Raw genomic sequence first — 138,797 nt, forward strand, 5'->3', positions numbered from 1 at the left:
CCACAGATGAATTCACAAATATAAAAACTGACATTTACATTCTGAAGTACAAATCTCCAGCAGCCAAGTAATTATACAGTTTATTTTGTTATGTGCAAAGTATACATTTCATATTTACTTGCTATGGAAAGCAGAGTACAGGCTCAATGGAGAATAATCATTAAACACTGATTATTTTTAAGAACAATGCTGTTGTAAAAATGTACAATAGTAAATATTTTTGGTAATTATGTATTTCTCTTTTAAAGTAATTACAGCTTTTAGATATAAATCTTTCAAAGACTGTCTCTGAAGAGCAGTGAAGTGACTGTTATTTCAGATTTGATGAATAATTTTCAGTAACCTTCTCAAAATCCAAGTCAGGAGAGAGGATTGTTTTTTTACCCCTCCATGTGGTCAGTTTCATTTTTAAAGAAGGCCTGATGTAACAGGAAGATGTATTTTACAAACTTTTAACACAAGTTTGTGAGCTGTCAACTGAAGACACCACCTCTGATATGGATGGTTTCATTCAATCCGTGTTCTACCAACTTGATATCTTCTAAGTCATCTTTTATGATGCTAATCAAGTGGCTAAGGCCTTCCTGTTGTTGTTTCAAATGCTGCTTGATTTCTCGTAACAGATCCGCATCTATGTAATATCTTTCTTCAGATTTGACTGCTCCAAAGTGATTCTGCATCCTGATGTGGGACATCAGTTCATTTAGTTGGCCCTTAAACTGAGTAGGGGCATTTAGTTCACCCTGAATTGTATCTAGCTGAACTCGCAACTGCTCTTCATCAGCTTGGATGGCATACCCACTCTTCCTCTGAATTTCCTGTTTGATTAGGACCTGTGAAGTTCTGTGGGAAAGGTCCATAAGTTTCCTCTTGTATTGTGCAATTTAGGCCATGGTTGTAGTTTGATTCTTCTGTAATTCACCAATATCTTCAGATATTATATCTAATCTGGTCTGATGTTGCTTAGTCATCTGATCTTGAACCTTCAGTCTTCGAAGAAGTTCTTTGAAACCCACCATTGGTACAGGAATTAACTTTTCAGAATCAGGGTTATCCACCTTGGCTTGTTCCCAGATAATAGGATCAACACCAGCAGGAGGATTCTGTAAAAGCTGTTTGATCTGTGCAGGAGAAAGCTCTGTTCTAGTCATAGAAAGGGTTACACCAAGTTGCTGCAATTGTGTTTTAATATTGGTTTGTTCAAAATGGGCATATAGTGTTGTAGCTGGAACTCTTCTTGAAGTACCATTTGGAGAACGCTCAACAACATAAATGACAATTTCTGTCTGATCATCTGGCAATGTTTTAATACCCTCTACATTTACAGTAAGGGTCTGGTTTCCTCCCAAAACTTTATGCAATGATTCTACCAATTGCTGCTGCTGGCTTCGAATATCTGTTTCTTTTTTGTTGAAAACTAAAACCACTAGCCCATCTTCATCTTTATTATTGGGCATGCAACTATAACCTACAGCCTTAAACTGGCAAAAGGGATTTTCTAGTGTGAATTCCACGGGTGGAATGTTATTGTTGAAATATCCTTTTCCTGTTCCCCAAAAGGCTTGTAGTTGATTCCATCTTGCCAAAATAGCATCTCTCTCATCTCCCAGTAGTGTTAGAGCAGAAAGGGCACTTGCAGTATTTATCAGCTGGTTGGACTGGGCAGGAGCTTGTGCAGGCTGACTGAAGACCACCTAATGCAGTAGTGCCTGTGTTAGCTGGAGTAGAAAAGCTGAATGCAGAACCCGCTGTGGTAGACGTTGTCCCAAATCCTCCAAACCCACCCGCGGGAGCCGCGGTGGCTGCAGTGGTACCTGAAGTGCCAGACAGAGTGCCAAAGTTGAAGGCCATGTCTCGGAGCAGGGGACCAAGGTGCTGCTCCCGCGACACTCGGTGCACTCCCGGGGCTCTTTATTCTAATTAGTTTGTGTGAGCTTCAAATTTATTGCCTCTCAGCTCCAAATCCATCCTTCATTGCTGGCTTGTAATATGGGAACATTCTCCCTTGTTAGCCAACATGAGGGCTTCCCCCGTAGCTCAGCTGGTAAAGAATCCACCTGCAAAACAGGAAACCCTGGCTTGATTCCTGGGGCAGGAAGATCCCCTGGAGAAGGGCTAGGCTATCCACTCCAGTATTCTTGGACTTCCCTTGTGGCTCAGACAGTAAAGAAACTGCCTTCAACTAGGGAGATCTGGGTTCGATCCCCGGGTTGGGAAGATCCCCTGGAGGAGGGCATGGCAACCCACTCCAGTATTCTGGCCTGGAAAATCCCCATGGACAGAGGAGCCTGGTGGGCTACAGTCCATGGGGTCGCAGAGAGTTGGACACGACTGAGCAACTCAGCACAGCACAGGAGACTTGATGTAAATCTTTATCAGTAGTGGGCACAGGACGGACACAGGAGGGAGGAGAAAGCGGCTTCTTTTCCGGATTCTAATGTGCATTCCTTTCCCTTTTTCTGGTGCCACTACCCCGGTGTGTGATGCCCACCAGTGGAGCTCACCCAGCAGGTATGTTCAGTGGAGCCCCGCCTAGTCAGCTGTCAGAAGAGATCCCAGGACAATCCAGCAGGCTGCTGCTTCCTGGTCACGGTTTCCCAGTTAGTTCAATAGCACCCCCAGCAGGCAGCTTCCCAGAGCATCCCTCCAGCACCCCCAGCTGGCCTCTGCCCTGGGACTGTGGACCAGCTCTGGTTTGGGAAAACTCAGCCAACCAACGGACTGCCACCACATCCTTTCTCATAAGTCTGAATTTTAACCTTGGAGAGAATTCACTCTCCGGCAAGTTTGTTCTTTCCTTGACTACTTATTCTCCCTTAGTCCTAGAGCTTTCTTTTTTCCCTTTTTCGTTATAAGTTTCACATTAAACCTGCCCAGCTCACATTGCTGAGTTTTTTCTGTCTTCTCATTCAATGTTTGTATACTATTGGTCTGTGAGTCTATCCTTTGCCAATATCACAATACTTTATTTTCTTTAATTTATGATAAATCCTAATAATTTGTAGAATAAGTTTTCCTGCTTTCTTCCTGTTTTTATGGCCACATTGCATGGCATGTGGGATCTTTGTTCCCTGAACAGGGATCAAACTGGAGTTCCCCGGTTTGGAAGGCCAAGTCTTAACCACTGGACCACCAGGGATGTCCCTGTCTTGTTCTTATATTCTTCACTTATGTTTTTTGCTATTCTTGTCTCTTTGCTTTTCCAAATACATTTCTTCAATAGCTTCTGCAAGATACATACGCATGCGAACAAACAAAGCAACAATAACCTAAAGGAATTTTTATCCAGGATGGTACTGAATCTATAAATATATTGGGGGAAAGTACAGCTTTATGATATTAAGGTTTGTAACTTATGAATATAGTATCTCTTTCTTTCTATTTAGGTATTCTTTAATTTCTCTTGAAAAAAATGTTATCATTTTCTCCATAAAGATTTTGCACATCTTTTCTTAATCTTATTTGATTTTTTATGCAACTGTAAAAAGTCCATCTTTAATTGTTTCTGGGATATAGAAATATAATTAGTTTTTTACTGCCAGAATCAGAGACCAACATCCATGCCCAGTACAGAACCATTCCCTGGGGTGATCAGCCAGCTACCTGGTAGCAGGTTGATTACATCAGGCCACTTGCATCATGGAAGGGACATCAGGGAATAGACACTTTGGATATGAATTTGCCTTCCCTGTATGCAGTGTTTCCCTGTATGCAAAACTATCAGACATGTACTTACAGAAAGCCTTATCCACCTTGCCTTACAATAATGCTCTGATCAACGAACTCAGTTCACAGCAAAAGAAGTGTGGCAGTGGGCCCATGCTCGTGGAATTCACCATCATTCTAAAACAGCTGACTTGATAGAACAGTGAAACAGCCTTTTGAAAACTCAGCTGGAGTGCCAGCCAGATAATACCCTGAGGGCTGGGCAAGGTTCTCTAGAAGGCTGTCCGTGTTCTAAATCAGTGTCCAACACATCTTACTGTTTCTCCCGTTATCAGGACTCATGGGTTCAGAAAGCAAGAGGTAGAGATGGAGGGGCACGTCCCACTGTGACTCCTAGGGAGCCACTAGCAAATGTTACCTTCTCGTCCCCTTGGCTCTGTGCACTGTTGGCCTAGAGGTGTTGGTTCTGGAGGGAGGAACATTTCCGCTAGGTGACACAGCAGTGATCCCACTGAACTGAAAATTAAAACTACCATCCGGGTGTGGCCTAAATAAATAAATAAAATAGGACTTCCCTGGTGGCACAGTGGTTAAGAATCCTCCTGCCAGTGTGGAGGATATGGGTTCGATCCCTGATCTGGGAGGATTCCACATGCTGGGGAGCAACTAAGCCCGTGTACCGGCAACTACTGAGTCCACACTCCAGAGAGTGAGACACAGCTACTGAAGCCCCTGGGCCCAGGGCCTGCGCTCTGCAACAAGAGAAGCACGGCAGTGAGAAGCCCGTGTCCCACAATGAAGCTTGCTGCAGCTAGAGAAAAGCCTGACAGCAATGAAGACCCAGGGCAACCAAAAATTTCAAAAATCATAATAAATAAAGTAAAACTACCATCTGACTACTTTGGGTTCCTCATGTCTCTAGAACAACAGGGAGAGAAGAGAGGTATGGTGTTGGCTGGAGTTGCTGATCATGATTACCAGGGAAAACTGGACTACTGCCCCACACGGAAGGTGTGGAAGGGTATGTCTGGAATACAGGCGATCCCATAGAGACTTGGTAATATTATATATTTTACTCTGCAATTAAGTCATTGATTGATGAAGACAAAGGACTATAGAAGGACAGTGGAAGAAAGTTACTGTAAATACCGGCTCCAACTATGTGACCAGTTACAGGTGTGAGGCCTGTAGTAGTCTTGACATTTCCACCTTATTTTGCTATGAACCCATGTGTGCGTATTGTCTTTCTTTTCTTTCCTTCCTCTCGTTACCTTATCATGTAACATAAGATGACTTGACTGTAGTACTTATGTATTGTTAATTTTAACATCATAGTGTTTAAGTTACTGGATATGAAAGAGGAAAGTAAATATCACTCAAGGGCTTTACTTCCTCTTCTGGGGAAGGAGTTAGTGTGTTTTGGGTTCTATACAGGATAATTGTATCCTTTCTGGCAGGATTATGATCCTGTCATTATCATTACTTGAAGATTAAGTATGATTTAAGGAGATCTGTATGGATGCTCAGTCGACTTGTAATGGTTAATTTTATGTGTCAACTTGACTGACCATGAAATGCACAGGTTAAGCATTATTTCTAGCTATGTCTGCGGCATTGTATCCAGATTAGATTAACATTTGAATCTGTGCACTCAGTAAAGTGAATTGCTCTCCTCAGTGTGTGTGGGCCTCATCCAAACTGTTGAGGGTCCAGTAGGACAAAAGGTGAAGGGAGGAGGAATTTATACCTTTTCCCTGACTCTCTGCATGAGATGGGAGAAGGCAAGGGCACCCCACTCCAGTCCTCTCGCCTGGAAAATCCCATGGATGGAGGAGCCTGGTGGGCTGCAGTCCATGGGGTCGCTAAGAGTCGGACATGACTGAGCGACTTCACTTTCACTTTTCACTTTCATGAATTGGAGAAGGAAATGGCAACCCACTCCAGTGTCCTTGCTTGGAGAATCCCAGGGATGGGGGAGCCTGGTGGGCTGCCGTCTATGGGGGTCACACAGAGTTTGACATGACTGAAGCGACTTAGCAGCAGCAGTAGCTGCATGAGATGGGACATCTCACCTCTATGTCTCCTGCCCTTGAGTAAAATTTACACCATCAGCTCTTAGGTCTTCAGACCTAAACTGCATTATACCACTGATTTTCTTGGGTCTTCATTTTACAGATGGCAGATTATAGGACTTAGCCTCCGTAACTGCATGCGCTAATGTGTCATAACAATAAATAAATACACACATGTATATATTGCTATGAATATCATGGCATCCAGTCCCATCACTTCATGGCAAATAGATGGGGAAACAGTGGCTGACTTTATTTTTCTGGGCTCTAAAATCACTGCAGATGGTGATTGCAGCCATGAAATTAAAAAATACTTACTCCTTGGAAGGAAAGTTATGACCAACCCAGACAGCATATTAAAAAGCAGAGACATTACTTTGCCAACAAAGGTCCGTCTAGTCAAGGCTATGGTTTCTCCAGTGGTCATGTATGGATGTGAGAGTTGGACTGTGAAGAAAGCGGATTGCCGAAGAATTGATGCTCTTGAACTGTGGTGTTGGAGAAGACTCTTGAGAGCCCCTTGGACTGCAAGGAGATACAACTAGTCCATCCTAAAAGAGATCAGTCCTGGGTGTTCATTGGAGGGACTGATGTTGAAGCTGAAACGCCAATACTTTGGCCATCTGATGCAAAGAGCTGACTCACTGGAAAAGACCCTGATGATGGGAAAGATTGAGGGCAGGAGGAGAAGGAGATGACAGAGGATGAGATGGTTGGATGGCATCACCGACTCATGGGCATGGGTTTGGGTAGACTCCGGGAGTTGGTGATGGACAGGGAGGCCTGGCGTGCTGCGGTTCATGGGGTCGCAAAGAGTCGGACACGACTGAGTGACTGAACAGAACTGATATATATATATATATATATATATATATATATATATATATATATATATATATATCTCCTATTGGTCCTACCGGTTCTATTTCCTTCAGGGTAGAACCCTAATGTCGTTCAGTTGCGCAGTCATGTCCAACTCTTTTGCGACCCCATGTCCTGTAACCCTCCTGGACTGAGTCCTTTGTCCAGGTGGATTCTTTACCACTGAACCACCTGGGAAGCGAGAAGCCTAGTACTCCATGTTAAAAATTACTATTAAACTCAGTGAAAGTTGTCAGTGTGGACTTAAAAGCAAAAATTGCTACTGATGAATCTACTTGCAGGACAGCAATGGAGACACAGGCATAAACAACAGGCTGTGGACACAGTGAGGGAAAGAGAAGGAGGGAAGAATTGAGAGAGTAACATTGAAACCTATACATTACTGTGTGTAAAACAGATAGCCAGTGGGAATTTGCTGTATGAGGTGGGGAACTCAAACGTGGTGGTCTGTGACAACCTAGAGGGGTGGGGTGGGGTGGGAGGTGGGCGGGAGGTTCACGAGGGAAGGGTAATAATATTGTGATATGTGATCTGGCTAGCCTCCATTCTTATACTTTTTTAAAATGTTACCTTTATACTAATATATGAGCTATAGGATAACTTTGCCAAGTTGTTTTTAAAGACCATATTGGGGTTTTTATTGCAGTTTTATTGAATTTATAAATGTGTTTTTAAAGAGTTGCAATCTTTACCTTATTGAGTCTTTCCAAACACAAATTCTCCATTTATTCAGTTCTTATTTTAAACCTTCAATAAAATTCTTTTTTTTTTCTTTTTAATCCATGATGTTCTGACACAATTTTTAGATTTGTTCCTAGGAATATTGTAGGGTTTGCTCCTTGGGATTATTTATGTCTACTTTTATTATTTCTACTGGTTTTGGGTAATGTGGAGAAATGCCATAGAATTTTGCATAGACTTTATACTGCACAATTCCAATGAAACATAATGTCATCCATTATATTGAAAGTCTTAAATTGTTATGTAGGAAATGATATTGTCTGCCAATAATAACAATAAGCTTTCTCTCATTCTTACACATTTTATTCCTTTATCTCATTGCATAGTTTTGTATATCTCATACACTGTTAAAAAATAGTGGTGACTCATTCTATTTATGACTTTAATGACAATACCTCTGAAAATTCAACTTAATGTAAGCTTTGCTACAAAGTTTGTCTTTTTTTTCCCTTTTTTGGATTAATTTCTATCCTTTCATTTCCTTCTTAAAAAAAAATATTTTGACTGTGCTGTGCAGCACGTGGCATCTTAGTCACTGGACCAGGGATTGAGCCTACGCTCTTTGCGCTGGGAGCTCAGAGTCTTAACCACTGGCCCGCCAAGGGGAATCCCCATTTCCATTCCTAATTTTATCGAAGAATTCACATTTCAGTTTTAGGAGAGCTGTTTAAAATTTACTGAATTCTGTTGAGCATTTTATTTAAGATGTTTCCATCTTTGTTCAGAGCAGACAAAATTGGCACATAATTATTTTTTCTTCTCCAGGTCAGAGTATTTGGTTGTAGTATCAAATTTTTACTAACCTCAGCAAATTTGTCATTTATGACTACATAACAAATTGTCCCAAAACAGCATCTTAAAACCATTAACATCATCTCACAGTCTGAGAATTAAGGTTTATTGAAATCCTCCGGGAGTTTGTGATGGACAGGGAGGCCTGGCGTGCTGCAATTCATGGGCTTGCAAAGAGTCGAACACGACTGAGCGACTGAACTGAACTGAAATCCTCATGTGTCTTCTTGAAAGCAATAGATAAAAGTCATGAATATATGCTGACATGGTTGAAATAAGGAAATCTTCATAGATAGCCAAGGAAAGTATGTGTAACCCTTCCCTGAAAGGTCATATAATTAAGGTATATCCATCCATTTTGTAAACCATAAATAATTACTGTCTGTTTTGTAAACTATAAAAATCACATTTCTCAGATCATATTATCAAAAGAACAAGAAAGTCTGAATGCTTGTAATTAATATTTTGACCAAGGATTATACAGTGGATTTTTGGAAGGCTTTATTTAGACTTTGTGCAAATTTATTATATGTTAATTAATAAAACTGAGTGGTTTTGAGTATGCAAAATGATGTGTAAGTGATGAAGTGTTAACCCACCACCAACATTAACATTAACCAGCATTGTAATCTCCCACCTTGTTTAATGTTGTGGATAACTGATGATAACAATAAAATATTTGGTAACAGAAAAAAGCATCCAGGATCATCTTGGCCAGATGGTTCTGGCCTGGGGTCTCTCACAGGTTATAATCAAACAGTTTGCCAGTTTGAAACAAGACTAGATGGAGACCAAAAAATCTACTTCTAAGTTGCTCACATGACAGCAGACCTTGTTTCCATGGAGGCTGTTGACCAGAGGCATTAGTTCCTTTGGGACCACTCCACAGATGGCTGAATGTCCTCATGGCGTGCCAGCCGAGTTCTGCCTCAGTAGATGATTGAGGAGAGCACAGTCTCCCAAAATGGAAACTAATCTCTTTTAATGATCTAATCTCATAAGGACATAATGATTTATTACTCTGAAACGCTTTATTTGTCACACAAACCAACTGTGCAAAAATGTGGGAGGGGACCACACTAGGGTGTGAATACCAAGAGGTGAGGATCATTGGAAGTCAAGTTGGAGGGTGGCTAAAATGAATAAAATAAAATATATGAAATTAACATGAAATGAATGGCTCATAAAATGAATTCAGTGGCTCTTCTCCTTTTCCCTCATCTCTGAAATGGTAAATTTAATACATGCAGTTGTTGCTCTTAGCATATTGGTTCAAATAGTATGGACTATTTTCTTCGAACTGTGACATTTTTCAGGAGAGGATTGACTTACAATTTGGTTTTATCTTTGTAAAAAAATCATTATCTAATTAAGCTCTCCGTTTACTTTAGAATCCATAGAGAACAGAAAAATGTGTAGCAAAGTTCCCTACTTGGCCCTAGCTCTAGGAATTCCAGCTGTTATTACTTTCCGCTCCACTGAATCGAGAGCAATATCACCCTCCTGTGTTTCTGGCCAAGAATGTATCCTCCTTGTGAACTACCATGACAATATTCCTATTGTTCGGGAAGGCAGTCTCAAGCATGCATCCCCCACTGCAGAAGAAGGGGCCTTGGACCTGAAATATGATACTTGCTTACCAAGAGATAAAGAGTCCACATAGCCTGTGCCAGACTTACTGCCATGTGTAGAAATATCTTCCCTTGTTTCAACCTCAACACATGTTCCTTCATTTTGTGTCAGTGTGTGCCCTTGGGCATCTGGTCAACCCCACAGCTGTATCTGTCCTCAACAGGGAAAGAACGGGGTGGAGTCCCTTTACTGTGACATGAGAGGAGCCCATGTAGGTAAATTGACCAGCGTCAGCTGCCAGGAGAGACTCCCTGGCCATGGGAGATCAAACTCCACTGTGGAAGTGTCTTATGGGGTTGAAGCATTGTTTCACCCAATGCTTGATTATGTTTTTGCTTTCCTTGGAGACTCTGATACCAATATATTGGGTTGGCAAAAAAAAAAAAAAAAAAAAATGGGTTTTTTTTTTTTTTTTTTTGGTGGATGTTATGGAAAGATGCGAACAAAATGTTTTGGTCAACCCAATACAATGGACAGACAGAAGTGTTTGGAGTCCTCCTGCAGGACTGACAATCAGTTCATGTCATTCTGATCAACACTTATTTTAAGACAGAAGAAGCCATGTCTTGGGAGAGAGAAGAAATGAAAGAGGCTCAAGATCACTGCAGAAGGCAAGTATACACCATTTTTTGAGAGCCTGCACTGGCCCTGTAACATTGCTATTCATTTTGCATTGCACATCCCAATGCTCTATACACTGTGAGAAACTGATTTTTATCACCATTTTGCAAGTTAAGAGATTAAGATGTTAGAGATAAAGTTGTTTGTCCCAAATCACAGAGTTGAATCTTTTCAGAACTATGATGTGAAGTCATGACTGTCTAGCTCCTAAGCCTCTTTCTTCCACTCCATATCTGTAGGAGGGAAGCCTCTCATCCAGATATTTCCTCATCAGCACCCACCCAACTCATCCTCCCCAATGTACCACAGAAGCAGGATGTAGAGAGAAACATGCTCATTTATTTATTGACAAGTCAACAGGCATTTGTTGGCTTCTTCTGCAAAGAAGATATTGGTGTTAGAACCAAGTCTTCACCATGGAGTGATCCAAGCCTGGGCGTAGAAATGGAATTCCCACACCACACAGAATAGGAATCCAGAGACTCTCCCAAATGGCAGGAATCAGGCTGGGAGAGAAAATGAGATCAGGGCTTCAATATCGGAACCAGCTGAGTCATCTTCACATTCTGTCCCCCAAGAAATCCCTTGAGATAGAGAAAATAGCAAGGTACTGATAGAGTTGAATGAGTCTTGGTATCAGGAGGCTGAGTACAAGCCTCTATTTTCCTAGAAAACTCTATAAAGTCAGAGCCTTGAGCTGGATTATCCTCAAAATCCACTGGTCCCTTGGGCTTTTATCCTAAACAACATCCTGGAAATAACCTTAATAACACATACTGAGTGCATAGTACTTTTGGCAATGCACTTTCAAGTGCATTATATCCATTTTACATATAAGGAAGCTGAGACTCAGTTACTTGCCCGGGGCCCTTACTCAGAAGGGCTGGGATAGAATCAAAGCCATGAGCCATCCTGTGGAAATTCTTGCCTCATGGGAGAGAGGGCTCTTGAAGACCACGGAGTCTGGCAGAAACTCTTCTTGGGCTTGGGATCAGGAGTCCCCTGTTCATATGCTGGGAACTTCAGAGGGTTGAGACAGAGAAAGTTGGAGGGAGGGAGGTCAGCCTGCCCCACCCCCTCCTTACCTTTCACAGGGGAAAGGCAGACTTTCCCACACATGGCCCTGCAGCACTTTAATGTACCTACACACTGGTCGTCTGTCTCACAGTGATTGAGGGGGATTAACATCAGACATTGGCCATGGACCATTGGACACGTCCCAGGCTTCTTCTTAACTGGAGAGAGTAGAGTCATGGATTAGAAGGCTTAGGCCTTCCACATCACCCCCGCTACTTCTGGGCCCCAGCCCCTGCCCTAGCCTGAGCAGAGAGAATCCCCCCCATCTCCATGACCTCCATGTTCTTTCTGAGGCCAGGAAATACCTCCTGAACATAGGATCTGGTTCTCCTCTGACATTAAACCCTCAGTCAACGCAGGTGGCCAGTTGTCCAGTGCTGAGAGGTTGGGTGGCTGCCCACTGCCTGGTTATCTGAATGACCAGAGGACTTTTACCTGCAAAACTGACCTCTTGGCAGACTGGCTGCTTTACCAGCCAAGTGGGTAACTTCCTGTCTGGGGCTGGATGACTTCCTGACAAACTTGGCTCAACAATTCTTGGCAAGGAGGAGGCCTGGCAGGACCCGCCCCCCATCTCCCCAAGGCTGTGTCCTTCGTTCCACTCCTTCCCACCAGCTCCTCCACCTTCTCACCTGGGTGTGTGACATTGACAGGGTCCAGACATTTGGTTCCGCAAGTGTCGAGGCAGCATTTCTTCTTGTGTGGACACTGCCAGTCACTACTGCACTTGGGTTTCTCATCTCCAAGGCACTGGGCAGGTTTTCTAGAAGGGCAGGCCCCAGCTTTCGAAGCTTTTGAAGAGAATAAGTTCAAGAGTTTGGGAGGAGGCTGGGTGTTGTGTAGGCCCTCACAGCTCCTGGACAAAGCACCGCTCTCCAGCAGTGACCCTCGCCCAGGTGACTGTCCACAAAGTCCGAAGGGAAGTCCCCGTCTGGACAAGCTTGATGAAATCACACCCATGGTCAGGAGAAAGGCATAGGGCTCCCAGCCAAGGTTTCTGGCTTCAGACAAAAGCAAAGGCTACACATGGAGTAAGCAAGGATGAGGGGAATGGAGATGGAGGGAACTAAACAGAGATAAATGGAACTGACAGGGCAGGAGAGCTAGAGCCAGAGGCAGGAAAACAGATTAATGGAAAGAATCAGCAAGAGTCAGACTGATGACTGGAGAACCAGAGACTGGGAAATAAGGGGGAGAGAGAGAGAGAGGAATAAGAACAGGAATGGAGTGAGACCTGGGCTGACAGATGGCAAAGTAAAAGAAGAATTTTCAGATGCTCAGAAGCCTGCACAGAGACCCTGCAGCCCAGGTGGACATGAACACACTCCCAGGGACATCTCCTGAAGCTAAGCTGAGTTCACAGTCTAGAGAAGTGGACATCCCCACACCACCTCTGACGCTGCAGCCAAGATGGTACCAGGGTATCTCCAACTCACCATTTTCAGCACCTTCCACAGCCCAAAGTGCCAGGGTTCCCAGGGCAAGAAGCACGAAGGGGAAGAGGCCACTGAGCTTCATGGTGAGGGCAGGGGCGATGCTGACGGCCAGACCTCCCAATTTATACCTTCACTAGTGGGTGTGGCCTCACCAGCATTTCCTTGGCCCCTCCCCGCTTCCATGGCATAAACAGGAAGCTTGATACCAGAGAGACAGTGGCTCATTCCTATCCCAGGCAAGACTTCAAGGCCACCGGAATAACTGCCAGGGAAGAAACAGAGGAGAGGCTGGCCTGGGAGATGTCGGCAGACTTATGAGGAAACTCTCAGGTGTCCATCTGAACTCTGAACATTGTGGGGGCCCCAGGTCCCTTAGCCTTGTTAGTGGAGATGTGTTTAAAAGGTCAACTGCAAGGATGCTATTTAGTCCTGGATTCTCAGCTAAGATGTTGGGAAATGCACCCCTAGTTCTCCCACTCCTGGACTCCCAAGAAATTGTGAAACTCTCTACTGATTGCTCAATGCAGTTTCTTTCTCAAATTTCAGATAACATTGAGACAAGCTGGGATCTGGGAACTGGGACCCGTTTCTCAGTGCTTGCCCCTGGACTAACGGCTCCTGAGCAACAGAATACAAAAAATCTATAAGGGACTAAAAATAATTGCACGCATACGCAGTTGGGGCAAATCATGAACAACAAGATACAAAAAGTTCAAAAACCTAACTGCCACTTCTGAGATATGGGAGCACAAACAGGGTACTACACATGCAGTCTGCACACAGCACCAGCAAGGAGGCGGGCAGACCACTCAAGCCACCCCTCCAGCCCCCTGGACTCACCTCCACCCTCACTCCACATAAAGGACCACTGGCCGGCCCACCAAGCAAGTGAGCAAGGGAAACTGTTACTTGTTTTTAGCTCCCTGGTGTCCCAGTAATGCCTTACCTGAGTTAAGAAATCTTGTCTGACCTCTTATCGATTTCCATCGATTAAAATATTCCAAGAACCCAGGTGGGTCACAACAAATCCTTCAGCTAACAGATAATGATCTCCACGCCGCCCCCGCCCCGGCCCAATATTTATACAATTATGTCTTCAATGCCTATTCCATGTCTGGACATGGAAGGTGCTCATAAACAGTTGTCACATAAAAGATAAAGAAGAAAGAGCTCTGCTTCTAACAAATCTGTTTGGAGCTCAGTTTTCCTGACTGTGAAATGGGATGATTCTAACAAATCAGGCTTCTCAGAGAGTTGTGAGGTTATGGGTGTGGAAGGACTCTGAAAAGAATAAATGAATTGTTTCCCTTATGACTGAACAGAACTCAATCTGAGCTAAAGGGCCGAAGCAGCTCACCAGTCACTATAATCAACACTTAGTTATACTGCATAATTTGAGATGTTAGAGGAATACTTCCTACCCCCAAATCCCCTACAAATTTCATGCCACAACAAAAAATGATGGCTTCAACTGGCAAAGCCTATTCTGTGTGCTACCCTTTCTGAATAGATTGCTTCTTTAAAAAATTGTTTTAGACATGTTTATTTATTCATTTTTGGTTGTGCTGGGTCTTCGCTGCTGCATGGGCTTTTCTCTAGTTGCAGCAAGCAGGTGCTGCTGTCTGTGGTGCATGGGCTTCTCACTGCAGTGAGTTCTCTTGCTGCGGAGCACCAGCTCTGGGGTGAACGGCCTTCAGTAGTGCGGCACACGGGCTCAGTGGTTGTGGCTCCTGGGCCCTGGAGCACAGGCTAGGTAGCTGTGGTGTGTGGGCTTAGTTGCTCTTTTGCGTGTGTGATCTTCCCAGATCAGGGATTGAACCCATGTCTCCTGCATTTTAGGCGGATTCTTTAGCACGGAGCCACCAGGGAAGCCCTGAATAGATGACTTCTAATTATCAAGGGTGTGATCATTCTGTCTAGAACCCAAGTCAAATTTGTCTCACTGCAAAACCCAAACCCTTGCCTCATTATCATGTAACCTCTTGATGCTTGGAAGTTCCCCTTTCACTCTTCAAAGTAACAGTTTGTGGAAATTCAGATAGACACAGGAGTCTTGCATTGCCAAGCTCCACATGAAATAATTTGTAAAATATCCTGACTAGACAGGCAGTTGATCCCTCTATGCAGAAGTCACTCGATGATTTAAATTTTGGTGGGGGACTTCCCTGGTGGTCCAGTGGTTAAAAATCCACCTTTTAATGTAGGGGATGAAGACCCAGTGCAGTTTAAAGGAAAATGGTGGGAAAAGAAAAAAGAAAGTAAAAATGCACCAGAGAGCTACTATGTGGGGGCTTTCACTCCTAGCTGGCGCACTCAGTAGGGCAAGTGAGAGATGGAGCATCTGACTTCCATTGGTGGGTAATACCACGGTCGGGTCAAACAGCCTGGCTTAGGTTCAGGACTCAGGTTCTCACTTAAACCACCCTGGGGACGATTTGATTCTTCTTACTCCGGGACAAGAATGACAGAATTGGCCAGACTTCCCATTCTGTTTCTTCCTTTTTAACTCAGTGTCACACTCAAGAGAGTATCTGCAGTTTTCTAAATATTTGCCTCATAAAGCGTGAAAGAGAGGCACTTCCCTGGTGGTCCAGGGGTTAAGAAACTGAGCTTCTAGTACAATGGTCAGGGAATTAAGACTCATAAGCTGCACAGCATGGCCAGAATGAGAGAGAAAGAGTGAAAGAGGGAATGCTCCGGCTAGAGTTCTCTGTGATTGATTATAAAAAGCCAGCTCCTTTCTCATCAGAAGAGTTCTGTGATCAATTAGCAATGTCTGCCATGGACACTATGTGAGGGTTACAACATTGTCTGATCATTTCTGTCCTTTGTACGTGTGGTTCTAAAGTGTTTAAATCATAGACTGTTGGGAATTCCCTGGTGGTTTGGTGGTTAGGACTCCGTGCTCTCGCTGCAGGGACTGAGGGTTTGATTACAGTTTGGGGAAATAAGATTCTAGAAACCATACAGAGTGGCATATATATATATATATCATGGACTGTTAAGATTAAAAGGGATTCAAAGGTCATATAGACCAGTGCTCAGCAAGCTGTAGCCTAGAGACTAAATCCAGACAGCTGCTTATTTTTCTAAATGACTTTTTATTGGAACACAGACACACACGCATCTATGTATTGTCTGAAGCTACTTTCTCACTACAGTGGGAGGGTTGTGTAGTTGTGGCAGACTCAAATTAGTCTTTAGACAAAGCCAATGTTTACTCTCAGTCCTTCACAGAATATGTTTGCTGCCTCCTGATCCAGACCCAATCTCCCACTGGGAACAGGAGACTGAGGCCCTCAAGAGAAGGCGCAAGCCTGAAGCTGCATAATGAGTGAATTACATGACACCAGATTGAGTGTTTCTAAAACTGGTTACTCCCATGCTGATCCCCGGAACCTATTTGGTAATGATAATGGGTGGACACTCATTCCCGCAAGCCCAATCTCAACCCAAGATTGATTCACTGAGCCTACCTCTCACACCCTCTATAAGTGAAGTGAAATCACTCAGTCGTGTCTGACTCTTTGCGACCCTGTGGACTGTAGCCCACCAGGCTCCTCTGTCCATGGGATTCTCCAGGCAAGAATACTGGAGTGGGTAGCCATTTCCTTCTTTAGGGGATCTTCCCGACCGAGGGATTGAACCCAGGTCTCCCACATTGCAGGCAGACGCTTTAACCTCTGAGCCACCAGGGAAGCCCACACCCTCTATAGTCTTCTATAAATACTATAGACTCATTCATTCATTCATTCAGTTCATTCACGCAAAAATCATTTAATGAATTCTTACTGCGTGCCGGGCTCTCAGGCTGCAATCAAGAAGATACACACAGTCAATACCATGTGGTTGCTAAGAACTTAAACTTCACAACATTATAAATCAATTATACTTCAATAAAATAAATATTTTAAAGTGTAAATCAACTATACTTCAATAGAATAAATAAAATAAAAAATTATAGATCAACTATACTTCAGTAAAATATAAATTAAAAAAAAAAGAACCTTGGGACTTCCTTGGTGGTCTAGTGGTAAAGATTCCACTCTTCCACTGCAGGGTCACAGGTTCAATCCCTGGTTGGGGAACTAAGATCCCACATGCCACAGATCAAAAAAATTAAGTTTAAAAAAAAAAAGAACCTAAGCTTAAGGTCTGAGATATCTAGTTTGGAAGAAAATCACTGACCCTCTCTGAGGCTGTTTCCTCAGCTCTAAGGTGGGGGTGTTGGTCTCTCCTGTCATGTGATTGTGGTAAGGAGTATTTGACAAGCACTCAGCACAGAGTCCAGTCCCCTCAGAGTGGTGGACATTTTTCTTATGACAGTCAGGTACACTGGACGTTAGGTACACAGGGCTGTCAGGTCCTTGGGTCCTTGGGTCTGGATCCTTCTTGCTCAGCCCCATTAAATGCCTGACTGAGCCTTTGAAACAGAGTTGTTCTTAGGGCATGTGTGCAGGCGGGGCGTGCCCTCTATCTATATAAACAATTTGATTTTAAAATATATTACAAAATTCACAGGCCCATGTGAGGTATCATGGTTTATCCACGAAGGTTTGAAATAATTGTAGAGAGGGACTTCCTTGGTGGCCCAGTGGTTAAGACTCCATGCTTCCAATGCGAGGGGCGCAGGTTCAATCCCTGGTCAGGGAACTAAGATCCCACAAGCCGTACAGTATGGCCTAAACAAATAAATAAAAATACTTAACAAAACAGAGGTTTCTTGAAGGAGAAGGGTGAAATTTAGAAACTCTGCCTGACTTTCCAACCTGCTATCCTGCAGAATTCGGGCACAAGAATGCAACATTCTTACCCAAATTTTCAGCCTGCCCTATGAATTTCATACTTACCAAATGCCGGGAATGCAAGAGCCAATATTAAAAAAAGATACTGTCTTTGGTTTTCTCTCACTCTTTAATCCTCTCACTGTTTATCCATCTATGTATCTATCATCTAGGTATCATGTATATATATGTGTGTATGAAAGTGAAAGTGTCAGTCGCTCAGTCATGTCAGACCCTGCAACCCCATGGACTGTAGCCCCCCAGACTCCTCCGTCCATGAAATTCTCCAGGCAAGAATGCTGGAGTGGGTAGCCATTTCCTTTTCCAGGGGATCTTCCTGATCCAGGGATAGAACGCAGGTCTCCCGTATTGCAGGCTGACTCTACTGCCTGAGCTACCAGGGAAGCCCATATATAATATGTATATATATATGGAAGCCCACATATAGATATAGATATAGATATAGATACCCTGTGGCTCAGATGGTAAAGAATCTATCTGCTATGTGGGAGACCTGGGTTCGATTCCTGAGGTGGGACAATCACCCACAAGGAGGGCATGACAATCCACCCCAGTATTCTTGCCTGGAGAATCCCATGGACAGAGGAGCCTGGCGGGCTACAGTCCAAGGGGTCCCAGAGAGTTGGGCACGACCGAGCGACTAAGCACAGCACAGCACACAGGCATAGATACTGATATATAGATATATAGGTATCATATAAAAAGTTCTCTTCGTCTCGAGAACCTTAATCAATACACCTTTCCATCCTCTGCAGTTTCCAATACTATTCATTTACGTATTGCCCACAAGGCTGTATCATCCACTACGCCAGCCCTCAGTACGAGCGTCCAGTGACTGTTTCAGAAGTTGTTCCTGTTTTATCACAAATGCAGCTAGCAGGAAGGTGGTGTGGCAGCCGGTCGCTACTGTCCATGCTGAGAAGTGGGACGGGACCCAGAGCACCCATGGGATGCTGCACTCTCCCTGTGAGTATCCCCGCGCCTGTGGGAAGCAAAGTCAAATGACAAGTCAAAAATACCAAGGGGATTCCCTGGTGATCCAGTGGTTAGGACTCCGTGCTTTCCCCGCTGGGACCCACGGTTCAAACCCTGATCGGAGAACTGCAATCTCGTAGGGCGCATAGTGAGGCCAAAAGAGAAAACCCCCCAAACCTTGACAGATTGCAAAAGAAGGGGAAGAAGTTTGCTTGGGTTTTTGTTTTTTAGTGTCTTTAACAGCACTTTTTTCCTGACTTTTCTCTCTTTTTTTGTTGCCACACGGCACGTGGATCTTAGTTTCTTGACCAGGGATCGAACATCACCCCGAAGTACTGGAAGCTGAGTCTTAACTGCTGAACCACCAGGGAAGTCCTACTTTTCCCCTGGTTTTGAAGAGAGCCCCCCCCCCCACTTCCACTTTGCCCGGAGCCCTCTGACACTGTGTGACCCTGGTTAGGACACTGCAACTCTGTGAGCCTCGGTCTCCCCATCTGTATAATGAGAAGGTTGAACTAGGAGGTGAAGGGCTCGTCTAGAACTGAGGTTGCCATGACTCAGCACCCCAACGCGCACTAAGGACTCGGCTGGCGGGCTCGCCTGTTCTTGGAGGCACTCTCGGCCACGCTCACCAGCTGGCCTCTGAAGACCTAGGGTGGGGAGAGGCGCCAGGACTGTTCCTTCTGAAGACTGTGAGACTCACGGCCATGCCTGTCTGACTTGTCTTTCCCTCTTTCTCTCAAGTACCATCTGCCCTGCCATTCGCTGGTATTGGGGGAGAGGAGAGCAGTGGGTCTCTGACATCCTTTATGTCAGATGCTCTTCTCTGTGCCTCAGTTTACCCGCCTCTTTGCCAATTGATTTGTTTGTCTCCACACGACACTGTGTCCTCCCCGGTGGCTCAGCTGGTAAAGAATCTGCCTGCAATTCGGGAGACCTGGGTTCAATCCCTGGGTTGGGAAGATCCCCTGGAGAAGGGAATGGCTACTCACTCCAGTATTCTTGCCTGGAGAATTCCAGGATAGAGCCTGGCAGGCTATAGTCCTTGGGGTCGCAAAGGGTCAGACATGACTGAGAGAGTAACACACACGACACTATGGTTTCTTTGAGAGAGAAAACGTGTCATTAAAAGATCACAGACTTTGGAATTACACAGAGCTTGTTTCAAATCCTGACTCTCCCACTTAATAAATGTCCCTTTACGTAATTAATCAGGACTGAGCATTTGCTATGTTCCAGGCTCAGTGCTGAGTCCATTGCATGATTTATCACTTTTAAACATCATGACCATATGTTAAGTAGGTGTAAAAATTATCCAGTTTTCTAAATAGCAAAAATAAGGCTCAGAGTCCGCCTTGCATACAAGGCACAGGAGGTCAGGTCAGGTGCATGTCACTGGGGACTGCCTGACCGGATGCTGCTTGCCCAGACCTGAAAGCACCCAAGTGGTAGCCTGAGCCCAAAGTTGGGGTCAGAGGAGAGAACCCCTGTGAGGATCACTTCTATAGTTTGTGCAATTCATGTGCCTGATGTACAGACTGTAAACGAGCCCCAGAGAGAAATATCAATTAGCATGAGCTTTTTTTAAAAAGGTGATGTCATCTTTTAAAAAGAATAGGCAAATCCCTGGCAGTCCAGCGGTTAGTACTCAACACTTTCACAGCTGTGGCCCGGGTTCAATTCAGAACTAAGGTGTTAAGACCCTGCAATCCACGAATGTGGCCAAGAAAAAAGGAAATAATATATATATTTTACTTGTGATGGAGTCAGTTTTACCCATCTCTCCCTCTATGGATTGTACCGTTTATGTCAAATTCTCCTTACACAATCCCTTCCATTTTCTTTAAATCTTTTTATGAATTTTGTCTTCCACACTTAAGTCATTAATTCATTTGGAATTTATTTTTCATGAAAAGTTTGAAGTAGGGATCTTAGTTCCATTTTTTCCTATTATGGAGTGCATATCATTGATCCCCTATTAATTTATAAACTACATCTATTTTGTCCCAAGTTTTCATATATAGATGGATGTATTTCTGGGCTCTAGTCTTACTCAATTTGTCTATTATCAAATCAGTCTTCCTTGATGCTCTTAAAAAAAAAAAATTTATTTCTTTGGTTGTGCCAGGTCTTACTCGAGGCATGCAGCATCTTTGATCTTCCTTGAGGGATGTAGGTTCTTTTTAGTTGCAGCACATGTGATCTAGTTCCCAGACCAGAGACCCAACCCAGGCCACCTAAAACTCAGAGTACCGAGCTTTAGCCACTGGACCACCAGGGAAGTCCCTGGTGCTCTGTTAATGAACATCTATGTTTTAAAAATTTTGGTGCTTTACAGCACAAGTCTTTTCTGTTTTACTTACTCAGAATTGTTTTGGCTATTGTTGCCTTTTTACTCTACCACATACATTTCAGGGTCAATTTCTCAAGATCCTTAAAAAATTGCATCAGAGCTATATACTACTGAGAGGAGCAAAAACATTTACCATGTTAAGTCTTCATATTTAGATATATATAGATATCTATATAACATGAGCATCACTCTATTCAAGTCCTCTTCAAATAATTTAATAAAGTTTTTTTCATAAAACTTGCAAACATTTCCTTGATTTATTTTTAGCAACAAATTTCATGACTACTGTGAATAGGATTTTTCCCTCTTTAATTTATTTGATAGTTTTTGGTGTGTAAGCATGCAATTAGTCTTTTGTATGTTGACTTCCATCATTGCAAACTCGGTATGTTTTCTCATGAATTTTAATAGGTTACTCATGACTCTCTTGGATTTCATCTGAAGACATTCATATCATCTGTAAGCACTGATCATTCTATCTTTTCCTTTCCCACTCCTGTACCTCTTTATTTTTATGTCCAATTCTACTGCATTGGCCTACAGTCAGTAATTTGATATTGAATCAGAGTAACGACTGAGGGAAAGTGAGCGAAAATCACTTAGTTGTGTTTTACTCTTGCAACTCTAGGCCAGAATACTGGAGTGGGTAGCCTTTCCCTTCCCCAGGAGATCTTCCCAACCCAGGGATCGAACCCAGGTCCAGATAGAGGGAACCAGGGTTTGACCCCTGCGTTGGGAAGATCCTCTGAAGAAGGGAATGGCAATCCACTCCAGTATTCTTTCCTGGAGAATTCCATGGACAGAGATGCCTGGTGGGCTACAGTTCGTGGGGTTGCAAGAGTTGGACACGACACAGTGACAGAGGGAATCCTGGCCTTTACTGTCTTTAAGGGTGCCGCTCTTAGAGTTTCATCGTTGAGTATAATACTTGCTGTAAGTATTTGTAATAATATTTATCAGGTGAAGAATGTTCACTTTGGTTGCTAGTATACTGTGTTTTTTTAATCATGAATGATCATAGAAAAATATGGAATAATTTTTATGAGTCAATTTAAAGATTCATTTGGACTTTTTTTCTGTAAACTATTAATTTATTTAATCACATTGATAATTTCCTGTTCTTGAACTAACCTTAAACTCCTGGGATGTACCTTAATTATTTACAATTTTAGCATACTGAGAAATTCTATATCCTAACATGTATTATACTTGTCACTTTGAAATAATGTCAGGTGTGTAGAAAAAAAATTGGAAGAATAGTACAAAGAGCTATCATTTTTCTTTCACCCAGGTCCATTAAATGTTAACCTTTGGCCACATTTATCATTCTCTTTCTTCCGTGTGTGTGTGAGAGATAATAGTTTATTCTGACCATTGAGAGTAAGTTGTATACATCACGCTCCTTTATACACAAGTACTTCATTTATATTTCCTATAAATAGCTTGATTACATTTTATAGCAGCCTTAATGGAGCATTTAAATATTGGGGTACATACTATTTTCCTATAAATTTTACTTTACTGTTACTTCACTTCTATAATTATAGTTAGGATGTGATTTTTTTAATTTCATATATGTAGCAAAGTTATCAGTTCAGTTCAATTCAGTCATTCAGTCGTGTTCGACTCTTTGCGACCCCATGAATTGCAGCACACTAGGCCTCCCTGTCCATCACCAACTCCCGGAGTCCACCCAAACTCATGCCCATCGAGTCGGTGATGCCATCCAGCTATCTCATCCACTGTCGTCCCCTTCTCCTCCTGCCCCTGATCCCTCCCAGCATCAGGGTCTTTTCAAATGAGTCAACTCTTCACATGAGGTGGCCAAAGTATTGGAGTTTCAGCTTCAGCATCAGTCCTTCCAATGAACACCCAGGACTGATCTCCTTTAGGATGGACTGGTTGGATCTCCTTGCAGTCCAAAGGACTCTCAAGAGTCTTCTCCAACACCACAGTTCAAAAGCATCAATTCTTCGGCACTCCACTTTCTTCACAGTCCAACTCTCACATCCATACATGACCACTGGAAAAACCATAGCCTTGACTAGACGGACCTTTGTTGGCAAAGTAATGTCTCTGCTTTTTAATATGCTATCTAGGTTGGTCATAACTTTCCTTCCAAGGAGTAAGCGTCTTTTAATATCATGGCTGCAATCACCATCTGCAGTGATTTTGGAGCCCCCCAAAAAATAAAGTCTGACACTGTTTTCACTGTCTTCCCATCTATTTCCCATGAAGTGATGGGACCAGATGCCATGATCTTAGTTTTCTGGATGTTGAGCTTTAAGCCAACTTTTTTACTCTCCTCTTTCACTTTCATCAAGAGGCTCTTTAGTTCCTTTTCACTTTCTGCCATAAGGGTGGTGTCATCTGCATATCTGAGGTTATTGATATTTCTCCTGGCAATCTTGATTCCAGCTTGTGCTTCTTCCAGCCCAACATTTCTCAGCAAAGTTATATTAGATATTAATTTCATTTCAGATTAGTAAAGGGGATATAACAAAAGATTTGTTACAAAAAAAAAGACATCAGAATCTATAGGGTTGAAAATCATTTATCTAGATAAATGATAAATGAGGCCCCCACAGGGCCTCTGACTGTGATGCAAATTTGAACTTGACTTTAGGCAACAGTACACCCATTTCTAGCCCACCCAGAGATCCAGCAAACTGGGAGAATCCCAGCAAACCATTTCAGAGATGGAGAGCAGAGGCTAGAGCGGAATCTATGGATCGACTCCCTCCACATCCATTTCAACCTTGTTCCTGTATCTCTTTATTGCCAAGAGGCCGGAAGGTTAAAAGGTATATTTCTTTTTTTTTTTTTTTTAATATTTTTTTGATGTGAACCATTTAAAAAGTTTTTATTGAATCTGTACAATGTTGCTTCTGCTTTTTCATGTTTTTGGTTTTATGCCCACTTGGCATGTGGGATCTTAATTCCCCAACAAGGGATCAAACCCACAACCCCTGAATTGGAAAGTGAGGTCAACCACTGGGCCACCAGGGAAGTCCCAGAAGTTGCATTTCTGACGCCAGCCCTCCACCCCCAGAGCTGGGGTTCTTGGTGCGATTCGAGTTTCACCAGTCCAATGCACTATCTAAAGTTTCCAACCAGGACTTAGTCTGGAGGGAAGCAAAACACAGGGCACAGATCATGGCAGAACTGTGGCCAAGGCAACATGACTTGAGGGAGAAAATTTATCCAGAAACTCAGTTTACAGCCTCCTTCTCCAGACTGTCAAGGGCTTCCCTGGTGGCTCAGATGGCGAAGAGTCTGCTCGCAATGTGCGAGACGAGGGTTTGATCCCTGGGTGAGGAAGATCCCCTGGAGAAGGAAATGGGTACCCACTCCAGTACTCTTGCCTGGCGAATTCCATGAACAGAGGACCCTGGTGGGCTACAGTCCACAGGGTCGCAAAGAACTGGACACGACTGAGCGGCTAACATTTTCCTTTTCACTTTTCTGTAACTAGAAGACCTTACCAATGGGAGCAGAGTGGAGAGGGGACCCTGAGGTTAGGACATTCTTGGTCTCCTCCTATCATACCATATGTCAAGGCATCATATTGGCTTAATTTGAAATCTTACAGCACAGTTGCCTTGCAAAAATTGTTAAAGTGATGGAAGAAAGTGTTGAAGTTGCAAATGCCAGGTAGATGTTCCCCCTAAGGGCTGAATGGGCAGGTCATCTCTTATCCATGGACCAGGGCACCAGAGCTTGTGTTCACAGTGGGTTTTGCATGAGTTTACCCTCCTCTGATCTTCTGCAATGGGGTTATATGGAAAATGCACACCCTTGCAATTGTGTGGAAGTTTGAGCATCACATACTGGCCTCCGGATACTTCTAAGTTTTCATCACAACAGGGAAGCACAAGGCCATTGGTCACCTTCATCATTATGCTTCCTCCCAGCTACTCCTGGAGGTGCAATAGAACCCGAGGATTGCCTTCAGGCATGAGCAACCCAGCTGTTGGCCAGTATTGGACTTCCCCTGTCAATACAGCCTGTAACTTAGCTTCTGGTCTGCTGTTGTTCAATTACTTAGTCATGTTTGACTGTTTGCAGCCCCATGGACTGTAGCATGCCAGGCTTCCCTGTCCTTCACCATCTCCCAGAACTTGCTCAAACTCATGTCCATTGAGTTGGTAATGCCATCCAACCATCTCATCCTCTGTCATACCCTTCTCCTCCTGCCTTCAATCTTTCCCACCATCAGGGTCTTTTCTAACATTTTCAGTAAATGCTGTGGACTTGTAACCTTCTGGAAGTCAGCTGAATTGCCAGCTAAAGGGCTCCCCAGCACTCTCCCAAACCCTTCCCGAATTCCCTCGTTCCTCCCAGACCTCTGCCTTTGGGCAGCTGGTACTAAGTCAAGGGATAGCCTCCCACTTTCACCCCAAACTTTCTCCCCATTACCGATAGAGTGGAAAGAGCCCCGGACATAGACAGGCTCCCGGAATGGTTTTGGGAACATCTCTTCCCCTCTCTGGCCTCAGTTGCCTCATCTGTGAAATGGAACTGGAGATAGCAGCCTCAGAGTGTCGCCATAGAATTACATGGGGTCATGTAAGATAAAGAGCCCATTGTTGTCCCTGGAGCACAGGATGGTCTCTGTACAGATGTGTGGCCTTGGCTGTCTGAAATCCCACCACGAATGGCGTTCCCTTTGGGTCAACCTTGCTCCCTTCCTTCCAGGCTTCTTTTGAAGTGCAGATGCCACTGGGAGGGGGTCATGCAAGGCACTGGTCCCTCAAATCATCAGAGGCTGTGCAGGTATTTCCTCCCACACAGAGCTGAGATGACACAGTCCAACACTGGGAGAGGAGGGATCTGGGCATGAGGGGCCCTGGCTGGCTGCCCAAACAGAGCCCCCTTCCCAGAATCATCTGCCATTTCCTCCCTGGCCCACTGAGCTCTTTCTCTATTATCCTCAACGTTTGGCCAGTCAGCCCTGGATCAAGGTGGCTCGGTGGTAAAGAATCTGCCAGCTAATGCAAGAGACTTAAGAGATAGGGGTTAAATCCCTGGGCTGGGAAGGTCTCCTGGAGAAGGAAATGGCAAGCCACTCCAGTATTCTTGCCTAGAGAACCCCATGGACAGAGGAGCCTGTTGGGTTACAGTTTATGGGGTCAAAAAGCATCAGACACAACTGAGCGACTGAGCACCCATGCACACACGTCCTTGATCAAGCAGGCAGAGAATCACACCTGCCACAGTGTGGGACTATGGATGAGGTCACTCTCTACCCAACTATGTGCCTATGGGGGGTGGGGAGAGTCAGAGATAAGGTTATAAGGACTGGAAAATAGGTTCTAAGAAGCACGTCATTGTGTCTATCTGTGGAATGTAAAATAGCTGTAAATTACCCAGGTAACATCCACTAAGGGGTGCTGAGATGAAACATGAGGCATACATAGAGTGGAATACTATGCAGCCCTTACAAAGGATGAACCAGAGCACGGACAAAGGCCTTGGATGCAAGCAACAGACACACCAATTCTGGATCACTAAGCAGGAAGGGCTTTATTGGAAGGATTTTGGGAAGACCATTTCACAACGCTAGTGGGGCACTATTCGCACTGTTCCCTGTATATGCCTCCCTCCCACCAAGACTTTTGAAACTGTGCAACTTGGAAGCCTTGCCAGGATATCAGGTGGGTCACTGAAATGAAATTCAGAAACCAAGAAAGTCAGCCAAGGGATTTCCGTGGTGGTCCAGTGGCTAAGACCCTGTGCTCCCAATGCAGGGAGCCCAGATTCCATCCCTGACCAGAGAACTAAGATCCCACATGCTGAAACTAAAACCCAGCACAGCCAAATCAATCAATCAATAAAAATATTTTAAAAAATTTCAGCCAAATTCACCAGCTAGGATCACCTGGTTAGGATTCCTCCTGCGGATTCTCAGTACTGTCACTGCACTGTCATGAATGACTTCCCAACTGTTCCTGAGCCTTTGTCTTATCTCCTCAAGATTCATAGCCCAAGGAGGAAGTAGAGAATTTATTAAACCTCAGCCAAGCATTTTGTGGGGTTTTTTTGCATTTGTACATCCTATGTCCCAGGCAGAATTCTAACAATATGAAATGGCTTGTCTCATTCAATCCTCAAATAACCCAGTAGCATAAAGTATAGTATCATCTCCATTTTACAGATGAGAAAACTGGGCGCCCTTGGACAGAAGCACAGAGAAGTTCAGAAACCTGCCTAAGGTCACACAGCTCATGGCAGAGCTGGGATTCGAATGTGCAGTCTGGCTCCCATGTCTGTGCTCTTAACAGCTGCGCACTGTGCCATCAGGCCCACATTCCAGCTTCCAAAGAGTGGGTAAAGGAGTTCTGGCTCCTGTAGTCTCCCCAAAAGAGAATCAGGAGATGGACAGGGGAACTAGTCTTTGTCAACACCTGCACACAGTAAGCAGCAGGGCTGGTCTTCAAATCCAGGAGTGGGTGGTTATCCTCAAGGGGAATGAAGCAGCTTCTAGGCTGGGGTGGTAGGGTCCGCCAGAGTAGGGGGAGGGGTGTGAGACAGAGGAGGGTCTTTCTGAAATGGGCCGGCCTGGCTCAGTCCAAGTGCCAGATGCTAAAGCCTATCAAGTCTCCCGGCGTGTGTGCTCAGTCGCTAAGTCATGTCCAGCTCTTTGTGACCCCATGGACTGTGGCCTGCCAGATTCCTCTGCCCCTGGGATTCTCCAGACAAGAATACTGGAGAGGGTTGCCATTTCTTTCTCCAGGGGATCTTCCTGACCCAGAGATCCAACCCTCGTCTCCCGCACTGGCAGGCAGATTCTTTTCCACTGAGCAAGCTGGGAAGCCCAAAGGCGCTGGCGCCCAACTCCGAATCAGAGCTCCAGGCGCCATCTAGTGGCCGCTGCAGAGATTGCATGAGAAGTACAGGCGAGAAGGTAAAAACAACCCTCAGAAGGCGGTCCCGGCCAGGGCCAGGGAGGGGGCTGAGGCTTTGCCTCATTGCCACCTCCATCCTTGAGGCCCCGGTTCCAATCAGGACACACACCCCCGTCGCCTAGGTTACTGCCTGGCTCAGCTGCGGTTCTCTCACTGTGATCTTGGACAGACAGACAACTCAGCCCTCTAGGCCCGGATTCAGTTCAGTTCAGTTGCTCAGTCGTGTCCGACTCTGCAACCCCACTGACTGCAGCAGGCCAGGCCTCCCCGTCCATCACCAACTCCCAGAGACTACTCAAACTCATGTCTATCACATCGGTGATACCATCCAACCATTTCATCCTCTGTTGGCCCCTTCTCCTCCTGCCTTCAATCTTTCCCAGCATCAGGGTCTTTTCAAATGAGTCAGTTTTTCCCATCAGGTGGCCAAAGTATTGGAGTTTCAGCTTCAGCATCAGTCCTTCCACTGAATGTTCAGGACTGATTTCCTTTAGGATGGACTGGTTGGATCTCCTTGCAGTCCAAGGGACTCTCAAGAGTCTTCTCCAACACCACAGTTCAAAAGCATCAATTGTTTGGTGCTCAGCTTTCTTTATAGTCCAACTCTCACATCCATACACGACTATTGAAAGAACCATAGCCTTGACTAGATGGACCTTTGTTGGTAAAGTAATGTCTCTGCTTTTTAATATGCTGTCTAGGTTGGTCATAGCTTTTCTTCCAAGGAGCATCTTTTCATTTCATGGCTGCGGTCACCATCTGCAGTGATTTCAGAGTCCAAAAAAATAAAGTCTCTCACTGTTTCCATTGTTTCCCCATCTATTTGTCGTGAAGTGATGGAACCAGATACCATGATCTTAGTTTTCTCAGTGTTGAGTTTTAAGCCAACTTTTTCGCTCTCCTCTTTCACTTTCATCAAGAGGCTCTTTAGTTCCTTTTTGCTTTCTGCCATAAAGGTGGTGTCATCTGCGTATCTGAGGTTATTGATATTTCTCCCAGCAATCTTGATTCCAGCTTGTGCTTCATCCAGCATGGCATTTTGCATGATGTAGTCTGCATGTAAATTAAATAAGCAGGGTGACAATTTATAGCCTTGACATACTCCTTTCCTGATTTGTAATCAATCTGTTGTTCCATGTCCAGTTCTAACTGTTGCTTCCTGACCTGCATACAGATTTCTCAGGAGGCAGGTAATTCCCATCTCTTGAAGAATTTTCCACAGTTTGTTGTGATTCACACAGTCAATAAAGGCTTTGGCATAGTCAATAAAGTAGAAGTAGATGTTTTTCTGGAATTCTTGCTTTTTCTATGATCCAGCAGATGTTGGCAATTTGATCTCTGGTTCCTCTGCCTTTTTTAAATCCAGCTTGAACATCTGGAAGTTCACAGTTCATGTACTGTTGAAGCCTGGCTTGGAGAATTTTGAGCATTATTCTGCTAGCGAGTGGGATGAGTGCAACTGTGCAGTAGTTTGAACATTCTTTGGCATTGCCTTTTTTTGAGATTGGAAAGAAAGCTGACCTTTTCCAGTCCTGTGGCCACTGCCGAGTCTTCCAAATTTGCTGGCATATTGAGTGCAGCACTTTCACAGCATCATCTTTTAGGATTTGAAATAGCTCAACTAGAATTCCATCACCTCCATTAGCTTTTTTCATAGTGATGCTTCCTAAGGCCCACTTGACTTTGCACTCCAGGATGTCTGACTCTAGGTGAGTGATCACACCATCGTGATTATCTGGGTCATGAAGATCTTTTTTGTATAGTTCTTCTGTGTATTCTTGCCACCTCTTCTTAATATCTTCTGCTTCTGTTAAGTCCATACCATTTCTGTCCTTTATTGTGCCCATCTTTGCATAAAATGTTGCCTTGGTATCTCTAATTTTCTTGAAGAGATCTCTAGTTTTTCCCATTCTACTGTTTTCCTCTAGTTCATTGCACTGATCACTGAGGAAGCCTTTCTTATCTCTCCTTGCTATTCTTTGGAACTCTGCATTCAGATGGGAATATCTTTCCTTTTCTCCTTTTCTTTTCACTTCTCTTCTTTTCACAGCTATTTGTAAAGCCTCCTCAGACAGCCATTTTGCTTTTTGCATTTCTTTTTCTTGAGGATGGATACAATGTCATGAACCTCCATCCATAGTCCTTCAGACACTCTATCAGATCTAATCCCTTGAATCTATTTGTCACTTCCACTGTATAAGATAAGGGATTTGATTTAGGTAATACCTGAATGATCTAGTGGTTTCCCCTACTTTCTTCAATTTAAGTCTGAATTTGGCAATAAGGAGTTCACGGTCTGAGCCACAGTCAGCTCCCAGTCTTGTTTTTGGTGACTGTATAGCACTTGTCCATCCATCTTTGGCTGCAAAGAATATCATCTATCTGATTTCGGTGTTGACCACCTGGTGACGTCCACATGTAGAGTCTTCTCTTGTGTTGTTGGAGGAGCGTTTTTGCTCTGACCAGTGTGTTCTCTTGGCAAAACTCTGTTAGCCTTTGACCTGCTTTGTTTTGTACTCCAAGGCCAAATTTGCCTGTTACTCCAGGTAGCTCTTTTGCATTCTAGTCCGCTCTAATGAAGAAGACACCCTTTTAGGATGTTAGCTCTAGAAGGTCTTGTAGGTCTTCATAGAACCATTCAACTTCACCTTCTTCAGCATTACTGGTCGAGGCATAGACTTGGATTACCATGATACTGAATGGTTTGCCTTGGAAACGAACAGAGATCATTCTGTCATTTTTGAGACTGCATCCAAGTACTGCATTTTGGACCCTTTTGTGCTATGACGTCTACTCCATTTCTTCTAAGGGATTCTTGCCCACAGTTGTAGATATAATGGCCATCTGAGTTAAATTCATCCATTCCAGTCCATTTTAGTTCACTGATTCCTAAAATGTCAATGTTCACTCTTGCCACCTCCTGTTTGACCACTTCCCCTGCCATAAAACATAGAGGTTGGGCAGGGCACAGGCTAGGCGCAGTACTTAGCACTTTTGCTCATCTGACCCTCATGACCAGGTAAGATCTCAATCATCTTGTCGCCCCTCACTCCAGTCACTCCTGACCACCCGTATCTGTGGCTTTATTCACCTGTGAGATCCCCATGGACACCTGTGGAAATTCCAGCTGTAGGTCAAGGCTTAGCTGAAAGTCACCTCCTCCAGGATTTCTCCCTGCTTAGCTGCCCTTTGCTCCATCCCTTCACCTGAAGGGTCCTCTTGCTGCCACAGGTATAGTCAGGTGGACCTCACCCACTCCAGCCTGAGGCTCCCCCAACCTGGGGGCTTTTCTCAATCATCTTTCTCCCTCCTCACCAGGCCCAGTGAGGGGCCAGACATAGGTGTGATTCACAATGCCTGCTCTGAGTTTGGTCCTCCTGACTTCAAGCCCTGTGTTGTAGACAGAATAATGTCCCCACCCCAAAGATGTCCACGTCCTAATCTCTGGAACCTGAGAATATGTTACTTTACATGGCAAAGAGAGTTTGCAGGGACTTCCCTGGGGGTCCAGTGGCTGATACTCTGTGCTTCCAATGCAGGGGACCCGGGTTCGATTGCTGGTCAGGGAACTAGTTCCCACATGCTGCAACTAAAACTGGCAGCAGCCAAATAAATAAGTTTTTAAAAAATTTTAAGAAGAGAGTTTGCAGATGATAAAGAACTTCAGAGGGGGAGGTTATCATGGATTATCTGGGTCATCACAAGTGTCCTTATACAGTGGAGGCAGGAAGGTCAAAGTTAGAGAAGGAGGTATGATGCAGAAGCAGAGATTGAGGTGATGAAGGAATTCAGGTGGCTTCGAGAAGCTGGAAAGGGCAAGGAAGCAAGTCTCCAGCCCTGCCAACCCTTTTGAGACTTCTGACCCCAAGAACGTCTGTGATGATTAAGCCACTGAGTTTGTGGTGATGCTACCGCAGCTGCAGGAAATGAAAATACACTGGCTCAGCTTCTTACCCGTCATGTGACTCTGGGCAACTTAACCTCTCTTTGACTCAGTTTTCTCGTGATAGTGATAAAGGCAAAAATTCCTACCTCACAAGGTTATTGTGACGATAAAATGAAAATACTTGTAAGTCACTGTGAATAGTGCCAGAGACTAAGCATGTTAGCTATTCATTGCTGCCTAATAGGTACCAGGCACAGGGTCAGATGCCTTAGAATAATTTCCTCCATTCTCACTACCACCCTTGGGAGTGACTATTTCAATCCCCATTTTACACATAAGGAAAAAAACCCAGAGTAATTTGCCTGTCATCACTCTAGGACTGGAAGCATTTTCGTCCTCGCAGTTTCTCACATGCACTTGGGAGACTGTACCGGTTTGTGCTCTTTACCTACAGAGGATTAGTTTTTATTTTTATTATTATTATTTATTTTTGGAGGTGAGCGGAGGGTGAAGCAGAGGCTGTGCAGGCCACTCTGGGCCAGAGGTCCTGGCTGCCCGCCCCCCCCCCCCAAAAAAAAAACCCCACATACCTCTTCCTACTTGGTGCAGGGAGATAAAATCCGAGTGAAACTCAGCAATGCGCCCTCCTCCCCCCACAACCCATCCCTTCAGGAGGTCCGGTTACTGCCTCCCGCTTCATCACTCACCCCCCAACTCCGCCCAGTTCTAATAGCCCTTAAGCCAGACTCGGGGGGACGCGAGGAGACACAGCCAGAGAGCCAGGTGCCTGACCGCTGAGAGATGGAGGGCAGACTCGCCCAGACCCCAGGGGTACCCGTGGAGCCCCCTTCCCACCGTCTGCATAAGGAGCCATCTGTTCTCGGCTGAATGAACCAGCGGAGGGAAGCAGCTCGCAGTCCCCTGCCCCCCGGCCCGACCCCCGCACAATGCGCCTTTCTCCGAGGAGACGCCGCCCGGGCGCCGCCGGAGCGCGCTCCGTCTGGCCTCCCCTCCCCCTGGCGGCACAGCAAGACACACACACCGACCCCGTGGAAACCAGATTTTTTTCTTCTTTTTTTAAGAAAAAGAAAACAAAAAAAGAAATCCTACAAAGAACTGAGCGCAGCACGCGTCTTCCACATCCCCTCCCCCGACCCCTCCCCGCAGTCCGACTTCTGGTCCCGGCGAGCCCAGCTCAAGCGCCGCGCTGGGAGCCCGCCAGCGCCTCCCCCGCGACAGCCAGGCCTGGGAGGACCCAGGTTCTCTCCGGGCCCGGCGCCCCACGGCGCCCCCGGAGCGGGGGTAGAGGGCTGGGGCTGTCCGCGGGGCCGCGTTCCTTGCCCGGGTCCGGGCCACCAGCGGCCCTCACTTCTGGGTAGCCAGCTGGTTCTCCAGATCCTCCAGGCGTGCGGTCAGCTGGGCCAGTGAGAGGTTAAGGAAGCCTCCGGGGCTCTCGGGGTTCCCTACGTCTCCCCGCCGGCCCGCGCCCCGGGACCCAAAGGATATGCTTCTGCGACAGACTCTCGAGCGCCCCCAGCGTGCGGCCCTGGAACTCCACGAGGCTTTCGCATTCGCAGGGGCTCCGAAGCTCTGTCCCCGCGCCGATGCCCTCCTCTGCCAGAGGGGCACAGAGAGTCGGGGGAGTGAGAAGCTGCAGGAGGACCAGCTGGCCCTGGCCGAGGCCCCCTGATATCCCTCCACCCCGCCTGCGGCTGAGTGCACCGGTTTGAGATCCAGACAGACCTGGGATGAGTCCCAGCTAGATAGCTGTGAGATACTGGAAAACCCATTCAACCTTTCTAAGCCGTGGATTCATTGTCTATCAGAATGGATACAATGAGAAAACCTATTCCTTGGGCGGTGCGGAGGACTCCATGATTTTCATGTGTGTCTTATGTGGGTACCCATCGCAGAAGGTTTCCCAAACTTTGGTGCTCATTGGACTCACTAGGAGATCTTGTTAAAATATAGATTCTTGAACTACCCTGGTGGTACAGTGGATAACAATCTGCCTGCCGATGCAGGGGACTCGGGTCCAATCCCTGGTCCAGGAAGATTCTACATGCCCCGGAGCAACTAAGCCTGTGAACACAATTAACGCGTCTTTGTGCCACAACTACTGAAGCCGGTGCACCCTAGAGCCAGCAAGCTGCAACTACTGAGCCGACGTGCTGCAAGAACTACCGAAGCCTGAGCGCCTAGAGCCTGTGCTCTGCATCAAGAGAAACCACTGCAATGAGAGGCCTGCGCGTGGCGACTGGACAGTAGCCTCTGCTTTCCACAACTGGAGAAAGACTGGATGCAGCAAAAACAAAACCAGCACAGCCAAAAACCAAAATACAGATAGATAAAGAGACAGAGATATAGATAGATAGATGATAGATAGATAGACTCTTATTCTTAACGGGAAAGGAGCAGAGATGCTGTATTTCTAGTAAGCTCCCAAGTGGTACTGATGCTGCTGGTCCCTGGACCACACTTTTGAGTAGCAAGAGTCGACAGAAACATGGTCCAAATGAAACTTTATGCGGTGACAGTAGCATCTGTCAGTGTGATAGCACACAGATGGCCATTTAACACTTGAAATGTGGTTAGTGTGATTGAGGAAGTGAATTATTTAGTTTAAGTTAAATGGGAATATGTTGCTAGTGGCTAGTTTATTGGAGGGTGAAACGCTGGAACTGACACAAGTAAACACTTTATACTGGATTTCAACTAGGCCAATGGTTCCCTAGGTCCACGAGTCAAGGTAAATTGGAAGTGGCCAAAAAGGAGATGGCAAGAATGAACACTGATGTTTTAGGAATCAGTGGTTCTCTGGACCAGCAGCATTAGCATCACCTAGGAAGTTATTAGAAATGCAAATGATCAGATTCCACTGCAGACCTACTGCATCAGAAACTCTGGGGTTGGAGACAACAATCTGTCTTTTAACAAACCCTCCAGGTGCATCTGATGCACACTAATGTTTAAGGACCACTGATTCAAGTCTATCTCCTCACACATTTCAACATCTCTGAAATCAAAATAGGTGCCTTACAGTTAAATCCGGCATCTTTTTTTTTTCTTAGCAGTATAGAAAATAATAGTGAATCTTACAATGGATGGTGTCTAAGATTCACTAAATTTTGTAAATGTGTGCCATTTTGAATACTACGGCACAATGCCTGGCACTTGGCTTTCAATACAGAGTTGCTATTATGATTTAAAAATTATATCTTAGTCTTGTATGTACCCTTAGCAAACTGTTGTATGTCATGTCATCAGTGGTATTGATAACAGCCCCAGAATGGCTCCTAACTTTGCAGGTGGAGAAACCAAGGGCCAGAGAGAGAGAGGAGGATCTACCCAAGGTTATCCTTCATTGGTTGGTGAAGATCCTCAATCACAGAGGCCAGATGTCTGTTAGAATTCTAGAACTAGAGGCAACCTGGGGCAGCCAGCACCCTGCCCTATCACGAAAGAGGAAAGGTAAGGGAGAGGTGGGGGTTAAGTGACTTGCCCAAAGACACGCTGCAGGGGACATAAGAGTTAGGGACTTCCCTGATGGTCCAGTTGCTAAGGCTCCATGCTCCCAATGCAGGGGACCTGGGTTTGATCCCTGGTCAGGGAATTAGATCCCACAGGCAACAACTAAGAGTTCCCATGCTGCAATTAAAGATCCTGCATGCTGCAACTAAGACTCAGCACAGCCAAATAAATAAATGAATAAAAGAGGACAGGAAGGGCCCTGAAGGAGAAGTTAATCCAGTGTTTCCATAATATCCTCGCTAATTATTAGAATTAGCCTGGAGAGAGGGAGAGGAAGAAATGTGTGTGTGTGTGTGTGTGTGTGTGTGTGTGTGCATATACATACATATATATGTATATATACATATATAGAGAGAGATTTTAAACATATATTCTCCAGGCCCAGCATAGCCCTACTGAACCTAGCTCTGGAGTGGGGCCTGTTTATCTGAAATAAGTGTCACACTGTAGGCCTGGGTTACAGTCTAAAGACTCTATGGTTAAAAAAACAAAACAAAACCCTGAGAAATTCCCTGTATTACCTATAAAGGTACTTGTACACAAAGTTCAAGCCCATCCTCTCTCCACAAATAGAATTAGTCCCCTTTTCCTTAGCTGAGCACCAGATGAAGCAGATGGATTGAATTTATGGGATATATACATTTAATATGGGGCCTCCCAGATGGTGCTGGTGGTAAAGAATCCGCCTGCCAATGCAAGAGACAGCAAGAGATGTGGGTTCCATCCCTGGGCCGGCAAGATCCCCTAGAGGAGGAAATGGCAACCCATTCCAGTATTCTTGCCCCGACAATCGCATGGACCGAAGAGCCTGGCAGGTTATAGTCTATAGGGTTACAAAGAGTTGGACACGACTGAGCGACTAAGCACACATATATTTAATACACATCTTTGTGTACTTGAGACACGCCCAGTCCTGCCCCTTTCCCAGGTCTGTGAAGCTGAATTCCAGCAAGATAAAGGGACTTATGATGTGGTTCCCCTTACGAATGCTGAACTGGGCGTGCCTTTGAAAAACTCCACCCCCCAAATTATTCTGAACTCCCAGCTAATTTGGGCAACAGATCGCTTAGAATTGTGCTTCTTAAACTTAGTACTAATTCCCTGAGGATCTTGTCAGAGTGCAACATTGGATTCAGTAGGTCTGGAGAGCGCTGAAAACGCTGCAGTCTTAACAGATTACCAGGCGACAGCCCTGCCGACGGTCCAGGGACCACACTTGAGTAAGGAGGCTCTGTCCAGCCAGCCCATTTCCCGGCTGTCACTCAGCGAAGGGGGCGGGAGCGAATAGGACCCGGAGGTCTCGGAGCATGCGCGGTGAGAGAAGGGGCGGGGTCCCGAGACGGCTGCGCTCACCCGGGCAGATGCTGCCTTTGAGGTTCTCCAGCAGGTGCGTCATGGTGCTGAAGTCCGGGGAGTAGGACACGTGCAGCTCGGCTGGCTCCGAGGCGATCTCTCGCAGTTCTTCCTCCACCGCCTTGCCCACGCCCACGGCGTACATGACGATGCCTGCGGGGTCGGGGGAACAGAGGGGGCGCCCTGGGCTTCAGGAAAGCTTCCTCCCCTCGTCAAACCCAACCTCAGGTCAGCCCGGCCCTCGCCAAGCCCACCTTCCTCCTTGGCGCGCGCCGCCCACACGGAGATGTTATCCTGGGAGCGGCCGTCGGTGAAGACCAAGCCCACGCGGGGCACGTTGAGCGCCCGGGGCCGCGCGCCCTGCGCCTCGGAGAAGCTGTGCTCCACCATATGGCGCAGGGCCAGCCCGGTCATGGTGCCGCGCTCCATGTACTCCACGGCCAGGACCGCCTGCTTCACCTCGGCCGCCGTGCCGTAGCGGCCCAGCGGGAACTCGGTGCGCACGCGGCTGGAGAACTGCACTAGCCCCACGCGCGTGCCCTCGGGGGACACGTCCAGGAAGTCCACGATCTGGTTCACGAAGCGTTTCACCAGCTCGAAGTTCTGCGGGCGCACGCTCTTGGAGCCATCAACGAGCAGAACCAGGTCCACGTGGCCTTCCCGGCACCCTACACCTCACCGGAGGAGAAGAGCTGGGAGTGAGGGCGGGCAGCAGCCACTTGCTCATTCATTCATTCATTTGCAAACATTTATTATATAACAGATACTATGTGTGAAGTTCTTCCTATGCCAGGTACTGTGCTAAAATAATAAAAACTAATCATCACATCATTATCATTGGCATCCTTATTATCTTTACCATTTATTAAGTGCTTAGCATGGGGCTTCCCTAGTAGCTCAGTGGTAAAGAATCTGCCTCCAATGCAGGAGCCGCAAGACTCCGGTTTGATCCCTGGGTGGGGAAGATCCCCTGGAGGAAGGCATGGCAACCCACTCCAGTACTCTTGTCTGGAAATCCCACTCCAATATTCTTGCCTGGAAATCCCATGGACAGAGGAGGCTAGTGGGCTACAGTCCACAGGGTCACAAAGAATGGGACACGACTGAAGCGGCTTAGCAAGCAAATGTTTAGCACAGCCAGGCAACCTGCTAAAGGCATCTTTTTCATCATCATAATCACAGTAGCTACTGTTTATGATCATCTACTGTGTTAACCAACAGAATTCTGAGCACTTTGCCTCCCCTGTTCTCAGCCAGAGACCTTGCTAGGCCCCAAGGGAGATTCGACAATAAATGAAACATAATCCTGATCCATAAGGAAACAGGGATGAAGCAGAGTGGTCACATATGCCATCAGTGACCATCAAGGGAAGTGTTTGAATAGAGGGGCAGGCAGGGAGCAAGGTAGGATTCTTCCAAGAGTTGGTGAGGAAGGCCGCGTGGAGGTGATGACAAGTGATTTGGTCTTCAGGGATGAGCAGGAGTTCTCCAAGGCAGGAAGGGACATTCTAGGTGGTGGGGGCAATGTGTGTAGAGGCATGGAAGCCAGGAGCCCTCGGCACGTTTGGGAATGGGCAGGCCAGTATGGATTAAATGTTTATGGCAGGAGACAGGATGAAAGGGTTAGCTGAAGCAATATTTTAATGACCTAAGGCAGTGGTTTCAAAATTTTGGCCACAACTCACAGTAAAATAATAATAATGCATTATGATGCAGTTATGTGCCATGCAATGCCATGCTAAGTTGCTTCGGTTGTGTCTGACTCTTTGCGACCCTATCAACTGTAGCCCGCCAGGCTCCTCTGTCCACGGGGATTCTCCAGCAAGAATACTGGAGTGGGCTGCCATTCCCTTCCCCAGGGGATCGTCTCAAACCCAAGGATCAAACCTGTGTTTCTTATATCCCCTGCATTGGCAGGTGGGTTATCACTAGCGCCACCTGGTAAGCCCATGATGCCCTTATACTCACGTACAATTAAAGCTGAGTTTCATGAAATAATACTTATTCTTTCTACATACACACAGTAAACTCTATTTTCTCTCTCTTTTTAAAAAAGAATTCTGACTTGTAACCCACTAATTTGATTTTGTTATCCACTATAGTTACACCCACCACTTGTGTAATTCACTATGGTTACACCCACCATTTGAAAAACTCAGAGGTAAGGCATTTGATCTTTATTTTGTAAGCACTGGTGAGCCACAGAAGGCTTTCGAGCAAGGGAGAAATGTGATCAAATAGTGTTTTTGAAATTAACTTTGGCAACAGGGTAGAAAAAGACAAAGAGGTAGAGGCAGGGCATGGCAGACCCTCCAACTCCACCACCACCAACACATACACATTTACACCACACTCATGGGTCACAGCAAAGAAAGAGTGAAGGATGCTCAGAATGAGGCAGGGAGGCAGAGGCAGGCAGAATCACCCCCCTTCCACCTGTAACTCACGGCTGCAGCTCTTGCCATCTGCCTGGAGCTGCCGCCCCTCAGGACACATGCAGCGGTAGGAGAAGCCCTCACTCACACACTGGAACTCACATCCATGGTCCACGCCATTGCAAAGATCCCGGGCTGAAAGAGACAAGTCAGGATGATTCAGGGTGGACTCCACCAGCTGAGATCCCTCGCCCCTCTGCACAAATGGAGAAGACCCCTCCTTACCCTGACAGCTCCTCCCATCAGGCAGCAAGTCATAGCCCTCTCTGCAGTGGCACTGTGGCCCACCAAAAGTGCTAACACAGTCATGCTGGCAGCTGTGGTTCCCAAAGCTGCAGTGGTCAATGGCTGGTGGGAAGGAAGAGACAAAGACATACATCGGTTCTGATTGGAGTCATCAGAGACCTCGGCACAGGGTACCAGCTGGGGGGCTGGCTCACCCCTGCAGCTCCTCTGGTCCTGCTGGAGTACAAAGCCAGCTCGGCACCGACAGAAATAGGAGCCAGGGATGCTGAAGCAGTGATGCCCACAGCTATGGTCCCTTTTGGTGCAGAGGTCAAGGGCTGAGGAAAGAGTGAGGTCAGCCTGGGCCCGGGCGCTGCACTTCTCAGCCCTGACAGCACACCTGCTCGGGGGCTTTTTACAAACACCTATGCCTGGGACTTCCCTAGTGGTCCAGTGGTTAAGACTCCACACTCCCAATGCACGGGGCCTGGGTTCAATCCCGGTTGAGGATTTAAGATCCCACACGACACGGGGCATGGCCAAAAAACACAAGTAAATAAAAATACTTATGCCTGGACCCCAATCCCCAAAGATCCTGACTCAGTCTAGGGTGGCATCCAGGCATCTGTGATTTGCCAAGTAGAGGCCTCCTTCCTACTGAGCCAAGCAGCCCTCCCAGCTCAAGCCCCAGCATGCCCACTACTAAGCCAGGCATAAGAATGGGACTCCACAGCTGAGACAGGACTTCTGTCTTCAAGATGCTCACTAATTCACAGGGGAGGACCAGGCTCTGCCATTTAATCTGTCTGAGCCTCCATTTCCCCCTCTGCAAAACGGAAATACAATCAATGGAAGAGCGGGTGTGCATGCTAAGTCACTCTGTCATGTCCAACTCTTTGCAATTCTATGGACTTTAGCCCGCCAGACTCCTCTGTTCGTGGGATTCTCCAGGCCAGAATACTGGAGTGGGTTGTCATGCCCTTCTCCAGGGGATCTTCCCAACCCAGAAATTGAACCCATATCTCTTACATCTCCTGCACTGGCAGGCAGATTCTTTACCACTAGCACCACCCGGGAAGCCCTAATGGGAGAGAACAATTGCTATTTACACCCACCTTCTGAAGAGGGTGAACTACTGCCCTGCTGAGTATCTTGATGATTTCAATGTACAGATATGGCCTAGAGCTGAGCTGGGGAATAGGGACTAGAGAAAGATGGGCTGCTCTGTATAAAAGGGTGAGAATGTGGGGTTCCTAGAAAAGAGATGGGAGTGGAGAGAGGGAACAAAAGAACAAGAGCGATGGTATGGAGATGAGTAACATGGGTTGATCCCTATATGAATTCCCTATAGAGGGGTGACTAAGCACTTTCAGAGTCAAGGGTGCCTAATATTCATTTATAAATAAAGGATGTTTTGTTTTCTGTGTGTATGTTTGATTTCACTTAGATGTAAGTCACACCTCTGTCCATCCCCATTATTTAGTAAAATAGACATATGCACAACATAGACAAGGGCACATACACACATGCCCTTGTGTGCACAAGTGTGTAAACCAGTGAAGAGGCTGATTTACATGCATAGCATGCATGGACTGAGAAATTGAGAGAGGATCTATAAATCAAGTGAATTCAGCAGAAGCTCAGAGTGAGAGGGGACCAGAGAATGTGAACACTTGGAATTCCCAGAGATCTTGAGGAAGGTTTTGAATGTTCCCAGGTCTTCAAATAGGGATTCAAGCCAGGCTTTTCTAAGCCCCCAAAACAAGAAGACCCCAGCTGACATCTGGGTTATTGGAAACACAGGACTTCTTTTTCCATAATATTGTGAGGTTGACAGATGACATATGTAACACTCTTAGTTCAATATCTGATGCTAACTTGACATTCAGTAAATGGTTTGATTCAGTTCAGTTGCTCAATCATGTCTGACTCTGCGATCCCATCAACAGCAGCACACCAGGCTCCCCTGTCCATCACCATCTCCCGGAGTTTACTCAAACTTGTGTCCATTGAGTTGGTGGTGCCATCCAACCATCTCATCCTCTGTCATCCCCTTCTCCTCCTGCCTTCAATCTTTCCCAGCATCAGGGTCTTTTCCAATGAGTCAGTTCTTCGAATCAGGCGGCCAAAGTATTGGAGCTTCAGCATCAGTCCTTCCAAAAAATATTCAGGACTGATTTCCTTTAGGAGTGACTGGTTGGATCTCCTTGCAGTCCAAGGGACTCTCAAGTGTCTTCTCCAACACCCCAGTTTAAAAGCATTAATTCTTTGGTGCTCAGCTTTCCTTATGGTTCAACTCTCACATCCATATATGACTACTGGGATAACCATAGCTTGGACGAGGCGGACCTTTGTTGGCAAAGTAATTTCTCTGCTTTTTACTATGCTGTCTAGGTTTGTCATAGGTTTTCTTCCAAGAACCAAGCATCTTTTAATGTCATGGCTGCAGTCACCATCTGCAGTGATTTTGGAACCCAAGAAAATAAAGTCTGTCACTAATCCATTCCAGTAAATGGTAGCTGCCATTACAATCAAAGGACAGGACACACATATATTCAGTACATGGAGGGGGGAAATCCCAAATGCATAAGCAAGGTATTGTGTGTCATCGCTTTTCAGAAGGCAAAAATGAAGAACCAGGCTTTGAGAGACTGAGGGTGCAGAGAGGCGCAGCAAGAGCAGCCCAGGTGAGAAGCTGGGAAAGAACTGAGATGCAGAAGCAGAAATGAGCAGCATGGGTGCGGAATATAGGGGATGTATGCATGGAAATTCCAATAGTGTCTAAATAACAGAAACAGTAAAGATGCACCTCTGAAAAGACAGGTTTGGGAGGTGTTTTGGAGCCAGCTAAGAGGTGTGCCTGAATGAGGCAGGAGAGAAGATTGCAGAAATTCCACTTAACCGTGGGGTCAAGACTTCTAGCCCTTGTCCCACCATGGGGTTGTGTGACCCCAAGCGATACCTTTTCTTTCCTAGACCTGAAAAGTGAGGGAGCTGGAGTTTGACTTCCAGAGGCCCTGCCAGACTCACTGGACTGATGCTGGGTCAATAGGGAGCCAGAGAAGGTTCAGAAGCAGGGAGAGTGCAGGATGGGGGTAGTTCTCACCCACACAGCTCTTGTTATCTGCTGCTAGCTGATAGCCAGGGTTGCAGGCACAGTGGAAGGTGCCCGGGGCGCTGACACATTGGTGCTGGCAGCCGTGTCCCCCCTGAGCACACAGGTCCTTTCCTGAGGACGTACAAGAGTAGAATCATCAGCGAACAGACTGGGAGAACACTCCAGCAAGAGAGAGCTGGATGGGGTCAAAGGCAGGCCCCATGCTCCAGGATGTCTTTAAATGAAATATGACTCGTTTGAGAGGGGCCAATCCAGGGGAGGGCTTAGGGAAAATATATGGCCTGAATGGCCCCCGTGAGTAGGCTCTGAAAACCAGGGCACCTAGCCAGATGGGTCAGGGGGACAAGGAAGGACTCTGCGGAGTTAAGTAGAGGAAGTCAAGAGATCAACTGAAACTGAAAGTCGTGTCCTACTCTTTGCGACCCCATGGACTGGGTCCATGGAATTCTCCAGGCCAGAATACTGGAGTGGGTAGCCTTTCCCTTCTCCAAGGGGTCTTCCCAACCCAGGGCTCAAACCCAGATCTCCCGCATTGCAGTCGGATTCTTTACCACCTGAGCCACAGCGAGGGCAGCAAAGGACCAGGTGTGACAGGAACGTATCTGGCAGCATTGTGGGAGGAGCTAGAACAAGAGTGGGTGGGTCCTGTCCAGGGGGACGGGGCTTGGCTCATCTAGGAGGGCGATGGCGCTCAACCGTCAGGGCTGGTGCTTCTTGTGTAAAGGGGAGGTTTTGGAGTTAGACATGAAGCCCGTGGAAACCACCATGGCTCTTCAAGATGGATGGGCACGATAAACGCCGCTCCTTGTTGCGGGGAAGCCTTAAGCAAAACTGGGCAGAGCTGGAATTTGACACAGCCCGCAGTGGGCCACTGACTCATTGGAAAAGACCCTGATGCTGAGAAAGATTGAAGGCGGGAGAAGGGGACGACAGAGGATGAGATGGTTGGATGCATCACCGACTCGATGGACACGAGTTTGAGTAAGCTTTGGGAGTTGGTGATGGACAGGGAGGCCTGGCGTGCTGCAGTCCATCGGGTCGCAAAGAGTCGGACAAGACTGAGCTACTGGACCGAACCGCAGTTGCCAGGGCAACGCCGGCCTGGTGGGCGGGGCTAAAGGCGAGTGGGCGGGGCTACTATGGAGGGGATGGGATTTCACTGCGGGGGAGAACCGGACTGGGAGCGGTGCGAGAGTTGGAGACTCCGTCCAGCGCTCCCCTCACTCACGACACAGCCGGCCCTGGAACTGCCGGCCGAACTCCTGGATAAGGTCGAAGGACTCGACGAGGAAGACGTGCTCGTTCAGCGGGGGGGACGCCATGGCGCGCAGGGAGCCCACGTCGGCGCGCTGCACCCCCACGGCGTAGATCTCGATGCCGCGGGCGCGCGCCTGAGCGGCCACCTCTGCCACGCGATCCTGGGGCCGCCCGTCGGTCACGATGACGGCCACGCGAGGCACGCGCGCCTCCGGCGGGCGCGCGCCCTCGGCCACGCTGAAGGCCACATTCATGGCGTACTGGATCGCCAGCCCGGTCATGGTGCCCTGCGCCAGCGGCACTAGAGCGCGGATGGCGCGCTCCATATCCTCGCGGCGCGAGAAGGCTCGGAGCGGGAAGACGCTCTGCACTTGACTCGAATACTGGATCACGCCGACGCGAGTGGCGTTAGGCCCCACGTCCAAGCTGCGGAGAAGGCCTACCAGGAAGTGCCGCATAGTCTCGAACTCGAAGGGGCGCACGCTGCGCGAGCTGTCAATCACGAACACCAAATCCAGGGGCCCAGTACTGCACCTGGGACCTGCGAGGAGATGAGGAAAGGCTCTCCTAGGTGAACAAAGCCTCAAGTCCCGGGAGAACCCCCACGGAAACCCAGAGCAGAACACTGCTGTCCGGCGGAACAGCGCCCAGCGCAGAATTAACCTTGCAAATGCAGGTTAGATCCACCCACTCGAACAGTATTTGCTGAGGGGCTGAGGAGGGAGACTCCACCCAATCCCTACCCTGCAGCTCTGAGGGCTAATATCTCTGAGGGGGTATTATCCATTCGGAAGGGGGACAAAGGGATGTAGCAAACTCAAATGTCTCTAGGAGACAGGCAGGCAACGTAAATAAAGGAGGGAATGTATTGGGGTTAGGACGGTGGACATTCAGAGAGCCCGTATGGTTCCTGAAGTGGGCAGCCCCAACCAAATGTTGCCTTGCAGTCGTGAGGACCCCATGTTAGCAGATCTTTAGTCTTTTCATGAGAAGCCCCAAATTGGTTTTTTTAAGTGTGAAATCGCCTAAGTTTTTTTTTTTTTCTCTTCAGTTAACTTTTAAAAATGAAACGCCAACTGGGCAGTTCTGCCTGAGCCCAACGTAGCTGCCTCCAAGCCACCTCATACAGACTGGGGAACCTGAGGCCCACAGAAACGAAGCTGTGAACTCGAACCCAACCCCTTAGAGTTCCAAAGCTCTTCCTTTTCTCTCCCTGGTGTGCAGTTGGCTGCAGATGGAGAACCCGCTTTTGCTCCCTTCCCCGCCTGCTGGTGAGGGTGGACCCTGGCTCACCTGCGAACTGCAGTTGGGTTTCCCAAGGCTGGAGAAGGAGCAGCAACAGGGGCAGCAGCGAATATAGAAGCCGCCTCATGGCGCTCAGCCAACAGAACGGAGGTGTCGGAGCCTGAAGAGGAAGGAAAATATCAGAGCAAAAGTGTTTACAGAGCTCTTATTCTAGGTGATGGGCATTTGGAGGGGGAGAAGGGTCATGGTTTATTTTACTAATCTCTCTAGTTTCGTGCATGGTGAAAATTTTCATTATAAAAAAATTCATCACAGTGAGTTTGCTGGAAACACAGGGAATTCTGCTTTTCAGAACTGCAGAACAGTAAATAAATAGAAAGTAGATTTGAAAATATACAAAATTTCAAAAGGAAAGGCCTTTCCTCAGTGCCAGGAACGATGATAAATGCTTTTCATGCACTGTGGCATTTGTTGAGTCCTCTCAACAATTCTGTGAGTCCAAGGCTGTTGCTGTCCCCAGAGTATAGATGAGGAAAGAGGCCTAGAAACTTCACTGCGTGTACCCGAAGTCGCGTGGCAAGAAAGTGACTCCTCCAGGATATAATCCTAGGCCTATGGGGTTCCAAGGAGCAGCCGCGTGACTCTTTGCAGAGGGAAGCCATCCCCCACCTCGCCCCCTCCCCTTTGCACACAGGCAGCTCTGTGTGACTGTGCTCCCACCCACCACCACCACCCCACCCTTCGCCTCAAACAGGCAGGGCCCCAGTGCAGGCCTGCTGTCGCCTTGGCCGAAACCCACCACGCGGATGAACTTGTGACGTGGTGCCGCCCCTTCCCTCCTGCTCTCAGGAGAGGTCTCCAGGGGGCGCCCTCTTGGGTCTAGCCGTGTTGCTAGGTGGCCGTGGGAAGCCCACATCTGCCCAGCAGGTGCTCCTGCCCAAAGCAAACAGGGAGCCAGGAGCCCCAGGGCCTTGGAGATAAGGCTGGGGTAGAATATATCCGGCGCTAGAGCCGAGGAGCAGAAGTGCGCACGCAGGGCTCCGGGGACAGTGGCATTGGACGCCCCCGGACTCGGCCATGGACCCCGTGGGGGCAGGTGAGCGCTCACTCTCTCTTGGCCCTTGGCGACGCCCGTTGAGAATCACTAAGGACTCCCATTGTACAGATGCGAAAAGTGAGGCTCAAGAAGGTGGCCCGCCGAGCTGCAAAGAAACCTAGGACTCCTGGCTCCCGTTCTTCCTTCTGAGCGACCTGGCAACCTGGTCCTTAGGCGTCACCTCTTTTTCTTCCATTCTCTCCCTGGGGTCCCTACTCCACCCCCATCCCCTCGCCCCTTGCTGAAGCTGTGCTAGCCATTTTTCTGTTTCTGTTTCTTGGCAGAGGGGGCCAGCTGCCCCTAATCCAACCGCAGCCCCGCCCCCTCCCCAATTCCGTGAATGGTTTTATTCTGAGAAAGGCCGGGTGCCTGTCGCTCCCTTTAGGCGCCCTCCCTGTCGCGGATCCTCACCTCCTTCGCCTTTCAGGCCTGGTAAAGGAACAAATACCCCTCTGGCAGAACCTGTCGTGGGAAGGCGGCTAAGCCAGACGTGCCAGCCGCTCCTGGAGGTGGGAGGGTGTGGAATGCCTCCTCCAGCGTGGGCCACAGCCCAGCAGGCGAGCCCCCCTGGGCAGCCCGGGCGTACAGGCACAGGGCGCCTTGGCCCCTCCCATCCGTTCCTGTCTGCAGAAGCCTCTGGGCCCCTTAAATCTTGTTTCCCCTTCTCCTGCTCTTGGCCTGATCCAACATCTCGCTTGGCACCCCACCTCCACCCAATCCTAGAAAGTCAAAATAGGGCTTGCGTCCAAGTTCATCATCCTTCCAACTCCTCATTCTAAAGAGGAAGGAGTCAAGACCAGAGACAGTAATGTCTTGCCCAGGTCACACAGCAACGTGGCAAGGTGACAGGGCTGACCCCAGAACCCGGAGCTCCTCGAGGGGGTTAATCCTTGCGTTAAGAAATGCCCTTAGGATGGAGAAAGTGGATTTTCGAGGGAGGAGAGGTTTGTGAGTAATTCCTCAAGAGTTGGTTAAAGAATAAACACTTAGAGGATATTCCGGGGAACGGGTGGCGGGGGAGGGGAGGCGTGCCGGGGGTTCTTAGAGGGAGGAGATTGGGGATAAGGTCCCCCTTCTCCGTTTTGGCGGCCGTGCTCGTGGGGACTCTATTTGGAGAGGGTTCTGCAGAGGTGAGGAAGGGCGCTGCAGGTCAGACGGGGCACTGTAGGCGGTGCAGCCGCGGCTAAATACGGGCGCCTGGTCTGGCTGGATGCCTGCTCCCCGCAGACCCCTCGGCGCCCCCGGGCCCTTTGACTCACCTGAGCCTGCCGGACAGCTCAGAGGCGCGGCCGCAGAGCGGAGCCGACGGGCGGAGCCTCCCGCGCAGTTGGACCAGGTACCGGCACGGGCAGTGTGCCCGAGGTGGGGACGGCCAGGCAGCTGGAGCGGGCGGAGGCGGCGGCCGCATTTAACCCGGGGGCCGGTGGGTGGGGAGGGGGAACGCGGGCCGCGACCCCTCCCACTGACAGGGAGCGACCCCCTCTTCCTCCGAGGGCTGGGGCGGGGCCAGCGCGACGCCCCCCTGCTCCCGCCACTCCTGGAGCCGCAGACGCGAGCTGCGGGGCGGGAGTCGGGCTCCCGCGGGAGGCTGGGCGGCTACGCTCTCCGCAGCCGGAATGCGTTGGAAGCCTCCGAGGCCCTTCCCCGGGGAGAGCCCCAAGGGGCGGAGCGGGGCCTGGCTCGGCCGCCGGCTTCTTGGCCCTGCTTCCGAGGGCGCGGCCCGGCTCTTGACCCCCGCCACCCCTTCCAGGGGTGGCGAGAGGCCCCGGACTCTGGTCCTGCAAAGAGGGATAAAGGGTTCAGAAGGGCAGCCTGAGGCTTCGTGGCTCTCCCCAGGCCCCACCTGGTGGTGCCTCGGATCCTGCCCTCACGGACGCCTTTCCACGTTCTCTGGAATTACTGAGGTCCTGGGCCCAGCCATCCTCGCCCATCAAAACACTCTGGCGGAGACGCCCCCAGGCCCCTAGGCCCTGACTGGCCCCCTCCACAGGGCCGATGGAGGCCCTGTGTTCAGGGGAAGGAAAGCTGAGACAGCTGAGACAGCCTTCTCTTGGGAGATAGGGGGTTGGGAGTGTTGCTTTAACCCGAAAAATACGAAAATATTCCAAGATCCCAGGCACACAGTTTGGGGGGCCCGTCCGTTTTTTTCAGGCATCAGCGGGCGGGCCAGAGAGCACTCTTCCGGTCCGGGGTCCAGCAACCACTCTCCCCTCCTCTCTCTCCGCGCCTCCGCCCCATCCGCATCAGGACTGCCCCGGGGTGGGTCCCTTCAGGGTGCTGGGAAGCCACGTGCCCTCACAAACTCAGCCTCCGCCTCGAGGCCGGCACAAGCGAGGCCTTTGTGGCGCCGGGGCCTCACCCCAGTGCTCCAGGCTGCGGTGGGCGCGGAGCCAGACCTGCGGAGTGGCGCCTGGGCGGTCCCGGTGGTCGCCATGAAGACCTCACTGAGCTCCCCGCCACCCAAAGGGTTCGCCCACAGCTTACACTCGAGTCGCCTCTCCTGCCTGAGGTTTCTTCCCTTTGACCCCGAGGGGGCGGAACTGGGAGGTCCCCTTCCTCCCATTCACTTCACTCAATCTGCCCGCTTGGGTCTCTAAGCTCCCTGCTGCGGGTGCCCGGCCCGCCCCCACCCAGCCCCAGGTCAGCCCCGGAGCCCAGCGCGGTCCTGAGGGAAGGCGTGCGCCGCTGCCTGCAACAGCAGTGCGAGCAGACGGTTCGGATCCTGCACGCCAAGGTGGCCCAGAAATCATACGGAAATGAGAAGAGGTAGGTCCTTCGGTGGCCCCCCAAGGTCCCCAGGACCCGCCTTTAGCCCTGTGGTCCCCCTCCCTGTTTAGAGTGTTTTCGCTTCCCCGGTGGTGCAGGTGGTAAAGAGTCCACCTGTTAAAACAGGAGACACAGAGACATGGGTTCAATCCCTGGGTCGGGAAGATCCCCTGAAGAAGGAAATGGCAACTCACTCCAGTATTTTTTTGTCTAGAAAATTCCATGGACAGAGGAGCCTGGCGGGTTACAGTCTATGGGGTCAAACAGAGTCAGACATGACTGAGCACCCATATGCACGAAGGACCACACACAGAACCTGGAGAGGACTCAGGGCTCCGGTTCTTAGCAAATCAGCGGCCTTTTCCCTCAGTCACCATCATCCCCGCTTTGTTGATCAAAGTCTGTGAATCTACAGTCCCCATTCACTCATTCACCCATTCATTCATTCTTTCATTCCACAACTGCCTAGTGAGTGCTTATCATGCATCAGGCTCTCTGGCACTGCTGGGCACCCAGCACACAGCTGGACAAGACAGATACGATCACTGCCTTTGTGGCATCTTTGCTCTAGTGTGAGAGAGACAGACAATAAACACCTTACAGATAAGTGAAGAAGATGCTCTCAGATGGTGATGAGAGCTAGAAGGGAAACCAAATGGGGCAAGGTGAGAGAAACTGAAGGGCAGGGGTGTATTTAGCTAGCAAGGTCAAGGTGGTAGGAAGGCCTTTTAAGGAGGTGACATTCGAACTAAGACTTGAATGTGAAAATGGAGCGGGATGTCAGAAAGTCTGGGGGAAGCATGTTTTAATTAGAAGCAATGAAAAATGCAAAGACCTAGACTCGGTACTAACTTGGCCTGTTGGAGGCCAAAAGAAGTCAGACTGGCTGGAATTAGAGAAGGAGAGGGATCATCATAGGAAGTGAAGTTGGAGAAGTAAGCAGGGGCCAGATCATGTAAGCACTTTGAATTTAAACCACTGGAGGATTAAGATAAGCAACATACTCTAAAAAAAGAAAAAAAAAAAAAAAAACAATTTGGCTGCTGTGTGAAAAACAGGTCGAAGTGGGGTAGAGCGGAAGCAGAGATACCAATGGGAGGCTGATGCAGTGGTCCAGGCAAATTGATGGCAGTTGGGACAAAGACGGAGTGGTCGGAACAAAGATGGAGTGGTCAGAAGTCAATGGATTCTAAATATGTTTTAAAGGTGGTGGATAGGACTTACTGATGGATTGAGTGAGGAATGTGAAAAAAAGAAAAGAAAGATTCGGGTATTAATGGAGAAACCTGGGGAGATGGAGGAGGAATCAAGGATTCCGTTGGCTTTCTGCTATCTTTGTGATGCCTCAAAGACAGGACACTCAAATGGAGATGGATATACAAGTCCGGCGCTTACATTTCTCTGCAGGTTTTTCTGCCCGCCGCCCTGTGTCTACCTCGCAGGTCCCGGCTGGAGGGTGAAGCCAGTGCCGGGCCAAGGTGAGGGCGGACTCCAGGGCGGCCGGGCGGCTCCGTTTACAAGGGGACCAGCCACTCTGTAGGGCCCGGGAGCGGGGCGGTTCTCAGGCGCAGTCTCGCCGCGCCCTCTGGCGGCGAGAACTAAGCTTGCCTGGCTGACACCTGAGTGCCGCGAGAGCCGGCTCGCATCCCTTTGCAGCCCACCAGTCAGGGGAGACTGGGCCCCTGGTCTGCGGTTACATGGGACTAGACGGCGCGTCCGGCAGCGCCGCCGAGACGCAGAAGTTGAATTTCGAAGAGCAGCCGGACTCCAGGGTGAGAGCGCATGGCAGGAGGGGGGCGGGAGGGGGGCGGTGGGGGTGGGTGAGCTGCGATTCCTTCTCCCAGCCTCACCTCTCCCTTGGAGGGGACCGGGGAGGAGAGGGGACTCCGTCACTCCCCCTGCAGGAGCCAAAAGATAGGTGGGGATGCGGAGAGACCGGGTTTCTGCCTTGAGGCTGAGCCCAAGAACTTGGACGTGTCATGTCACGTCCGACGGGGCGGGCGTCAGATAACTGGGGGAGGTGGGTTCATCCCGTGACTTAGGGCTGCGATGAGACGACGCCGTCCCCGCGAACCCGGTAGGAATTCAGTTGCGCCAAGACTCTGTACATCTCGGACGCAGACAAGAGGAAGCACTTCCGACTGGTGTTGCGGCTCATGCTCCGCGGCGGCCGGGAGCTGGGCACCTTCCACAGCCGCCTCATCAAAGTCATCTCCAAGCCCTCGCAGAAGAAACAATCGCTGAAAAACACCGACCGTGAGCGGGGGCGGGGCCTCGCCGCCGGGCGGGCTTGGGGAGGTGCCCGAGGTCTGCAAGCGGCTTGATTTGGGAAGGGGGAGGGAGAGAGGCCTGGGAGTCTGAGCCGAAAGCGGGGCCGGGTCGGGATGAGTGAGGTTGGGGGTCCCCAAAATAGCTGGCAGGTGCTGAACTAAAGACAAAATATAGTAATAAAAGGGCAGAGGAAATTCAGTTAAAAATATTTGTTCAGTGCCTGATGTGCATTGCAAGTGTCTGTTCTGGAGGAACAGCCTAGCCTAGCAGGGGAGAGACACACATAGCTGATCAAAGAGACAGTTGGAGATAAGTACTGCCCTGGATGCCAAGTGATAAACCCCTTGGCTAATGGTTTGAAAATGCAGGGGGGAAAAAAGCCTGAATGACAATAACACCATCACCCTCCCTGGAAGATGGAAGGGAGAAGCTGGGGAAACGGGGCCTTTCTTGGCGGGCATGTACATTCATCACCCTGTTTGATGCTCATCCTTGTAAGGTGAGTGGTAAGTGAGGAAAATGAGATGCAGAACATCCATCCATTTGTTTAAGAAATGTTCGGGCCTTGGACTTCCCTGGCAACCCAGTGGTTAAGACTCTGTGGTTCCACTGTAGGGGACTCAGGCTTGATCCCTGGTTGGTGAACCCTAAGATCCTGTATGCCACTTAGGGAGACCAGGAAAAAGGAAAAGAAAAATGAAAAAAAAAAAAAAAAGAAATATTGGGGCCCATCACCTTCCAAATGACTTGCTTAGGCTTGCCCAGCTAGAAAAGTGGTCCAGCCAGCATTTGAACTTGAGTTGATGTGACTCAAGCCCACTCCCACCCTGCACCTTATTTACTTTCTGTTAAAAACGCTGAAGGATGTCTAAGATTCAGGTAGTGCTCTGGCTGGCCGCTGGTGTGAGGACAGGGCCAGGGAATGGTAAGGTGATACAATGTGACGGGTTTAAGTGCAGATTCTGGAAGGAGGTGGCCTGGGTTTGAATTCTGGCTCTGCCGCTGGCTAGCTGTGTGATCGTGAGGGAGTTGTTCTCTTGAGTAAAGATAATATTATCTACTGCAGAGGGTTGTTGAGAAGCAAAAGAGCTAACTCATGTTCAGCATTTAAAACAGTACCTGAAAAACAATAAACATTCAGTTCAGTTCAGTTCAGTTGCTCAGTCATGTCCGACTATTTGCGACCCCATGAACTGCAGTACACCAGGCCTCCCTGTCCATCACCAACTCCCGGAATCTACCTAAACCCATGTCCATCGAGTTGGTGATGCCATCCAGCCATCTCACCCTCTGTCTTCCCCTTCTCCTCCTGCCCCCAATCCTTCCCAGCATTAGGGTCTTTTCCAATGAGTCAACTCTTCACATGAGGTGGCCAAAGTATTGGAGTTTCAGCTTCAACATCAGTCCTTCCAGTGAACACCCAGGACTGATCTCCTTTAGGATGGACTGGTTGAATCTTCTTGAAGTCCAAGGGACGCTCAAGAGTCTTCTCCAACACCACAGTTCAAAAGCATCAATTCTTCGGTGCTCAGCTTTCTTCACCGTCCAACTCTCACGTCCATACATGACTACTGGAAAAACCATAGTCTTGACTAGACGGACCTTTGTTGGCAAAGTAATGTCTCTGCTTTTTAATATGCTGTCTAGGTTGGTCATAACTTTCCTTCCAAGCAGTAAGCATCTTTTAATTTCATGGCTGCAATCACCATCTGCAGTGATTTGGAGCCCAAAAACATAAAGTCTGACACTATTTCGACTGTTTCTGCACCTACTTCCCATGAAGTGATGGGACCAGATGCCATGATCTTAGTTTTCTGAATGTTGAGCTTTAAGCCAACTTTTTCACTCTCCTCCTTCACTTTCATCAAGAGGCTTTTTAGTTCCTTTTCACTTTCTGCCATAAGGGTGGTGTTGTCTGCATATCTGAGGTTGTTGATATTTCTCCCAGCAATCTTGATTCCAGCTTGTGCTTCTTCCAGCCCAGTGTTTCTCATGATGTACTCTGCATATAAGTTAAATAAGCAGGGTGACAATATACAGCCTTGGCGTACTCCTTTTCCTATTTGGAACCAGTCTGTTGTTCCATGTCCAGTTCTAACTGTTGCTTCCTGACCTGCATACAGGTATCTCAAGAGGCAGGTCAGGTGGTCTGGTACTCCCATCTCTTTCAGAATTTTCTACAGTTTATTGTGATCCACACAGTCAAAGGCTTTGGCATAGTCAATAAAGCAGAAATAGATATTTTTCTGGAACTCTCTTGCTTTTTCTGTGATCCAGCAGATGTTGGCAATTTGATCTCTGGTTCCTGTGCCTTTTCTAAAACCAGCTTGAACATCTGGAAGTTCACAGTTCATGTATTGCTGAAGCCTGGCTTGAAGAATTTTGAGCATTACTTTTCTAGCATGTGAGATGAGCGCAATTGTGCAGTAGTTCGAGCATTCTTTGGCATTGCCTTTCTTTGGGATTGGAATGAAAGCTCACCTTTTCCAGTCCTGTGGCCACTGTTGAGTTTTCCAAATTTGCTGGCATATTGAGTGCAGCACTTTCACAGCATCATCTTTCAGGATTTGAAATAGCTCAACCGGAATTCCATCACCTCCACTAGCTTTGTTCGTAGTGATGCTTTCTAAGCCCATTTGACTTCACATTCCAGGATGTCTGGCTCTAGCTGAGTGATCACACCATCGTGATTATCTGGGTCATGAAGATCTTTTTTGTAAAGTTCTTCTGTGTATTCTTGCCACCTCTTCTTAATATCTTCTGCTTCTGTTAAGTCCATACCGTTTCTGTCCTTTATTGAGCCCATCTTTGCATGTAATGTTGCCTTGGTATCTCTAATTTTCTTGAAGAGATCTCTAGCCTTTCCCATTCTGTTATTTCCCTCTATTTCTTTGCATTGATCGCTGAGGAAGGTTTTCTTATTTCTCCTTGATATTCTTTGGAACTCTCCATTCAGATGGGAATATCTTTCCTTTTCTCCTTTTCTTTTCACTTCTCTTCTTTTCACAGCTATTTGTAAGGCCTCTTCAGACAGCCATTTTGCTTTTTTACACTTTTTTTCCCATGGGGATGGTCTTAATCCCTGTTTCCTGTACAATGTCACGAACCTCCGTCCATAGTTCATCAGGCACTCTGTCTATCAGATCTAGTCCCTTAAATCTATTTCTCACTTCCACTGTATAATCCTAAGGGATTTGATTTAGGTCATACCTGAATGGTCTATTGGTTTTCCCTACTTTCTTCAATTTAAGTCTGAATTTGGCAATAAGGAGTTCATGATCTGAGCCACAGTCAGCTCCCGGTCTTGTTTTTGCTGACTGTATAGAGCTTCTCTGTCTTTGGCTGCAAAGAATATAATCAACCTGATTTCGGTTTGACCATCTGGTGATGTCCATGTGTAGAGTCTTCTCTTGTGTTGTTGGAAGAGGGTGTTTGCTATGACCAGTGCGTTCTCTTGGCAAAACTCTATGAGCCTTTGCCCTGCTTCATTCTGTACTCTAAGGTCAAATTTGCCTGTTACTCCAGGTGTTTCTTGACTTCCTACTTTTGCATTCCAGTCCCCTACAATAAACGTTAGCTATCATCATTATGATAGTGGATGGGAACTTGGGTTAAGTATACATTGAACACCTACAGTATGCCTAGCACTGTGAGGGAAGAATGGGTGATGACCCAGTTCTTTCTCCCCAGTTGCTCAAAATCCAGTCAGAAAGAAGAATGGTGGCTCTGAATCTGTGCTAAAGGCCGAAAGAGTTCAGTATTAAACCGTACAAATCACTGCTATTTCACACCACATGCCTTTTGCTTATACAGTCTCCTGAGCACCTCCTACCTACCTCGTCCTCCCCAGCTGAGAGTATAACCTCCTCCAGGAAGCCTTCAGGAACCCAGCCAGCCCTTACTACATCCTACTGAAAGTTTTTATTTATTTCCTGTCCCCACTCTAAGACTGTGAACTCCTCCAGAGCAAAAGTAAGTCTAATTCACCCATTGGTGCCTGGCACCCAGCGTAGGGCAGGCCACCAAGCAGGCATTTAGTAACTACTTGATAAAATTCTGTTTTTCGTGCCCAGGCAGTGAAAAGGACCAGACCGAGGTATAGAAGCAGTGTTATAGCGGGTGCTAGATAAGTAGCCGTGAGACAATAAATGGCTAGTGTGTCTGGAAATTTGAGCCAGATTGGCTCAGGGGACAGAGGGTGGGAGCTTCACTGGCAATTCCAAGGGGCCAAGCCAGGCCTGGGCACTGACTGTACTTCTTCCCCTCACAGTGTGTATATCCTCGGGCTCGAAGGTCTCCCTCTTCAACCGCCTGCGCTCCCAGACAGTCTCCACGCGCTACCTCTCTGTGGAGGATGGGGATTTTGTGGCCAGCGCACGCCAGTGGGCTGCCTTCACTCTCCACCTGGGTAATCCCACCAGCAGGCCCGGAGCTGGGCACTTCACATGCATTCACTTATTTAATCTTCACCACAACTCGCCCAGGGAAGTAAATGTTGCCCCGTGGAACCGAGGCTCACAGACACCAAAAGACTTGTCAAAAGTCCTAGTGAGTCAGTAACTGAACCCAGCCCTTCCCCCTGACTCAGCCCCTGCCCCCAGGGCACAGGCATTCTCAAGGATGGGCCACAAGGGGTTTCTCCAGGCTGAGAACCCCCCCTCCCCCGCCCATAAGACCCACGTGTGACGCGAGGCGCAGCCAGAGGCAACAGGATTTGGGACAGAAGCTTAGGACCCCTGAAGCCCTCCTGCCTTCTGTTTATTCCTCAGCTGATGAAGACTGTTCCCAGGGGGACTTCCCACCTCGAGAGGGCTACGTCCGCTACGGCTCCCTGGTGCAGCTCGTCTGTACGGTCACGGGCATCACCCTACCTCCGATGGTATGGGAAGGGAGGGCACAGCTGGACGGGTCACCCCAGATCCATCCACAAGGGAAGGGCTGAGGGTGAGCACCCAAAGCATGATGACCCCTATCCTCACTGGGGACACTCAGCGTTTGTGGGACTGTGTGGAGGTCAAGGGCTGTCATGGTAGGGGGGCGGATATGCCAGCAATATGCCAGCATTCCGCATGGCTATCGGGGCAGCAGAGAGCTGGCTGGGAGGGCAGCCTGTGGGCACCCAGGCACCCTGCTGCCACACCTTCCCCACACTTCTGCCGTAGATCATCCGCAAAGTAGCCAAACAGTGTGCCCTTCTCGACGTGGATGAGCCCATCTCCCAACTCCACAAGTGTGCATTCCAGTTTACCGGTGATCCTCCAGGAGGAGGCGGCACCTACTTATGTCTCGCTACAGAGAAGGTGGTGCAGTTTCAGGTGAGAAGCAGAGACTCTCAGCACCAAGCATCCCAGAAAATCAGAACGGCAAAGAACAGTAGGATATAAGATCACCATTATCATCACCATCGTGGTTGCTACTCACCAAGCAACACTGCCTCCTATGGAATGTTAGACATGAAGACTATCAGGATAGAATCAGAGAATGTAGAAAAAAATAGTAATAGTAGCATTGAGCAATGCTCCTTCCCAAAGGCTAGTAAAGCCATAGAATGTTGTGATAGAATTGTAGGGGAATTCCCCGGTGGTCCAGTGGCTACCACTTGGCACTTCTACCGCAGGGGGCTGGGGTTCCATTCCTGGTCTGAGAGCTAAGATCCCACAAGCCCGGAGGCACGGGGCTAAGAAAAAAAATTGTAGAATGTAGATAAAAATCAGTAATAAATAGTAGGTTTGAGTATTACTGAGCAAAGATGAATCATGTAATGTTAAGACATAGGATTGTCAAATATGAAAAATTGCTATTATTATTAAGCAATACAAAGAACATTATCATGGAATGTTGAGATAAAATCATAATGTGTAGAAAATCACATTATTATTGAGCAATAATCCTTCCAAAAGCATTTTAAAGTGTTGGAATGTTTAGGGCACAGGATTGCATAATATTTTTCTTTCTTTCTTTTTTTTAATGGAATTCTAGAGTTCTAAGAACATAGATCTTTAGAAACTAGCTAGTCCAGCGAGCTGAGGTAGCTCTAAATAGAGAAATTAAATGTTGGTCCAAGCTCGCAGGGCAGGTTAACCGCAGAACCCAGCACTGGAACGTTAGGAATGCGGCCGCACCGGCATTGCGCCGGCTGGCTGCGCTGATGGCCGCCCGTGCCCGCATCTTCTTCTCCATCCCCTCGGGTCTCCCCTCAGGCCTCCCCCTGCCCCAAGGAGGCCAACAGAGCGCTGCTCAACGACAACTCTTGCTGGACCATCATCGGCACCGAGTCGGTGGAATTCTCCTTCAGCACCAGCCTGGCGTGTACCCGGGAGCCTGTCACTCCCGTGCCGCTCATCAGCACCCTCGAGGTGAATCCGGGCGCAGCGGGGCGCTGGCGGGCGTGGATCCTGACTGCTCTGGGCGGGGTGGGAGTGTAGGTGAGGGAGGGCAGCAACCCCCCCCCCCCCCCCCCGTCCCACCGCTTCTCCCACACCCCTTGGTCTCACTCTCCCCCAGCTGAGTGGCGGGGGCGACGTGGCCACCCTGGAGCTCCACGGTGAGAACTTCCACGCGGGGCTCAAGGTGTGGTTCGGGGACGTGGAGGCCGAAACCATGTACAGGTATGGGGCGGGGGGGGGGGGGGGCGAAGTTCCCTGTCTCCCAGAGAACGGAGCTGGTGGGGAGGGGGTGCCTGCCATCAGCATCACTGCTGCCCTCACCTCGTTGCCCGACCCCCAGGAGCCCGCGGTCCCTGGTTTGTGTGGTACCCGACTTAGCCGTTTTCGGCAGCGACTGGCGCTGGCTGCGCACACCCATCACAGTGCCCGTGAGCCTCGTGCGCACCGACGGTCTTTTCTACCCCAGCGCCTTCTCCTTCACCTACACGCCCGAGTACAGTGCGCGGCCGGGGGCCCCGGGCGCCCCGGGCGCCCCAGCGGCGCCCGCCGCTGACGCCGACGCGCTCCTGGAGAGCATCCATCACGAGTTCACGCGCACCAACTTCCATCTCTTCATCCAGACTTAGCAGGAGCGGCCTGGACGCTGAGACCTGGCCCGGAGCCGGTTTTCTGAATCCTGAGCCCTGCCCTCCGCCTCGGTGCTGCGCAAGTGAAGGCTGCAGGCCGACTTGCAGAAAGCTCTCGCCCTAGAAACCTGGCCCTGCGGGTCTTTCACCGGTTACTCCCTCGTCCTCTTCCGCCTAGGAAGACTCCGCCTGAGTGAAGCTCCCTTTGTATCGGGTCAGGAGCGTGCCTTTCTCTGTCATCATCTTTTTCACTCCCACACAGTCTCTGCCGCAGTAACTATAGTTTTGCTTTTTTTTTTTGGGCCATGCCACATGGCCTGTGGGATCTTAATTCCCAGACCAGGAATGGAACCCGCCCTCCGTGCGGTGGAAGTGCAGAGTCTTAGCCCCTGGACAGCCAGGGAGTTCCCTGTAGATCTCTCTTCTCTGCATCCCTGTGCCTGCATCTTTGTGTCTATCCAGCTCTTTCTGGGTCTGGCATACAGTTTCACACACTGTGAAAAGCCTAGCCTAGAGCATTGACCCTCCAGGCAGCTGTGTCTTCCCCACACAGGGGCATGGGGCATGGGCTCATGCTTGCCCTGCTGGCCCTGAAGCACCAGGCCCTTCCTTGAATACTGGGTCCCACTCCAAGCACCAAGTCCCTTCTGGAGCATGGGGAACCTATCCTGAAGTGCTGACTTCCATCCTGCAGTACAAAGCTCAGTCCTCTCCTTAGTCTTCTTCTGGCTGGAGCCAGGCACAGTACCCATGCAGATGTTTGCCCTCTGGTCCACAACTTTGGTGGCTGGGCAGGTCCCTGGGGCAGTGGTCAGGTCTTGCCATCTTAATTATTTACCCAGGCATCTCTTTCGCAGGACCAGTAAGATGCAGTCAGTCCTAAGGGTTGGAGATTGCTCTGCTGTGTTGGCATCAACTCCCAACCAGGGCAGAGTTTGATCTGTATGACCCACCTGCCCCCAGAGGGAGGTGCCCCAGTGTGCTTCCCCCCACATATGCGCAGAGCAGAGGACCACATGTGTGGTGGAGCAGATAACTCACATTTGTGATAATTCCTGGAGGAGCAACGGGGGTTCAGAGGTAGCCAGCATCCCTGAGCCCCTGTCCCTGCTCTGGGTACCACCTGCTGCCTCTGGGCAGGCCTAGGGGCCACCACAAACTTGCCCAGGACAACTCTAGGCAGAACTCCTGGGATCTGCTGGGCAATAATCAAGTCGCAAGAATAACTTCTTTGGATGGAGCCCAGGGATAAAATTGCAATTTATCACCGCCCAGACTCTTCACCCTCTGCCAAATGTGTGCCCCACAGGGAGGGTCCTGACTCGGGCTGTGGAAACTTTGACACAGATATCATAGGTGCCAGCTACTTGTACCAGCCCCTGGGGGTACCGAAAGGGTAGAACTGGTCTGAAATATGGGTCAAGGGCTCTCACCCCCTGGGCCTTTCTTTAAGTTCTAAGTTCATTTCCTGAGATGCTTTCCCAAGAACATGGAAACCCCCTGTGAAGAAGAAGAAGCTGATATTTCCCAAGAAGGCAAAATGGGCTTTGCTCTTAGAATCCTCAAAGTCTTGGCTAGGTTCTGTTCTCTGCCATCAGCAGGCTGAAACCCACAATGATGGGAAAGAGTCTGCCATGGCCCCTGAGAGTGGATCCTGGCTAAGGAACCCAGGGAACAAAAGGATGGAAAATGTCCTCCACATGAGGGCCTGTCCCAGGAGAGTTTGAGCTCACTGCCCTGTGAGATTGAAGCAGGAAGTCACTTGTAAAGAGCCTAAGAGGTTTCAAAACATATCACATGGGGTGTTGGGGCTCAAGGGCCTTTCCAGTTCTGCCCTCAAGAACTTCCTCCACCACTCCACCAGGCAGGAGTCCCGGAGGCCAAGGACCTAGGTTGGCCTGAAAGCCCAGCCATGCAGCTCTATTTTTTGCCTTGCCCTCAGGACACTGCCCGGAGAAGGCAATGGGACCCCGCTCCAGTACTCTTGCCTGGAAAATCCCATGGATGGAGGAGCCTGGTGGGCTACAATCCATGGGGTTGTGACGAGTCAGACACGACTGAGTGATTTCACTTTCACTTTTCAGTTTCATGCATTGGAGAAGGAAATGGCAACCCACTCCAGTGTTCTTGCCTGGAGAATCCCAGGGATGGGGAAGCCTGGTGGGCTGCTGTCTGTGGGGTCACACAGAGTTGGACACAACTGAAGCAACTTAGCAGCAGCAGCAGCAGCAGCAGCAGAACACTCCCGGACCCTTGGTCCCACCTATGAAAGTCTGTGCCCTCAGAGCTCCAACCCTGGCCTGTCTTCTGAGTTTCAGCTGCTGGACTGTCCTGGGAGGTCTTCTCTCCCCCAAGCCTGAATCTGTCTAACATCAAACTCTGCTCCCTCTCCATCTCCCTTGCTAGAAGAGGCTTCCTCCTCTGCTCCACTACCGCTCGGTTCTCCAAACTCAGACAGTCCCTTCTTCGAGATTTCCCTAATTCAGGACTTCCCTGGTGGTCCAGTGGGTAAGAATCCATCTGCCAATGCAGAGAACAGGGGTTCGATCCCTGGTCCAGGAAGATCCCACATGCCGCAGAGCAGCTAAACCTGTGTGCCACAACTACTGAGCCTGCACTCTAGAGCCGTTGCTCTGCAACGAGAGAAGCCACCGCAGTGAGAAGCCCGCACACCGCAACTAGAGAAAGCCCACATGCAGCAGCAATGAAGACCCAGCGCAGCCAAAAAAAATTCCTTAATTAGACTTAATATGGTGATTGTTTCACACTATATTCAAATATTGCATCATTATGTTGTACACAGAAACTAATATAATGCTATATGTAAAAAAAAAAAAGATTTCCCCAAGGCAAGACTACATAATTTGAAGGCCCAGGGCAAAATGAAAATATAGAACACTTTGTTCAAAAATTATTAAGACTTTCAAGACAGCGATAGCAGAACTTGAAATCAAGGCAGGGCCCTGCCAAGCACAGGGTCTTGTATGCCTGTCAAGGTCGCAAGCCCATGAAGCTGGCTCTGGCCCCAGGCTTTCCATCTCGTTTTCCCATAGAGTCCCACTAGAACCATGTACTGCCCACCTTGGATCAAAGGGCTTTATGTACGGGTCAGTTGTCCCCTCTAGACTGTGAGCTTCACGTGGGAAGGAGCTCATCCTGGTGTGGCCTAGGAGGTGCATTGCAACTCTTGGACACTGAATAAGTGCTCCATGAATACCAAAGAGCATGGGATTGTATTCAGTTCATTTCAGTCACTCAGTCGTGACCCACTCTTTGAGACCCCATGAACCGCAGCACGCCAGGCCTCGCTGTCCATCACCAGCTCCTGGAGTCCACCCAAACCCATGTCCATCGAGTCGGTGATGCCATCCACCCCTCTCATTCTCTGTCGTCCCCTTCTCCTCCTGCCCTCAATCTTTCCCAGCATCGGGGTCTTTTCAAATGAGTCAGCTCTTCGCATCAGGTGGCCAAAGTATTGGAGTTTCGGCTTCAATATCAGTCCTTCCAAGGAACACCCAGGACTGATCTCCTTTAGGATGGACTGGTTGGATCTCCTTGCAGTCCAAGGGACTCTCAAGAGTCTTCTCCAACACCACAGTTCAAAAGCATCAATTCTTTGGTGCTCAGCTTTCTTTATAGTCCAACTCTCACAACTGTATTGGCAGTATTAAATTTGGATTTTGCAAGTGCAATGTGAATCCAGCAGGTGGCACTGTTGTCCTCCCGAGCATGAGTCTGCATTTATTTAAACAGTATAGATCCTTAATCACTTTTTCCTTTTCTCATGATCAGAACAGAGTTGAGAGTCATTGCTGTCCTCCATATTTCATCCTCATTTTACAGATGGGGAAACCGAGGCTCTGAGAAAGAAGACCCAGGAAACAGGGCTGATGGCAGCGTCTGATTTGAATCCTATGCTTTTGATGAAAACTCTGGGGCTCTGAGATTCTAATTTTCTACTTAATAGTCTTTAATACTCTTAGTTCCCTGCTATGTGTAGGTAGCATATGTGTGTGTTACAAAGGGTGGGATTGAGGGTAGGGAGTTGATGGGATACATAGTGTATTCTTTGCCGTGAATAAGGTCAAAATCTCCGTTCCCCATATCTCCCAATTTACCACCTCTCATTCTGCCTGAGAGCCCACTGGGGGGAAAAAAAAAGCAAGTCTTTCAGTTTAAGTCTTCTGGGAACATTGAACTTTGAGTTTCTCTCTCTCTTCTGTTTCTTTGAAGTTGAGTTTCTTTAAATAGAAAGTCATCATGACCACAGTGTGGGTAATATTCTCAGACACCTTCCTCCCTGGGGAGGATGCCGACAGCTGTGGGCACAGACCATGAAGATGGCAGAGGAGAGAGGAAGTGGCTTTAAGGGGAATAAAACCAGCAGGGTGATGTCTCCTGAGATTTGCAACATCAGCCCTGACCATATTCACCCAAAAAGGTTCAGACCTGGCTCTGTTCCAGACCCCAAGGGACAACGGGAGGTTGGACGGCCGAGCCACAACAATGATTTCAGTGGTAAATCGGTGAACACCTGTTAAAACTGGTTGCTTGCTCCCTGGGGTGGGGTAGTAGCAGGTAAAGTTCAGGGGTGAGGGTGGGGTTAGGGCAGAGCCTTGGGACCAAGTTCTTTATGGACTCACTGGTGCTAGAATCTTAAAGTGGGACCCACTCTGCCAAGTTCATCCCAAGCCCCTATCAGGTTCTAAGCATCCCTTCCCCACCCTGGCTGGTGTCTATAAATACATACCCCTAGCACCCCATCCTGGGTGGGAGTATCCTGGACTCAGCTGGTTTTGTGTTTCCTGATTTACCACGGTTCCAATTATGATTGTTTTCGCTTTACCCAGTGAGAAAGCAGTACGCATTCAGTAGAAAACGTACTTCAAATTCTGATCTTTTTCTGGGCTGGTGTGATAGGCGGTCTGGTCTTCTCTCCTGATGCTAGGGCCACGGCAATGAGCCTCGGTTTTCAGTCCACCAGGTGACTGTGAGGGTGAGCAGCTGATAAACTGAAAACGATTCTGTTTGTCACTTTCATTACAGAATTAATAAATTACATGAGAGATTCAGCACTTTATTATTAAATAGGCCTTGTGTTAGATGATTTTGACCAACTCTAGGCTAATGTAAGTGTTCTGAGTACATTTAAGGTGGGCTAGAATGGCATCGGAGAAGGCAATGGCACCCCACTCCAGTACTCTTGCCTGGAAAATCCCATGGATGGAGGAGCCTGGTCGGCTGCAGTCCATGGGGTCGCAAAGAGTCGGACATGACTGAGCGACTTCACTTTTCACTTTCATGCTTTGGAGAAGGAAATGGCAACCCACTCTAGTGTTCTTGCCTGGAGAATCCCAGGGATGGCGGAGCCTAGTGGGCTGCTGTCTATGGGGTCGTACAGAGTCGGACATGACTGATGTGACTTAGCAGCAGCAGAATAGCATCAGGACTTCCCAGCTGGCACTAGTAAAGAATCACCTACCAATGCAGGAGACAGACATAAGAGACGCAGGTTCGAACCCTGGAGGAGGAAATGGCAACCCATTCCAGTGTTCTTGCCTGAAGAATCCCATGGACAGAGGAGCCTGGTAGGCTACCGTCTGTAGGGTCGCAGAATCGGACACAACTGAAGTGACTTAGCATGCATGCACACAGGATTGCATCACCGACTCAATGGACATGAATTTGAGCAAACTCCAGGGGACAGTGGACGTCAGAGGAACCTGGCATGCTGTAGTCCATGAGATTGCAAAGAGTCGGACCTGACTTAGTAACTGAACAACAAAGGCTAAGCTAGTATGTTTTCCTTGTGGTTCAGCTGGTAAAGAATCCGCTTGCGATGCGGGAGACCTGGATTCCATCCCTGGGTTGGAAAAATCCCCCAGAGAAGGAAAAAGCTCCCCACTCCAGTATTCTGGCCTGGAGAATTCCATGGACTATATAGTTCATGGGGTTGCAAAGAGTCGGGCAAGACTGAGTGACTTTCGCTCCTTAGGTTAGGTGAAATAAATTTTCAGCTTCAATTATTTTCAACTTATGATGGATTTATTGGGACATAGCCCCATTGTAGGTCAAGAAAGATGTGTATGTACATACACAATGTGTATATGCATACCTTCCCTTCTCCTCACACTAATTATGTGTATGTATTTTCAGAGGGGTCACCTTAAAATGAAGGAATGAAGAGCTGACAGCGACTTTTCAGACAATGGCCAAGAAGTGTGAACACTAGTTGCGTGACTTTGTCTGGTTCAAGGCACTTAACCCCTTTGTGCCTCAGCTTTCTCTTCTGTAAATGGGGAAAATAGGATGGTTTCATAAGATGTCGTGAGAAATAAGTGAACCAGTTTATACGGACTAGTCGTTGCCATTGTTATTTCAGAAGCACATTTAAAAAATTTCAAATATTTATTTTTATTTGTCTATATAAGCTCTTATTTGTGGCATGCCGGAGCTTTTGTTGCGGCATATGCGATCTAGTTCCCTAATCAGGAATGGAAACTGGGCCCCCTGCAGTGGGAACATGGAGTTTTAGCCACTGGATCACCAAGGAATTCCCCAGAAGCACTTTTAGAGACGATTCAAACACTGCATGCTTCCTCCAGTGTACAGATGAGGAATTTGATGGTCCAGAGGAGTAAGTGAGAGGGGCTTCCCTGGAGGCTCTGATAGTAAAGAATCTTCCTGCAGTGCAGGAGACCAGGGTTCGGTCCTTGGTTTGGGAAGATCCCTGGAGAAGGGAATGGCTACCCACTCCATATTCTAGCCTGGATAACAGAGGAGGTAAGTGAACTTCCTGTATTTGTTTTCTCTGTTACATAACTAATTACCACAAACATAGCAGGCTGTAACCACACTTTTTATTGTCCCACAGTTTCCATGGGTCAGGAGTCCAAAAGGACTCCCAAGGCTGTCATCAGGTGTCAGTCAGGGCTGCAGTCTCTCCGAGGCACGTGGCTGCTGGAAGAGTCCATGACCTCGTAGCTGTAGACCTCATGTTGCTTGTTCAGGGCCAACAAGAGAGCATCACTCTCTTCAGGAAGCTTCCAGACCCTCTTTGACATATCTTCAACTGTTTTCCTTTAGCCACGGACTTTATTGTCTGAATATTTGCAACTATTATTCTATACACAAATTTAATTTCTTACAAAACTCTATATTGCATATTGGTAGGTCACTTCACTCTGCATTTTATGCCACATTTCCATCAAGAAGTATTTCCCTGAATCAAAATCTGCCTGGTTGTGGTGGTTGTTGTTCAGTTGTGAAGTTATGTCCAGCTTTTTGTGATGCCATGAACTGTAGCCTGCCAGGCTCCTCTGTCCATGAGAATTCCCAGGCAAGAATACTGGAGTGGGTTAACCATTTCCTTTTCCATGATAATGTCCCTTTTTACTCACTCAAAAGCTAATTTCGAACCTTTATTACATCTGCAGAACCCCTTCGCCTGTGCTGCCCAATGTGACCTTCCCATCCATCATTTTTGGAGATCATGCCCACACTCAAGGGGAGGGAATAGACTGGTCATATATACTAGAGAGGTAGAAATATTGGGGGCCATCTTGGAATCCTGACTCTCCCAAACCACATAACAGATTATTGGCAAGGAGAAATCTGTTTGGCCTGAAGGCCTCCCCACACCCCAGAAAGGAACTTCCTCGTCCAGGGGTCAGCGCTTCCTCTGCCTCAGAAGACTGGCAGGATCATGAACAAAGCTGGCCCAATGTTGTCCAACACTGCTTTGAATCAATCCCCAGCCCAATTCTCAGAAATAATATACCAGTTTCCACTCCAGGTTAGCATTCCAGGTAAATTAACCCCTGTGGAGTTGACCCTGTGGAGTGGTACTATAAGAACCAGCCTTTAAGATGGTGTCTGAGTAGTCTTGCCTCCTGGTATTCCTACCGTCCTGCAGTCACCTCTCACAGTGAATAATAAGGTTGACTCCTGTGACCAATGAGATTTAGTAGAAATGAAAGTGTGTAACTTCTGAGCTTCCACCTGGCTCTCTTAGATGACTCTCTGGGAAAAGCCACCTGCTCTGACAAGCGGATGCTCAAATCAGCCCTCTGGGGGTCATCATGGCAAGGGACTCTTAATCAACAGCCAACACCAACTTGCCAGACATGCACGTGCACCATCTTGGAAATGGATCCTCCAACCCAGTCAAGCTTTCAGAAGACCGCCACTCTGGCCAGCAATTTGACTACAATCCTGAGACCCCAGAGCCACCTAGCTCACTCCGGATCCACGGGAACTATTTTTTGTTGTTTACTCGCTCAGTTGTGTCCAACTCTTTGTGACTCTGTGGACTGTAGCCTGCCAGGCTCCTCTGTCCACGGGATTTTTCAGGCAAGCATACTGGAGTGGGCTGCCGTTTCCTTCCCCAGAGGCTCTTTCCCACCCAGGGATGGGAGCCACATCTCCTACGTTGGCAGGCGAATTCTTTAGCTCTGAGCCACCAGGGAAGCCCAATGTGGGAACTCTGTGAGATATTTATGTTGCCATAAACTCCTAGTTTTGGGGCAATTTAACACAGCAATAAAAGATACAGGGTCTCTAGAACCTAGAACCTACCTAACCCAAAAGAAGTGCTTGTAATGAGAATAAAGTGCCACTTATGGAGCGCTTCCTAGGGACCAGATTCTGACCTACCACCCCAGAGGATGCTGGAGACCAAGACAATGGCTAATGAAGCTGAAATCCAAGTCCTGGGGGGGGGTCTGACCCAATCTCACACTATCCAACCTAGCCCTGCCACACTTGACATGTTCTATATCTACTGTATAGATAGATATAGCCATCAGCTACATGTGGCTCTTGAGTACTTGAAATGTGGCTGGTGCCATTGAGGAACTGAATTTTAATTAATTTTAACTTAAATAGTTGCATGTGACAAATGACCACTGGATTGGATAACACAGATAAAACAGATGGGAGGGCTTCCTGCAGGATTCCAGTTGCAGACTTCCCTGGTAGTCCAGACTCTGAGCTTTCACCGCAGGAGAAAGCTCATGGATTTGATCCCTGGTCAGGGAAGGTCCGCATACCACACAGTGCAGTCAAAAAACAAACAATAGATTCCAGTTGCAAGTGCGGAGACCCACTCAAGCTTCCTGGGCCTCAGGAGGGATCTGAAACCAGACTCCCTACTTCAAAGGGAGTGCAGCCTGAAGAGGCCCTGGGTGACATAAACTCTCTGATGGGCAGTGATGAGAAACTCCAGATCTTGACTGCAAGGGTTCAAATCCCGCCTGTACTGTTGGTAAGCTGTGTCTCTTTGGGCAAGTTATTTAACTTCTTAGCTGCAGTTTCCCTATCTATAAGAAGGAACTACTAATGGCACCTACTTTGTTGAATTATTGTGAAGATTGAACGGGTGCAGGTATAGAGGACAGAATGGGTTCCTGGCACGCACGTTTGTGATGTGAGGGTTTCCTTCTACTACCAATTCTTCTTTGCATCCTTTCCTTGACCCCAGTGAACCACTGGGCCATGAAGCACCAAAGGAAGACCACCAAAATTCAAGCGTGACATGGACTTGGACTCAAGTGCAAGTCCCGGCATGAAGGTTTACGTCTGCACAGACAAGCAAAGTTTGGGTTGCCCTCTTGGTAAAAAGGATCTTACCCACCTCAAAAGGGGCTTCCCTGGTGGCTCAGATGGTTAAGAATCTGCCTGCAATGCGGGAGACCTGGGTTTGATCCCTGTGTTGGGAAGATCCCCTGGAGAAGGGGATGGTAACCCACTCCAGTATTCTTGACTGGAAGATTCCATGGACAGAGGAGCCTGGCAGGCTACAGTCCACGGGGTGGCAAAGAGTAGGACGCGACTGAGCAACTAACACTTCCCTTTTCACCCACCTCAGAGGGTTGTTATGAGGATTAAGGGAGGTGTCAATGCGATCTGTCCAGAGACCACCAGCTATGATGCCCAGAGGCCAAGGAGGTGACGTGGATAAAACAGATGGACAGACTGGCAAAGGAGGGAGCCTGCATCTAAGTGGGGACCCGCCCATATGCAACTCCCCATGGTTACTTGAGTTGCCAATTCTTGATTTCTTACCCCCCCACAAGAAAAACAGGGAATCTGGATTTTTATGGGAAACATCTTCACTTCCATAGTTGGCAAGGAATCCAAGGATTTCTGTGTTTGTTTTTTAAACATGGGGCCGCCTAAACAAATCTCCGAGGTAGGCAGGACATCTTTCCTCCTTTCCCGGCCCTTTCTTGGCTTCTTATATATCTCTGCCTTCCGGGGTCTGGCAGCAATTATCTCAGGATCCGCTGAGATCAAGGGAAAGGATGACGTCTGATGAGCTTTGAAATGATGAAGGCAGGCGATCTAGAAAGTACCAGGTTTTATTATCTTTTTATCAAAAAATCAGTAACAGACAACAATGTGAGGTGCTCACTCCCAACACGGCCAGAGGAAAAGGGACATGGGGGGAGGAAGAGGACCCAGCCAGCTGGGACCCTGGGGTCACAGAAGGGGAGGGAAGCAAGGGTAACTCCCCCCAGTCTCCCCATGGGGTCAGGAGATGTGGCCTGGCCAGCCTGAGCCACTAGGCCTCTCCTCTCTGGAGAGGATAAGCCCCAGAGCCAGGCCCTGATCAGCCCTCCCCGTCCCCCTTTAGAGGGACAAAGGTCATCCTAACCAGGCTGAGCCTGTGACTTATTAAATCAGTTTAGTTCTTGAGCTGTGCTGTTAACAGATGCTAGTGGGATCTACTTGTCTGTCTGGTACACCAGCCACCGGCCCCACGTGGCCGCTGAGCACTTGAAATGTGGATCAGTATAACTGAGGAATGAACTTTAACTTCCTGTCATTTTAACTGATTTCAGTATGGCCTGCACTTGCCATGTTGGATAGCACAGCTCTCTGATCTTCTGTTAAATTTGGAGATCGCCAATGAAGGTACCCCAGCTGGGCTCAGAGCAAAAGCTTGAGAGGTTTCCAGCCCAGTCGGGAGAAGGCACCAAGAAACAGGACCAGAAAAAGAGGCAAAAATCCACTCAGCCCCGCAAACATTCACTCACTCAACCACCCAGCCAACTTCACACAGGAATATATCACACTATTTCCTGAAAAAATATATTTATCTATTTTTCTAGAACCAAGGAAGAATAATAATATATTATATGAAAGAGACACAAATATCCCACCATCCCCTACGTTATAGTTTGGGATCTGCTAAAAAAAAAAAAAACTATTTCAGCAAAAGCTTCTTAGAGGAAGCAGCTTCAGAAAGGGCCAAGGTCATGAGCAGGGAAGTAGGAAGAATTAAAAAAAAAAAAAAAAACACATGGGGAAAAAAGAAGAGGCAAAAGAGGGAAAGAAAGGCCCTGTCTGAAGCTATAAATAGTAGTAAAAAAATTAATAAAAATTATATCTCCAACTCTTCTCTTATTTTCGAGTAACAAAAACAAAAACACCATTAAATACAAACTTAGCAGGTACTGTGGAAAGGTGCAAGAGGGCAGAGAAAGCCTTAGCTTCTGTGTGTACTCTTGCCCACGGAGAGAGGCTCTGTACAAAGGAATGAACTATTAAAAAAAATACCCCACTAAAAATAGACTTAAGAATATTCTACAAATCTGATTCAGGATGAACTTTCAGCTCCTCCCCCCCAGATAAAAAAGGTTGACTTCCAAAAGTCACTTGGAAGAGCCTAGAATGTCCCAGGGTGTACCAGAGACTCCCACAGTGTGGTTGCAGATGCCTTTGATGGACACATCTCAAGGTGCAGATAGATGGTTCTGGTTCCTTCTCCCAGCTCCTGGCCGAGGGGCCAGGCTGTGGAAGGGGGACAGGAGGGGAAGGCTGGCAGGTGGGGGGCTGACCTCCAGCAAGACGCGTACAATAGCTTAGAAAGACTCTGGATCGGACCTGTTCAGTACAGGCTCTAAGCTGGGCCTACCTAGATTCTAAATGGGAAGATGAAGAAACAGATCCAACCCCAGACTTGCCTTGAGAAAGGCCAAGTTTAACCCCGTTTTTCTGCTGGGACAGTGGAGGCCCAGAGAATCAAGAGGCAAGCAGGAACAGTAGAAGGTGATGTCTCTTCTGACACTGAAACTGTAATCGGAGCGGGAGAGGCTGATAGATCAGGACTGGGTTGCCCTCCCCCTCCCCGAACACCCTTCAAAATCCTTCAGTGTCCCATCCCCCTAAAGTCCAAGTAGGTGCTCCAGGGGAAACTTCAGGCATAGAACTCATTGGTGGGGGCCTTTTTGTAGATGGGTTTCTTGCCCAGGTCGTAGCTTCCCTCATCCTTCTTCTTCATGCGGTACACGAGCAGCAGGATGAGGAAGACGGCAAAGAGGATGCCCACGACACCGCCCACGATCAGAGCTGCAGAAGAGAGAGGGGAGCAGCGAGGTGAGAGCTGGCTGCGCGTCGGGCCCTCAGGGTACACGGGCCACTTCTGCTCGGTCGGTTCTCTGACCCCTGGACACCCTCACCATCACCCCCAGGGGCATACCCTGCTGATGCCTTACTGAATTTGATCCTCACTCACCACCTCATTCATGAGAAGGCAGTCACTGTAAAACACTAAAAAAACCACAGAACCGGAGTGACAAAGGCATCCTTCCAACCCACATTGCTGGAGTCCAAAGCCAGGTTCTTTCCCAACACGAGGCCAACTCCCCAGCAACAGCTCAGCCCTGAGCCAGGAAGCAGAAAAATCGCAGGCTGTGGAAATCCCCTTAGACCTACTTACCCCACAGTCCTTAGCACGGGGAGCTCTCTAGCTGACCTTGTAGGACACATCCCTGTGCAGACCTACACTTATACCGATTGGGTGGACACACTCTGTACACACGTGGGTATATGCTACTATACACAGTTATAACATGTGCATGTGTCCACACTCCTATGCTATAAAGAATTACACATGTGGTTTGGGACTTTCTGATGGTCTTGTGGTTAAGACTCCGTGCTTCCAACGCAAGGGGCACAGGTTTGATCCCTGGTCAGGGAATTAAGATCCCACATGCCATGTGAAAATGAAAGTGAAGTTGCTCAGTCGTGTCGGACTCTTTGCAACCCCATGGACTAATGTAGCCCACCAGGCTCCTCTGTCCATGGGATTCTCCAGGCAAGAATACTGGAGTGGGTTGCCATTTCCTTCTCCAGTGTGGTGCAGCAGAAAAAAAAAAAAAATTATACACGTGGTTTATATCCCCACATACGAAGCTCTGTGCTTAACGCTTACATTCTATTCCTGTCTCTGCCACTTACTAGCAATGGGATCTAAATAATCAAGTTCCTTCATCTCTCTCATTGTAAAATGGAAACAATAGTACCTTTCTTATAGGTTTGTCCCTAGATTGAAATAAATGAATCCCCTTAAGAGAGCTCAGAACAATGTATAGCATATGCTCAATATTCATTAGTTGTGACTTTCTGTGGTTTGTATCTGTGTCCCTGCCAACCTGACTGTTCTGGCACAACAGTGGGTGCTTAATAAATGACTCCGTTTGGCTCAGAGAGGAGCACTGGCCAAGAGCAGACGCGGGTTTCTCACTTCGGGTGAACGTATGCTCTCTGTATGACCCCAGGCAGGCTGGAGGGCTCACTCCTGTTTGTTGAGGGGGCAGAGATGTCTCCTAGAATCCTCCCTGTGACAGATTGAGTCCCCTAATTCGGTCTTAGCCTAAGAAGATTAATTTTCCGCCCCTGCACACACTCCAAATCTATGCACAGAATGGGGACGGGGTGGCAGGGGAGCCAAGGAAGGTCCTCTCTTGGCTGAAAAGATGAAAAAGCAGCAACACAGTGCCCCCAGGAAATACCAGAGAAAAGACACGGACCATCAGGTATCAGACCCCCTTCCCATTTCTATCGCCTCTCCCTCTGATGTCTGTTCTGTTAGAACTTTGGTCTGTGCTGGGAGTCCCCAGAAGCTCAAGGCTCAAGGACAGTCTTAGAAGCAACTGTGGTCCTAGGTTCCAATGCCAGGTTCACCATTTGTCTGGTCTTGTGCCTTTGGATAAGAGATAAGGCTTCCTGGAGCCTCATTTTCCTCATTTGTAAGAGCACAGATAACCATACGTGTTGGATTGGGGCGTTGTGGGGACTCAGTGAGGGGGCGTGTGAATCATATGGCACATGGCAAGCACTTGATAAACTCCCGGGTTCCAGGGTGGGTTTTTTTGGTCTGTGCTGTGCAGCTTATAGGATCTTAGATCTCCCACCAACGATAGCACCCATGTCCCCTACAGTGGAAGTGCAGAGTCTTAACCGCTGGACCACCAGGGAATTCCACCCCCCACCCCCCGCCCCACCAGGTACTGTTTAAAAGCTACCGGAATGGAGGAGCTCATCCCAGCTATCTCAACAATGTAACTTTTCAAATGAAGATCTTACACATGTGTCATTCGCCACTGGAAGTATTAAGAGATGACCGGTTCTCACTTGCTATGTGACCTAAAGCAAGTGGCTTGCTTTCTCCGGGCCTGAATCGCCCATGTTATAAGAAACAGTTACTTGGACTACATCAGTGGTTTTTACATTTTTCTTTAAAAGCAGCAGAACCATTGTTTGGTGAAAGCAAAACCTTATGCTAATCCCACATCCACCAACTAAAAGTGAAACTCTGTGGGTGAAGAAAGATGGGCTGGGTTTTACCTCCAAGACTTCCACCAAATAGTTTGAAACTTACATGACTAAACCGTCTCCAAGGGCCCTCTAGTTTCCCTACCCCGCCCACATCACACAGAAAGTTAAAAGAACACTGACTCAGGGACCTGGAAGTCAGAGTCAGGGCTGAGCCGGGCCCACCGGGGGTTACAACCTGCAAGATGCAGGCAAGATCCTTTAGCTGTCCCGGAGGGAGGCAGGACCCAGGGCTCTTTCTTTGCACCTACAGCCTCAAAGCTGCTGGCCCAGCTGGTTGCCAGGAGACAGGAGTAAGCCAGCCTGCACCACGGTGCCCCCCTCACTAGGCTGGTTCATCCAGACTGGCCCTTGACCTGTAAAAATCTGGCTAGAAAGGGAGTCCCCTCTGAGAAAGTCCCCAACCCAATTTTGGAGACCCCCAAAGCTGCCAGGGAAGAAGAGAAAGAGCCAGTTACCACCCCAGCCGAAGTCCCCATAGTCAGGCTAGACAGAGCCATCCTTGAAGTCTCACCCTGGGACACATCTTTCCCCACATGGCACATTAGTCAGGAAGCCTGTGGCTCCCACTTGAGGCCAAACGTACTCTAAGTGTTGGTTTCTTAACCTGGCACAGAATGTTTCCCTGCAGGCCACCTACTATTTGCTATGCTATGCCATATACTATACTATACTACATACTATGGGGCTTCCTGGTAGCTTAGTTGGTAAAGAATCTGCCTGCAATACAGGAGACCCCAGTTTGATTCCTGGGTCAGGCAGATCCCCTGGAGAAGGGATAGGCCACCCACTCCAGTATTCTTGGGCTTGCTTTGTGGCTCAGCTGGTAAAGAATCCGCTTGCAATGCAGAAGACCTGGCTTCGATCCCTGGGTGAGGAAGATTCCCCTGGAGAAAGGAATGGCTACCCACTCCAGTATTCTGGCCTGAGAAATTCCATGAACAGAGGAGACTGGCTGGTTACGGTCTATGGGGTTGCAAAGGGTTGAACATGACTGAAGGACTAACACACACACCATCTACCACTGGGAACTGTGCAAACGAACATTTTGCAGTCCTCGCCAAGTTATTTTAGATTCTATTTTTCACAAAAAGTTATTACACCAACCCAAGGAAGTAGCACGGTGCCCGTTTGCAGATATGAAAACTGAGGCTGGACAGCATCTCAGCCAAGGTCACCAGGCTGCCAAGCGACAGCAGGCGGAGGGGAAGCCAGCCCAACTCAAAGGAGCCTCTGGGTTTAAAGGGGAAGTTTTCACGGGAAGTTTAACTTTTAATAATTAACATCCCAGGTGCCAAACCCAGGCTGGGAAAGTGCTTTGTAAATAGAAAAGGATTTACAGCAAGTGAACGACTCAACATCTATTATTTTCTTAGCCTCTGATATGCAATTCTTGCTTTCGGTCCGCCAGGCTGCACACACAGTCAGAGCCACCTCTAAGGGGAAGGGTCATCCTTCAAGGCCCCAGGACACCCAGTGGCTGCAAGGAAGGGGTACCAAATCACCTAATGGGCTAGAGCAGGGGTTCCCAACCCCTGGGCTGGTACTGGTCAGTGGCCTACTAGGAACCCAGCTGCATAGCAGGAGGCGAGCAGCAGGTGAGCAAGCAAAGTTTCATCTGCCTGTCCCCATCACTAGCATTACCATCTGAACCATCATCACCCCTACCCCATCCCATCCGTGGAGAAACTGTCTTCCATGAAACTGGTCCCTGGTGCCAAAAAGGTCAGGGATCACTGGGCCAGAGGCATCCTTGCCTGCAGCACTATCCCTGCCCAAGCCCTCTCCCCCTTTGAGGTATCTTGTGGGAAGCCTGGGACCTTACCTGCCAGCACCTCTGTCCTCTCAAAGATGTTGCCGCCCTGGGCTGTGCTGGACATGGACACCTTGTTGGACACATCCTCGTCCCCATCAAAAGGGGACGACCTCTTGGGGATAACTTCATTCTCCTCCAGTTCCTTGGGTTCGGTGGGAACTCGGCTCCCTGTCTTCTCAGGGATGTAGTTATCTATAGGGACCTGGATGGTGCAAAGAAGAGACCAACACTCAGTGTGGTTTGTGGGGAGGGGGATCCAAGGCAGAGGGTAGGGACATTCAGCCAGGTGGGGAATGGGTTCTGCCTCTTGCTGGCCAAACCATGTGGTCCTAGAGCAGACATCAGCAACCACCCCTCAACAATCATGCTGTCAAATCCTTACCCTCAACTTTTCTTATGTGTGTTAATTGCTCAGTTGTGTCTGACTCTTTGCGACCCCATGGACTGTAGCCCACCAGGCTCTTCTGTCCATGGAATTCACCAGGCAAGAATACTGGAGTGGATTGCCATTCCCTTCTCTAGGGGATCTTCCCGACCCAGGGATTGAACCTGGGTTTCCTGCATTGCAGGCAGATGCTTTACAATCTGAATCACCAGGGAAGCCCAACTTTTCCAGTAAATCTATCCACAGTGGGGAATGAATAATGTGACCAAGGGCACAGGGAAGCAGGTGTTCTAGAGTAATACCCTGGAGGGTAGTTTGGCAAAACTGTAGAAACAGTTTGCCCTTCAATGCAGCAGTTTGCCTCTGGGACTCTGTCCTAAGGAGCTAATCAGAGAATTGTGTAAAAGATGCTTGTTATACTGTTGTTGTAGGATGTCAAAAAATCATAAAACACTTTCCCATAGGGCAACTGGGTGAACTCTGCGAAGGTTATAAAATGAAGGTTATAAAAATGAATAGGAGAAACAGTGAGTTACATGGGGAAATACTCATGATCACTGTAAGTGAAAAATACAGTACACAGAACCGTATGTGTAACTTGATATTAATGTTGGGAAATGCCTAGAAATGCAGACAAAAATGAGGCTGGCAGGACTGCCTTGGTGGGCCAGTGGTTAAGATTCCGAGCTTCCAAGGCAGGGGGCCCCCGAGTGTGATCCCTGGTCAGGGAGCTAGATCCCACCTACCGCAGCTAAAGACCTCACAGGGTCCCAAGGGCCACAACCGGGATCCAGTGCAGTCAGATAAATAAATGAAGTAAAAATTAAAAAAGCAAAAGAGACTGGCAACACATCCAAGTGTTTATCACTGAGCGATTATCCCTACAGAGAGGAAGGTCTACCTGTGACCCTTAGCTGTGCCTGTCCCAAGAGTTCAGGGCCACAGATAAAAGCCTTCTCGCAGAATGAGGTCAGACCCAAATTTATTCTGCTTGTCTCAACAGGTGCTGAGAGCTGGAGAGGCCAAAGTGCGGGGCTACTTACCAAGGGGTGCATCACTTCTGGGAAGATCCGGGTGTCCTCTGAGTCATCTGTAAGGTCAGAAAGGCCGTGTGAATGTGAGGTCGGTCACCCCCAGGTCGATGACCCTTACAGCCATGGCTGGTGGGAGTTCTAATTCACAATCGGCCCCCAAATGCTCAACAGGTGATGAGCATTTGTCTGGCATATGTCCGGCAGGTGATCATTCCCACACCAGTCTCGATCATCTCATCTGTAAAATGGAGCTCCTGAGACCTGCCTCCCTGGTTCTTTCATGGGAATGCTGAGTTGGTCACTGGGCAGATGTTCTGTCAGCTCCAAACCCTTGCTCTTTATAGATCCCAGGACCAAGAACATCACCCAGGAGGGGTTAGAAATGCAGAATTTCAGGGGCCACCAAATCAAAATCTGGATTTTAACTGGATCCCCAGAGGATTCATTTGAGAAGACTCTAGATTGCAACAGTAAATATTAGAAATTCCAATATGAATGTATTTACTGAGAATGTGGTAAGTGCCCAGGGCTTTTAACTCAGTCTAATCTCCACAACGGTCATTTCTGTTCCCATGTTACAGATTAGGACACCGAGGCTCAGAGGTCACAGAGCGGCAGTTTGAACTCAGGATTATGTGACTCCAGAACTCAAACTTTAAATCGTTACACCACCCCACACAGAGGAGGGAGGCTTCCCAGTAGCTCTGTCTAGCCTGGCAGCCAGGGCCAAGAAGTGACCAAGAAAGACACGGGCCCCTGGCCCTGCCCCAGGAGGCCCGTTCACTGACTCCCAATCCCATCCTTGCAGAAGCAGGGCTTGGTTCTCGGTTCCCACCGGCTCTCCCCACCCTGCCCCCAGGCTCTTTGCTTTTCAAAGGAAGGAAAACAGGCCACAGTTCAGTTCCCCTCCCAACGCCCACTCCCACCCAATCCTGTCCAAAGGCGGACAGGTTCGGACTGGTTTTCTACTACAAATGGACTCGGAGCAACAAACAACTCACCCGGAAAGGGTCTCAGGGATGGGTTGATCCAGTTACTTTTGTTCCCCCCCTCCGTTTTTTAACAGGGAGGGGCATAATAGGAAAATTCAAGCCCCAAAGTGGGGTCACCCTTGTAAAAGACAGGTTCCCTACAGCCTTGAGCCCCGGGCCGGCCCCCTACTTTCTCCGTACCTAGATCTCCAGAGCCAGACAGCTCAAAGTCATCGGATTCCTGCCCGGGCCCCCCGACGTCCTCGTCGTCTGGTAAGTCTCCGGAAAAGTATCGGCCTTCTAGGAGGTCTTGAGGGTCGATGACCTCAGTTTCTCGGATCTAGGGTGAAAACAGAAGACACATCAACCAGTAGCCCCCCCAGTGCTCTTTAGCAGCCCCCGAACCCTGCAAGGCAGTGAAGTGAGTGTTCAGGAAGGGCAGTTGGGGTGCTGGAAGGGTATCAGGCCAGAGCCTGGAAAGCTGGATTCTTAACTTGCTGTGTGACCTTAGACAAAACCCTTTCGCATCCTGGGCTAATAAAAAAAATGAAGGTGGCATAATCAGAATATAAATATGCCAGGTACCCTATACTGAGCACTTGCTATAGGCCAGGACCTGCTCTTAATAACTCTAAAGACCAGTCTTCACCTCCGTTTTACAACCGAGGAAAACTGGGCCCTGAAGACATTAAGTCATTTTCTTTGGGTGACTCGTGGGAGCAGATGGAGTGACGACTGACTTCAGAGCCAGCGTTCCCCGTCCACGCTCCGGGGTGCTCTGATGCTGTCACTGCTGATTCACCCACGGCTGGGAAAGGGCTGCTGGCTCTGGTCTTGCCCCGACCCCAACATCTTTCCCAGCTGAGTCAGACCAGGCTGGGACAGGCAGGGCTGGCTCACTCACGTCCTAGGACAGCCTCGGGTCAGGGCGCTGCCCGGAACCTGGTGAGTCAAGCGTACGTGAGCACACTCGTGTCTTCAGCCTTCCAAACATCTCCTACGGAGCCATTCTGCAGCCGCGTGGTGCGGAGCCCCGTCCCTGCTCTCACGGACTACCTGCTCCAGCACCCCTAAGTACCCCTCCGCTGCCACGGATGGGGGCCCCGGCCGTCCCCAGCTAGAATCTCAGGTCCACCGCCACTGAGAAGCTTTCACAAGGAAAGTATGAAAGATCCAGGAAGGCAGAGAGCTTGCCCCAGAACCTGCAGAACATCAGCCACCCTGCTCCCAAACCCGCAAATTAAGCTGAGGGAAAACAAAGCTCCTTCTAGAGAGTCAGAAATACTTGGGATTTGCACCACCCTCCCAGCTAGCTTCTGGGCTGAGGCTTTGTCTGCCCACAAGAACAGCAGCCCTGGGGCAAAGTTCATTCTTTCACTAATGAACTCAAATATTCAAGTGACTACCATTTCCCGGAAGAGTCAGGGTGGCGAATAAGGTCAAAACGAACCCCTAGCCCCAAACATTCTTCTTCCCCCAACCCCCTAACTGCAGGAGGTGTGGAGGGGGGCGGGGTCTGCTCAGAACGGCGCAACACCAGCTGGAGGCCAGGGAGGTCCTGCCCTCTCATTTCACAGAAAGGGAAAGAATCTAGGCCCTCCTACAGCGACTTGCCTAAGGTCACACGGTGAGTCAGCTTACACACTCAGAGAGGAAAGAGGCCAGGCTCCGTGTCTGACTGCCCCACGCTGTCCTCCACCCAGCGGAGATCTGCTAGTGACAGAGCGGGCCTGGAAAGGAACATCCATCCCTAAGACAAGGTCACCCTCTGTGGGAGAGGCCCAGGCTTCCGGGGAGAGGTGGGTGGAACCAGACCTTCGGGTCTCCTTCCACCCTGTCTGTGTGTCTGTGTGGGGCAGCTGGATTCCCGGGAGGGAGGTCAGGCTGGGAGCGAGATTTCTCCCCTCCCACCACAGAAGGGAGAATCTCCGCTGAACGCTTGGTACACATGGGGGTGGGGAGCGAGAAGGGGTTAAACCCTGGTGAGGGATGACTTCATGACTCGGGAATCAGGAGCTGGGGAGCTGTTGGCGCTGGAATTCCAGCCCCCGCACAGCCCGTGCCTGTGGCTTTAGTTTGGCAGCTCCAGAAGATGGCTCCTCTGAGGTTGCGCAAGCTGCCTGCACCTAGGGCGGGGTCCCTGTGCTCCCATCCGCATCTCCTGCCGCAAATTCCCCCAGGGGCGGCGGTCGGGGGTGAGGGGGCGGCGGGCGGGTGATGGTGGTGAAGAATCGGAAACGGCAGGATCCAGGCAGTTTACCAAACTAAGCACTTAGCTTGAAGTAGGTCCTCCTCAAAGCTCTTATTTGCTGAAACACTGGGGAGGGGGATGGGGTTGGGGGGATGCTCAGAAAATTGAAGTCACTCGCTCAAGATCACCCAGGCAGAAAGTGGCCACTCTGGATAGGAACCCAGGCATAGGTCACCCGAGCCTTTAGCCACATACAGATCAACACACCCATAAACACACGGGTACACGGGGTGTCCGCCTACCTCACCCAGGATGGAGCCTTGTCAAGTGGCAGTCAAACTCAGCCCAGGAGGAAAAGAAGGTAGTTTGGCCACTTGCATATGGAGCCTGGAGGCCAGTTAGAGCTCCATGTTCTCAAGATGGGGGCTGGGGTCCGGACACTGGGCTGTTTCAGGCTGGGCCCTTCCCCTACCTCCTCATCCCCGAGAGCCACGGCTGATTATTTATGGATCCTGCGTTTCTCTTAGTGGGGGAAAGTACTGAGGAGTGTTTCAAAACCACCCCTGGGATTAGCACGTTGATTGCTGGTAGTGGCTACCTCTGTTTTACATCAGGAAATGAAGACCAAGTCCAACAAAACTGAAACCTAGATCGATTCCCAGTTCAGCCATCTTGGGAGTCACCGGGTCATCCCTAAGGCTTCATTATTTTAAATCTGTTCTTTAATTGGAGGAAAATTGCTTCACAATGTTGTGCTGGTTTCTGCCATCCAACAATGCGAATCAGCCATAATTATACATATATCTTCTCCCTCTTGAGCCTCCCTCCCCTCCCCAATTACAACCCTTCATTTTTATACCAGGTTCCTGGAGAGCATAAATGACTTAAGGTCACGCCAGGAATGGTTCAGATCACACAAGGATTAGATCCTATCGGGTACCCATCTTGGCTCTAAAGGCACAGGGCTTGGGACCTCCCCGGTGGTCCACTGCTTCCACTGGAGGGGGCACCGGTTTGATCCTTGGTCAGGAAGAAAGGTCCTGCGTGCCTCGTGGCTCGCTAATAAATAAAATCCAATCCTTCTCCAACTCTAGAAGTGGTCTTGCTCTGCCCAAGACTCCCGACAAGAGAGAAATTCCCAAGAGGGCAGAAGTCCTAAGACTACGCCAGCAAGGCAGAACCATGCTCCCTGGGATTGTGGGCAAGCATCCCTTTATGTGAGTGTGTATGTGTGTGCATGTGAGTGTGTGTGGAGGCCAGGTGCCAACAGCCCTCCCTTCCCCCCACCCTCTTTTCAGACTAGGCCCATTCAGTCTGGGGTGACTTTGAAGAACCAGGCCACCCAGCAGCCAGGCCCCACCCTGACCAGAGAGGGACCCCACCCTGCTCTTAGCTCACCCCATCGTTACCTGGGGAGCAGGTGTCCACATGTGTGTGCACGCACAGGCACCCTCTCTGGGCCCTCAGGTCTCTCTGTATCTTTGTCCTACTTGTGCACACACAACAGCAGTCAAGAACCGAGTAAGCAGACCCTGGATGCTTCCTTAGACTCTCCACAGAAAAGAAGAAGGATAGGGATTTCCCTGGTGGTCCAATGGCTAAGACTCCGAGCTCCCAATGCAGGGGGCTCAGGTTCAACCCCTGGTCATGGAACTTTACGTCACAACTCAGAGTTGGCATGCCACAACTAAAGATCCCGCAGGACACAGCAAAGATTGAAGATCCCACATGCCACAGTGAAGAGCGGGTGCAGCCAAATAAACAAAAAAAAGGGTAGGTGTATTTTGTGCTATTGAGACTTACGCCTACCAACAGAAGGTAGCTGAGGCCCTCCCTAGCCCAACCACCTCATTTTATTACACAGCAAACAGATTAAAAGATAAGCACCCTTGCCAAGGTCACCGAAGCAGAACTGGACTTAGAACCTAGGTCTCTTTAAAAAAAGTTAAAAGAACCTAGGTCTCTGGGCTTCTAGGCTGGATTTGTCTTCCTTTCCCACTTCTAGGTCTTCCCTAGAAGTCCTAGTCTGGACGCACAACGGAAATCAACATCTGAATAAGCAGGCCCTGGTAGGCACCTGGGGTTGGGGCTGGATGCTTTCCGCTAGAGGTTTCAGGGCATGGCAACCCACTCCAGTATTCTTGCCTGAAGAATCCCATGGACAGAGGAGCCTGGTGGGCTATAGTCCATGGGGTCACAAAGAGTCTGACACAACTGAAGTGACTAATCACGTACGCAGAGGTCTTAACAAATCCATGGGCAGCTGCTGCCACTCCAGCTGTAACCCCCATCCAGTCCTGAGGTGAGGGGCATGAAGCTAGGAAAGTCGCCAACCCTATTGCAAAGTCTTGCAGCGTCAGTCCCCCGGGAAAAGCACAGGGGCTGGGGTGACCGCAGTATCCTCGACACGCTGGGCACCACGCTGGGTTTCCTCCGTCCAAGCTCATTTGATTGGCACAACAGCCTGGTGAGGTGCTCTACCCGTGTGGCCGGAAAGTGACTTCCCCTTGAGTCACTTGTGCGAAGGCACTCAGCTAGAAAGCAACAAAGCTGGGATTCAAACAGATCTCTCGAGATCGAGCCAGAGCCAGACTTCTCACTGCCACCCACGCTACCCCTCTCTACCCCATCGCCACCATCCACAGCACCCGCTGCCAGGCCAGGGCTCCAGGGCACCCCTTCCCTTGCCCAGGGAGTCAACAAAGGTAAAAGTGATACTGCTCACACAAAAGAGAGACTTTGGCTGGGGTACTGGGGAGAAGTTCAGGGTCAGAGCTTGCTTAACTGTGAACTGGTGGGAGGCGAAGAGGCGAGTCTCCTCCTGCCTGTCTTCCCCAGGGAAGGAAGTCACCCCCAGGGGTCAGGGACACGCTTCTTCCAGGGTGGGGGCGGGGAGGGGTGATATGAGAAGGACAGCTGGGCAAGTTAAATTCTGGAAGTAGGAATGCTGAGGACTCTGGGCCCTAACTGCTGAATGCAGGGAGGGGTCCTGGCAGGCCCCAGAAGGGGCCACTGATAAGGCACGGTGGTCCTCTCCCACCCTCCTTCAGAACGGTTAGATGTCCCCCAGAATGAGCAAAACCTGGCTGCCTCAATCTGGACTCAGCATCCTGGCAGAAATGGGAAGATCCACCACCAGCCTGACATTGACATTGAAGTCATTCAGTCATGTCCAACTCTTTGTGACCCCATGGACTGTAGCCTACCAGGCTCCTCCATCCATGGAATTTTCCAGGCAAGAGTACTGGAGTGGGTTGCCATTTCCATCTCCAGGAGATCTTCCAAACCTAGGGATCAAACCCGGGTCTCCCGCATTGTAGGCAGATGTTTTACCATCTAAGCCACCAGGGAAGTCCCAGCCTGGGGACCTGTAAAAGCAGCTCCAATAGCAAACCACAGCCCCTCACTATACGAGCCTGGGCGTTTATTTCACATCTTGAAGCCTCAGTTTCCTCTTTCTGTCACCAAAGCTAGTAAGTACCACCTTGCAGGAGAATGAGATGAAGTGAAATGCACTAGGGGTATGCAAGCGACCCAGCACATGGCCTGGTACACAGCAGGTGCTCAATGAGTAGCAGCTATTATTAACCCCCATCTGCCTTCCTTCCAGCTGAGGGGATTAGCGCTCAAAGGGTCAGAGACTTGAGTGAAGTTGTAGAAAGAGGGTGGTGGGTGGACAGGGAGGTGCCTTGCAAACTGTGAAGGGACATGCTCTATAACACATATTTCTTGTGCTTCTGAGACCAGAGACTTATCAACAACCAATCAGTCCCCTTGAGAATGTGGAAGAGAGAAAGGTCCAGATACAGGCAGAGATCTGTGCAAGCTCCCACAGCTTGAAGCACCTGCGCTAAGCAGAGAGAGGCAGAGAGAACATTGTACTTTTCCAAAAGAGAAAATGGCAGTGACCAGAGACACTTGAAACTCAACTGAGCCTCTGAGTCCCCAGAGTATTTCCTGACCTGCCTTGAGGATGAAAAAAGTATCTAGGAGATTCGAAGATACCACCCACCACCAATACAGGATCTGGTGTGCTGGTCCAGGAAGGGTTAAGCCAGGTCTGGGGATGGGGGTGGGGGTGGGGCGGGGGCTCGAATGTCTGCCCTGCCCGCTCCAAGGTCGGGTTACTCCAAACACAATCGCTCAGGAGAAAAGCCAGGCCTGGCACTGCCAGCGGCTTTTTCACCAATGCCCCCTCCCCCTCACTCCCAGGGCAGCCCATTCCCAGAGCCAGGGCTCCAGGACTGAGGGACACCAGCTGCAGGTGGGAAGGGTAAGGGTCAGGGAAGTTTCTAGAGCCTCTGGACATCTCCCTGCCAGAGGCTGATGTCGTGGCATCCCTGTCACTAACAGCCGGATGATCTTGGGAGATTCCCTCTCGGGTCCTCGGTTTCCCCAAGACCGTTCTCAAAGAGACAAGCCTTCCTCTGTCTGCAGGCCTCGTAACCAAGCTGGGCACTGTTCCGATTACCGGTGGAGACAGCCGGGAGGGGGCTGGCTCCCTCAGGGGCCGAAGAGACAGAGGTGCATTGAGGCTGGGCTTGTAATCTAGCAGCGGATCCCAGGTCCCCGCTGGATCGGAGGGCGACCCCGTAAACATAGCCTCTCGTGTTCTCTAGAGCCGAGCCGACATCTCCTCGTCTCGGCCAATTAGGTCCGCCCTGGGTGCTGACTTCCTGCCCCTTCCCAGCCTCCCCACCGCCTCTCAGGGAAGCCACTGCTCCCATCGGGTCAGCCGGTCCCACAGACAACTCCTGGCCAGGCTTCCCCAGGGCCCGGAGTGTCCCAGCCGTTGGCCACCTCTGCCCCCATGCCCCGGGGTGGAGCGGTACAGCCAGTCCCCACAGGCCGGGCCCCACCGAGTCACTCTTTCCACACATACCAGCCGATCCCTGCCTCCCCTTTCCATTACCCCAGGTGTCACCTGACTAGCAACCCCAGCCGCCGTGCCAGACAAAACTGGGGCAGCCGAGCTCGGCCCGAAGCTGGGGGCGGGGAGGTGCAGAGTGAGGCAGCGGGGAGGGGGTGCTGACCCGGGGCGGGCCCACGGAAGGCTGAGGCTGGAAAGATCTGATCAGATCACAGAGAGATCTTCTGGGGATGCCTGGAGTCCTAGGAGAGGGAGGAAAAGTTCTGAACCCTAAGAACCACAACCACTGGGTTCTCCTTTTTCAACCTGCACCCAGACACCGCCTCCCCAAGCCGCCCAGGTTAAGAACCCTCGTCTAGCCGCTAATAATAAACTAAACTTAAGCCCGATCTTTACACAGAAGTTTGCCTAACGCCAGTGATGGCCCGGGAGTGACACACGTGTTTTCTAGAGGACGCCGGGGCTCACACCGGCCCAGTGACTTATTAACTAACTTGTGTGTCGCGGGCTGAGCCGCAGAGCTGGGTTTCTGACTGTGAAACGTACCCATTTTCCAGTCATCTTGCCTCCCAGGGCCTCCCGGGGACAGGGCCCGGAGGGGACGCGCCCAAAGGTCACCCGTGAGTTAATAACAAACCCGCCCAAGAAGTCAGGTTTATTGAACTCAGGGTTAAATTAGGCTCCAAACTGTTGACACACGCCTTCTCTGCGCTCCCTGGGCATCATGCGGTGAAAACATCTGAAAACTGGCTTTCCAGAACACTGTACCTTTTCTATCCACCATCGCACCCCCTCCCCCCACAAACGCTGTTTTTTTGCAATTCCCTTGGCCTCCGGACTGGAAACGACTCCGGCCCTCCTCTTACAGCACAAGGCTCTGCCAGGACAGAGGACTACTCTGGAAGTTCCCAGACCCCTGGCCCTTCTCCCTCCTGGTAGAAAATTGCTCAACAGGGGGTTCCCACAGAGCCCGGCAGAAGGGGTGGGGCAATCAGGAACTGGTTCTTGTTTAAATATCAACCCATCCAGTAATTAGCAAAGGGCCCACTTCTAAGACAAACAAATAGGAGATTTGGGCTCTTGTCAGCCAGCTCCACCCTAGACTCCTCCCCACCCACCTGGCAGCTGTTGGGGGGAGGGGAGAGAGCTTTCCAGGGGGCCTCTGGGGGTGGGATCCTCAAAAGGAAAGGGCCATCTGGCATCAAGGCGGCCAGGGCAAAGCTGGGAACCGTCGCTAAGAAAGCCTCCCGTTTACCAGGCCAGATCCTAAGAGCTTCAGTTGCAGCCTTGTCATCTTCAACAAGGCTCTCTACAATCCCGTTCTTACAGACCAGAGAGCTGAGGTCCCAAACCAAGGAGCTAGTAAGGGGGGGGCCTTCACAGCTCTGGAGTCAGGTCTGCTTAACTCCAAATCGGTGTTCTAAAACCCTCTGGCCAGCAGCCAATCCCAAGAAGCAAGAGGGCATCAGAGAATCCTGGGGTCAAGTCAAGTCTGGACTCTACTTTGTTCCATAAACTCAGACCAACTGCAACCTCAGTTTTGCTTTAAGGCTGGGGGGCAGAGCACTACACTCTCTGCAGAGGTCTCTCTCTCTCTATATATATATATTCTTTTAAGTAATTTTTTAAAAATTGGAGTATAGTTGATTTACAGTGTATTAATTTCTGCTGTACAGAAAAGTGATTTAGTTAAACATATATATATATATAATATTTTAATGTTCTTTTCCATTATGATTTATCACAGGATGTTGAATACAGTTCCCTGTGCCATACAGGAGGCCCTTACCATTCATTCATTCTATGTGTGACAGTTTGCACCTGCTAACCCCAAATTTCCAATCCATCCCTTCCCCCTCCCTCTTTCCACCTTGGCAACCACAAGTCTTGCAGAGGACAGTTTGGAGAACTGGCTGAACTCCACCCTGTCAAAGTCCACAGCTGGGCCAGGCCCCGTGAGGGTCTGGGGCCTAGGGCTCGTATTTCCTGTATGTCTCTTCAAGGCCCTGGACGCTGGCTTGACTATCCTTAATAGCCCTTAAAGGGGGTGCCAATTCCAACATTCCCAGGAGGCCGAAAGGAAATGGGGGTGACTCAGGCAGGCCAGCTACGGCTCTCCTCCGGTGACTCGCAGAGCCCTGTCCAGCCCCTTCCCCCAATTTTTAGTAGTCACTTGAAAATCACACCCACCAGTCCGGAAGGCCTAGGAGAGCTAGGAGCCAACTCCTCCTTAGAGGGAACTGGGGCATGAAGCCCAGCCTGGCTCCCCCAGCCCCTCATTCAGGCCGGCTCAGCACTCCAAGTCCTTGGAAAAGCCTTCTGTTTCCAGGAGCTGGCGATGGCAGGAGCTGAATGTATCCACCACCCGCCTCCCCAATGTCGCTTCTCCCACAGGCTCTTTACCAAGGAGGCTGAGAAAGCGTTTCCTGTTCCCCACCAAAAAGGACCCACAAGAGGGTTTTGGTCCAACCTCCTCCTTCCAGAGTTGGGGACACCGAGACCCAGAGGGCATGGGTGCTCAAGGTCAACCAGCGATTCAGAAGGAGGGACCCAAGGCATCTGCCTTCAAAGCCAGCCAACTTCCTCATGTGCAATGTTCTCCGAGGACCTGCAAATCAGACAGCCCGTGTGACCTGAAAGACCTGGTTCAGACCTTGGCAGGCCCCTCCATTCCTCTGAGCATCACTTTCCTGTCAAAGTGAAGCTAATGATACCTACCTCACAGTATCACGGGGAGGCATCCGTATCAGTAAGAAACAACCTCAGTGCGCCTTTTAGCATGAAGTTACAAGAATACATTTATTTGTTCAGTCATACAGACATTTCCGGGCCAGGTATTTCACTGAAAATCCACATAGCAGGGTTCCTGTGTGCGTGGGTGGAAGGGGGGAGGGGATGAGGGCTCAGAATTTGATGGAGGATGTTAATGCTCCTCGTGAACCATAAGCCTCTTCAAGGGAGTGAATGCCTTAGATGTCTTTATGGTTCCCACCACCCTTTCAAAGAGTAGGTACTTAATTATTAATAGACTACCAAGCTGGAAAAGGCTGTCTATTCAGTTCAAATTCCATTTTACAGATGGGGGATGTCAACCCAGAGGGAGAAAGAGACCCAATCTCACACCCTTCAAAGTAAGGCTCAAATATTTTCCTATCACAGCTCTCTGGGCTTCTAAGAATTCCAAAGTGCTCTCTCTGGCCACTCAAGGGTCCTAGACCCCCCTGGGCTTCCGTTCCTACACCCACTTCTGTGCAATCAAGGAGAAAACTCTCAAGAAGACCAGAAAGGTCTCTTAGCTAAAGTACATGGGATGGGTGGGGGGCACTTCCAGAACTGACTGGGCCAGGTGCCACGTCTATGCCCCTGGGCAGCAACACCACTGGAAGGGGCGGGTGGCGGGGGTCCCCTGGCAGCTCCCAAAACAAGGCTGCCTTTAATTGGCCAGGGAGGGAGTGGCAGGAAGGTAGATCAGGGGAATGCTTCCAGCTGGACAAGAAGAACTGGTTTAGGCCCGCAAGCCCCGCCAAACACTGAAGAGGCTGTGGCTCGGGCTGGGTTCCCTCCCCAAAACCTGTGGCACAGAGGGGGACATGGTGTGTGGCCGGGGGCAGACCCAAAATTTGCAAAGTGGTCCCAACGGCACTATTGGAGGGGGCCGACAGGGCAGAGATTCTGATGGCCTGGGAGCTCTCTGCTACCCCAATACGGTACCACTTTACCACTTGTAAAGTGGGCATAATATAATCCCCACGTGCTAGGTCTTTTATGAGACTAAAATGCACCAGGACTTGGTCTACAGAGAGCACTCCATAAATGACAACTGTTATCAGCCCCACCCTTCTCCCTGGGCCTCAGTTTTCTCTGCAAAAAAGGAAAGGGCTGACCACCAGATTATCTCTGTGGTCCAATCCAACCGTGACTAGGTCTGATTTTTTCATCTACAGCCCTGGGAGGAAAGGGACTGAGAGGGGAGATAAAAGGGGAAGCCCTGTGACCCAGTTCGAGGTGGAAGACCTTGTAACATTAGCCAGGAAGGGAGTGCTGAGGTCAGGGTGGGAGAGACGGACACCTCTCTCAGGAAGCAGCTGCCCAGGGCTCACTTCTCCTGCAGCTCTGGGGTCACCACCGGCCCTCCCCAAAACCACATCCTTCTGACCGCCCCCAGGGCACAGCTGCCTGCCTCTCTCGCCACACCCCCAGCCCCCCACCACCTGCAGGCTTGGCAACCCCAGAGCCAAGACTGACATGTGACTGTCCATGCAGTGACCTTTCAACCTCCAGGGTCTTTTCCTTTTTCCCCAGTCTGCCCAGGCCAGTGGGACACGCCACGTCGTTCCTTCGGAAACCTCCACTGTGACACCAACACATCCTTCAGGGCCTAGTTTAGAGCACTGCATGGGGGAGCAGCAGGCTTGGGTTCGAGTCCTGACTCAGCCACTCACCTTTTGACAAGCTTGCCCTTCTTAGTTTGGGGAGGTCATCACCTTACTTGGGGCCTCGGTTTCCTTCTCCCTCTGAATTCTCTGTGGCTAGCTGGCCCCAGATCTTTATCTTCTATAAACTAGTTTTGAGGATGGCACACACTGCAGCCACTCAGAGTAGCATCAGACTACACATCAAGATCGGAGCAAAAGATTTAAGAAAGGGAATTGGAGGCCTGGCTGCCTAATTTGCATCTGACTCAGCCCCTTATCAGCTGTGTGACCTTGGGCAGGTTGGTTAACCTCTCTAGCCTCAGGACCAGTTTAAAACAGTAAACACAAGGGCTGAACTAAACTAGTTGATAGAGCCATTAGAACAGCTATCAGAATGCTATTAGAACAGTTCCATAAGCACTGAAGGCTTGCTGTCATCACTCAGGGCTGCAACTGTTATCTGGGGGGTGAAGAGGAAGGGGGTTCTGCGGGGGGCGGGGGGAGAGGGTGGGTATAGCTCAGGGTCTCAAATGAAGCTTGTCAGGCAGAAAGGACTTATTCTAAGTCATCCCAAAGAAATGGGAGCCCCACTGAAAACTGATATTAAGATTAAATGCCACTTGCTCTTCCCAAAACAGAGGTTTAAGGGTACCAAAGAGGCCAAGCTTGTGGCGGGGGGGGTCAGACAGCCTCTCTCAGAAATTCCTGTGGGCCAGTTTCCCAGAGGAGACGGCCTCCCTCCTTCCCAACTGACCGCTGGGATGAATGGAGCTTCTGGTGGGCCCAGGGCTTTGGACACTATGACAGGGACCAGTACGTGCAGTAAAGGACCAGTGAGGAGGTTACTCGAGGCTCACGGAGACCTCTTCCCCCAGTCCCCCTTCACCCCACCCAAAGGTGAGTGCTTTGGGTTTCCCCAGCGGTCAGATCGGTGGAAATAAACGCGCTTCTGGCGGAAAGCAGAGGCTCAACTCCTGGCAAAGTTAGGAGCCTACACAGTCCCTCCAGTCTGCCCCGGAAAGATCAGAGTCCCAACTTTGTACGGACCCTATAGAAGCACTGCTCACCTCCCATCCTAGTCCTCCAGACGCTTTGGGACTCAGAAGAGGGCAGGACCTTGCCCAAAGTCACAGGCCAGTGGCAGGGCTGAGGCCAAACCTGAGGTCAGGGCTCAGTCCTCTACCCCGGTGCGTGAAACAAGGCCCCTCAGAACCCTGCACCCTTCCCCCTTCCGAGTACACGCAGCCCCCCTTCATGTCGAGGCCATCTCGGATTCTGGAGGGCGCGGAGGGGGGTCAGGGCGCGAGCCTGCCCTGAGATCACCGGGGAAGGGGCGAGAGGGTGAGGGGAGGCGAGGTGACACCAACTTAGTCACGTCCGAGCCTGAAGCCCGCGGCGGGGCTGAGGCCAGGGGGAGGCGAGAAGCTCAACAGGCTGGGGGCGCACTGTGCGCAGAGGGGTCACCCACCCCTCCTCGCCCCGGAGCCTCCCTGGGACCCCAGGGCAAAGTTTCCAAAAATGTTTCCCTGGTCCAGTTGGGGACGGCGCACTACCCCGATTGCCCGCCCCTGGACCCCACCGCAGGATCCCAGAACAAAGAAGATACCGGTCCGCCCTCCCGCCCCCCAGCCCACCTCGGGGATCTCCAAGCACCTACCGACTCGGCGGCAGCGGCGGGGACGCCCACGAGGAGCAGCAGCAGCGCGAGCAGGCGGTTGGGGGCCATCATACCGCGGTCCGCAGAGGGCGCGCAGGCGGGTGGCCAGGGCTGGCGCGCGTCCCTTCTTATAGGCGGTGATCGGCCCCGCCCCCGGCCCCGCCCCGGCCCGCCCCCACTGCCCGCACCCCGCCCGGAATTCCCCCGCGAAAGCTGGGCCTCCGGGGTGCTGCTCCTCCCCGCCCCGTTGGAAACCCGAGGGACCCGCCCCGTGGGCGCGGGCCGCGCAGTCCATCCAGTCTCTGGCCTCTAGCAGCCCCGATCCCCGATTCCCTGCTAGGTAGGTGACCCGAGAGCGCTGTGCATAAACCCATTTCACAGTTGGGGAAACTGAGGCCCACAGACCGGAAGGAGTTGCCCAGGGCCGTGAATTTAGATCGGCGCCCTTCCAGATGGGTACATTCCCCTCCGAGAATGGGCAACAATCGCCGGCTGTTTTCAGACTGGAGTCAGCAGGCGCTTTTCTGTAAAGAGCTAAATGTTTTAGGCCGGGATGGTCTCTGTCACAATTACTCAAACTCTAGCTTTGCAGCACAAAGGCAACCTTAGATACTTAAAGGAAAGAGAGTGGCTCCCGTGTCCTGATTAAACTGGACTCTGAAATTTGAATTTCATATAATTTTCACGTGTCATGAGATAGGATTCTTCTTTTGATTTTTTTTTTCTTTCCCAACCATTTAAATATGTAAAAGTATTCTTTTAAAAAAAATAAATAAAGGTTTATTTTTATTTATTTATTTCCACACGCTGGGTCTTGGTTGCGGCTTTAGTTGTGACAAGCAAACTCTTACCTGCACCATGTGGGATCTAGTTCTCTGACCAGGGATGGAAGCCAGGCCCCCTGCATTGGAAGTTCAGAGTCTTAGCTGCTGGACCACCAGGGAGGTCCCTGTAAAAGCATTCTTTGGGGGCTGAGTATAAACCAGTTAGGGGTGGGCTTGTTGGTCTTAGGGTAGCTGACCTCTGTTTTAAGGGATTTGTTTTCTTGATATTGAACGTCCTAAAAAGTTTGATCTCTTTGAGAGCTGTTTGGCAAGTTCATCTTTTTTAAAAAAATATTTATTTGCTTGGCTGTGCAAGGTCTTAGTTGTGGCATGAAAAATCTTTAGTTGTGGCATGTGAGCTCTTGTGTGCTACCTGCTCAGTTGTGTCCGGCTCTTTGGGACGCTATGGACTTAATTGAGGCGTATGGGATCTAGTTCCTGACCAGGGATCAAATCCAGCCTCCCTGCATTGGGAGCTTGGAGTCTTAGCCACTGGACCACCAGGAGAGTCTCTGGCAAGTTTATCTTAATTCTCAGATCCCACCTTTTGTATAAGACAGTTTCATGTTTACACTACCCCCTGCATATCCTCCTTACTTTCTGTGTGTGTGTGTGTATGTGTGAGGAAGGGTTTGGTAAAATCCTCTGAGGTCCCAAGTACTTACTGTTGGAATTATTAGGGGGAAGGATCATACGACAATCAAAGTGCCAAGGGTGACATACACATACCTACATATTTGTATACGTATATACACATATATATATGGCATATGGGACTTCCCAGGTGGCGCTAGTGGTAAAGAACCTGCCTGCCAATGTAAGAGACATAAGATACACGGGTTGGATCCTGGGTGGGGAAGATCCCCTGGAGGAGGACATGGCAAACTATCCCATTATTCTTGCCTGGAGAATCCCACAGGGTCGCAAAGAGTAGGACACGACTAAAGCAACTTGGCAGGCACACCTATGGCATATATTTATATCGTTATGGCACATATATATATATCATAATGATATATGTACATATAATACATATATATCTATCTTTCCAAGACTGAAGCATGGCTTCAGAAGCAGAGTATTTGGCCTCTGTTGGCGTATAATGAATTCATATACTTTGTGGAGAGTTAGGAATAACTTCCTTTTTTCCATCCCTTAATTATTACCAAAGGATGAAAAATCTTTTTGAAGCAGAGAGTCTTGACAGTAAAGTAAGCTTCCAACGCAGACCATGTTTTTCTCTACAGATTTAAAGGCCAGCAATTATTTTCAGCTCTTCTCAATACTCTTCCTTAGGATTTGGAAATAGACCAGGAAAATAAATGACTTTTATGTCGGAATAAGAAATCCTTTTGCAAGTCAGATGGGTTTTGCAATCCTTGATTTCCACAGAATGGAAGGATAAGGTCTAATCTAGTTGTCAGTAGATAGATCATTAAAAATAATTTTTTCACTATGCAATTTCAGTTACCTGTCATCGCATTGCTCTAACAACACTCCTTTTGTTCCCACCATCTTCATTAAGTTGAAGGTTTCTCAGCACTTACTGCCAGCCCTGTGCTGGTAAACGTGCAACAATACGTTGGGGGAGGTGGGAAGTGCTAACTTGCACCATTTGCCAATTTCTATGGTGTAAATACTCCCCTTGGGCTGATTTCAAGCAACCAAGGTGATATCACCGAGTTGGTGACAGATAAGCAGCCTTTCCACCACACAAATACAATAGAGGCAGATAATATCAAGAGCGTAGATAACAGTAAAATGTAGGGAAATAATTAGTAAGTGATGAGTGTGCTGAGTGCTTATTTCCTTTGTCTTGAACACAGATAATTTAATTGCAAGTTCATATAATTTAGTTTTTAGGAGTCATTATGTGAAACAACTACTCACAAATTCCCCCAAACTGAACTGGTACAAGCTGGCTTCAGTACACCACTTTGACGGCAAAACAAAACAAAACAAAACAACATGGGAATAGAATTATTGCAAAAAATCTACCTCATTCTAGCGCAAGCAACATTCATCCAGGAATATGTGACTCACTGGCGGGGGTGGGGGGAACCTTCCTTTTTTATTTTTTCGGTTAAATAATTATTTATCTAAGTTTGTAGGAGTGGTTTCATGAGTGTATACATGTGTCAAACTGTGTGCTTTAAATATGTCATTTATTTTATGTCAATTATAGCACAATTAAGGGTTAAATTTTCTCCTCTGACTTTTAAAAATGGAAATACATGTACTTTTTTTTTTTGGCTGTGCCAGGCGGCATGTGGGATCTTAGTTCCCTGTGTGTGTGTCACTTCAGTCATGTCTGACCCTATGGACTATAGCCCAACAGGCTCCTCTGCCCATGGGATCCTCCAGGCAAGAATACTGGAGCAGGTTGCCATGCCCACCTCCAGGGGATCTTCCCAACCCAGGGATCAAACCGGCATCTGGCTGCATCTCCTGCACTTCAGGTGGATTTCTTTACCCACTGAGCCACCTGGGAAGCCCTTAGTTCCCTGTCCAGAGATCAAACACATGTCACCAGCACCAAGTGTAACCACTAGACTACCAGGGAAGTCTTTATATTGTTTTGATCAATTGCATTTATATGATAATTGTAATAATAGAAAAATTAGTGCCTAGTGTTAAAGTCACAGAAAGTAAATAATGATCCAATTTACATATAAGTATATATGTGCAGAGAATTATGATAAAATTATCCATATGTCATTTAAACATAAAAAATACACTGTTGTAAAATATTGTGGGGGAACATGAAATAAAAATTTGAGTTCAAGTAGAAAAAGGAATGATGTAAAATTGCACTGTTAGAGAAGCTTGTTCAGTTTTTTTTTTTTAATTTGCCTGTGCTGTGTCTTAGTTGTGGCACTCCAGATCTTAGATCTTTGTTGTGGCATGCAGGATTTTTAGTTGCATCATGCAGGATCTAGTCCCTTGACCAGGGATCAAACCAAGACCTCTTGCATTGGGAGCATGGAGTCTTGGCCACTGGACCAGCTGGGAAGTCTGGTATATATATATTTAATAGATGGTTGTAGCTATCAAATTGCTAGGGTACTTAACTGGATACATACACTTAAGAATGATATAAGCATTTCTTTTTTAAGGTATGAATTTACAACATGTTGGAAATTACAACCTTTGTAACTATGCAAATTTTTGATGAACAAGGTTAGCTGTCAACTGAAAAATATGCCAGGAAGTACATAGCTTTTCCATTAGAAAGTGACTAGCAGAAGAGACTGAGGCATACTAAGTTGAGACAGTTAATGGAAGCTCTTCTATAAATCTACCCTAACCTTCTGATATTAAGAAATTAATCTCTGCTTGCCCAAGTTCTGAGAATCTCCCTGAAGGCATCCAACATGTGTGAATGTAGTAATTTGTGAATTTATAGGATTTTAACTTGTGTTTCTTGGACTGGGGCTAAAAGTACATGGATGGTCCCTACTTCTGTTGAGTATGTGTCTCTGTGTAAAGTTTTCTGGGGCATGTAATTTCAGAGTTTCTCTTCAGATCCACAAAGAAGTCCTGACCCTCAAAGAGTTAAAAGCAACTTGCCCTGAGCCCCTTTAAAAAGCTCTAACAGGTTTTCTTTTTTTTTCTTGGCTCCTATAAATCCAAATGTAGTAGTTTAAGGTTTGTAGAACCAAAGTTCCCAATTCCCTCCTCTAGACAGAGACATCAAGCCCAAGAAACTACAACCAATTCAGTCATTAATGGCCCACCTCAAATGCCTTCTCCTCCAGGAAGCCTTCTCAAATCCCTCACTGTTTCCTTCTAGCTCTCATCTCTCTTTCCCCTAAGACGTCTTGTAGTCCATCTGTCTCTCTCCTTGAGCAGCCATCCCTTTCTCGATCATGTTATAGTTAGAAATTAAGAGTCCAGGCTTCAGGCTCAGAAAGATCTGGGCTATAATCCTGGCTGTGTGACCTGGGGCGAGGCCTTTTACCTCTCTCTGTCCCAGTTTCCTCATTTGTAATCTGGGAGTCCTTATGGTTTCTTTTTTTTCTTAGTTGGAGGCTAATTACTTTACAATATTGTAGTGGGTTTTGCCATACATTGACATGAATCAGCCACGGATTTACATGTGTTCCCCATCCCGGTCCCCCCTCCCACCTCCCTCTCCGCCCGATCCCTCTGGGTCTTCCCAGCGCACCAGCCCTGAGCACTTCCTTATGGTTTCTTGTATCAGGAGTGTTGAGAGTATGGTTCTTAGCACATACCCTGCATAGAGATGTTACCTGTTGTTATGACTACAGAGGTCTCCCTCTGAGAATCTCAAGTTGAAAAGTTCCCTCCCCAACAGCACTTAACACACAGTAAATAACAGGGAGTCACGTCATTATTCTCAGACCATCTGAGAGAGTGAGCCCTGGGGCCTTGTCTCTCCCAGAATGGCACCAACCTTCCTGGCCTTTGCTCCATGCAAATCTCTCTTCAGCTCGATAATGACGGCCTGGCATTTCCAGAGGCTGTATGGAATGTCCAGCCACTGCCTTGCATAACCACAGAAACTGGGAACACTGGGTTCAGAAGGACCCTCCCAGTCCATTCATCCCAACAGCATCCCCGTCGTGAGACAGGTGAACCAAGGCCCAAACAGTGAGTCAGCATTCACAAGGTATTTTAAAGACTTCTCAAAACAGCCCTCCCCTCTTTCAGTCCCTCTTTCTCCTTGCCTTCCTTTATTTTTTGTCATAACACTTCCCTTACTGGACATCATACATTGATCCTTTTTCTTGTTTATCATCCACTTTAACACCAGATATAATCTTCAAGAGAGCAGGGCAGTTGTCTTGTCCACAGAGAGAACCCTAGCCCCTCGCCCAGGATCTGGCACAAGTGGATGTCTGATGACTCTTTGCTGTGTGGATAAAATGATGGATGCCATTTGGCTGTTTCTGCATAGGGGCTCAGGCATACAAATTCACTCATTTGGTCATTTATCCAATAAACATTTGATGAACATCTTCCATGTGAGAGGCCTTTTGAAAAAGAGATCCCATCCCTGCTCTTAAGTAGCTCCCTGATTAGTGAACAGTAGTCACCAGGTGCTAAGAACCTACTGTATGCCAAGTTCAAGGCTGGCAACTTTATAGGCACCTTCTCGATGTTAGCACAATGCTTCGAAGTGCAAAGTACAATACCTTACTCAGGACTCCTTAAGAAAAAAAAAGGGCTTGGGGATTGTTAGAAGGATATAGGTGGGCTAAAGACTAAAACTGAAAGGAAGATATCAAAAGCTGAGATGATTCCAAGAGCTGGCAGACTGATCTCCAGCTCTTGAATCCCGCCCAGTATTTATTTGAGGGTATCTCTTCTTCCTGGAGGTATGCCGCTGTCTCTTTTACAGACTTACTGGCTCTGTCTTCTGCGCTGCATTTGGGGGACAGCCAGTCTGATTGGCTTGGCCAGTAGCTTTCATTGTCTCCTTCAGGTCAGACCACTTCTTGGATTACTAACTGGCCTAGAGGGTGAACACCATCTAGCGTCGATCATATCCTAAGCAAAGGGTATGTTTAGTTAAAAGGGAGGTAGAACATCATCCTCACCCTCACCCTGTAAAATAATATTACTTCTATTTTACAGAAGACAGGCTTAGAGAGGAGAAATGACATCAAAGCTGTAGCAAAGCTGCCCTGGCTGACCTGCAAATCCAGCATTAAGAAATACATGCTATCATGGATTGCCCCTGAGATTTGGTGGTTGTTTGTTATGCAGTAACAGCTAACTAATACAGGATTGAAGTCAGGTTTCTTTGATTCCGTCTCACTGTGTTGTCCCACTGAGTTTTCAGCTCTCATTCCTGTTCTCCCCACAAAATCATCTTTGAAGTATCTTGTCTTCAAAGGAGCAGAGGGGAAGATGCTGGGAAAGAGATTGGGAGATGGGTCCCTGAGAATTTCCGGCATAATAAGTTTGTGCTTTTCCCCCCACTCTGACAGCTGAAGAAAAGTACAGATGTTAACAATTCCAACATTCACAAAAAGCTATGTAGTTCTTCAATGAGATTTCATCTTAGTTATTGCATCTATGGGCTTCCCTGGTAGCTCAGCTGGTAAAGAATCCACCTGCAATGCAGGAGACCTGGGTTGGAAAGATCCCCCAGAGGAGGGCATGGCAACCCGCTCCAGTATTCTTGCCTGGAGAATTCCATGGACAGAGGACCCTGGCAGGCTACAGTCCATGAGGTCGAAGAGTCAGACACCGCTGAGCGACTAAGCACAGCACAGGACAGCACAATGCATCTATAGGCTTTCCCTGGTGGCTCAGACAACAGAGAATCTGCCTGCAGTGAAGGAGACATGGATTCGATCCCTGGGTTGGGAATATCCACTGGAGAAGGAAATGGCAACACACTCTAGTATTCTTGCCTGAAAAATTCCATGGACAGAGGAGCCTAGTGGGCTACAGTCCATGGGGTCTCAAAGAGTCGGACACAACTTGAGAGCATCTATACAACACAAACTGTCCTAGAGGGCACCAATGGCTGGTGTTATTACAACCATTTAAAATAAGAACAAACGCTCAAAGAGATGATGAGTTGCCCAGCTTGCAGAGCTTCACTGAAACCCAGATCCTTTGGTTTCTAGCCCTGGGTTCTTTTCCATCACACCCTATTGCTTCTGAGTCCTTGGTAGAGAGCATCCTCTGGGCACTTAGATGTGGTCGGCACAGTGCTACGTGATTCACACCCGCCACAGCGCCGAGGGCTGGAGTGTAGTGGAGCAGGGTGCTTCCAACCTTAGCCCATCACTTCCCTTCACCTATCATTCAGCTCAGCTTTCCACTTTCTCCCACCTTTTGTTATTCCCATACAGTCCTTTCCCCAAGCCTCTAGCTACATCTGTTCAAGGCAGAGATAGCACAATTACTTCCTAGATGCCACAGCAGTCAGAATCTGCTCTTTGCAAACAGCCAACGCTGTCGGTGCAACAGAAGGTTACAGGGCAGTGAGGTAAAGAACTCTGGTTGAAACCTGGCTTGGCCACTTGATTTATCACATGGGCGATTTTTACATCCCATGTCTCAGGTCTGCTTTCTCCTTCAGTGAATGAGAATTAACGTGTGATGACACAGGGGCTGTAATAAATGTGCTGATGCATCCTTGTCCTGGCTAGCACCACTCATCTTTCAGGGCTACTCCTTTCATACTACTTCCTCAAACAGACCTTCCCCCAAGGCCAAATTATGTTCCTGCCCAAATTCTTTAAGTGGCTTCCTTCATTGCATTCACTGCAGTTTATATTTATTCAATTATGTCTTTGAAAAAATAATTTCATTTATTTATTTCTGGCTGTGCTGGGTCTTGGTTGCTGTGTGGGCTTTTCTCTAGTTGCAGAGAGCAGGGGGTTACCAGTTGTTCGGTTCAGTTCAGTCACTCAGTCGCGTCTGACTCTTTGCGACCCCATGGACTGCAGCACGCCAGGCCTCCCTGTCCATCACCAACTCCTGGAGCTTACTCAGACTCATGTCCATCGAGTTGGTGATGCCAACTCTCTAGTCTCGGTGTGTGTGCTTCTCATTGCCGTGGCTTCTCTTGTTGTGGAGAACAGGCTCTAGAGCACAGACTCAATAGTTGTGGCATACGGGCTTGGTTTGCTCCACGGCATGCGGGATATTCCTTGATCAGGGATGGAACCCTGGTCTCCTGCACTGGCAGGCAGATTCTTTACCAATGAGCCACCAGGGAAGCCCTATTCAATTACTTCTTGATTTTCCTGCTTTCTTGTGTATCTCCCCTGCTAGATCAGAAGCTCCCTGAAGAGAGGGATTGTCTATTTTAACCACTCGACCACAAGGGAAGACCCAACTATGTCTGTTTTAAATACCTAGAAATTGGAACTTCCCTGGTGGTCCAGTGGTTAAGAATCTGCACTTCCACGGCAAAAGGATGTGAGTTTAATCCCTGGTTGGGAAACTAAGATCCCACATGCCACAGCCAAAACAAAACAAAACAAAACAAAAACAAAAACCCAGAGGCTAGCACAGTGCCTGAAACATAGCAAGCACTCAATATTTGTGAATCTGTCCCCCTTTCCCCGTTCTTCCCACCTACCTCCACCAAGCAAACCTGCTCGCCTCCTGGGGGGTTGTAAAGTGAAAATAAACTGTAAGCCGGCAGTCCTTGGGTGAGGGTGATGGTGTCACCTCTGTCCCCACCTCTGTCCACTCCGATCCTGCTACACGGGTCTCTTTGCTCTCCTGTGAATATGCCAGTCTCATTCCTGCTTCAGTGCTTTGCGCTTGAGTTCCCTCTATCTGGAATATTCTCCCCAGTTGACTTCCTCCTTCGCTTCCATCAGATCTCTGCTCAGATGGCACCTCTTTGGAGCCGGCAGAAGCCTGGTGTGCACCATGCAGTCGAGTTCAGCAACAGGTTTGAAGGAGTTCCTCTGTGACCAGGAGTACAGTGATGATGAGACCCTGCCAGAAAACCCTGCAGCCTTTAAAGAGAAATACACAGAGCCTGACCTGAACAATGAGGGCGAGACTGACCTGATGTCTTTAAAGAGGATGGATGGTGCAGAAGCTTGGGGTCTCCAAGACCCACCTGGAGATGAAGAGGATGACCTCAGAGGTGACAGGTGGGGTCGACCACACCATCTCTTGCCGAGACTTTGTGAACATGATACTGTCATGACGCTTGAAGAAAAAACCAATGAGAGAAGCCCCAAGCCAGTTGGCCCCCCTCCAGAGAGAGACATTGCCAGTCTGCCCTGAGGACCCCGCCTGGACCTGCCTTCCCCTCCCCCGTCTCCCTCCTCCTGTCCCCATCTCACTGCTGTTCTTGACTCACTGTGATGTCTCATTCAATTTTTTTTTTTAATTTTAAAAATAAATGCCACCTCTTTCGGGAGGGCTTTGCTGACGGCCATTTCTGAAGCGACTGTTCTCACCCTCCATCCTCCACTATCTCTGTCCCCTGACCCCTATTTTTCTTTAAAGTGCTTCTGACTGTTTGATGTTAAACTTTATATTGTTGGTTGATTTGTTTATTGTCTGTCTCCTCCATAAGAAAATAAATTCTGGGAGGTCACAGACCTTCTCTCTTTTTTTAAATGGGTAATTTAATTAATTTATTTAGTTTTGCCTGTGCTGGGCCTTTGTTGCTGGGTGGGCTTTTTGCAGTGCTTGGGAGCTACTCTCCAGTCGCCGTGCAAGGGCTGCTCACTGCGCTGGCTCCTCCTGTTGTGAAGCACGGGCTCTAGGGCACGCGGGCTGCAGTAGTGGCAGCAACGTGGGCTCCGTAGTTGTGGCTCCCATGCTCTAGAGCACAGGCTCAATAGCTGTGGTGCTCCGGTTTAGTTTCTCCGCAGCACGTGGGATCTTCCCGGATCAGGGATCGAACCTGTGTCTCCTGCATTGGGAGGAGGATTCTTTACCACTAGGCCACTGGGAAGCCCCCAGATCTTCTCCTTACTCATTTTGATCATTTCTATCTGTATACTCAGAGATTTTATTTTTTTGCACATAGTAAACGCTGAATGAAATTTTATTGAATAAAAACATCTTTCGTCCTTAAAGCCCTGAATCCTTCAAGGTCAGAGCAAGGAGCAATTTCTAGGGAGGGGCAGAGAGTATAGAACAGGGTGGTGTCAGAAAACCTGAAGGGCTGGGGTGACTGTTTCAGAAAATTTCAATTCTCTGCAGGGTGTCTTTGACCTGGGTAACCAATCCCTGGAAAAGAGCTCTTTAAAAAAAAATTTTTTTTATTGATGGATTGATTTTTGACTTACTGGGTCTTCATTGTTGCTCAGGCTTTTCTCTGGTTGTAGTGAGCATGGGCTACTCTCTAGTTTCTCTGTTCGAGGTAGCTTCTCATTGCAGTAGCTTCTCTTGTTACAGCTATGCTACTGCTGCTAAGTCACTCCAGTCATGTCCGACTCTGTGTGATCCCATAGACGGCAGCCCACCAGGCTCCCCCATCCCTGGGATTCTCCAGGCAAGAACACGAGTGGGTTGTCATTTCCTTCTCCATGTCACGGCTCCAGGGCACAGTAATTACAGCGTATGGACTCAGTTGCTCTGTGGTGTGTGGGATCTTCCTGGACCAGGGATCGAAACTACGTCTCCCACATTGGCAGGCCGATTCTTTAACACTGAGCCACCAGGGAAAGCCCTGGAAAAGAGTTCTTGATTCAAGAGAAACAACACCCTCTGCTTGGAGGCCCAGTCACCCACTGGAATGCTTGACATGGTCCATCCTTCACAGAGAGGTGATCTGTACAAAGCACTGACTGCGGAGCACGAAACACAGAAAACCAGCTCCCCAACTGCCTCTGAAGTAAAGAAGTGGAAGGCTGGAGTGGAAAGGTGAGCACTCCAGAGGGTTCTTTACTCTGATCATTCCAACTGACAAGACCAACCAGATCCCAGCTCTGTACAGAGTTGTGTCACTTCCTTCTCTGAGCCTTGGCTTCCTCATCTGTAAAATGGAGAAAATGTGTATACCTACCTCCCCATGGCTGTTGGGATAATGAGATCAAGTAAGTGAAAGCTCTATTGGTCCAGTGGTTAAGACTCGTGGTCTTAGTGGTTAAGACTACGCACTTCCATTGCAAGGGGCCCAGGTTTGATCCCTGGTCAGGGAACTAAGATCCCGCATGCCGTGTGGTGCGGCCATAAATACACAAATAAAAATGAAAGCTCTACATAAACTGCAATGTTGTGCACTTTCTATTGTGCACTGGGAACAGGTGTGTGTGGAGTCAGGCTGAGCTGGGCTGGAGTTTGTGTTCTACTGTCACTGGCAGTGTGGTCTTGGGTAAACAGGGTCCTTTTTCTCAGCCTCAGGCTCTTCATCTGCTAAGTAGGACTACTCATTGTCTCTACAGTTCACAGCCCTGTTTTGGAAATCAAACAAAGATTAAATGAGATAATATAAGTGTCTGGCATACAGTAGGCGCTCAGCAAACATCCTTCCCCAGCAACAGAGGCACATGCAGCCCTTAAAACCCTGGAGGTAACAAGGCTTTCTCAAATCCAGAAGAAGAAGCAAGCAGGTGGTGAACGAGCCCTCTCTGGTTTCTCTTCTAAGAGACTGACTCACTGGCCAGAGTCCAGGTTGATCACCGAGGCAGAGGACAGACAGGCAAACACTAGCCTCCCACGTGGAGTTTCCAAAATATGCAAGCGCAGAGTTGCATAACCTGAGACACTTGTCTCCCTGAAGTGTTTTCCCGCAAATCTTCCCTGAAAAAGATCACATGCTTCGGGGGCTGTAGGGCAGCCTTGGGGAGGAAGAAGGGAGAAAAGGAAGGGCTTGGAGACGTCTGGGGTGGGGTGGGATTAGAAAGAGAAGGTATCACATTTACGGAGCTCCTACTGTATGCCAGGCACCGGGGCTCCCTCGGGGCTCACTCTGTCTGTTATCTACTTAGATCTTTGCCATCAATCTGGGAGAACAGCTTTTACCACTCCACATTCCAAGGGAAGAAATAATAACAATAATTAATATCGCTGATGTTTACAGAACACTGACTACGCATCCGGCAGCGGGACACTGCCTGGCACACATCTGATTCTAAGGACAGCCCAGCACGTGAGCCGTGAGCGCTATTCGGACTCCCATTTCACAGAGGAGGACGCTGGGACTCAGAGAGATAACGTAACTTCCCCAAGGCCACCCAGCTAGACAGCAGGAGACCTAGTATTCAAAGACTACCAGAGTTTCAAGGTCCACAGACCTCTAGGAGAGCATTTCCCGAAGGACTGACAGAGGTGGGGCTGGAAAGTGGACCCCAGCAGGAGTCATCCTTGGGTGCCCACAGTGGGGGCCCAGTGTGGGAGTGACATCAGTGACCAAGTGACCAGAGGCTCTCTCTTCCTCTGGGCCCAGAGGACAGTTTGTTCCAGCTCGTGGCTATTTGTCACTCTGCGTCTGGCCGAAAAGTTTAACATTTCATTCATAAGTTTGGAAACTACAAACTTGGCAGTGTGGGAAAGGTCCTTGGAGATCAGCTATTTTAGTCCATATTACAGACTTAAGGGGAGGGAGTGGGGGGACAAAAAAACCCCTGAGGCCCAAAGGGAGCCATGGATAAGGCAAGGTCACAGCATAATTTTCTGTTAGCAGAAGAGTTAGTTTGAGGTCAATGACAGATCATCTCGTTGTGTAATGATCAAATGTGAGTGTACCTCTGAATCACCTGGGGAGCTCTTAGAGGTTCTGGAGATTCAGACTTCGGTTGGCAGCAAGGCTTGGGGATCTGACTGTATGTGTCCCTCAGGTGACTCAGATGGCACAGGGCCATGGACTGTGTTTGGAAGTTGGAGTCCAACACCCCCCTTTGATTTGACAGTTTGGGATACTAAGACTCAGCATGGGACTTGCCCAGTGTCACGTGGCAAGTGAGCCGGGCCTTTGCACAAGCTATGTGGTCTGAACCCAAAGCTCATTCTCCTTTTCCAAGCCATCTATAGTCAAATTCTCAAAATGAGCCAGGAAGCCTGGCCAATAGTATGACTGTGGTTTTCCCCAGCTCTTGGTTTCCTTCTCATACCCAAATTACCACTTGGGAAGGTGCCCGTTTCCGGGGCTTGGAGAGGGAGGGATTCAAGAGTTGAGATTCTACAGGGAAAAGAAAACTGCAAGAGACTGTTCAGCAGGTCCACGGGGGTTTCCCAATAGTAAGCTCCAGGACCCAAGGATGACTCAGACACCAGCTTCATTTTCCATTTCAGGAGAAAGGGGAGGGAAGGCCTTCCCTCTATGGGAGGAGACAGAGTGGAGAAGGCCCAGTTGTCACTTGAGGGGGCCCGACTCAGGAAGAGCCACACCATCCAGCACTCAGAAGAAAGAGGAAGCTGCCTACCAAAACCAAGTTGAATCTCTCAAGCATTTTTCTGGTACCTCTGCTTCAATCTCTTCTTAACCCCACACCCCAGAACCACTTAAGCCTAGGGATTCACTGCTCCTTTTCCCCCTTCCTACCATCCCATCACATATTTCACAGTCTCCTTCCTTCTTCTCTTTTTATCTATTTATTTGTTTCACTTTATTTTTGGTTGCACTGGGTCTTTGGAGCTGTGCATGGGCTTCCTCTACTTGCAGTGAATGTGGGCTACTCTTCGTTGAGGTGTGCAAGCTTCTTTTTATGGTGGCTTCTCTTGTGAAGTACAGGCTCTAGGGCTAGCCAGCTTCAGTCTTGCGGCACACAGGCTCACTAGTTACGGCCATTAGTTGTGGTTCACAGGCTTAGTTGCTCTCAGACACGTGGAATCTTCCCTGACCAGGGATCAAACCCCGGTCCCCTGCGTTGGCAGGAAGATTCTTATCCACTGTGCCAATAAAAAGGAAGTCCCCTTTCTTTCTCTTTTTCTTTTTTTAAAGTCTGGAATGGTATCTTGGTATTTGGAGTCAGATGTCCTGGATTTGAATCCCAGCTCAACCTCTTATGAGCTCTGACCTGGGTAGAGTCACATCCCATCTCGGAACCTCAATTTCCTCACCTTTAAAGTGGGAGATAATATCTACCTTCTCTGATTATATTATTATTGTTATTATTATTATGGCCATTGTGGGATATGAGTTCCCTAACTGGGATTAAACTCAGGCCCTTGGCAGTCAAAGTGCAGAGTCCTAACCATTGGACTGCCAGGGAATTCCCATATCTTCTCTAATTATGACGATAACACAAGATCATATGGATACTTAATAAACAGAAGATGTTTTCTCAGAAGCACTAGATCATGTGAGTCATTAATAGACCAGAGAGATTTGTTGAGCTGAAAAAGGTGCTTAAAAGAACAGTTGAGCCGGAAAGCACCTCAGAAATCTTTGAGCCTTAGTGACTTCCAAACCGGAGTCCAAGGGAACTGTTTACAATATTTCCAAATGATAAGGGAAGTCACATGTCTACTTTTGATAGAGTCTCACGTTTCTTTACCTCTGTCTGGAAGTGGATCAACTCAAGGTGATAACATGGTTATCACATGCTGTTCAGAAATTCTGATTGGCAAGTTACATGGGTCTTTGAAAAGTTTTTTTTTTTAACGTGAAAATAATTAGCAGAGGGTAGATTAAATGATGGAAAACATTAATCTTGTCTAACTCCTCATTTCATAAACAGGGAAGCTGAGGTTTAAAGAAGGACGTGACTTGCTAGTCACCCAGCTAGTATGGCAAGCTCTAGAAAACCTGAATTCTTTTCCTGGAACCAGTTACTTCCCTTCTTTCCATTCCAGAGGAGAACCTACGATCAAGAAAATCAAGGGGGATTGGTTGGCTGAGGCAGGAGTGAAATGACTCATAAACTTGCTGTTGCCCTTTCTCTATTCTTGACTTATTCAGCAAATATTTACTGAATGTCCACACTGTTTGGACTCAGAAGAGGTTATAGAGGAAACAGTTATGGCCGCAGACAGCGTCAGGATCTGCTTCCAGGTATGACTTCAGAACCTCGGCCTCCCCCACCACCCCCACCCATTGTAAATATAAATGGATATACAGCTATAACTGAATATCTGCATTATAAAACCCCCACTACTGTGTCCTCTAATATAGCTAAGTTGGGTCTGAGGACAAGGACAGTCTCATTTTAACATGTACACATCTTCCTGACACTCAATAGGGCATGAAATCAGTGCTGCGGTATTGGAAGCACCTGAATTTTAAAACAGGTTTTTTGTTTGTTTGTTTGTTTTATTTTGGCCATTTCATGTTTCATATGGGATCTTAGTTTCCGGGCCAGTGAACTAGTTTTAACCACTGGATGACCAGGGAAATCCTCACCTGAATTCTAACTGCCACTAATATATCTTTGAGACAGTGATGTTGCTTTCCTTCTCTGGCCCTTAGTTTTAATTATCTATAAACCAGAAACAGTGGCAAAATCATGTGTGGACTTGCTGGCTGGTTCATTTCAAGCTATTCTAGCCTTTAACTAGGAGAAAGATGATGTTGGGAGTTTAGGCTGAAAACGGAATGGACGTTATCATTTCGTTAACTCCCAAACATCTTTCCCTCTCCCTCTGCCACTAGTCAACCGTCTGTTTTCGCCGCCCTTTTTTTTCTATTTTTCAACATTCTCCTCTAGAGGGCAAGCAAGCGCTACATTCTGTTGCCATACTTCCGTTCGCCTTCATTGTTTTCTTGCGCGCATGTGCGCAGTTCATTTCCGGGCTGACCTACGTTCGTTTGGCACGACGCCTGCGCAATCTCAGCCCCGCCCCCTCCACCCCGGAAACGCTTCCTTCATACGCAGCCGCTACAGCAGCTGCAGCCGGTGGACCTTTGCCTCTCTAGGCCGGTAGGGCCTCTCCTCCATGGTCCTGACTGTCAGCACCGTTTCGGTAGCCAGTCAGTGCGGCTGGGCCGCGCTCGGACGCTTCGGATCCTCGAGACCGTAAACGGTGAGTGAACCCCACAGGAGCTCGAGGACGAGAGGGGCCCGAGCAAGCTGGAACGGGCAGGGTTTCCCCTCACGCTGGGAATGGGTCTGTCCGCCCCGTCCTCCCTCCCGCTCCCGGAATGGGCTCGCCGCCTCCATCCCAGTCCCTCCTCCCGGGCGGGGCGACGTTGTCATGGTGACGGCGGGCTGGCTGAGGCCAGGCGTGTGTCCTCGCAGGTGCAGGGGCGGCCCGGGGCCCATGGCGCGGCGGCGGCGCTGACCCGGGCCCGGGCAGCGGCCGGGCCCCGGGGGCCGGCATGGCGGGCCAGTTCCGCAGCTACGTGTGGGACCCGTTGCTGATCCTGTCGCAGATCGTCCTCATGCAGACCGTCTATTACGGCTCGCTGGGCCTGTGGCTGGCGCTGGTGGACGGGCTGGTGCACAGCAGCCCCTCGCTGGACCAGGTGTTCGACGCCGAGGTAGGATCACCGGGCTGGCGCGGGCGGCGCTTCGGTCTCACCTGGTGGTCTGACACTACCAGGCTCTACACCTGGCTGGACCACCTGACACTGAGGAAGTGACTTCACTTCTCTAAGCCCCAGGATCTCGGGTGCCAAATTGCGGCGAGGGGAATGGGTAAAAGAACATTCGTGGAGGTATGGTGGGAACTGCCCGGACTTTGTAGTCAGGCCTCTGTTTAAGTTACACGTACTAGCTGTGTGACCTGGGGCAAGTATTGTTCTCTCTCTGAACATCACTTTTCCTGTCTGCAAAATCATGAGACAGCTAGCAGGGAGGCCGTGGACTGCAGTACACAGAGCCTGGCTTTGAATTCAGAAATGCTTAGTGGCCAGCCGAGGCTGAAACATACCAGCTGTGGGACTTTGGGCAAGTTGCTTCATCTTTCTGAGCCTGTTTCCTCTTTCGGAATAAAATAATCCTCAGCAAAATGTTATGAGACCCAGAGGGGCCTGGGAATAAGAAAATGCTTTGCAAAAGTGGAACAGAGGGCAGAGAAGTGTAAGCTTCACAGAGGCAGATGTGGTATGTAGTAGTAAGCCCAGTTCTTGGAACCAGGAGATTTGGGATGGAATCTTTCCCCCTGCTTATCCTCCGTGTAGCCGTTGGGCAACTTATTATCCAAAAAGAGGTAATAGTAAGCGAGTTATTATCCAAAAAAGGTAATGACAACAATAATAATAATTGTATGAGGTTATTGTGAGGATACTATGAGATAATGAACGTCACTCTTGCATGCTTAAAGAGTGTAGATGTTCGGTATTTGACAGTACTGTAACAATAGTGGTGGAAGGTGCACACCCACCAGTTGCCTAGTAGTATCCTCTCAGGAGCCTCTGTCCTCCTGAGGAGATGTGGAAATCTGAGGCTTTGTTGAAGAGCTGTCTCATACACACTACCTGAATTCTAGACCAGTAGTTGACAGACCTTTTTGTAAAGGGCAAGATGATAAAGATTTTAGGTCACAGCTACTCAATTCTGCCATCATAGCACAAAAGCAGCCGTGGACAATACTGAAGTGAATAGGTGTGACTGTTTCAATAAAACTTTATTTACAAAAATAAGTGCCTGGCCCCTGGGGCCATAGTTTGCTGAACACTGTTCCAACTTTTACGTTTACTTACTGTATCACTTTGGGCAAGTTACTTCTTTGGGTTTTTATTCCTTCTTTGTAAAATGAGGATGGTGATCCTTTCCTGGCTACTGTGAGGGGTCGGGTGAGATACAGTGATGGATGTCTGTAAAAGCAGCTTATTAGAAATAGGCCACCATACAGACGAAGGGGTGTGTTGGCTTCTGTGGTCTCGGCAGGATGTTTGTTCCTGGCAGGGGGGTCCTGGAGCCTGGGGCTCTGCTAGTTTTCTCCTCCAGCATATTTCCCTTTGTGATTTCCCCCTCAGATCCTGGGCTTTTCCACCCCTCCAGGACGGCTCTCCACGATGTCCTTCGTCCTCAACGCCCTCACCTGGTGAGTATCACCAGTTTTCCTGTCCAGCTTTTGGGGTCTTAGCGCTGGAACTAACTTTCTAAATTTGGACCTGACACAGGCTGGCACTTGCTCCTGGGTAGAGGTGGACTAACGTGGGTGGCAGAGACCAATTCTGGGACTGGCTCCATCGTAGGACTTTTTCCACCACTGTTCTGACTTAGCTGGAAAGCTCTTATGTCACTCTGTGCATGCTGCCCGGGGACAGCTTCCCTCTCAGATCACTTCCCTGATGTGGAATGAGGTGAGGGGAGGATTGGACTGGGAGTCAGGAGAACTGGATTCTATTCTTGGCCCATGTGCCATTAGCCAGGTTCCTTCCCTTCTCTCTGGGCATCCGGTCCTCACTTGTATGATGAGGACTTGGACTGAGAGGCAGTTTAAGTGAAGTGAAGTGATTAAGAGCTTAGGCTCTAGAGGCTGACTCACTTGGCTTTGACTCTCAGCTCCACCATTAGTCTAGTGACTGTGGACAAGTTAATCTGTCTAAGCCCCAGTTTTTTCGCCAGTAAAATGAGGCTAATAATATTACCCACCTCATAATGGTAAGGGTTTCACGAGTTCATTCACAGGAGGTACTTAAAACAGTGCCTTGCATGTTGCTGTTCTTGACCTTTCGCTGGAGGTTGAAAACTGGTGGGGTGATTGTGACCTGGATTTGGCTCCCAGATATGTTCTGTTTGACTTACCCAGTTGTCAACCCATGCAGGGTGTTTAAGATTTTTTTTTCCACTTAATTGAAAATCAGGATATTTTATATTAAAAACCTAGATTTCTGGTGTCTCTTAAGAAAATGGGATGATCAGTTGATTCCAGGCCAGCCTTCTAGCCTGGCGGTTTGTCTCACTGCGGGCCCCACTTTAGATGGAACATGTCTGCTTCATGGTGCCACAGCCCTCCCCGGTCTCTCGGAGCCCCTTGGGCGGCAGCTGCCCTGATCATCACGCTCATTCTTCTTCCTCCTCCTCCACCTGACTCACTCTCAGCACTACCCGCCGGGTTCCTCTGGGCATCTGACAATGTAACCCCTGCCTCGCACTTCTCTCGCTTGCTCCTGACCCCTGTGCTGACATCCTGTGTCCCCACACTCCCCCAGATAAGCTGACCGAAGGCCAGGACAACCCAGTGACAGCTCACTGCCGTCCTCTCCCCACAGTGCCCTGGGCTTGCTGTACTTCATCCGGCGAGGGAAGCAGTGTCTGGATTTCACGGTCACTGTCCATTTCTTTCACCTCCTGGGCTGCTGGCTCTACAGCTCCCGTTTCCCCTCGGCGCTGACCTGGTGGCTGGTCCAGGCCGTGTGCATTGCGCTCATGGCTGTCATCGGGGAGTACCTATGCATGCGGTCGGAGCTCAAGGAGATCCCCCTCAACTCAGCCCCGAAGTCCAGTGTGTAGTGTCGGGTCCTTTGGACACCCTGCTGGGCACTTGACCACCCTTCCAACCCCTTGGGCTGCTCGGACCACCAGATGAGGTCCAGCCCAGGCCTGAGAGGAACCCGGGAAATGTGAAGTCTTGGTTGTGTGGGGGAGAGAGTGAGGCCCCCGTCAAGAAGGTGGGTAGTGGGCAGGATCAGAGCTGCAAGAACACCTCTGTCCACAGAAGCCTTGGTGTCTGGGAGGTCAGCGTGGGCACCTCTTTCAGGGTCAGAAAGCAGAATTGGAACCATGTCACTCTTGAGCCACCATACCTGTCACCAGCCTGTTATTTTAAAAAGGAAAAAAAAAAATCAAAGATATCTGATCGGAGCAAACCACTGTTCTAGCCATCTGTCTTACCTCCTGGGACAGCCATTACATACCTTTGCCACGTTGCCCTGACTGCAGCTGTTCAGTTGGAACAACCCTTGGTTTCTGGATCCAGAGCCACAGAAAGAGATGTAGGTGCCCAGTAAGTAGCAGAGAATGGCAGGTGGAGGCATCAAGCAGGAAAAAAAAAAACAAAAAACAAAAAACGCACAGCCGGTGTCCTGCTGCACACATGCGCGCACACCCCTGAACCCCGTGACTGTCTTCCGGTTCTCTCTACTGGGTCCCCACGCTGCTGCCGGCTTTCCACATAGTGGGCCGGAGGACCCAGAGAAGAATCCCAGCATCGCTGCCTGTCTCGTGTTTGACCTGGCGTCATAGCCTGTTCTCTAGGAATGACCGGGCACTCCGGCTCCCACAGGACCTCCGTTCTGGCGGTACTTCCGTTTTCCCACCTTATTTGGAATCCCACAGTGGGAGGGAACCGTGCGCGCCCAGACCCAGGGAGCCCAGCCTTGCAGCTTGAGGTGTACTTGATTGTACCACAGAAGATAGGAATTTGCTACCAAGCTGTTTCTTTGAGGTGGAGTGTCCTCTGTGAGGGGGCTTGCAGCTGCCCTTCCTGTGTTCATAAATACAGTATTTTCCACGGTTCTGCCTGCGCTTTATTTTATGCCATGCTTGGGACTGGGAGGGGTCAGCACAGTCAGACATTCATTAGAGCCAGGAGCTATAAAGAATTATTAGGCCACCTTTTTTTTTTTCCTTCTTGAGCCCAAATGTTCCTCCAGTTGGTTAAAACATGGAGCGCTGGGAACTCCTGTGTCCCAGCCCCACCTGTAGCCTTCTCCGCTTCACCTTGGTGAACCGCCATGACTCAGGATGCCTTTCCCACTTGCCAGTGATTTCTGACTGTGCCCAGTGAAACGCACCGGTCTAGACCCACTTCCTCACGGAAACCACTGCTGCTACCCGCGGGCCCTCCGCAGCCTCCCTGAGCGAGCTGACGGAGTTCCTCTTTCAGATTTAGGGCTACGCAGATGGAAACTTGTGCTGTCTCCCCCGGAAGCCTTTCCAGCCTCCTGGCTGCCAGTCCTGCAGGATAGGAAGTGGAGGCTGACAGGACGAAAGCTGAAGCGTGAACATGCCCGGGCAGAAGCTGGGCAAAGGCTTGGGTGAAGCGCCTCAGGCACAGGGCGCCCTGGCCACGCGGGGAGGGAACGGGTTGTTAGTGGGCCTCTAATCCTGGCTGCGGAGTCCACGAAGTGAGACTGGGCTGAGCTGGCTTCCCCTGCGTCGGTAGGTTCCCCCAGACGCCAGAGACTGCAGGCAGGTGACTCCCTTTAGCGGAAAGCCTCAGGGCCCTCACATCACGTGGCCAGCTGTGGTGGCTGCCCCAGCTGTGGCAGCACACATCTTTGGGACTTTCCCACAAGGGCTGGTGACGCCGTGCCGCATATGACGGGTCTCTGCCCCCAGAGTGTCAGTTGGATCTTTTTTGGAAACTGCCCGAAGTCAGGGGAGCCAATGTGTTTTTGTTTTTTTTTTTTTAAATAATATATGACTAAGCTGCAACTTGACTGAGATGTTGATGAATTCTAAAGTGACAAAGCAGTGTCTCAAGGCAAGTTCCAGAGAGGAAGTAATAGCATCCCCTGAGTACAAGCGATGTCCAACAGTAGACTAAGTGCTGTACGCCTCCTTGCTCACTGAATCTCCCCAACAACCCTCAGAAGGAGGAAGTATTCTGACTTTCCCTGACGGTCCAGTGGTTAAGACTCTGCACTCTCAGTGCAGAGGGCACAGGTTTGATCCCTGGTTGGGGAACTAGGGTCCCATATGCTGCTTGGTGTGACCGACAAAAAAAGAAGAAGTAGGAAAAACCATCTGTGTCTTACAGATGAGGAAACTAAGGAACTTGCCCAAGGTTATGTTAGGAGCTGGCCAACCAGGATTTGGGTTTCGGTATTAATTAATAAACTCATTCTGAAGACATTAATAGTCAAGAATGTTTACATTCTTATTGGTTAAACAATCTGTACTTTGTAATTGTACTTTCTCATCCTACTGTATTGTTGTAAATACTAAGGATGTAAAAAGCATTGTAAATATTACTTGTTTTCCAAGAAAAACTAATAGGCAGTACATTAAACATGGCCACAGATTTTCAAGTGAGCATGAGGATGTCGGAAATGTTTTTATTTCCAAAGGATAAAGAAGAATACCTAGATCAGAAAGTTACCTCCACCCCCACTGAGTTGGTGTAGCTCTTGACTTTGTAGGGTGTGATGGCTAGACACCCCATTCTTCTCCCCGTTCACTACTCAACTCCAGCTATTTGGAGAGAGAAGTGGAAAGTAGGACATAGTGGTACTCATAGACTGGTTTATGACCCGAAAGAAGGGTGGTAAGGGAGAAAGGGATGTCTGACTCCGAGGCTACCTCCAACCCCTCATTCTGGGTAGGCCTGTCCAGATCAGAGCCAAATGGGGGCCAGAATGGCACGGGGGGTGGGGGGTGGGGGTGGGGGAGGGGGGTGGTGGGAAGCTCCAGGTCCCCTTGAGTCTATGAGAGGGACAATTGAGACAGGTTAGCTTCCTCTGGAAGGTGAGTCTGACACTGTCTTCAGTGACTCCCCGGATCAGGGTAGTTTCCTCCTGGCATCCCCAGAGGGCAGTCAGCATGTAGCCAAGGGACCAGAGAGCCTTAGGGGCCAGGGGATTAGGGGCCAATTCTGGGCCCAAAAGAGAGGGGGCTTGTGGAGGGGGAATTCAAAGCTGCTGCCTTGGGGGACTTCCCTGGTGTTTCAGTGGCTAAGACTCCATGCTCCCAAGGCAGGGGGCATAGGTTTGATCCCTGGTGGAGGAACTAGATCCCACATGCTGCTACAGACGTGGCTCGGCCAAATTAAAAGTGCATATGTACTTTTTAAAAAGCTATTGTCTTGCTTGAGGTTTTCTGTAGAAAAGTAGCAAAGGGTGATGAAACAGCCCTGAGACAGGGGGTAGAGAGAGAGAGCTTTAATCCTTGTCCTGCCTACCTGACCAAGCCAGGGAGAATTCTAGGGGCCTGATATTAGAAGATTTTAGAGAGCAGCCGTGAAGTGCCCAGTTAAGTCCTGGAGTCCCATTGCTAGCTGTGAGACCTTGGACAAGCTACTTAACCTTCCCTGGGTTGAACTTCCTGGGTTTTTGTGAGGGTTCAGTGAGATGTCATATATAAAGCACTGTGCCTGATATGTAAGAAGTGATTCATGAATCTAAACGGTTAGGATTAAGGCACCACGACCCCCTCCCCATTTTACAGAGGAGACCCCTTTCTTCGGAGCCTTGGCTGTTAGATGGGGGACAGGCCTGTGCCCATAATGTAAGTACAGCAACAAAGTATTGAGCTGCTATGTGCCATGCGCCGTAAAGTGACACATTTCTAACTTAATCCAGTGACGTTGGCACCATTGTTTTCCCCATTTTGCAGACAATGAAACTGAGGCTTAGGAATAAATAGCTTTTCCTCAGCATCAAACAGCTGATAAGAAGCCAGGCCTGTCTGCCTCAGCAACCTCGTCCCCATTTCATATTCCAATCATGTTTAAATAGTTCATGGCCCACATTGGGAGAGGGGCAGCCTCCAGGATCCAGATGCTATTTTAGCAAAAGGTTGTGAACTTGAACATAAGGTTGGCTTTTTAAACAAGCAGCTGGTTCCCTAAAGGTGGGCAGTTAGCCAACTGCCCATAAGTGAGAAACAGGGCCAGTACTGGCCTTGGGGCTTTATTATGGCAAGGAGGCATGGAAAAAAGGCCAAACGTTCAACGTTCCACAAGCTAATTTCAGCTACATCAAGCCTGATTTGCTCAGAGCCCTCTGGAATGGCTGTTAGTATCCCTCTTTTTATAAACAGATGAAATAGGCTCTGAGAGATCACGTGACTTGTTACAAATTCAGACACTTAACAATTTTCCCTAGTTAACTGTTGGGTAGCCGTTTCTCCTGTAGTCAGTTTATCTCTGAGATCATTTGCAGCATCCTGCCCAAATCAGGATCTAACTGACCCCTGAAGAGGAGCCTCAGGTTGAGGTCATCAAGCAAAAGGAGAATGGTAGTGGGGAGACCCTGGTTTTGGGGTCAGCGGAGGCGGGGTGCCTGAGCCTAAGTGCCAGCAGGTAGAAGGGGTAAGGCTCCAAGGAGCGAACTGCTGGGAGTTACTCACATGCACGAGGCCTGCATCCTGCCTCCCCCTGCAGTGCACTGGCCACACTGGGTCCCAGCCAGCCTGGGCACACAGGCTCCTGTCTGTTCACTCCATGGCCTCCCCATGGGCCACTCAGGCCCAGCTCTGGCTCCCAGTTGGGCAGAGCAGGAGTTGCCAATCTTCCCTAGGCTCAGGGCTTTTCATCCCCTACGTGGGGCTCCCTGGGGGAAGGTTGGAATGAAGATGAGCATAGCCCCCCTTGCCCCCAGGGTTGGTTGGTTGATTTGGGAGCGCGTTGCTCTGATTGCTTGCTGATAGCCCACTGGGCAGAAGGTTACTTGAAGTTTGACAGAATGGAAGGCACTTGGGAGGAAAGGTTGAGTAGAAGGTTGATGGGATTGATGATGCTGCGCAAGGGAGTCGAAATGGGGAGTACCCAGGAGTCAGGCTGGATTGCGGGCTGAGTGGGTGTATAGCTTGAGGTGGGGGTTGCAGGAATGGAATGTGTGTGGAGGGAGAGGGGCGGGATGCCCGGGACGGTAACTCTGCACCTGGTGACCACAGGTGGAGGGCAGTGAGGTACAGAGTGGTCCCATGCCAGGCTGTCTGCGGTGGCTTGGTTTCTGCTGATGCCCACCCCAGGGATACTCAGTCACGGTGCTGGGCCCCGGTGGGGAGGAGGGGTGTGAACCTGTGGATGCAGTGGGAGCCTCTCCTGTCCTTCCCCTTCCCTCCCAATCTGCGGGTCTCCATCACTGCCCTGACTCCCTGGGGGTGGGGTTGGAGGCTCTGTGCCCCTCGGTGGCCCTGCTGCTTTCCCGAGGGCGCCTGCCTGCCTCCAGGGGCAGATAGAGGATGACAGTCTTCATCCAGAGAAAGCCTGGGCCCCCTCAGTTTTCCTCTCCCTAATGGCACATTCAGGGCCCTGTGGCTCCTACCGACAGCGGGGGTGACCCCGACCGGATGTGGGGTTGGAGGATGGACGTGCTGTGTCTGTAGCATGGGAGCAGTGAGACAAAAAACCAATTCCCAGCCTGACTGGTGCTTCCCGTGACCCAGGAGGGGCACAGTTGGCATTTCCAGCTGACATCTACTGACATCCGGCTCCGTGATAATCAGGGCACAACACACATGTTTGACGGGCTGGATGCTGTGTTGCACCTTTTCCCCTTCGGGAGGTGGATGGGGAGCAGCCGGGAGACCTGGTTTAGAGGTCTTACCGTGCCATTTCCCAGGACCGTCCCATCTCCGAGCCGAGTGGTTTCCTCCTCTCCTAGCCTCGCAGGGTCATTGTGAGGCACCGGGCAGCCAGGAAGTACACAATAAACGTTCCCCTTCTATGACTTCATGGAGTGCCCAGCTCAGGAGGCCGGCTTGTGGAGTGGGGGAGGGGAACAGCCCACTGACTTCTTTGTTCGGGGTTCTACACTGACGTCAGGGACCTGGGGATAGACTGAGATTACCCTGAAGTAGTGATTCACACCCCCACCCCCAGCCCTTACCTTGTCGGAGAGACTTTCCTCCATCCTGTCCAGCCCCAGAAAAACAGGCAGAGCCAGTGGCATATAGGAGATTTTATTTGTAGACTCATGAATTCTCCCGCCCTTCCCTCCCGGCCCATGATTGTGCCATCTCCCGCGCTCTCCGCACACCTCGGGCTCCCGGGCTCCTGTCCAAGGTCACACCTGCGAGCAGAGACCTCAGCGTCAGTCGGGAGTTAGACCGCCCCCAGGGGGCGCTGGCGGGCCAGGGAGAGGGCTCGGGGACGGGGCGCTGCGGGCCAGGGAGAGGGCTCGGGGACGGGGCGCTGCGGCGCCGGCCCGTTGGAGATGCCGGCTTTGCTGATGGGGCGGCCTCCTTTCAGCTGGACTCCCAGGCCCCTCACCCTCTTTCTTTCTTGGAAACTCAGCGAAGGGGCTGAAGTATTTCTTTTGTTAAGGAACTTTTTGTTCAGAGTAAATCCTATTTGTGGTTGGTGGTGGTGCTGGTGGTGCTTTAATCCCTAAGTGGTGTCTGACTCTTTAGGACCTCATGGACCATAGCCCACCAGGCTCCTCTGTCCATGATGTTTCCCAGGCGAGAGTACTGAAGTGGGTTGCCATTTCCTCCTCCAGGGGATCCTCCCAACACAGGGATTGAACCCAGGTCTCCTGCATTGGCAGGGGACTCTACCGTCGAGCTCCCAGGGAAGTCCAAGTGTTATTTGAGGCATGAATAAATACAATAGAGTGTAGATCGAAGAGGGGATGGGACGCAGCAGAGCCCTACTTGACCTCTCCCTCTCCCCTCTTCCCCCCACATTTGGAAATCCCTGGACTCATTTCTCAGCGAGATTCTGAACCACAGCAGTTTGGTCCCTCCCAGGCCTCTAGGCAACGGGTGCCTCGCCTCAGGACCATGTTCCCAGTGTCCTCCTTCCCGGAGTCCCTGCTTGGGTCCTGAGAGGCCCACTGCCCTGCTGCATGGCTTTGGTCAACGGCTTCCACCTCTCTGGGCTTCCCTCTCTGGGCGGAAGGTTGGGCCTCCCAGCAGCGGCAGCCACAGCCCCCAAGACTCTGGGCCCAGCTCGGGGCCAGCATTTCACCCTGGCCTGGCGGTGGTGGTGTCACACCTTGTACAGATGGACCATCGGCATCTCCAGTGACGCCGAGCATAAGCGGGTGCAGCAGCGCTTGACCCAGCGCAAGGCGGAGGATCTGCACATCACCCGGGGCCCTGGGAGGTGGACTCGTGTGGGCAGCCCCTCAAACCAGACCCGCTGTTTCACTCTTTCTGGCTGTTTGGCACCCTCCATGGGAGTTCTGTCCTTGGGGGTCTTCCGGAAGATGAGTCGGGGGTCCCCAGTGGGTGGCTGCCCTGCCTGGGCTCCGGGACCAGTGGTCAGGCCGTGATCCTGCGATGCCGTCGAGGCCTCAGGCTCCATCTGCTCCTCTTTCTGTGTGGGCGTAGCTTCCTGTGCCCTGGGCCTCGGCCCCTCACGTTCCTCAGGCTCCTCACGTTCCTCAGGCTCCTCAGACTCCTCAGACTCCTCAGGCTCCCCTGTGGGCTTGAAGCTCGTGGAGTCCAGTTTCTGGTAGGAACACCCAGCCTCCTCCTGGAGCGCTTTGTTATTTTGTTCCACTTCATCGCAGACATTGTCGTACCTGGCCGGGAGAGGAACAGTGGTCAGCAGCATAGGACCGAGGCTCTGGTCCTCCGATAGCCCCGAGACAGCTGCGCTGCCGCCGCCTCAGGGGGCTGGTCAGGAAAGCCACGGAGAACCCGGAAAGAAGCTTCTCCAGCACTCAGAGGCCTTTGCCTGGGGGCAGGGGACGCAGTGACAAACGCTGGCAGAAGGGACGTGAAAGGCTAGAAAAGCCTTTGGTGACGGCTAGTAGTTAGGACACTAGAAACGTGTCTTACCTGCATCGGCCCCTAGATTAGGGCTCTGCCTGTCTGGATTTCAGTTGACAGAGTGGACTGGTCTAGTTTTTTTTTTTCTTTTTAATTGTTTTCTTGTTCCAAGACATCTTAGAGTAGCTCCAGTGACCCCCCCCCCCGCCCCCCATCCCACCTCACTTCTGGAGGGGCAGGATAGCTTCCTCTCAACAACACAGTTGGGGCTTGGGGCCAGTTAGGGCTGGCTGCTGTAAAAAGGGTTGGAAAACTCTGGGCCTAGATGATCCTGACCCTTTGGGCTTGGTGTTTCCTGATCTCCTGTATCGAGGGAGGAACTTAGAGGGAGGAAACCGGAGTGGGGAGTTCACCAGAGGTGTTAGACTTTCCAAAAGGGTATCTGTCACAGACTGAAGTCCTCTGCGACCGTGGCCACCCCGTCCTAGCTGAGCGCATGTGGGGAGGGAGAGGCCTCGCGCTCAAGGTTAGACAATACTGAGGAGAGTCACAGCCACCGCTGGTCGGGGGCCCACCCGGTGTCAGGCCCAGGACCCTCACCAAGTCCTGCAAAGCAGAAGGCGGCTTGGAGAACACAGGCTTTGGAGACACACTGCGGTTCAGACTTGCTTCTGCCTCTTACTGTCTGTGTCATTTGGGGCAAGAAAGGTGTCCTGTCAGAGCCTTAGTTCCCTCATCTGAAAACTGAGATATTTCTGTCTACCTAATAGGGTTTTTATGGAGAGTAGATTAGCTGGGAAAATGCTCTGCAGGGTACCTGGCCCTTGAAGAGTGAAAGTGAAAGTCGCCCAGTCGTGTCCGACTCTTTGTGACCCCATGGTCTATACAGTCCATGGAATTCTCCAGGCCAGAATACTGGAGTGAGTAGCCTTTCACTTCTCCAGGGGATCTTCCCAACCCAGGAATCAAATCCAGGTCTCTTGCCTTGCAGGCAGATTCTGTATCAACTGAGCTATCAGGGAAACCCTTAGCAGGTGCCTTATAAACGTCAGCTTTCTTAGCATCGATGTGAAGTGGGAGGGATCTTGGCCTCAGCAGGATGACTAGTCTGTGGGTGACTCTGTGGGTGGTGATGACTTGGGAGGGGTGGGAGGGGGGGCCCGCTTGCTCAGAGCCCTAGGTGGTAGTACCATGACTGGATGATTATGACCATGCTTATGACAACAGCTCTGATTTCAGCTGGGAACAGTTTCAAATCCTAGCTCTGCCACTTAGCAGTTCAGTTAATGGAACAAGTTATAGCATCTCTTGAGCCCCAACTCCCCATCATTAAAACAGGGCTACTAAACGACTCCCTTTCTCCCAGAGCCTTGTCAAAATGAGGGTTTCTAAACTCCTTAGCACAGTGCCTGTTCCTAGTAAAGACAGCTATTGGGCCCATGATGGGGGCTATGGGCAGGCCAAGCTCACCCAGAGGAGATCCCCAGGATCTTTGGAACCCTGAGCAGTGAATTCCAACACCTTCTGGCCAGGTTATACAGTTCTTGGATCCGAGGATTCGAGCTTTTGAGCAGCTTCAAGAGTGACAAGTGTTTTAATACCTGCCAGGGATGAAGAACCAGAAAAAAAAAATCAAACAAACATGGAAGCTTCAGCTTTCTTGGGATAGCCTCCCAACCCCCACCTGGAGTTTGGCTCAGCTCAGCTCAGGGCGAGGCCCGTTGAGTCCTTCCGGATCACTCGTGGCAGCCCCTGAGCAGCACAGTGTGGGGGCTCAGGCTGTCTTTAGTGGGCACCCAAATGGGGTGTCTCACCATTTTAAGTCGGTTCCGCTCGATTACTTTGCTGATAGGCTGATGTATCTTGTCCTGTGGTTCCTTAGCTTGCATCTGACAGAGAGAGGGAAGGAGCGGGGTGGGGGGAAATGCTAACACAGGATGAGCCCCCTGAACGCCCAGTAATGCCTCTCCACTGGGCTTGGCTAGACTGCGATTTTTGTCACCTTGGTCTAGGGTGGGAATGGGGAGCCCATTCTGACTCTCCTGAGCCCCCTTCACCTTTCCCCCTCCCCCTAGACGGAAAGACCCCCACCCTGGGCGTGGTTGGATGCTTTGTTGAGACCTCCACTAGATCCAGTCCCAAGTCCAACCTTGGAAACCACCCTATTCTTGGGCCTCTTCTTTGTCTTCAGATGCATGCTGGAGCTGTGGCACATCCTGGACAGACGGCGCGAGCCTGGTGCCTGGCCCTACCTGCGCCCTGTCCGCCCCCAGCTCAGCCCACACTCAGGTGGGCATCAGGGTGCTCATGCTGGTGCTCCCAGGGAGGGGGCTGTGACGTCACTGAAATGTGTGACAGTGGCGGGGCTGGGTCTCCAAGGAGTGTGTGTGTGGCGGGGTGGAGGGTGGGAAGGTGACTCCTGTCTGTGCACATACCTAGTAGGTGCCAGACAGAGGCATATACTGTTACCATCTCCCTGCAAGGTAGGAAGATTCTCCCACCACCTTTTTTAAATGAAGAAATCAGGGTTCAAAGAAATTAAATAATTTACTCAAGGCCAACACAGTTGGAGAATGGTGGAACTGGGAACATAAGGTCCGACAATCAGCCCATGAAACCTGGTTCTCAACTGTGCTCATCTGTTCATTCATGTCATACATGCTCGTTCATGTGTATCTGCTGTGTGTCCGGTGTGTTCTAAGTGCTGGAATAAAAAAAAAATTCTGCCATCAAGGAACTTACATTCTAGTGCAGAAGAGACAGTATGTGTTCTTGTAAAGATTCAATAATGGGCTGCCTGAAACAATGTATATGTGTGTGTGAATGTGTGTTTATCATAACTTTTACCAAAAGAAATCTAAAATAATAAAATTCTACAAATACTCTATTGTGAATCCTGTAGGGCCAGTTTACTCTTAGAGTAAACTTTTCTCAAATTTTGCCTAACTCTTGCATCCACAGCCAACCTATGGTTGTAATTGATGAACAGATGTCATTCCAATATGAATGTTGATGTTTTCATTAATACTAAAGAGTAAGAAGATAGTGAAAAAGTGGAAAAACGAAGATGTTGGAATCCATTTCTCAATGATCTGATCGACTTGCTTACTGTCACTGTTTTCAAATACTGGGAGTATATTTGCTCAGCATTTTTTGGTTGTGTGTGGCTATTTACAGTGTATAGGCATACCTCAGAGATATGGCAAGTTCAATTCTAGACCACTGCAATAAAGTGAATTACTAGAGTCTTTTGGTTTCCCAGTGTATATAAAAGTTATACTATACTATACGCTATTAAATGCACAATAATAGCACTATATCTAAAAAATGTGCATACCTTAATTTAAAAATACTTAATTGATAAAAAAAAACCCTTATCATCATCTGAGCCTTTAGTGAGATGTAGGAGTAACACCAAAGTAACACCATGACAAGTAGAATAGTGAAAAGGTTTGGAACATTGCAAAAATTACCAAAATGAGGCACAGAGACATGAGGTGAGCAAATGCTGGTGGAAAAATGGTGCCGACAGGCTTGCTGAACACAGGGTTTCCACATCCCTTCAGTTTGTAACAACCTCACTCTCTGTGAAGTGCAGTAGAGTGAAATAACGTGAGATCTGCCTGTAATAGCTACAGACAGGACACATTTACCTTTAATCCACATTATTAACATTTCCTCCATGTGCTTTGGCCACCTCATGTGCAAAGTCAACTCACTGGAAATGACCCTGATGCTGGGAAAAGATTGAAGGCAGGAGGAGAAGGAAGTGACAGAGGAATAGATGGTTGGATGGCATCACCAACTCAGTGGACATGAGTTTGAGCAAACTCGGGGAGATAGTGAAGGACAGGGAAGCCTGGCGTGCTGCAGTCTGTGGGGTTGCAGAGTCGGACATGACTTAGTGACTGAACACCACCAGTGAACATTTCCTCCATGGTGTTCCAGACCAGAGGTTGGCAATTTCTTCTTTAAGAAGCAAGATAGTGAATATGTTAAATTTTGCAGGCCATGTAGTTATAACTGCTCAACTGCTCTTGGAATGTGAAAGCAGCCACAGATAATGAAATGAGTGGGCCTGACTGTGTGGCAATAAAATTTACTTACAAAAATAGTGGGCCAGATTTGGTCCAGGACCAACTCCTGGCCTAGACAATCAATAGGATAATAAACCAAAACCTGATTTGTTACATTTACTTATTTCTGTGGTATGAATACTTCAGCCTACCAGCGTGATGTCACTGAATGCAGATTTGAACAGAAAGGCAGTCACCTCTGTTATATATTACATATTTCTACCATATTTCTACAGTTGTAAAGATTCCCAAGATCATAGATAGTAGCAAAAGGTAGTAAGAAATTAGGAAGTGTTGAGTGAGCACTTTCCATCTTTGTTTTTAATATCATTAATTCCATGAAGTTGGTATGATTTAAGTTGTAATGATCATGTTGCATAATGACCAGCCAGCTGAGTGCCTAAAAACGTCATATGCCTCTGTGAGCCCTCACGAGTCAGCTCCAGCACACTCCTGTGAGCGTTAGATGGGAAGAAGTGCGTGAGAAGAAGTAAACAGGTGGACGGGAAATGGAGAACAAAGGTGGAAAGTTTGCTGTATTGAAAGGGACGGGGCTTCCCTGGTGGTTCGGTGGTGAAGAATCTGCCAGCCAATGCTGGCGACACGGGTTCGATCCCTGATCTGGGAAGATCCCACGCGCCTCAGAGCATTTAAGCCCGTGCACCACAACTCTTTTACCTGTGCTCTGGAGCCTGTGAGCCACAACTATTGAAGCCTGTACACCCTAGAGCCCATGCTTCACCACAAAAGAAGCCACTGCAATAAGAAGCTTGTGCACCACAAGTAGAAAACTCGCCACAACTAGAGAAATGCCGGTGCGGCAACAAAGACCCAACACAACCGAAAGGAAAAAGAAAAAAGGATGAACACTGCTATATTTGAAATGGGTAACCAACAAGGTCCTCCTGTACAGCCCAGGGAATTCTGCTCAATGTTACGTGGCAGCCTGAATGGGAGGGAGTTCGGAGAATGGATACATGTGTATGTATGGCTGAGTCCCTTTGCTGCTCACCTGAAACTGTCACAACATTGCTAATCATCTATACTGCAATACAAAATAAATAGCTTTTTAAAGAATGGAATAGGACCCTTGCACTGACAAGATGAGATGTGAGGAGAGACCCGAAGGAGGTGAGGGAAGTGGAGAGAGGTAGTGGCAGAAGGTGAGGGCAGAGAAAGTCCTGGTGGAGGGGCTGGGACAGATCGTGGGAGATTTGAACAGCTCAGGCTGCTCTGAGTAATCTGCCCACCTGCCTGCATCTGAATAATTGGAAGAGCCTGTGACGTACAGCTTCTCCCTCACCACCCGCTAAGTTGGCCAGTTTGAAACCCAGCAAGTGTGGGAACCAAATCCACAGCATACCCAGATGGAGGGGTGTACGTGCATGTGGGGTGCTCACCTCTGCCTTTTAGGGGAGGTGGACCAAGACCAGAACTACTGCACAACTTCTTTTTTTTTTTTTTCGGTTGTCAAATAATCCTTTATTTTTCTTTTTCCTTTGCAGTTCTTAACTAGCTGGGCACTCCACAGCATCACTGTTGATGTCATCTATGATGTCATGAGGGTGGCAGCCATCAACATTGCAGCCCACAGACTGGGTGATCTCTTTAATGGTTCCAGAGAGTTCTCTAGCTAGATACTGATGCCGCATCTGCTGGGCAGTGTTGACGATCTCATCAAAAGTGATGGTTCCACTGTGCTTAATGTTTTTCTGCTTCTTTCTGTCTCTTGGTGGTTCCTTGAGGGCTTTGATGATCAGGGCAGAAGCAGAAGGTACCACCTCAATCTGGGCCTGTCTGTTCTGAATCAGTTTCACTGTAATACTCAGACCCTTCCAATCACCAGTTGCCTTGGTGATGTCATCACCAGCCGTTTTTGGAGACAGACCCAGGGGGCCAATCTTGGGGGCCAGGGCAGATGTGGCACTGACTTCCCCACCAGTGCACCTCAGGTACACGACTTTGATCTCGTTGGGGTCAAACTTTGGCGGCATGGTGAAGGCGGCTGCTGAACTTGGATTCGGGACAATTGAAGAAAGTTGCACCTTTGCCTCCTCTGAGCCGAAAGCAGAAAGCTGCCCAGCTTCTTATATGGCCATGCCCTTTCTTATTAGGGTGGAAGTGAGTGGGTGGTAAAAACAAAAAAAAAGATGCTGTGGACCAGAGAAGACACGAGGAGGCGACTTTGGAGGGAAGGCAAGGCGAACACCCCACCCCACCTCTGTCTGCCTCAGTCCTCTCCTGGCTCCTCCGCCTGCTCGGGCTTCCCTCTCCCTGTCAGCACAATCTCAGCTCTTCCTGGACTCTGGTGGACTCTGGTGGGCCGCATCAGGATCCTCTGCACCTGCCACCTGGGCACCATCAGCTGGGGCCCTGCTGTGCGCTGTCCACTGTCCGCTGTCCCCCTCCACTGAGGGGGAGCGGTCCCTCCAGAACATGGGCTCCTCAAGGGCAGCGGTTTGGGGCTGTTCTCTTTATTGCTAACCCCCCAGGGCCTTAGAAGAGTGCCTGGCTGACAGGAGGTACCCACTAAGTATTTTGTGAAAAAGTGAAAATAAATGGCATTCTCCCTGATAAGGGTGATGGTGAGCGGGCTGCTGGAACACTAAGGAGCAGCGTGGGGAGGCCAGGGAAGTCTTCGTAGAGATGGCGACAGGTGACAAAGGAAGAATAGGGTCGCCAGGCAAAAGGCTGTGGGGCTCGTGCATTTTCAAATTACAGGTGTGGGAGGGAACGAGGAAGCGGGGCATGTGCTGGAATAGAAGGTAGCAGCCAAGAGAGGCGGTGGCCAAATATGGGGGAGTGAGCCAGACACAGGCCCCATCACGGGCTGGGAGGCTTGGCGCTGGTCCTGAGGGTCAGGGCCTTGGGAGTGTTCCCAGGCGACGGGGCTCGAGTGGGCCCTGGCGGCTGGCCCGGCTGCCTCTGCATTCTGTTCCAGCCGGTTCTTTTCACCGTCACTCCCTTTCCTCCCTTTGGAAGCTTGGGGGTGCATCCCCAGGGGGGCAGGAGTTTTTCTCCGTGACCGGATGTCATACCCCAACAACGTCTCCTAAAGCAGCACCCCATATTCAGTCTTGTTCATCTCTTCTATTTACTCGGTAAAAACCATTTATGGGCAGAGCGATACCCAAGGACACGCAGCTGGTCAGCCTTCTGGATCACATCCAAGGCACTTCAGTGAGAAACCACCACTTTCTTTTTTCTTAGTTGTGGTAAAATACACATAACATTGACCATTAATCATTTTAAGTGGGCAGTTCAGTAGGGTCCAGTACTTTCACATTATTATGCAACTATCACCACCATCCGGCTCCCAGACTCTTTTCATCCCACAAAATGGAAATTCAACACTCGTTAAACAACAGCTCTCCATTCCCTAGCCCCCTCCACCCCGGCAAGCACCATTCTACTTTCTGTCTCTATGAATTTGCTCCAGGTACCTCATGTGAATGGAATCACACACTGTGTGCCCTGCTGTGATGGCCTATTTCATTCAGCATAATGTCCTCAAGGTTCATCATGTTACAGCTTGTGCCAGAATTCCCTTCCTTTAGGGCTGGATACTATCCTCTTGCAAGTATAGACCATATTTTATCTGCTCATCCCTTGGTGGGCACTTGGGTTGCATCCACCTTTTTGGCTTCCGTGAATAATGCTGCTGTGAACGTGGGTGTCCAGATATCTCTCTTCTAGACCCTGCTTTAAATTCTTTTGAGTATAAACTCACAAATAGAATTGCTGGACCATATGGTAATTCTAATTTTAATTTCTTGTGGACCCACCATAACTTTTTCTATAGTGGCTGCACTATTTTACATTCCCACCAACATTTCAATTTCACCACATCCTCACCAAGAGTTGTTATTTTTCATTCTTCCTTCCCTCCTTTTTTCCCTCTTTTCTTCCCTCCTTCCTCCCTCCCTGTCTTTCCTTCTCTCTTTCTTTCTTTCTACAACAGCTGTACTAGTGGTTGTGGATCTAGTCTTTTTTGTGGTGGTTTTGTTTCACAGTGTGTGTTAGTTGTTCAGTTGTATCTGACTCTTTGCGACCCCGTGAACTGTAACCTGCCAGGCTCCTCTGTCCATGGAATTCTCCAGGCAAGAATACTAGAGTGGGTAGCCATTCCCTTCTCAAGGGAATCTTCCCCACCCAGGGATCAAACCCAGATTTCCTGCATTGCAGGCAGATTCTTTTCTGTCTGAGACACCAGGGAAGCACCTATATATGGTAAAATTCACCCTTTTTAGTGTACAGTTCTATGGTAAGTGCATGTTATTGTACAAACACCACAGTCAATGTGTAGAATGGTTTCATAACCTCCCTAAATTCTCTTGTGTAATCTATTTGTAGTTAACTCCTTGTCCCACCCACAACCCTGGCAGCAACGGATGTATTTTCAGTCCCTGTAGCTTTACCTTTTCCAGAACATTATATAAATGGAATCCTATAGCTTATAGACTTTTGAATAGAATTCATTCACTTAACACAATGCATTTGAGATTTACATATGTTGGGTATATCAGTGCAATATTTCAGCCAGGAAATTGATGTAAATACAATAGACAGACCTAACTCAGATTTTGTCAGTTTTACCTGCGCTCATTTGTGTGTGTGTGTTCCATCACCATGAACATCTCTCTTGTGTTAATCTGCCCCTCTCCCCACAATCTCATGCCTCATCCCTAGAAATCACTGATCATTCTCCATTTCTGCAATTTTGTTGTTTCAAGAATGTTATGTGAGTAGGATCCCACAGTATGTAACCTTTCGAGATGGACTTTTTTCATTCAGGATAATGCTGTGGAGACTCATCCAAGTTGTTGCAGGTGTAACAGTTCCTTTTATAAAAAGAAAAAAAAACATTATAGATTCACAGGAAATTCCCAAAAAATATAATAAGAGGTCCTGTATCTCGTCCTCTCATTCCCCACCCATGAAGGGTAACATCTTGAATAACTGTATTCCAATGTCAGAACCACTTATAGATCCATGTAACCCCCACCACAATCAAGATACAGAGGTGTTCCATCATCCCAGGCTCACAAATGCTGTTTATAGCCACGCCCACACCCTCTTTCCTCTGACCCCTGACCCCTGGCAACCCATCTCCATTTCTATATTTTTGTTATTTCAACAGCATTATACTATATAAATGGAATCATACAATATGGAACATTTCAAGCCTGGTGCTCCCCCCCCCCCAACTCAAAATAACGCTCTTGATATCCATCCAGTTGTGTGTATCAATAATTTGTTCCTTTTTGGCTGAGTATTATTCCACGGTAGGAATGTGCCATGATTTGTTTAACCTTTCATCCACTGAAGAACATTTGGGTTGTTTCTCTTTTAGGGCTGTTACAAATAAAACTGGCAGGAGCACTCATGTACAGGTTTTACAGGGACATAGTTTAATTTCTCTGTAATAAGTGTCAAGGAGGATGATTGCTAGATCATATGGTAAGTATGTGTTTAGGTTTTCTAAGGAACCGCTGATCTATTTTCCAGAGGGACTATATCATTTTACATTCCCATCAGCAAGGTTTGAATGGTCTAGCTTCTCTGCATCCTGACCTGCTTTTAGTATGGTCACTAACTTTTAATTAACTGGTATAAAATGGATGCACAGTGCTTTTAATTTGCATTTCCCTATTGGCTATTGATGTGGAGCATATTTTAATGTGTTGCCATCTCTGTATGCTCTGTGGTGAAATGTCTGTTCAAATCTTTTGCTCATTTTCAACTGGATTGTTTGTTTTTTCACTGTTGAGTTTTGAGTGTTCTTTATACAGACTAGATGAGTCCCTTTGTAAGATGTGTGATTTGCAGGTATTTTCTTCCCACATCTGTTTACTTAAAAACAAACAAACAAACAAACCTGTTTTCCCCTTGTGATGAGAACTCTTAGGAATGATCGCCTCTCTTGTATTTATTTGACTGTGCCAGCTCTCCATTGTGGCACATGGGATCTTTTATTGGCTCTCCATTGTGGCACATGGGATCTTTTATTGGCGGCACGCGGGGTAAAGTGGAAGGCAGAAAACATGCCTGGATCCAGCTAAAGATATTTCCAAATCACGTGTTAAAGGTGCAACTTGCTGTCTTCTTGGCTGCTTATAGTAAAACACAAGAGGTGGTAGGGAAATGGCAGCAGTTCTCAAGTGAGCGTGATGGAGCCTCCTGGGGAGACCTTTGTCAATGTCTGGAGACATTTCTGGTTGTCAGACCTGGAGAGGTTGCCCCTGGCATCTAGTTAGTAGAGGCTGGGGATGCTGCTGAATGTTCTATAATGGGCAAACCCCTCTCAGCACCACCTCCTCCCTCCTGGGACTTCCCTGGTGGTACAGTGGACAAGAATGTGCCACCAATGCAGGGAACATGAGTTCCATCCCTGGTCTGGGAAGATTCCGCATGTCATGAAGCAACTAAGCCCATGGACCACAACTACTGAGCCCGAGCTCTCGAGCCAGTGTGCTGCAGCTACTGAAGCCCACACATCTAGAGCCCATGCTCCGAAACAAGAGGAGCCACGGCAAGGAGAAGCTTGTGCACTGAACTGGAGAGTATCCCCTACTCACTGCAACTAGAGAAAGCCTGCAGGAAGCAATGAAGACCCTGCATAACCAATAAATAAATAAAAAGAATTATCCTGCCTGAGATGTCAATAGTGCTGAGGTTGAGAAATCCTGAGCTAAAAGGAAGAACTGTTAAACATGAAGGAGCCAGGACTTTGTGGTCGAAAATTCTCAGCCCCTCTACCTGGCAAATGATAGTAACTTTAAAGAATGGTTTTCCAGCAAAGCTCAAATCCACAGCAGCATCAGAAAAACATGGCCAAAGGAAAGTGAGAATGTAACTATCAAATCTTTTGTGTGCATCTTGGGAAGATTTCAGGCAATGCAGCAGAGTAGTCTTCAATCAGATAAAAGACCTCAAAAGAAATGATGGGTGTGCCTCACAGATCCTCTGAATCAAGCAAGAGGAATCCTAGAAAGCTCAAGGGTGTTGACTGTCAGCCAATTCAGCAGAAGCCTAAAAGAGAAAGGCTTATCTCAGAGGAATCGCAGGCATAGCTTTTGTCTAATAGCATGGACCTGAATAAGACTCACAGTGACCCACAAGAGCTTAAAAGGATTCTATATCCAGAAGTATTCTCACTTGGACTTATAGGGTTAAAGAGAACATAAAATGAGGATTTCTGGTTCTGAACAAGATGGAGTAGATGTATTCCTCTCCACCCCCCGCCCCCCGCCCCCCATTGAGTGTGCACATGCTGTCATGTCCGACTCTTTGCAATCCCATGGACTGTAGCCTGCCAGGCACCTGTGTCCTTGGATTCTCCAGGCCAGCATCCTGGAGTGGGTTGCCATTTCCAACTCCAGGGGATCTTCCTGACCCAGGGATGGAACCCAGGTCTCCTGCATTGGCAGGTGGATACTTTACCACTGAGCCACCAGGGAAGCCCCACCTCTCTCACTAAATGCACTTTAAAATGCTGGGCAGGCTACATGTGAGACAGCAAAAGAGACACAGATGTAAAGAACAGTCTTTTGTACTCTGTGGGAGAAGGCGAGGGTGGGATGATTTGAGAGAAGAGCATTGAAACATGTATGTTATCATATGTGAAATAGATCACCAGTCCAGTTTCGATGCACGAGACAGGGTGCTCAGGGCTGGTGCACTGGAATAACCCTGAGGGATAGGAGGGGGAGGGAGGTGGGAAGGGGGTTCAGGATGGGGGACACATGTACACCCATGGCTGATTCATGTCGGGGTATGGCAAAAACCACTACAAATTGTAAAGTAATTAGCCTCCAATTAAAATAAATAAGTTAATTAAAAAAAAATGCTGGATGGGGACTTCCCTGATGGTCCAGTGGGTAAGACTTTGCCCTCCCAGTGCAGGAGGCCCAGGTTCGAGGCTTCTATTCGCAGCCTTTTCAAAGCATGTTGAGCTTTCAGTACACTCTTCCCGAGTCTAGATCGGTCCACTGCTAATCCCACACTTCAGAGTGCTGTTACAGCTGCACCCTACCCAATACCCAAATCCCCACATGTGTTAATTTAGCAGTTCAAAACAAGAAGTATTTATCATCTCAAAGGTTCTGGCATCAGGAATCCAGGACTGCTCCAGCTGGGTGGTTCTGCCTCAGTCACTGCTGAAGTTGCAGCCGAGCTACTGGCCGAGGCTCCAGTCATCTTAAGGCTCTACTGGGGTCAGTGAGTCAGTTTCCATGATCACTCCTGGATTGCTGGCTGGCCTCTGATCTTCACTGGCTGTTGGCTGGAACTTCAGTTTCTTGCCATGTGGGCCTCTCAATAGGGCTGTTGAAAACATAATAGTTGGCTTCCCCCAGAGTGAGTGATCCAAACAACAGAGAGAATACACACCCATGATGGAAGTTGTGGTCTTTAAAAATTTTTTATGGACATGATGTACCATCTGCCATGTTTTATTGGTCACATAGAATAACTTTGATAGCGTGCAGAAGAAAGCTATACAAAAGTATGAATAAACAGAAGGCAAGGAACATTGGGAGCTTTTTTGGTGGCTGGTTGCAACAGTTCAATTTTATTCAATCAAGATATTTTTCTAATTTCCTTTTGGACTTTATCTTTGACTCGTTAAAGGTTATTTGGAAGTCTTGTGTTCTATTTCAAGTATTGGGGTGTTTCCCAGATCTCTTTCTGTTGTTACTTATATTTTCATTCTTTTATAGTCACAAAATATGTTTTTTATGATTTAAATTTTTAAATTTGTTGAGGTTTGTTTTATGGCCCAGAAGATGATGTATCTTGGTGAATGTTTTTGTGCAGTTGAAAAGAATGTTTACTCTGCTGGTAAAGTGCTATAAAAATGTCAATCAGAACAGCTAGTTAATAGTCTTCCAGATTTCTGTATTCTTACTTTTTCTTTCTGTCTACTTGTTTCATTGATTACTGAGAGAGAAGCTTTGAATCCTCTAACTGTATTATGGATTTTTCTTTCTTATTTTAGGTCTATTTTTAGCTCATGCTTTTGAAGCTCTGTTACTAGATGTACACATACACATTTATGATTGCTAAGTCTTCTTGCTGAAATGAGCAACCTTTTATCATTAGGTAATGTTCCTCTTCATCCTTGGTAACAATCCTTTTGAAGTCTGCTTTTTAAAACTTATTTATTTATTTATTATTTTTGGCTCTGCTGGGTTTTAGTTGCTGCAAGCGGGCTTTCTCTTGTTGCATTGTGCAGGCTTCTCACTGCAGTGGTTTTTCTTGCTTCGGAGCACAGGCTCCAGGTGGGTGGGCTTCAGGAGTTGCAGCACGCGTCTCGGTAGTTGTGGCCCATGGACTTCGGTGCTCGGTAGCATGTGGACTCTTCCCACACCAGGGCTTGGCACTTTAGTGTGCCCTGCATTAGCAGCTGGGTTCTTATCCTCTGCGCCACCAGGGAAGTCCTCTCTACTGGTATTTAATTTTTTTTTTTGATTCTGTGCATTTCTTGGCTCTGTGGTCATTTCATTATTTTGGGAAAATTATTGACCATTATTTCTATTAATAGTGTGTGTGTGTGTGTGTGTGTGTGTGTGTGTGTGTGTGTGATTCAAATTATGCTGGTGTTAGCTTTGAATCTTCCAGGTTTTCAAAATACTTATTTGCCTGCACCAGGTCTTACTTGTGGCACTCAGGATCTTTGATCTTTATTGTGGCATTCAAGATCTTTAGTTGCAGCATTTAAACTCTTAGTTGCAGCAAGTGGGATCTAGTTCCCAGACCAGGGACTGACCCCAGGCCCCCTACATTGGGAGTGCAGAGTCTTAGCCACTGGACCACTGGGAAGTCCCTCTTTTGGGTTTCTTTCGTTTCACTCTTTTCTGTTTCCACTTGGGTAGTCTCTCTTGACCTATCTTAAAGTTTACTGATTCTTTCCTCAGCTGTGTTGAGTTTACTGATAAGGCCTACAAGGGCATTCTTTGTCTCTGTTACCTGTTTTAAAAATTTCTAGAATTTTCCATATGACTCCTTTTTATACTCCTCTTCTCTCTGCTAACAGTCCCCTTCTGTTTTTGTAGGTTGTCCATATTTTCCAACACAGTCTTTCACATCCTGTTATAGTTGTTTTAAATGTTCTGGCAGATAACTCCAGAGAGTTATCTAAGTCTGGAGTCTGGTTCTGTTGATTACTTTGTCTCTTAACAAATAGGGTTTTTGTTTTGTTTTGTTTTTGTTATGTTCCTTTTTATGTGTGTGTTGTAACTTTTTTATTTCTGAACATAATGTGTAGAACAGCAGAGACTGAGCTCAGTATTATTTTTGCTTGGAAATCTGTATATCTCTTCTTCTTAGGCTGTTAGTGTAAAGAATTGAGTCAATCTTGTCAGGAGTTGAACAAAATTTGGTTTTGATTTGTTTTGTTTCTATGATTACTTTTAGTGTCTGTGACTCCCATGGATTCTATCCTCTCATACCTCTCATAGCGTCACCGGGCCTTTAGCAATAAAACTTGTAGTTGAACTCTTCTTACCTGTTTACCTGTTCCCTTTCTCCAACTTCATAGGTGTGCCAGTGCCTATATCCTACTTCTTGGAGGCGACTGCCCTTCTTTGGAATAATTCAGGCTAATCAGTTGCTCGGCAACCTCAGCTCACTGATGGGGTCAACAAAACTAATAATTTTACAAATTACCTAACAATTAAAAAAATTGTTTTTAGTGTGGTAGGATGCTCTTCCCAGCTTTCAGCATCCTAGATGGAAGCCAGAAGTCTAAGCCATCTACTCTCTCACTGCTCCTTTCAACTCCTGCCGTCCACCCTTAGGTCTGCTGCCTAGGCCTTCCTCGTGACTGACACCCTTCCAGCTTCAGTTCAGTTGCTCAGTCGTGTCCAACTCTTTGTGACCCCATGAACCGCACAACGCCAGGCCTCCCTGTCCATCACCAACTCCCAGAGTTTACTCAAACTCATGTCCATTGAGTCAGTGATGCCATCCAACCAACGCATCCTCTGTCGTCCCCTTCTCCTGCCTTCAGTCTTTCCCAGCATCAGGGTCTTTTCAAACGAGTCAGTTCTTCGCATCAGGTGGCCAGAGTATTGGAGTTTCAGCTTCAGCATCAGCCCTTCCAATGAATATTCAGGACTGATTTCCTTTAGGATGGATTGGTTTGATCTCCTTGCAGTCCAAGGGACTCTTAAGAGTCTTCTCCAACATCACAGTTCAAAAGCATCAGTTCTTCAGCGCTCAGCTTTCTTTATTAGTCCAACTCTCACATCCATACATAATTGCTGGAAAAACCATAGCTTTGACTAGTCGGACCTGATTGGACCTTTGTTGGCAAAGGCCCTTCCAGCTTAGCCCCTAAATTATTTCTAACCTGGATGTTTCCCCCACCTCCACCCTTCTATGTGGCAAATACCTGGCAAACAGAAGGGACAGAGAGGTTCCTGATCTGTTACCATGCTGGGGGCACCTCAAAATAATCCATGCATTCCTGTTCTCAAGGATAGGCCTGAAAAGGGGGAACTGAGCTCTTAGCCACTGTACTTTTGACTTGCCCTCATTCCTCTGTGCTCGAAACTGGGACCAAGTATCTACTCCATCCATTAATGAGTGAAACTGACCAAAATATTTCTTGGAAGATGAAAACTGCGACAGGATCAAAGGGGAGCAGACTGCGAGTCGTGGTTTTAAGCACAGGCTGTGGAGCCCTGTGCTGTGCTGAGTCGTGTTCGACCCTTTGCAACCCCGTGTACTGTAGCTCCCCAGACTCCTCTGTCCATGGGATTTCCCAGGCACGGATACTGGAGCAGGTGACCATCTCCTCCATGGGATCTTCCCCCGGGGATTTAGAACTCATGTCTCTTGGGTCTCCTTCACTGCAGACGAATTCTTTACTGCTGAGCCACCCTGGCTTTAAATTCCTGCTCCATCACTCAGTTGGACAAGTCCCTTCACCTTTCTATGTCTCAGTTTCTGTACCTGTAAAATGGAAGTGAAAAACAGCATTTACCTCACAGGATTATTAAGAGGATTAAAAGAGTTAATACATGCAAAGCACTTAGAACAGTGACAGGCACATAATAAGCTCTGTAGAAGATTAGAGCATACTTCCTATAATTTCAGAAATTCGTGGAAGAAAGCAGTTGCCTCCGTTTCTCAGGAGCGATTACAATCAAAACAGCTAATGTTTACTGAGCATCTCCAGAGTGCCGAGCCCTGCACTTAGCATTTTTTATGAATTATCTCACAGGAGGTAGGGATTAATTATTCCTACCTAATAGGCAAAGAAAGCAAGGATCAGAGAAATTGTTTACACAGCTGGCTAGATACCAGAGCTAGGTTTACAACTCAAGAGGGCCTGGTTCCCAGGCCTGTGCTTCTGACTCCTGCACTTCTTGCTGGCCACAAACTAGTTTCCTTGCTTGTAAAATAATGGGAAAGTTGCCTGCTGTATTTATTTCCCAGGATGGTTTGGAGATCTCAGTACAATAGGAGAGGCAGAACTTTAGGTATTTGTACAGAGTTGCTGGTCCCCTGACAGAGAAGCCTGAATGGGTCACAACTCTTCACACCGCCCCCCCACCCCCACCTCTCCGCTCCTGCCTACTGTATGCCCTTCCCCCTCTTCTCCGCCAGTTGAACTCATTTAAGACTCAGCTCAGATACCAGCACCTGCATTTCGTTCTAACGAAGGAGGGATTTAAGCTTAGATATCAGCACCCGGATTTCATTCTCACAAAGGGTGGCGCAGCAGACCTGTGTGTTTCTTAAACGTTTATTTATTTTAAATGGAAGGATAATTGCTTTACGATGTTGTGTTGGCTTCCGCCAAACATCAACATGAATCAGCCATAGGTATACATATGTCCCCTCCCTCTTGACTCCCCGCTCCCTCCCCATTTCACCCCTCTCAGACCTGCGTGTTGAAATGACCATGTGGGTCACTGGTCAGTGCTCTGGACTCTACAGTGATGACTGACTGCTGTGGGGGATGGAGCGTAGCGGACCAGAGCACCAGAAGCGAGGGTTGGTGGTGAAAACGGAGGCGAACGGTGGATTGCCAAGATTATTTGGGAAAGAGAATCGAAGTTAATCGAGATGTTTTAATGTGGGCAGCGAAGGACAGGGAGAAGGCAGGGATGACTCCTAGTTTCTGGCTTGCTCGTGGATGCTTGCTGAATGAAGGATCGAGTAACCCCACGGCAGAAGCATCTCTGACCGACGGCCCCGCACCCCGAACCGGGAGGTTTCTGGATCTACATGCGGGCGCCGGGTGGAAGGGAGGAGGAGAACGAGAATGAACAGAGAGCCTCGGTCCAGGAGGAGCGTCTGGCCCTAGTCTGAGCCGGGAGGCACCGCGAGAGGGGCAAGCCTTTCCCCTCTGGGCCCACGGTTTCCGTCTCACTCCTCCACCCGCGCCGGCCGGGACGTGCAGCGCCCCTCTCGGCACTCCGGAGGACTTGGCTCCCCGCCGGCGTCTGGGGGCGCGGCGCAGTGGCCCACCCCTCCACCCCCGACCCGCCCTGTCCCGGAGCCCACCCCGCCCAGTGCTCTGGAAAGCTGGGCGGCGGCTCTGATCGTCCCGGAGCCAGGAACCGTGGGCTGTGGGGGTGAGTCCCAGGGGCAGGGGGCCCCCGCCGCTGTGCACCTGCCTTGATGGGCGGCCGCGGGTCCCTAGACCCTCTTGCCGCTCGAGCGCCTTCTCGAGGGGTGCGTGCCTCAAAGTGCGGAGCATGGCCGAGGGTGCGGGGAGTCCGGGTGCCGGCGAGCGGAGGTTGCGTCGGGGCCTCCCGGGGGGGTCGGGGAGAGGCGGGGTTCGGGGGTCCGTGTCCCCGCGGGCCGGCGGGGCGCAGCAAGTGTCCGGGAGCGCGCGGAGCCGGGCGGAGCATCCAGGGGGCCCGGCGAGTGGCGGGGCGGAACGCGTGCCTGGAACTTTTTGCCCGCCCTGGAACTGCGAGCGCCCGCGCCCGTGGGGGCTCCCGGCGGCCGCCCGGCACCCGGCAAGGAGCGCGTGTGCCCGCCGCCGCCCCTCCCCCACTTCCGCCCGCCGCCGCTTCCTCGTTCCCGGCTCCTGGGGCCCGTCCGTCCCCGGGGAGACCCGGCGGCGCAGCCCCACCCCGGCCGGCGCGGCCGGCTCCCACGCCCCCGCCGCCGCCGCCGCTCCGGAGCGGACAGCCTGAGTCAGCGGGGGCGCCGGGCGCGGCAGGTAGGGGCTCCGCCGGGCAGGCGCAGGTGCCACGAGAGGCCGGGGGGTCGGGGGGTGGGGAGGCGAGCGTGAGTGCAGCCCCCGGGGGCCCCCCTCCGTCTTCCCCGCTTCCCCCAGGGTCGCGGCGTGTCCCCTTTTAGGGAATTCTTTCGCTCGCTCTGACTCCACTTTGGGTGGGGCAGGACCGAGAGGGAGCTCTCTGCACCACGGGCCGGGCCCCTGGCCGCCTTCGACCCCGCAAATCTTTTCAGCTCCCTCCACTCCTCTCCCCTGCACCTTCAGTTACGTAAACAACCCCCCTTCCCTTCCCCGGCGCTAAGCTCCGCGGCGCCCCGGGGCGGGCAGCCCCCTCCAGTCTCCGGGGATTGAGGGGGCGAGAGGGAAAGAGAGGGGGGCGTCCCGGAGCCCGTGGTCCCCTCCAGTTCCCCAACCCTCTTGCTCGCCCTTCCTTGCCCCCCCCCTCCCCCCCGCCGGAGCAGACAGCCCCAGGGGCCCTGGGTATTTTTAGCGGTGTGACCTGGGCGGCAGCTCTAAGAGCCTTTCCCAGGAATCAGCGTCAGTGTCTCCCTCCTCCGCGGCCAGCTCTGGCCGCATGGTCTCCCTCCACTTCCTTGGCTCTGCCTGGCCCCTCTAGGGGTTTGGATCGCTCGTGGCCCACCCTTAGCGCCCAGTGGACTGGCCAGGATCTCGGATATGCCGAGTCCAGATGAGGCGGGGAAGGCAATCTGCGGAGGATGACGATCTGGTCCTCCAGCTAGATACTGCCTTGCCTCCGGTGATGGGCTCAGGAAGGGATGCGGAGCGAATCGGAGTGAAGGGGGTTCTGGAAAGCTCTCAGCACGGGGGGCTAGAGGGCCTGGGCTGAATCGCACCCTTCCAGTTGCTACTCCCTGACTAGTGGGGAGATCGGCCAGTGAGATGTGTCAGAGGAGAGGAGCTCAAATAAAGAGCTGTGGGAGGCAGAGAAGAGATGATGTCCTCTAAATAGCTCGGGGACCGCAGAAGGTTTTTACACAACACCCTCAGGAGCTGTGCCTTGTGTTTAGAGGCAGGTAGGAGGACGATGCCATTTTCAGATGCGCAGACTGAGGCTAGAAAGATGTCTTTCTTAAGGACAGAGCCAAGTCTAGAAGTCAAGTCTGTGGCTTAAGAGCAGGGTTTGGAGGGGATGCAGGTGATAGATAGTGTGTGTGTGTGTGTGTGTAGAGAGAGAGAGAGAGAGAGTAGGAGGGGGGTGCTTTAGCTTTTGTCTGGGTTTTAAAGGATGGCGGGGGAGGAGGGGAACCGGAGTTGCTGCACTAGAGAAGGGACCTTCCTCTCTCAGATCTCTATTCTGTCCTCTCTCCCCGCCTTCCAAGGAGAGGCTGGGTCCATTAAGTGGAAAAAATGCCTCCCCCATTTGAGCTGAGCCAGCCCCTCCAGCCCCTCTCCGAAGGGCATGATCCTGAGACGTGGCCATTGGCTGTGTTCCCTGAATACAGAGGAGCCTCTCTTGCTGTGCCTGGAACTAACATCCCCTTTGTGGAGCTAGGGTCAGCCCTGCCTCTGCGTGAGACTTGAACTTTGTGGTAGTGGATTTTGTTTCAGGGAAGGGAAAGAGGGAGTGAAGTCCAGGAGTGTCCAGGCTGCAGCCAGAGGCCCCACTGCTGGGATCCTGACTGCAGGGGGGCTCCCCAAGCCCAGGCCCCTACGGAGTCCCCTCTCCGATTCACAGCTCTCCTTGCTATTCTAGGAGCTGACATGGACCCAAATCCGCGGGCAGCCTTGGAGCGCCAGCAGCTCCGGCTTCGGGAGCGGCAGAAATTCTTCGAGGACATTTTACAGCCTGAGACGGAGTTTGTCTTCCCCCTGTCCCACCTGCATCTTGAGTCGCACAGACGTGAGTTCTGAGTCCTGGGAAAAGGGACTGGGGCGGGGCAGGGAGGAAGTCCTATAGTCCTGGACCTTGGTCCCTCCCTGATGGTTTTCTGGGCCATTTAAACATCTATCTCCAGACCTGACCGATGTCTCTGACCATCTGATCAGTGTTGGCCTGGCTCCTCCCAACTTGCCCCCTTCTTGATCTGCAGCCCCCATAGGTAGTATCTCATCCATGGAGGTGAATGTGGACACACTTGAGCAAGTGGAGCTTATCGACTTGGGGGATCAAGATGGAGCAGACGTGTTCTTGCCTTGTGAAGACCCTCCACCAACCCCGCAGACGTCTGGTATGCCCCTCTGCTTTGGGCCCGTGGGCACTGGTTGGTCAGAGCTGGATGTCAAAGCTGGGTGGGGGAGTCTGCACTGAGGGGCTGGGCGTGGGCTCCTCCACCCACGAAGCAGCTGCTTGTCCTGATTTTAGGGAAGCTGACCTTGGGGGAAGCTGGGTTACAGATTCCTAATCCAAACCTCTCAGAAGGCCCAACTGCCTTAGTCTTTGTCAATTTTTTTTATTTGTGAAATCAATGTAATTAGTTAACATAATAAATAATGTAAAAATATGATCTTTAGACAACTGAAGCAGTTTTAGTCATCTTAATATTTATTTAGCACTTTATTAGGTTTCTAATACCGTGCTAACGAATTTTACATGTATTATCTCAATCCTTACTGTGTCCTATTAGGGCTGGTGGGATTATTCCCATCTTATAAAGAAAGCCATTAGAGGGACTTCCCCGGTGATCCAGTGGTTAAGACTCTGTGCGTTCCACCACAGGGGGCATGGATTTGAACCCTGGTTGGGGAACTAAGATCTCACATGTCATACTATATATGTATAATTATATATATATATATATGAAAGAAGTATCTTAGACTCAGAGAAATTGTCATAGAGCCAGAAAGTGGAAAAGCTGCAAAGCCCACATGCTTAACCTGTAAGATATTAGTGGATACTGTCTTACTTAAAAGTGCTGCTATTATTGATGGCATATTATGTGCCAGACATTTTGTGTGTGTGTGTGTGTGTGTGTGCCAGATATTTTATAAACATT

General features: G+C 49.2%; 9 protein-coding genes, 1 long non-coding RNA gene and 1 pseudogene across 21 annotated transcripts in view; 4 read left to right on the forward strand and 7 right to left on the reverse strand.

The window, feature by feature from the left end:
- Window positions 1–1,872, reverse strand: part of LOC139036514 (nuclear pore complex protein Nup54 pseudogene) — a 1,897-nt pseudogene extending 25 nt beyond the window's left edge.
- Window positions 1,873–10,726: 8,854 nt separating this feature from the next.
- On the reverse strand, window positions 10,727–13,033 carry SLPI (secretory leukocyte peptidase inhibitor). The gene is made up of 4 exons (XM_020911420.2): window positions 12,920–13,033; window positions 12,116–12,274; window positions 11,492–11,641; window positions 10,727–10,912 (listed from the first exon to the last, which is right to left on the reverse strand). The coding sequence occupies exons 1-4, from the start codon at window positions 12,999–13,001 to the stop codon at window positions 10,908–10,910; spliced, it is 396 nt and encodes a 131-aa protein (XP_020767079.1). The 5' UTR covers window positions 13,002–13,033; the 3' UTR covers window positions 10,727–10,907.
- A 19,859-nt stretch (window positions 13,034–32,892) lies between these two features.
- Window positions 32,893–48,029, reverse strand: MATN4 (matrilin 4). 2 transcript variants are annotated; one of them, XM_070472688.1, is made up of 10 exons: window positions 47,366–48,027; window positions 45,059–45,170; window positions 43,737–44,306; window positions 42,497–42,619; window positions 39,391–39,513; window positions 39,178–39,300; window positions 36,985–37,398; window positions 36,731–36,883; window positions 33,353–33,460; window positions 32,893–33,270 (listed from the first exon to the last, which is right to left on the reverse strand). In XM_070472688.1, exons 2-10 carry the CDS (start codon window positions 45,135–45,137, stop codon window positions 33,212–33,214), a joined length of 1,752 nt encoding a protein of 583 aa, XP_070328789.1. In that variant the 5' UTR covers window positions 45,138–45,170; window positions 47,366–48,027; the 3' UTR covers window positions 32,893–33,211. The 2 variants fall into 2 exon arrangements, with proteins under 2 accessions (XP_070328789.1, XP_070328790.1); XM_070472689.1 differs by lacking the exon at window positions 42,497–42,619 and having other exon boundaries at window positions 47,366–48,029.
- On the forward strand, window positions 46,088–64,178 carry RBPJL (recombination signal binding protein for immunoglobulin kappa J region like). The gene is made up of 12 exons (XM_070471825.1): window positions 46,088–46,106; window positions 47,295–47,442; window positions 48,747–48,872; window positions 50,280–50,350; window positions 50,529–50,644; window positions 50,954–51,128; window positions 55,414–55,551; window positions 55,913–56,022; window positions 56,306–56,458; window positions 57,344–57,499; window positions 57,648–57,751; window positions 57,870–64,178. Exons 1-12 carry the CDS (start codon window positions 46,088–46,090, stop codon window positions 58,153–58,155), a joined length of 1,602 nt encoding a protein of 533 aa, XP_070327926.1. The 3' UTR covers window positions 58,156–64,178.
- Window positions 64,179–68,500: 4,322 nt separating this feature from the next.
- Window positions 68,501–90,228, reverse strand: SDC4 (syndecan 4). The gene is made up of 5 exons (XM_020911483.2): window positions 90,117–90,228; window positions 77,185–77,323; window positions 76,022–76,068; window positions 74,603–74,795; window positions 68,501–70,509 (listed from the first exon to the last, which is right to left on the reverse strand). Exons 1-5 carry the CDS (start codon window positions 90,186–90,188, stop codon window positions 70,358–70,360), a joined length of 603 nt encoding a protein of 200 aa, XP_020767142.2. The 5' UTR covers window positions 90,189–90,228; the 3' UTR covers window positions 68,501–70,357.
- Window positions 90,229–90,289: 61 nt separating this feature from the next.
- Window positions 90,290–100,015, forward strand: LOC139036786 (uncharacterized). The gene is made up of 2 exons (XR_011489646.1): window positions 90,290–90,456; window positions 99,259–100,015. It is a non-coding gene; the product is annotated as an uncharacterized lncRNA (long non-coding RNA).
- A 6,017-nt stretch (window positions 100,016–106,032) lies between these two features.
- SYS1 (SYS1 golgi trafficking protein) lies at window positions 106,033–137,647 on the forward strand. 5 transcript variants are annotated; one of them, XM_020911496.2, is made up of 4 exons: window positions 106,033–106,309; window positions 106,525–106,766; window positions 108,207–108,274; window positions 123,146–123,340. In XM_020911496.2, the coding sequence occupies exons 2-4, from the start codon at window positions 106,605–106,607 to the stop codon at window positions 123,150–123,152; spliced, it is 237 nt and encodes a 78-aa protein (XP_020767155.1). In that variant the 5' UTR covers window positions 106,033–106,309; window positions 106,525–106,604; the 3' UTR covers window positions 123,153–123,340. The 5 variants fall into 5 exon arrangements, with proteins under 5 accessions (XP_020767155.1, XP_020767156.1, XP_020767154.1 ...); XM_020911497.2 differs by lacking the exon at window positions 123,146–123,340 and adding an exon at window positions 109,389–109,466; XM_020911495.2 differs by lacking the exon at window positions 123,146–123,340 and adding an exon at window positions 137,558–137,647 and having other exon boundaries at window positions 106,040–106,309.
- Window positions 115,800–119,902, reverse strand: TP53TG5 (TP53 target 5). 2 transcript variants are annotated; one of them, XM_020911485.2, is made up of 5 exons: window positions 119,686–119,775; window positions 119,379–119,453; window positions 119,035–119,165; window positions 116,843–117,374; window positions 115,800–115,916 (listed from the first exon to the last, which is right to left on the reverse strand). In XM_020911485.2, exons 2-5 carry the CDS (start codon window positions 119,451–119,453, stop codon window positions 115,911–115,913), a joined length of 744 nt encoding a protein of 247 aa, XP_020767144.2. In that variant the 5' UTR covers window positions 119,686–119,775; the 3' UTR covers window positions 115,800–115,910. The 2 variants fall into 2 exon arrangements, with proteins under 2 accessions (XP_020767144.2, XP_020767143.2); XM_020911484.2 differs by having other exon boundaries at window positions 115,803–115,916; window positions 119,714–119,902.
- Window positions 123,124–123,649, reverse strand: LOC139036788 (large ribosomal subunit protein uL11-like). Its single transcript, XM_070472692.1, has one exon. It carries the CDS (start codon window positions 123,632–123,634, stop codon window positions 123,149–123,151), a length of 486 nt encoding a protein of 161 aa, XP_070328793.1. The 5' UTR covers window positions 123,635–123,649; the 3' UTR covers window positions 123,124–123,148.
- On the reverse strand, window positions 130,044–136,419 carry LOC139036532 (collagen alpha-1(I) chain-like). Its single transcript, XM_070471860.1, has 3 exons — window positions 136,381–136,419; window positions 135,272–136,101; window positions 130,044–133,598 (listed from the first exon to the last, which is right to left on the reverse strand). Exons 1-3 carry the CDS (start codon window positions 136,417–136,419, stop codon window positions 133,586–133,588), a joined length of 882 nt encoding a protein of 293 aa, XP_070327961.1. The 3' UTR covers window positions 130,044–133,585.
- The window catches only part of DBNDD2 (dysbindin domain containing 2), a 5,255-nt gene continuing 1,070 nt past the window's right edge, over window positions 134,613–138,797 (forward strand). Inside the window, exons 1-3 of one of the 6 annotated variants that reach the window (XM_020911487.2) lie at window positions 134,613–135,229; window positions 137,558–137,704; window positions 137,895–138,032. In XM_020911487.2, the coding sequence (XP_020767146.1) occupies window positions 137,566–137,704; window positions 137,895–138,032 (277 nt within the window). In that variant the 5' untranslated portion in view covers window positions 134,613–135,229; window positions 137,558–137,565. Of the gene's footprint in view, window positions 135,230–135,742; window positions 135,826–136,535; window positions 136,878–136,901; window positions 137,000–137,303; window positions 137,394–137,557; window positions 137,705–137,894; window positions 138,033–138,797 lie in introns of those variants that run through there. The other 5 variants (XM_020911488.2, XM_020911490.2, XM_020911489.2 and 2 more) reach the window with 5 other exon arrangements.

The sequence above is a fragment of the Odocoileus virginianus genome, chromosome 9, assembly GCF_023699985.2.
Source record: "Odocoileus virginianus isolate 20LAN1187 ecotype Illinois chromosome 9, Ovbor_1.2, whole genome shotgun sequence".
NCBI classification, from domain to species: Eukaryota; Metazoa; Chordata; class Mammalia; order Artiodactyla; family Cervidae; genus Odocoileus; species Odocoileus virginianus.

Coding starts and splice junctions, on each gene's coding strand:
- LOC139036532 (XM_070471860.1), bottom strand. CDS start 136,419: ATGCGGCCAGAGCTGGCCGCGGAGGAGGGAGACACTGAC. Junction 136,102..136,380: donor CGGAGGAGGGAGACACTGAC/GCTGATTCCTGG, acceptor ACGTAACTGAAG/GTGCAGGGGAGAGGAGTGGA.
- SDC4 (XM_020911483.2), bottom strand. CDS start 90,188: ATGATGGCCCCCAACCGCCTGCTCGCGCTGCTGCTGCTCCTCGTGGGC. Junction 77,324..90,116: donor CCGCCGCTGCCGCCGAGTCG/GTAGGTGCTTGG, acceptor TTTTCACCCTAG/ATCCGAGAAACTGAGGTCAT. Junction 70,510..74,602: donor GAGGACAGAGGTGCTGGCAG/GTAAGGTCCCAG, acceptor TCTCTTCTGCAG/CTCTGATCGTGGGCGGTGTC.
- SLPI (XM_020911420.2), bottom strand. CDS start 13,001: ATGAAGCTCAGTGGCCTCTTCCCCTTCGTGCTTCTTGCCCTGGGAACC. Junction 12,275..12,919: donor TGTGGAAGGTGCTGAAAATG/GTGAGTTGGAGA, acceptor TCTCTTCAAAAG/CTTCGAAAGCTGGGGCCTGC. Junction 11,642..12,115: donor TGTCAATGTCACACACCCAG/GTGAGAAGGTGG, acceptor TACTCTCTCCAG/TTAAGAAGAAGCCTGGGACG.
- MATN4 (XM_070472688.1), bottom strand. CDS start 45,137: ATGAGGCGGCTTCTATATTCGCTGCTGCCCCTGTTGCTGCTCCTTCTC. Junction 44,307..45,058: donor AACCCAACTGCAGTTCGCAG/GTGAGCCAGGGT, acceptor ATCTCCTCGCAG/GTCCCAGGTGCAGTACTGGG. Junction 36,884..36,984: donor GGCGCGCGCCAAGGAGGAAG/GTGGGCTTGGCG, acceptor CCGACCCCGCAG/GCATCGTCATGTACGCCGTG.
- RBPJL (XM_070471825.1), top strand. Junction 50,351..50,528: donor GAAGCCAGTGCCGGGCCAAG/GTGAGGGCGGAC, acceptor ATCCCTTTGCAG/CCCACCAGTCAGGGGAGACT. Junction 57,500..57,647: donor CGCTCATCAGCACCCTCGAG/GTGAATCCGGGC, acceptor ACTCTCCCCCAG/CTGAGTGGCGGGGGCGACGT.
- LOC139036788 (XM_070472692.1), bottom strand. CDS start 123,634: ATGCCGCCAAAGTTTGACCCCAACGAGATCAAAGTCGTGTACCTGAGG.
- SYS1 (XM_020911494.2), top strand. CDS start 106,605: ATGGCGGGCCAGTTCCGCAGCTACGTGTGGGACCCGTTGCTGATCCTG. Junction 106,767..108,206: donor ACCAGGTGTTCGACGCCGAG/GTAGGATCACCG, acceptor TTTCCCCCTCAG/ATCCTGGGCTTTTCCACCCC. Junction 108,275..109,448: donor GTCCTCAACGCCCTCACCTG/GTGAGTATCACC, acceptor CTCTCCCCACAG/TGCCCTGGGCTTGCTGTACT.
- TP53TG5 (XM_020911484.2), bottom strand. CDS start 119,779: ATGTGCCACAGCTCCAGCATGCATCTGAAGACAAAGAAGAGGCCCAAG. Junction 119,166..119,378: donor AGCGGAACCGACTTAAAATG/GTGAGACACCCC, acceptor CATCCCTGGCAG/GTATTAAAACACTTGTCACT. Junction 117,375..119,034: donor ATCCTGGGGATCTCCTCTGG/GTGAGCTTGGCC, acceptor TCTCCCGGCCAG/GTACGACAATGTCTGCGATG.